Raw genomic sequence first — 144,179 nt, forward strand, 5'->3', positions numbered from 1 at the left:
TCAGGGTCTGTATGACAGACTACTATAGTGAATCACAAAAGAAACGTCGCCTTTCAAAACCAAATGCAAGATTTTGTTCTTACAAAATGGTGTTCTTATTGTGATTGTATCGTTTTGTTAACATGTTTTTCAATTCAGATTGACAGTTATTACCAACATTTTTCTGATGAAAAAGCATATCGACCTAAAAAGGCAGACGTGGTAAAGGTTTCGTATGGCATTCGTGAAAATGAAAATGCACGTGCATATCGTGACAACCCTACCAATGAAAGCGAGTCCCAAACTCGCCTGAAATCATGTTTGTTTTGACACAATCGTACCATGGCACGACTTACGAGAGATCAGAGGAACCAAGTCATGGAACGATTGCAAGTTGTTTAGACTGCACGGCGGGTAACCAATCATTTTACTATTCATGTTAAGACAATCTACCGACTGCAGGAGTGGTATCAGGTCACTAACAGCATCCAAGACAGTCCACGCAGTTGGCGACCTTCAGTAACATCAGAACGTCAAGACCGACAGATTGTGCGCCACCATCTGCAGGATCACTTCCCCAGAGCGACGGAAACAGCACGCATGACCCTTGGGACTCACAACAGACCCATCAGTGCCGATACAGTGCGTTGACGTTTGCGCGGAAGAAACCTCTGCTGTGACAGACCATATCGTAGTCCTGTCCTCACCGCTTCCCACCGCCCAAACCGACTGCAATGGGCAACTCAGCATCGAAATTGGCGACAATGCTTTTTTCTCATGAAAGCCATATTGTGTTTCGACAGTCCATGGCAGAGTGAGAGTATGGTGAAGGCGTGGGGAACTGTTTTCCAATGAGTGTATTGTTGAAAGAGGCTGGTGAGGTGGCCCAAGCATAATTGTGTGGGGGTGCAATCGGTCTGAACCAGATAGTTGGCACCGTGGCGTTCCGGAATCTCGGTCCAGGATGAGGAAATGACGTGACAGTTGCTCGCTATATTGACCAAGTCATAAGATCCCACGTCTGTACCACATTTTGGACGTTATAGAAATCACATCTTCTAGCAAGACAACGCTCGTGCCCACACTGCCAGAGTAAAATTGGACTTCCTAAGACAACATGGCAACCAAACCCTTCAAATAGCCTGCACTCAGTCCGGATTTGAGTCCAATAGAACACCTTTGGGACGATATTCCAAGAAGACTGAATGACCTCCAACCAAGGCCGACAACTCCGGCTGGACTCGATCAGGCATTTCACAGAGTATGGAACCAAGTGCCTATGGCCTTCATCAACCGGCTAATTCATTCCATGTACAGACGATGCAACGCTTCATCGATGCCCATAGAGGCCACACGCAATACTGACTTCGGAGTATCTTAATGGTACCATTTTTGGTGATTTTGTTTGTGATTTTCTAAATGTAATTCCCGAAAATGTGTTAACCATAATTGTCAAGTTTGAACTCAGTCCACCGTTCTGATTGTTAATTAGAGTGAATTAATGTGTGTGCTTTGGGGAACCGCTATCGGTGCGACATTTCTTTTGTGGTTCAGTAGTACTTAAACTGTTTCTGTTATTACTCACATGTTTCTTTATCAAAATAACTTGTAATGAATCGCATGCCATGCAATACGCCAGTAACGATTTGATATATTGTATAGTGAATCCCGTCTCCTAAGACAGTACCGTATTGCACATTGTTACAACACGAGTCTGTGTTATGTGCAATATTGTCAAAATATCTTATCATGATAGGCACAACACTGTTTATCTTCTTACAACTGCTTTTGCGTAGTTTGCTGAAAACGAAGCTTCTGGCCCTTTGTTGGACACCCTCAAAAACATATTTCCCCATTCTTGATTTTTCTTGGATTTTGTGTACATGATAAATAGACACCTATGAACAGTTTCCTGCAATAATTGGCTTGTTATCACAAATGTCTAGGTTATTTTATTTTGACGTCGATTTCTACTGGCCTATTGGCCATGACACGAACTGTCCAATATACATTAGGATCAGACATACAATATCGTTTGAACACTGTGCAACACTGTTTGATAATGAAGCACAAATGTACCTTAGGGACATATAAGTAATGAATGCATGCTTATTTAGGGTTTAAAACAAGCATGTTGTATGAACTCATATATGTTATATTTGGGGCTACAATGTCTCAGTGAAGTAGAAATTTTAGTACGTATTCTAGAAATTGCAATCCTAAATGTGACATAGGTCACATTTTACCACTTTCTAAAATGCATTGGGTATTTTCTTATGAACTTTAGAATGACTGGTAGTAGATCCGTAAATACTGTATCAACTGATTCTTTGTAAGATAAATAAAATACAGTATGTGATGTATATCCCCGTGCGTCTAATCGATGATATACGACATTTGATAAAGCAGGAAATGGCGCCTTTCCGTTAAATAGACATACACGCTGCTATGCAGAAAACTTGTCAGAAACGGCAAACGCATCGCCTGATAACCTCATGTATCCCTATAACAGTGTGTCGAGTCTGGATTGCCAGTTTCAGTTTCTGAAAAGTCCCTGTGCTCATTTTGATTGTATTTTATGAACATAATTTAGGACGTAAACCGTTTTCATTCCAGTGACTCCATGTTAGTCTACCCTAACGTACTTTTGTTGAAATACTTTCATGGGGGAAATTCCACTGACCAATCATAGCACCCAAGACCATCGCTTAGATCCCCGATGTAGAGCTTAATACCTCACATCGGAGGGTTTCTAAGTGACCATATTTTGCGACACTGTTTTGACGTCACAAGAACAACTATCTTGAAGTCTTGAACTGACCATGTTTATTTTGATTGCTCCAGTGGCATATCGAGTCCAGGACCAACCCCTGCTTAAAGAATTACCGTAGATGGTATAGTGAAACCCCAATAATCCGGAGGATTCGGTCTCTGGATTAACACGTTTGAGGATAAACTAACTGACACCTTTATACTATACAGAGGAAGAAACATAAGTATTTTCTGTGCCACGAGCAGCCCACATTATAGCAAATATAGCAGATACAACAGAATGACATGGGGACATACAGCCATAATGCCAATATTCCACTCTATGGACATATATAATGTCCAATATGAGAGTGTGCTCGTATGTGTGGGCTCGTGTGTTATGTATGTGTGAGTGCGTGTGTTACGTATGTGTGTCTGCATGTGTGTTACGCGCGCTTGTTTGTGCAAATTAAATTAACGAATATGACATAAAACACGTTTGAGGCAAAATATTTATATGAAATGATATTCCCGATCGCATTTGTCACTTAATTCACTTCCTGCCTGTAAACCTGGGTCAATAGCGTCTTCCCGTGTTGTCAACCTGTATTTACTTAGACACAAGTCACACAGCTTCCTTGTGTGTGTTACAAGGGGAATCCCCTAGAGCGCTCTGTGGGTCGTGCCTGGTCATGTAAGATGTTCAAAGTGTTGCTTGACATGAGGTCATTGACGGGTTGCAGCACGAACAAAAAAGGAGGATCTACAGATACGATATGCTGGGTGCCCCAACACGCTGTTCAGGATATCCCAGACTCTATGTACATTGTAAAGAGTGTCTGTGTTGCTGTGTTCAAAATTTAGGACTACGATTTTTATTGCTTGGAAAGTACCCCATACTTGCTTTTGTAAGCGCCCACGTGCTTTAAGTATAATAGGTACGGGGAAAATTCAGCTATTTGAGAGAGAGAGAGAGAGAGAGAGAGAGAGAGAGAGAGAGAGAGAGAGAGAGAGAGAGAGAGAGAGAGAGAGAGAGAGAGAGAGAGAGAGAGAGAGAGAGAGAGAGAGAGAGAGAGAGAGAGAGAGAGAGAGAGAGAGAGAGAGAGAGAGAGAGACAGACACCAATAGTTTTGACATTTGACTCAAGAAACGCACGGCCATAACTCACATATGTACGTGCAGCCATCTTAACACAGAGAGTAAAGATAACAGTGGGGTCTTAAGGACGCTTTCATTTGTAGCTCAGTTCCATGCTTATTAGTCAATCATACCCGTGAAGATCCGGGTTAGAATTAGCACTCTGTAACCCACGCCTGTCGTACGAGGCGACAACGCGATTGGGTGATCAGAATCGCTGACTTGGTTGACACACGTCATCATATCCCCATGCATTGCGTAGATCGATGCAGATGGTGTTGATCCCTGGATTGTCTGGTACAGACTCGATTATTTACAGACGGTCGCCATATAGCTGGAATATTGATAAATGCGGCGAAAAAAAAAAAAAAAAAGAAAAGAAATGTTAGCCTGCCATACAGACCCTGAAACAACGTACCAAATACAGTTCATGCAAATCTAGAATATGTGGCGAGCCTCGATTACCACAGTTTCAGGAAGAGAGTCTCTGCATGGGCTCCCTTTTATTATATTTTATGAATATATTTTGGAAACTGCTGTATTCTGTTAAATATGTTCATTTCAGAGACAAGATGTTAGTCTTTATCGTTGTATGTACGTTTAAAGTTGGTGAAGGGATAAACCTGAAGCAGGCTACGTACCGTATTTCTTCAATTAAAAGCTTATTTTACAGGTTAGCTGCACCAAATTATTTCCCTTCCCCCCGGCCCTCACTGTAATGCAAAAGCCCAAAACGAGGGAAGCGTTTGTTGTGCGCCCACTGATGAATATTCATGATTATTCTACACTTAAGCCCATTCTACATTTAAGGTCACAACAAGCGTTCCCTGACGTTCTGAATTTCCCACGTCAAAGGGTCTCCTTGTCAACTATAATACAATTTACAATTATTGTTGTTATCACAATTATATATTTTCAGAGACTAAGCGTTAGTCTAAACGTGACGTTTAATCGCAAAGAACTATAAAACTACCTGGCGTTTAAACGAGGCCCGGCATATAAACGAGGCACCGACGGTTATTCGTTGGAGGGCCTTTAACCAAGGAAATACGGCAAGTCCACGATTGGATGGGTTTGCAACGAGTTGCACGACGAGTATTTCACTTATACGGAGGGCGGCGGGGGTAGCCAAGAGGTTAAAGCGTTCGCTCGTCACGCAGAAGATTCGGGTTCGATTCCCCACATGGATATCCTCAGCTGTGATATGGCTGGAATATTGCTTAAAGCGGCGCAAATCCTTACTTACTCACTGATACACTACGGTATTTGTATTTGCAGCAGTGGTGCATAAGCCGGAGTTTGTTCCCGGAATGTAGGGGCGTATCTTACGGTGTGAAGATTCAAGCATTGTGTTACGACGATCACTAAATATATTTCCTATACTTGATTGGTCAGGTATGCACTGTTTTGAAACTAAGGAAGAAGTAGTGTCCACAGAATTAAGGAAGAAGGAAAAGGGAATATTCAATAATAAAATTCCCCTGGTAGTAAGTTTAAAGGTTGCTACAGAGAGAGAGAGAGAGGGAGGAAACACACACCCCCCCCCCCCCTCCTACCCCCTTTGAAAATTTTTGGTGGATCCGCCCATGTACCGGGTTCGATTCCCCACATGAGTACAAATCGTGAAGCCCATTACGATGAACCCCGTCGTAATATTGCTGGAATATAGCTACAAGCAGATACTCACTCACTCCATAACTCAAGATGGCTGAGATATTTATAAACTTTATCAAACTCACTCATTCAACACGTGTTTTTCACTATTGATAATTCCACTGATCGGTAAACATGGTCTGGTTCGGTCAAAGAGCTACACCTAGCAAAGAAATTTCAGATCCCCTGGGTCTTTTTCCTTTTTCAATCTAATTCCTCATGCAGTTTTCTGAACTGAACAAGCTTCAGCGCGATATATTTGTTCTGACTCAAAAAATAAATAAACAGTGACGAATCCGCTTACACAGACGTAAATCATACCACCGAGCGTACTCACAACTGTTTCGCAACCTGACAACGAGACCGTCCCCAGAGACAGGCACACGGCCAATCCAAACCGGATTATAGAACGGGTATGAGTTACAGGTACGCGGTTACTTCCTGGTTGAGAGCATGTGTTCAACCGTCACGAAGACACCCAAATATATTTATCCATGACAACAAGTGACAAAGAATATGGATATCACACGACTTTTCCTTGGGGTTTTCATTATTGGAATTTTCCACCTCGAGGAGACATGTTCCAGTGTTCATGCCGAGGAAGACATGACCCGATACGACACTGACTGTGCCCCCAAGAACTGTAGCCAGGCTGTAAGTACAACCTCTCAAGAATAAGTCGCAGTTCTCCACAACGTTAATTACAAATCTTGACAAAGATATTTTTATCTGACAGAACGTTACTTAAATGTGAATTGTTAACGAGAATTGTACGTGTGATGCAGTCTGAATTTAGTTAAGCATTCTTTAGGTGTTTTTATTGTCAATTCCTATTATGGGGAACGATAATTAGGTCACGATTACTGTTACACTGTACAAGCGAAACAACTGGGTCGGGGACAATTTCTCAATTCCACGTATAAACTGTATGTATGTATGAAATGTGTACAAAATTAGCACATGCTAGTAAAGGGAAGTGTCTGTTGCAGAGTTCAGCAGATACAAACATGATATTTTTTTCTTAAAAGGTTTTAAATCAAGTAAAGTATTTAAAACTTGAACAAATGTAACACCTACAACGTTCCCAATGATCTGAGGCACTACAAATGCCAGGGCAGGTAAATAAAGTGGGAAAACAAAATTTGAGAAAATTATGCAATGTTCCAGGTAATGTTTTGAGCCAGTTCATATTTATAAATGTGTACTGGTAGGGTACTGGGTACTGATAGGTCTCTTTGGGTAGTCATTGATGTATTATTCTCTTGGATTCTGACATTTGGGTAATTTATAGCCAGTAAATATATGCTTCTGATAATACTGTATTAATTCTTTTTAGTGGCTTTTAGAATCTCTTACCTAGGGACAAACAAATATATTTTGCAATTTTTTTCATGTACCATCTTGGCAAATGTACGGCAATATTTTTCTTCTATTTAAAAAAAAGATATTTGATTTTGATTTCATCATTATTCAATAGCGTGTAACTTGACAGTCTCAAATATCCTGCATATTGCACCTCTGTTCTACCATGATAAATATTCATCTTCAGTGAATACTGATATAGTACTAGATAAACACATGACACTGAATGTTATAATGAATAATAAATAGATATACGTATACATATCTGGGCTACTGCTTGGCAAGTCATCAGGTGAACGAAATCGGTGTATGGTCTGTGAGGTAATGCAGCAGCCAACGGTTAACATGAAGCTGTCCCATTAAGCCATCCTTTATGTAAAAATCAGTCCAGTCCAACAGTGTCACTTTTGAAACGGGGAAAAATAAATTATGATACAGTCAAGCTACTGTCACCAATAAGCCATGTTTTGTGTAAATTTAATTTCTATACAGGCATTCTAAACAAATTTTTAAGGATAATTTTTCATTATATAACCAAATTTCTGTTCTTTATCATACAATTATCATTCGCCTGACGACTAGCCAAGAACTAGCCCAGAACTTTAAGTTTTTATCCATAATGACAGTTTGAAAACCCCTCTGCTCCTTTACCTGTATATCTACATAAATCTGATTATGGTGAATAAAAAGTACCTCGTGGCCAGGATTCGAACCACCGTCCTACTGCTCAGAAAGCTTGGGCTCTATCCACTAGACCACAAAGGCTAAAAATAACTTAGAAGCATTTCAGAGTGCTGCCAGGTGTCCGAAATTTCACTCTCAAAGAAACTATAATATCATGAATCAATAAAGTATTAAGCCATCGACCAAAACTATACAAGTATCCATCGCACATTTTCTTATTACTAACGTGTAAGGTCTGGGTTAAAATTGGTCTTCAGGAGTGAGTGAGTGAGTGAGTTTAGTTTTACGCCGCACTCAGCAATATTCCAGCTATATGGCGGCGGTCTGTAAATAATCGAGCCTGGACCAGACAGTCCAGTGATCAACAGCATGAGCATCGATCTGCGTAATTGGGAACCGATGACGTGTCAACCAAGTCAGCGAGCCTGACCACCCGATCCCGTTAGTCGCCTCTTACTCCAAGCATAGTTGCTTTTTGTGGCAAGCATGGGTTGCTGAAGACCTATTCTACCCCAGATCTTCATGGTCTGGTCTTCAGGAACCCATGCTTGCCACAAAAAGCAACTATGCTTGGCGTAAGAGGCGACTAACGGGATCGGGTGGTCAGGCTCGCTGACTTGTTTGACACGTCATCGGTTCCCAATTGCATGGATCGATGCTCATGCTGTTGATCACTGGATTGTCTGGTCAAGATTGATTGTTTACAGGTTATTATCATTAGGGGTGGGTATTGCAGATAATTTTCATATTGCGATATATTGCGATGCGACAGCATATATTGCAATATGTATTGCAATATATTGCAAGAAGTTTTTTTAACAAAAAACTTCTTATAATCGAGTTAATGCTTGATTAATAAAGCGAAATCACAACAAAATCACTATGCTTGATTAGGCTTTAATAGAAACTTTTAATCATGACAAAATGAAAATGTAAATAATGTTTGGCACAAATGAAACAAGGAAAGGAATAATTTAAGAAACGGAAATATCCGAAGATTTACGAGTGTTATGAAGTTTTCCGAATGCATGTCAAAATACCGGTTTTCGATCAGCGTATCACAATACGTATCGTTTTCATGCCTGAACTGGTAAATACTGGTATACCGGTTATATTGCGCAGCCCTAATTATCATACTGATTGCTTGTTTCTGGTAAGAGGAAAGTCTAACTTGACTTTTCTGAGGATTTCTCCTTCCTGGCATATCTTTGACATGCATCCCTTTCAGTCAGATAAGACTTGCAAGACAATTGTTTTTGGAATTTCATGGTTGGATTGTTTTCTTCCTGGTATATTCTCTTTTGGTTTTGGTGAGTACATCTAAACAAAGATAGGTGGTATGTTTTGTGTGGCATTTATACAATTGCATGCTTGGTTGGGTACGGTACAAAAAGGATATTTAATGATAACATTGTGACCAATTATGTCCAACTGAAAGTGCATTTACTGAATCTGAAGGTTCAGTGGGTAGGATATTGTTTCTACCTCTGTTACAAACTTGTGTCTCAATCATCAACAAAGCAAACTGACCTGTAATGATCCTGTGTGAGTTGGTGCATCTGGAGTATCCTGGTGTATCAGAAACACGATCGTATGGCTTTATGTATCCTAACACTACCGCCATTATGGTTTGGGAGTCAGGGCTCAGGATAATGTTTCAACATCAGAAGTACGTACTCCTTATTTTTGCAATATAGGAGTACTGGAAAACAATAAGAGTACATTTAGAGTACTGAATGGAATTTAATGGCGTATCAGTAATCTTGTGTTTCGTTTCATATATGCACCACAACATTGCTACTCTTGTGTAGACAGGTCAGTAAACAATAAAACAATACTTTTTCAGATAAATACGTCTGTAAATGATTCTGAAACCGTACACCATTGCTGTGGTCCGTATCTGCTATGTTTTTAAAATTGGTTCATACAGTATCGTGCTTATTTTATATCCGTACATACGCCGATACGGCCCTTATCTGGAGCCCTGGGAGTAATTATTCTTTGTTCTTCACCCAAACGATACACCTGAGTGGTTTAAACTAATATGTTGCATTGGGAATTATATTCATTTCATGCATTGGTCATGTTTCCATTCTGGGAACGTTTTTCACATTTCAATTTTAAGTTAAACAGTTATCCTCTGTGTACATGACATTGTTGGTTCCCGTTCTCAAATTGAGAGTCATCAGTAGCCAAATATTTAGGTAATCAGATTATAATCATTTCTGAAATAAATGTCCCAAAATAAACTGTTCTTTTTCATTTGTGACCTGCCACTTCTCATTGGTGTTAGATGTTTAATCATTTGGGATCACCCTTTAAGTTTTTAGATGGGTTAGATATTCAACTATTTGATTTATACATAATTACAAAATGGATATATGTAACCCTCTGCCCTAAATAATTAAGTTTTACCCATAAATATTTACACATATACCCCAAATAATAAATATCTAAGCCAAATAACTAGATGTCTAACCAAAACAATGAACTATCTGACACAATATGAGTCAATATCTTACCACAAGATTAAAATCTTGCAAAATGATGAAATATCTAAACCAACATAAATTAATGTGTCATCATCAGCTCTAAGAATAGCCAGCTCATGTATCTGACATGACGATTTAACAAACCAGGCCAATGAACAAGCACAATTCTCCATCATATACAGCATATCTTAGTCTCTGTACATGTGATCTCAGGAACACTACTGGTGGTCCAGCTATTGTGAGAGTTTTGGTGTTACGCCGCTTTTAGCAATATTCCAGCAACATCACTGCGGGGGACACCAGAAATGGGCTTCACACATTGTACCCATGTGGGGATTCGAACCCGGGTCTTCGGCGTGACGAGGCTACCCCACCGCCCCCTATTGTGAGAGATAATTAAGGCATGGTTTAAGTACCCATGTCTGTGTAAGACCTTGGATGGGATTATTCTCCCCTTGCACCTGTGTGGTGAGGTGTACAAAGTAGATAATGTGATATAGGAGTGAGGAAGTAATATTTTAGCAATATTCCACCAATATCACAACAGGGGATACCAGAAATGGCCTTCACTCACTGTATCCATTGTTTGAGGAATCAAACCCAGTTCTGCATTACAACCAACACTTTAACCACTAAGCTACCCCACCACCCTGTAATATAGGCAGATACCTAGTGCATCGATATCTCATGTTTGAGTGTCAGTAGCAGAGTAAAAACTGTAGTGGGATGATTGAAATTAGTTCCTGTTGCCAAACAACAGGGAACAACACAAACGTAAAAATTCGTTTTTAATATATTGTGAAATTGTTTATTATCAAACCGATGAAATATGTAATTTTCACACAAGTAAACTGGACATACACATGAAAATGACCACATAAAAACTCTTCATTAACAAAATGACAATGGTAGGTTAGCAATCTCAGTGATCAAGTGAAAGGTTTGTAAATGACAACTGATTATTGTCTAGTTCATGTAGAAATGATAATTGGCACATATACATTCTGAAAAGACATGACTCTGTTCAAACTCCCGTGTGCTTGTAATCTTTCAACCTGAATAATATTGTGTCAGAATCTTGCTATGGTTGTCAAGGGCACATCGTTTATAGAAGTAAGTCAAATGTCAACGATAAGGTGCTTGTTATCAAACCAGTAACATAACGGCAATGACAGGATAGCAGGAGAGCACGATTGGAGAGGGCGCAATCCACTAGATGGACAATGTTCAAGCAATGAGGAAGTGATCTCCCGCAGATATCATATCATTCAATAAAAACACTGATGCAATAAAACACTGATATTCTTCATTTTTTTTTAAATGGGTTGGCATTAGAAAATGAAACTGTTTATTTTAATATGTTGTCAGTTTGAGTTATATTTATTTCTTCAAATTATCAAAGCTGTTGTAACATATTGTTTTTGAGCACATATTTGTGGAGAAAAAATAACATATGTTTGATGTCTGACAGAATATGTTTCATCAGATAATGAAAACTGACTTCTCTCTGGTATTGAGGTTTAGATTACATTTTAGTTCCATTTTTTGAATTTTTATTTTTTTTAGAATTGCTAGACCAGTTACAAAACTGTCTCATCTGTTGTTTTTTCAGTTGAAACTGTATGTTCAGGATCAAATCTTAAAACACATTCCCTTGTCAGAGATCTCACATTCCTGAAAGTTTCTTATCTGTTATCAAATATGCTGGTCAGGCAGGTGTACTGAAAGGGAAAAACATGTCACGATGGAGGAAAAGTATTGCCAAGTAAAATTGTATTGCAAGCATGCCGTGGTAGTACTGTCATTTGAAGAGGAACAAATTTATGGATTGACTACTTTAATGCAATAAATTCGACATTTCAGTGTAGATGCTAACACTGATTATTCAAGCAAAAAATATCACGTCTATTGCAATAAAAAAGTTGTCAATCCATGAAATTTGTTCCTCTTCATCATACCAGCTTCTAATAGCCACTTAAAGAAGGAGTGTCATTTGTATTGGGAATAACAGGACAGGTCCTGTGACTGGGCGTCTGTCTACATACCGTATCTCCTCTATCAGACGCCCATGGCCATCTAATAACATGATAAAGTTCATGCAAGCTGTAGAACCAGGACATTAATTCCTGACATCTGTTCTGTTTATTTCTGGTGCAATCACCCACCAAGCCACTCAAATTCTGCAGGCAGGTCTGATGGAGTCCTCTATTTTGACCTCTATCAACCCATGTTTCATCAGGTGAACTACTGACTTGTGGCAGGATATGCTCCTGTTTTGTGAACCAGGGGTCGTCACTATTTCACACTGCAGGGATAGAAATACAATTGTTTTTATGGGTGCCATAGATTCTTGATGACAACTTGCTTGACAACGACATTAGAATCTATGTCGAGACGTCGCCTATACAGAATAAAGAAGTTGTATATTCATAAAAATAGTCCTCATCCTTGATTTAATCCACTGGCCATGTCAGAACAGTATGACCCTTGACCTTATGACCTTCCATGAAGTAAAAGTAAAATGTCAGTGCCAGAGAATGTTTAATGCGATGTCCTCCGATGTTTGTTAAGCTGATTTTAACAAACAGATCAAATTTTAATGAGATTCCATAAACATATCTTGCAAAATCGGTGTTGATGCTGAGACAGTGGTGCTAAAGTCTATTTTCTACATAAACTGCTTACCCCCAACAGTCATTAAAACACCAACATTTACACGATCATTTGTTAAACAACTTTTCCTCTTCATCATGCCAATGTCTGAAATTAAAGAGATGATTTGGCATGGAAAAATGACAAACTTTTATGCCATTGAAGACGATTTGTTGTAAGGTTAATTTGCCATTTGATCTTGCAGCAAATTGACTGTAGTTTGTCTCACATTTCCTGAACCACAACAGTTTTCATTCTGCCCAGCCCCTTTCAATGCGAACACATCAAATGAAGATTTTCCTCAAATTCAGGTTCTAATTTCCTCATCTAATGAGGACTCATTTCCATTTAAATGAAGTAACTTTAAGTGGCATTTAGAAGCTGGGATGATGAAGAGGAACACTTTAAGGATAGACAACTTCATACTGTATTGCAATAGATACAGCGTTTCAGTGTAGATTCTAACACCGTTATCAAGCACGTCATGTCCCTCTCGCAGATCTGTTTTTGAAGAATCTGTTTCTGAAGTAATTGGGTTGTTTTCATTCATTTTTCAGGCAGTCGGTCAACTTCCATACTTCCCCTGCCAGATTGGACATAAAGATGGTGAGCCGTTTATCTCAATACCGATTTAACATACTTTCTTTCTCAAATACCACGGATGACAGGCAATTTCAAGTCCGAGTGGGTTCAACCCTGTCTGACCATTATAATCAGGATCAGGGTGTCCCACAAGGAAGTATTTTGTCTGTAACATTGTTTAGTATCAAGATCAACAGTTTATCAAAGGTTTTAGACGATTCAATCGATGGATCACTTTTTGTGGATGATTTTAATATTTCTTGTCGTGGTAAAAATATGCATACTATTGAACGGCAATTGCAGTTGTGTTTAAATAAAATAAATAAATAAATGGTGTCTTGAAAATGGCTTTAAGTTTTCAAAGTCCAAAACTAATTGTCTACACTTTTGTAGAAAATATAAGCCGCATAAAGACCCAGAACTATCATTATATGGCACTCCGATCAAAGTTGTTAAGGAGGCCAAGTTCTTGGGTCTAATTTTCGACTCCCATTTAACTTTTTTGCCGCACATTAAATCCCTTAATGCAAAATGCCTGAAGGCCCTTGATTTGTTGAAAGTTGTATCCAACTCAAAGTGGGGAAGGGATCAAGCTACCCTCCTCCACCTATATCGATCATTGGTTCGTTCAAAACTTGATTATGGCTCCATTGTATATGGTGGAGCCTGCAAAAGCAACGTAAAACTATTAGATTCTGTCCATCACCAAGGTTTAAGACTTTGTCTTGGGTCCTTCAGAACTTCTCCTCTTGACAGTCTCTACGTCGAGGCAGATGAACCATCTCTTACACAACGCCGTATAACATTATCCTTGCAGTATATAACAAAACTTTATTCTATTGAATCTAACCCTGCATTTAACTGTGCCTTTAATCCTCTGTATGAGTATTTGTACAACAATAAGCCTTCTCTTGTTCCGCCTCTTGGTGTAAGAATTAAACCATTCATTTCTGCTGCCGGCATTGAGCTGGAAAATATATCTCCTTCCCATCTTCTTTCTTCTCCGCCTTGGCAATTGGTTAGGCCACAAGTTGACCTAACATTAACTACATTTAAAAATCACAAAGAAATAAATTACAGTATTATACATACAAATCCTTATTTACAGATGGGTCCAAGGATGGTGGCGCAGTGGCATGTGCCACTGTCATTGGTTCCAAAACATTATCTTCTCGATTGCCCAATAACAGCTCTATTTTCACAGCAGAAGCTAATGCCATATTAACAGCTCTTAAATATATTAATAAACACCGTAAATATAACCAATTATTGAATTGTAATATAATCTTTTCCGATTCTCTTCGTGCCTTCAGGCTATAAAAATCTCTCTTGAAAACATACACCGTAAATATAACCAATTATTGAATTGTATAATGATCTTGCTACTGGCCAATGCGACATCGTCTTTTGTTGGTTACCCAGCCACGTTGGCATTTCTGGTAACACAATGGCTGATCTTGCTGCCAAGGCAGCACTCAACAAATCTGTGACACCACTTCTTATTCCATACTCTGATTACAAAGCTAGCATTAGAACCTACATCCGTGATCTGATGCAAAAGAAGTGGGACACCCAGGTAGGTATCAATAAATTACATGAAATAAAACCCTACATTGGTTACACCTACTTGGGTTGTCAGTCCAGATTTGAAGAGGTCATCATACGACTGTGTCGCATTGGCCACACAAGATATACACATGAATATTTGCTTAAAGGTGAAGATCCTCCGTTTTGCATTCCTTGTGATGAAAGAATCACGGTCAAGCATGTCTTGCTTGACTGTGTTGAATATTGCATCACAAGGGATATCTATTTCAAATCACGAACTATGAAGGATCTTATTAATAATATAAGTTCTCATTTAATTATTGCATTTTTAAAAGAATTAGATTTGTTAAATGATTTGTAAATAGATATTTATTTTATTATTGGTAGTTTAGATTAATAACTGAGATTGTTAGTGGCTGTACCCTCAAATGGGATTGAAGTAGCGTAAAATTATTGTCCTCCTGAGAGGGTACGTAAGTCCCAAAACTTTCAAAGGAAAATTAAATTTACCAGCTGTTTTAAATGTAGCATTTCTGTCATTTTAATTTTGGCTAAATTTGACTTCAATCGCCAGCGGCTGAAGGGATGATATAAATCCAGCTAGGGTCCATGCTGGTAGCAAAAGTACTGTAAGTCCCCATGGTCCCTAGTATGGTGATCTACCTTCAGTTGTTGGTGATCTATAGCCAGTTTTTGTTTTGTCCCGATAGTGCTATTAGTTTTAACTTTCTTTACTACTTTTAACCCAAATTGTGATATTCTAGTTGGTTTACTGTCCTTCGATGACAGGTTTTTATAATATAGAAAAATTCCATTTCAATGTCAAATATGATCTCGTCACGATATGGCTGAAATATTGCCGATGTGACGTTAAATATTAACTCACTCACTCACTCACTCAAATACCACGGATCATTTCATCTTGGTTCCAATAAACCTAGTATGTCATTGAGAAGCAAAATTTAGAATTCATTGCCATTGGTATTCATAAAAATAACTTTTTTTTTCAATTTTTTCGAATTCAGAGAGCATTCTGCTGGTAGTATGTATACATATATTTCTTAAGTGTAGAGAAAGAATTTTCTTGAGCTCATTCACATTTTTATTAAATGACTTGTGGAGAAAGCAAAGGTATAAAAAAAAAGCACATTTTGGGGGGGGGTTGTTTTGGTCAAATTATTTAAACTGGTGTCCTCTTGCCATTAAATATCAGTAATTCTCTGTTATGTCATCTACATCCACACGTATTACGTCACATAATAAACGTCATGTGCAATGCAATTCACTTCAGGTAACTTTGTGAATAAATGAAGGAACGAAACATGCTTCGTGTGCTCTTTGAATGAGGGAAGTCAAGTACACAACATTATCAGCGAGCAGCATGCAGCTAGGGGCACATTTTTGTGACTTTTCTTTTTAAATTAACTGCATTTAAAAAAATGCCATTAAGGATGCACAGATTTTCAATTTTCTAAATTTTATATCCTGAAACTTGTCGAAATATTTTGGGCCCATCCCATAAATCATTCAGGCATCTTTCTACACTAGCAGTGATCCTTCAGCTTGCAGGATATAGAGAGAGGCACTGTTTTTGTGATTTGATTTTCATGAAATTAGCTATGTTTTCCTGGAATAACCACCCTGCCAGATATTGACAGTGGAAAAATTTCCTTTTTCCATAAATTGTAGGTTAGGCAGGAACATGATGTAACGTGAGAAATGTGAATGCACCTTGCTTTCTTGAATAAAGGGACACATTATTAACTTGTGACACAGGTTCCTGCTGGGAAACACCAACATGAATCGTGTAACTCACAATGAACGCAGTACAGTTAGTATTCTCATGGTGTAACATGTCTAGTCACATAATGAAGCAAACAGTTATAATAATCACCAGACAAGCATGACCATGTCAGTAGTTTAATTATACAGACGGGCCGCGATACGATATATATCTCCCAGTAATGTGGGTGCAGTACGATTTGTATCCTAAGACAGTACTTGTATTTCATATTCTCTCCTTTTTTGTAGTTGAATCACAATCATGAATCATGAATCATGAATTTCAAATATCAGACAGCAAGGATGGGATATCGTAGGGTAGAAACCAAATAGTCTTGGGGACACTGTGCAGGTTCTGTTAATTGTAGCCAACCAGAAACTACTGGAGAATCTGCATAAACTAGTGCTTTGAAGGCGCATCTTGAGACAAACCACCTCGCAGAATCGTTCAGACATCTCGCAGTACGGAAAAATGTGTTATAATTCACATGTTATTGCATCAAAATAACTTGTAATATATCACATACATTGAAATACAGGATTCATATATTGATATATTGTATAGTGAGTCTCATCTCGATACAATACTGTATTGTTATATTGTTTCTCCTGGAGCCTATGTTATGTGTAATATTGTAAAAATATTATCATGACAGGCAGAAGACAGTTTGACCATGAAACAAAACTGTCATGTAACTTATTACCAGGCATACTGATAATTAATGAATGAATGCATAAAATATTGTGTGGACTCATATATCATGTATATAACATATATTTGGGGTTACACGTTTTCAGTAAATTACAAATTTTAGTCCTTTTGGGGGTTGAGTGTTTACTGTGAAATTGTAATCCCGCTTATGACATGTTACATTTTACCACTTTCTAAATTAATCTCTGATAATCTAGTTATTTTACTGTCCTTCGTTGACAGGTTTTTATAGTTTACCATTACTTACTATGCAGAAAATAAAGTGTTCTTGTCACAATATGGCTGAAATATTGCCGATGTGACGTTAAATTTTAACTCACTCACTCACTCACTCACTTTCTAAATTGCATTGGGTATTCTCAAGAACTTTAGAAAGCTTTAAAATCATTGTTGGTTGACCAGACTTATAGTGTTTATATATGCCTTTTTTGGCATTGAAATATCAACTGATTGTTCTTTTATATACTTACTGTAAGTTTGATCCAGTAATGTGAAGAAAGTAAGTACTTTTATGTAATTGACTCTTAGACTACAGTCTTTGTAAACCCCCCTGTGGTCTAGTGGATAGAATGTTTGCTATGAGTGCGTGCGTGCGTGTTTCAGTCCCTGGCTGCCTCATACCATATGACATTAAACTGTGTTACTTATTGTTTCCCTGCCTGGTGTTCAACATTACGGTGATAATACATGGATTGGTTGGTTCAGTGTCTGTATGCTGTGTCTAAGTGGGGTATCCATGTTAAACACTGTGGCATCTCGGTGTACTAGCAATATAAACTGGCACAAAGCAAGTACAAGCAAACACACAAAAACTCACATATCATTTATCATTTTAAGAGTGCAGACCTGATTTTAGCTAATTTCTGAACAATCAGCTGTCAATCAGATGTCAACATGAAAAATTAGGGTCAGGTGTTTACTATGGTGCCATATATGAAAAAAATTAATGTTGATCTTATTTTTTAAAATGTGAAACAGTTATGTGTACTTTCAGTGTACGAAATTGACGCTGGTCCTGTGGTCCCTGGCTAGTAAACATTCATCAGGACCACTAAATGATACGTTTGCAGTGGTCCTGGTTGGCAGTGAATTTCTAAAGTAAATCCAAATATATATTATTTTGGACCACTGAAGTACAGACAGGACCACTAATTATCGTCTACTCATTGGTCCTGTGGTCTAGTGGGAAATTTTGAAAGGTTTCTTTCCCTGTACTTTATATGACTATTCAACATATATCAAAATGTTTCTATCCAATATATCTAATTGAAGTCTCAAATAGGAACATTTGTTTCAGAGTGTACCAATATCAGTAATCGGTATAACAACTCGCCATCTGTGGCGTTCCACAGTTTTGCTTTGCTGGCAACCATCGGAACCTATCTGCGTGGTAAGAACCCAAGTCTTACATACTCATTCAAGACACCATATGGAGGTAAGCAACAACACAACATTTTTTATATTTTTTTCATTATTTATTTTATTGTCATTTAGTTGACTGAATGACTGATTGTTGATTAATGCTGCACTTGTCTTGTCCATACTCGATTATATACAGACCGCCACCATAAAGCTGGAGTGTGGCGTTAAGCAACAAACGAAACAAACATGATTGTCTCAAACTTATTCTTGATGACAAAGGCCACAATTTATGGATAACAACTTCTCTCATAGCGATGTATCAGTATAGATATTTTACCATCGTAAGGCAAAAGGATATATTCCAAACCACAGTTATGATGGAAAAAATTGTTGTCCTGAAATTGTCTACATTGTCATCTTTCAAGTTTTATAATATGCCCATTAAAAAACAATTAACCCTTGTTGGTGTGAACTAGATTCTGTACGGTAACTGATGTGCTCTTGATGTTGTGTCTTCAGGGGTTGAAGCTCTAAGCACAAAGGCTGTGCTTGTGGACTTCAGCTGCCCCTCGGGGCAAGATGACTACTACAAGAAACATGAAATATGTCGTGTGTTTGACTTCAGTTCTGGCACGCTTGTACAGAGCATACCGGTGAGTAATATCGGTACTATAGATACCGGGGAGTATTATCGGTACTATAGATACCAGTACAAGCAATATCGGTACTATAGATACCAGTACAAGCAATATCGGTACTATAGATACCGGTACAAGCAATATCGGTACTATAGATACCGGTACAAGCAATATCGGTACTATAACAAAGCATATGATTTTTTAAAGTGGCTACAGCCAGGTGATGAGAAGTATATATGAGTGAGTGAGTGAGTTTAGTTTTATGCCGCTGTTAGCAAACACTTTAACCACTAGGCTACCCTCATCACACCCAGAAGTATATATACATTGTGCCAATCACCCAGCTATAGCTGTACTAAAATTAAAACAGGAAGGGGTTTTTGTGTTTAGAAAACCAATTGGTTAATGTGTTCAGTTAGACAGACACTTTGTCTCTGAATTTATATAATTTTGATAGAAACAAAAAATTCCTTTTAAATTGAAAAGGAGCCCCAGTGACATAGGAGATTCTGATCTTGATGAAATCTACTCGTAGACTTGCTTTTTTTTGGACTTAGCATTTGAAGAAAGGGCTGGGTGGACAGGGAAATGCTGCTGTTCGGGGATTGTGAGAGATTAGTGTTTGATGTCAGTGAAGCCCATTTCTGGTGTACTCCACTATGGTTTTGCTGGAATATTGCTACGTGGTGTAAAACCATACTCACTCACTCGATCTCTCTAGACAATTTCTCCCCACATGGGTACAATGTGTGAAGCCCATTTCTGGTGTCCCCCGCCGTGATGTTGCTGGAATATTGCTAAAAGCGTAGTAAAACCAAAACTCAGTCAGTCAGTCAGTCTAGACAAGTTAAGTCTTGAATTGTTTTGAAGCTAAATCATTTGGGATATCAGCTACAGTTAAGTCAGAAGATATATGCTGATATTCCAAGTTAATTACTTCAGACATGAATAGATATTCATCTGTTTTTGTCGAGATCATATATCACTTCGATATCCCCCATTCGGTAGATACTGCTTCCTGGATCTCAGGTTACAGCCAATACAAGCCCAGCTGTCATCATGATTGATAGGCATCAGCGCCACCTGGGTCTGTAGTTTCCATGAGTCTCAGATCTGACAATGGAGAATCCTGTCGTCATTAAATATGCGTGATGACTTATCTACATGTATCAAGTCCTCTTCAAAATGCTGATTGTACTTTTAAAAAATTCAAAAGTGTGATTATGCACAACAGCAAAGCCAGTGAAGCGTGGCTACAATGAGTTTGATGAGGTCTGATACTGGTGCCGGCACTGTGTTACCGCTTAAATGATTCCTTGGCTTCTGTCACAGCCAACGTATGAGTTATTGAGTGAGCAAGGTTGATTTAACACCTCTTTTGAACATTGTAACGTGGAGGTGTGTTGGTTTTATTGATGTGAGAGGAAAGCCATCATTAAGATCCTGGTTCAGTACGGGTATATTATGTTGTATTGTAAGAGATCAGGTGGTATCAGACAAATTGTACAAAGTTAAAGGTGTTGATGAAACTACAGTTTTTTCTCTTAGAGTTGTACACCTCTGCTGTACACCTGTTCTGAATCTGTGGGGTGGTGGGGTTGCCTGCTTGTCATGTTACATGGGTACAATGTGTGAAGCCCATTTCCAGTGACCCTGCTGTGATATATTGCTAAAAGCAGTATAAAACCCAACTCTCTAACTCACTCACTCTAAATCTGTAAAATACAAAAGAAGTATGGTGTTCCATGTAAAATTTCGGTCTTGTTGGGGGTGGGCATCAGTCTAAGTAAAGTTAGGCTCAGTATTATTCGTTACACTGCTATACTGAGTCTAAGAAAACCTAGTAGTAGGTCGTGTCAGCTAACCTTATGGACTGACCAATCAGAACACAGCTTACCAAATCGCGAAAGTTCCCATCCACACATATTGTTTGAGCGTTTACCTAAAAAATTGAACAATTCCGAATGCTATTTGCCGCACGATCGCTTCCGAGTGATACACGCAATGAGTAAACGGTCGCTGAAAATAGCGTTTTGTCAATATTCAAGGATGTCATCTTCTGAAAATATAAGCAAATAGTCATCATGTCATTAGAAACCCATAAGCATATATACTGCAGGTCAAATATCTGTGTTTTATGACAATTTTCATTTGTTGATAGATGTCAGCGACCAGGGAAGAGAAAATACAAAAAACGTTTTGTAAGTCCCAACGAACCCTAACAAGTAGTCGTTGTCTGATTTGTTATATCCATTCGTCCGTCTCGCGTTTGATTAGACGGTCATAGGTCGCTGAAAGTTTAACTGACGCGACCTTTTACTAGGTTTTGTTAGACTCTGTATAGCAGTACTAGTGTAACGAATAATACTGAGACTAAGTTTTTATTTAGACTGGGGTGGGTATAAACATAACTTGGCCATACCATGTCAATTTCCTGTTGTCCATTCCATTACATGATCATGAAGCAACACTGTTAAAATAACGTCCTGAAATAGAGCCAAATAAAACTACATTTGAATGGAAGTAAAATTAAGTAAATTTCTTAGACCAGCATCATTAAGGTCATTTCATCCAACATCAAACTGGTATGCCATAATATTATGAAATATTGTCCAAACTAAACTCGAAAAAAATACTTTTGTTTGAACATTTCTGTTGCATTATTGATGGTTTAAATAAGTAACTGATATGAATAAATATAATCTTATTTTCATAGCTTCAACAAACAAATAGTTTTCTTTGAATTTCATTGGTAATTGAATAGCTTCACTTTCCAACAGAAGCAGCACATTTTCAATGAATGTATTTACTCAAAAGAATTTAAAGAACTCCCTATTTTTAATAGGACTACAGTCACTACAACATTTTAAGTCATATCCTTATATCATGCCAGGCAGTAATTGACTCTCAGGGGGGTCACACTACGTTACTAACTGTATGTGACGTCAAATGTGACATTGGGACATTCGATGACTATTGTTAAAGCCTCGGTTCATGTTGTTTATCTGTACAAAGTTTCTTTCATTTTTAGTTCATGTAGTAAATATCTTTGAAATATCCAGTGATAATCTGGCTTTGCGTTAGATTTTTTGAAGAGTATATGTTATATTTCATTCTTCTTTGGTGGCGGTGGACATTGCCATGTTTTTTCCAAACACTTGGCATTTCTGGTGCCGCAGAGGAAAACAAACATAAGGACCAATCTACAGGATGAATTGAGTCAACCTGCGTAATGATATTTGTTTCAGCGTGAGATCAAGTACAAGTGCCTGGTGGGACTTATGATCCTGAATCGAGTCACATATCACTACCAGCTGAAGCTTACTTCCCTTCCATCACAGGCAGAAACTAAATACACCCTCGTCATACACAGTGAGTTCATCTGTTCATGGTAGTAACAAGTCTTACTTGCCAGTAGGAATTGACTTCAATATTTTTATCATTTATTTTCCCTTTCTCTAATACAAAAGCCAGAAACGAAACAAGTGTACGGTAGATTTGTCCACAGGTTCAGGATATCCCCTTTCGCTTGGGATCCTTTTGAATTTATAATGGATCTATTCTTTTCTATCAAAATTATAAACTTTTGGAGGCAAAGAAAACAGTAGTTCGGCCATGTTATAATTATGTCCACAAGTAGAAAGATTTGTACAACATAATAGTGATTGTTGATCAGGTGAGCCGCGAGAACACCCCAAGTGTCGTGTAGTTCTGGCGGTGGCTGCTATTCCTGCCCGACGGAGTGTGCACGTTGTGTGGCAGAGACCTGACCGTACAGCCAGGATTACTCACTATTTGGTCTCACTATACCAGAAGAAGGATCTTCTCAGCACCGCCAAGGTGGGTTCTTTGTGTTTTTCAGACAGAGTACTGACCATGTCATTTTGTCTCAGGGTGTTATTTTTTATCATTTGCTTCAAGACTATTTATATTCTGTGAGAAGAAAGGCAAAAAAGATGTTTGGTTTTCTTCATTTGATTTAAATGTCAGTAGAATATTTTTTATGTAAAGGCCAAATGTTTGGGTTAAATCCCATGCGCACACACACACTTTTTAAAAATAAAATTTAGTATGTAACTGTTTATGCATGATAAGTAACTTAAATTTTTTAATGTTTGCTAATATATTGATGATTGGTAAGAACTAAATTATGTAATTGAGAGCAAAAGGTGGCATTCCTTCTGAAACTGAAATGGTCATATTGAGAGCAATTTGATGGGTTTTGATCAGTTGATCAAATGGAATGCTAGTTCTCCTGTTTTATACCCAGTACTTGTCTAAATTTATTTAAAAACAGTTTGTTTTTTTAGCTTAACACGTAATATTTATGTCTTTATATTTATGCAGAAAAAGTATGGAACTGAAGAACATGAATTTGAGAACCTAAGTCCTGGTTATTACATTGTCCAGGTAAGTTATCTCCCCTTCATTTTTCATTGAAATATTGTTACCGGTATATTCATTGCCAATATTTGATTTTGACCTGAGGGCAGATAATACATTTCATTTTCAGGCTTTCTGTGAGTGAGTTTAACAGTGTTTCAAGGATTACGGCATCAGCAGACCTCCCTATTGGGGAATAAAAGCAGCATTTTTAGCATAACAAGTGAATGTTGTAACCACTAAGCTAGCTGCAAACCTGAGGGGGCCATTAAACAATCCACTATAGACACCATTGCTTGTCATGACTATTCCCAATGAACCAGTGAGTGAGCAAATAAAGTTTTATAGAACAGTTTGCTTCCACATCAGGCTGTATATAATAGCCTGGACCAGACAAGTCAGTGATTGAAACTTGATCCAGTTAGGCTCGATACAACACAATCAGTGAAGATCTGGGTTATAACTGGTCTTCAGCAACCCATGCTTGTAATAAGAGGCGACTAACGGGATCGGGTGGTCAGGCTTGCTGACATGGTTGACACATAGCATTGTATCCCAGTTGCGTAGATTGATACTCATACTGTTGATCACTGGATTGTCTGGTCCAGACTTGATTATTTACAGACCGCAGCCAAAAGCTGGAATATTACTGAGTGTATCAGTTGGATGATACTGTCAGTTGTTAGACAGGTTTCTAGGGATGGGTGATTTCATCTACGTGGTTTCTGTGATTTCAAAGGCTTTGTCACATGGAACATAAGTGAACAGGTCAACAATGTCATAGCTTATTAATTTGCCGGGTTGGTTGATGTGGATCTTCTTACAGAAAGCGGATGAATCTGGGATGAAGGATTTAGCAGGTTTTCCGAGTGGTAAGAGGAGGCGGGATAGATATTGTGCTGTATTGTAGTGGATAGGAACAGACTGAAAGACAAGCTTTCACAAGGTCCTTATGGATTTTTAATGGTGGGACAGGCATATGGTGAAAAAATAAACAAAGAATTGAAATAACGAGACATTTTGGTTGAAACAAAATAATTTATTTAAGTATTAATGAGGTACATAAATGTGGTCAACTGTCAATGGAAACACAGAAAATTATCTGTGCTAAGATGTATGATGCGGAATGTCTTTTTCTGGGATGTGTACATGTTTCCATGTCTTACATATTTCTGTTTCAATCTTGTTGTACCCGTGAAGGTCCGGGTTAGAATATTGATCCTCAGTAACCCATGCTTGTCGTAAGAGGCGACTAACGGGATCAGCTGGTCAGGCTCACTGACTTGGTACATGTCATCGGTTCCCAATTTGCGCAGATCGATGCTCACGCTGTTGATCACTGGATTGTCTGATCCAGACTTGATTATTTACAGACCGCTGCCATATAGCTGGAATATTGCTTAGTGCGGCATAAAACGTAACTCACTCACTCAATCTTCTCGTTGACTGTTATGCAGGTGGAACCAAAGGCGGTGAATAACACGAGCCCATGTGGAAAGACAGTTTACAAGGGCATTCAACTGATTTACATAGGTGACTACAGTGTGTGAGTGATGACATGAATGACAAGAGCGAATGCCTTCTGATGGGGACACCTACATGTAGATCTCAATGCTCAGTGTCAAATTTTGAATGCGGTACTTCCCAGATCCCAGTGTCTGATACTATTAAGAATGTTGGTGTGATTCTCGATCCAGAGCTTTCACTCGATCACCACGTCACCAATCTGATAAAAAAGCTGATTCATTCATCTGAGGAATATCGGGAACATATGCAAGTACCTAACAAAGGACTCTGCTGCCCTCCTCGTCCTGTCTCTGGTGATGAGTAGCCTGGACTATTGTAACAGCCTCCTGGTCGGTGCTACAAAATCTCAGATCTCCAGAACCCGTGAAGGTCCGGGTTAGAATATTGATCTTCATTAACCCATGCTTGTCGTAAGAGGCGACTAAAGGGATCGGGTGGTCAGGCTCACTGACTTGGTTGACACAAGTCATCGGTTCCCAATTGCGCAGATCGATGCTCATGCTGTTGATCACTGGATTGTCTGGTCCAGACTTGATTATTTACAGACCGCCGCCATATAGCCGGGATATTACTGAGTGCGGCGTAAAACTAAACTCACTCACTCACTCTTATCTGAATACCTACTCTACAGACTCGCCTGTTCCAAATGATTCCCACCACTATTCTGTGTTCCTTCTGGTGTGCACCTTGAAAGGCATGGAAAGGCGCCTCATAAATGGACTATTGACAGACAGACAACTGTGAATTCTATAGTGCAAGGATTACTGATTCCTGATAGGGATGTTTGGTTCTACTTGGGCCTGAGTAATCTTTGGAACTTGTTTCTTTGTCACTGTAGCTCATGATGTCAACATTACAATACCTCTTTCACACATCGACTGATGTTTAATCAGTCAGGCTGGCACCTATTTATGCCACTTTTTCATGGGTTCATTTCCGCAACTCAGCATTTCAGACCTGATTTTACACATCCATGCCCATTTTGTTATTAAAAAAAGTGTAAACAGCTTTAAAAAGCCATAGTTCAATAGTTTTAACAATAAAATGACCAAAATCTTGAACTCAGGAGAGAAAGTGATGGAAATATCTAATGTAAAGTAGTGTCGTTTCATCTTCTAACTGCATGGCATGTGTTTAATTAACCCATATAATTTCTGCATGCACAAGGAATATAAAGATCATAACTGTAGGTATACGAAATACTGCTACATGTGGTTTGCCAATAAAACCGTAATCACTAGAGTACATCTGAACGAAACAAAATTATGAAAATAATGTCTTTAGATAATGGTGTTCTAAGGGCCAACTTGATTTCATCACTAGGGTGGCCTGTTGCCAGTAGAAATGATGGTATCTCTAAGATTTAGGGGATTCAGTGTCTCCACTCGAGAGTGTTTAGGTTTAGGTGTATTTTACAATCAGCAATATTAAAATTATATTTTAACCGGCCCATCTAAAAGGTCTAAGTTCTTTATCACAGACAATTTTAAGCCTCCTTAGCAAAATTTATTATAAATGATATCATTTTATGTTTGTTTACATCTGAAGCATTTAACATGCTAATAGATAAGTGTCACCAAAATGTTAGGTGAGCTACAGGCACTAATAATTGGTTGTTGCTACTTCTCCTTAGATCCCCCCTTGAAAGAAGAAGACTCCACCTTGAAGATCCTTCTGGCGGCAATTAGTGGAGCAGTTCTGGCCGTGATCCTCTTGATCGTCATCTGCTGGCATGGCCCAGGATGCATCAGATCAGCACACGGTAAGTCAACTATTCAGGAAGGGTTCGAAACATTTTGGTACCTGCTATTTTGTTATAATGAACTCGAAAGGCTAACTAGAAGAAGTTTTGAATATTTAACAGACAAAACCATTAGGGATCATTGACAGATTGTAATTTGTCAGTGAGCATATCATGTATTGTATGGTTGCATGAAAACTTGTGATGTTCCAGGGCAGTGGGGGAGCCTAAGAACAACAAACACCTCATGACACATTGGTATTCACATTCTCTTTACATGTATATAGTTTCAGGAAATGGACAGACATTATTGGTGAGTGCGAGCGATGTCCAGGGCAGAGTGAAGAAGCTGTCATGTGTCCTTCGACAGAACCTGCAAGTCGACGTCCACTACGACCAGGAACAACTACAGCACATCACAGCAGGGACCGGACTGGCGAAATGGTTTGAGGACAAGGCAAAGAATTCTAACATCCTAGTTGTTTGCTCCAAGTTAGGAAAAGAAATATCGGAAAATAAACAAAGGGAAAATTATTTCTACCAGGCTCTGGAACAGATTGGACAAAATCCTGCATTATCCAGCCGTGTATATTTTGTATGTTTTGATGGACATCATGAGCACATGGATGTCTTCTCAACCAATGATAATCATAATGAGGTTAGGATGAAGCCAGGTTGTTTCAGTCACTCTTCAAGGAATGATGTAGTGTATGTTTTGCCTGATGACTTTTCAAATCTAGGGCACAAGCTGAAGAAAGGTGGAATGGATAAAAATTATAAGTTATCAGAGTCTTGGAAAGATTTCTGTAAAGAAATGGTAAATCGTCAACCACCAAGAATGATCTTCAGAAAGAACCATGCAACATCCTCCATAGCAGAAAGTGATGCCGTATCTCGCATGACTACTGAAACACTTATGCGGTATCCACAGGCTCAGTCCGTGGGTTCCATCTCTGATCAAAATAACGACGAGAGTGGGGAAGATGAAGAGCCATGTCAGCTTGCCTCAGCAAGCAGATTCCTTCTTGATCAAAAGAATTGGAGACCTTCAATAAATCTCCTGACTTTGAAAGAAACAGATCTTGATAAGAGTTGTGTAAGTTTAGAAGAGGTTTCAGATAAACCTCATGGTCAAAGCGAACTTGAATACAAACACTCACCAGATCTGCCAAGTAATTATGCTCTAGACTCTGGATTTGTTTCAAGTCCAATGAACTCAGTTGATCCAGTGCACACTGAAAAGAAATATATACAAAATGAGTTTCATCCATTGCAACCCCAGCATGGGATGGGAGATGGACGACAAAGAATATTGAATGTTGGTTATTGCAATGTTGATCAGCCGAACCTTCATCCTGACCAGTATGGAATCGGAATAGGGAAACGTGATTACAGTTTGTCAGGTCAAGGTTATAACCCTTACCTTCATTATGGCCAGCAGACATTCATTGACAGTGGACATTATGACGACAGTCGACTGTATGACGATAGTGGACAGTACGACGATTCTGTGGGTCACAGCTGTTCTGCAGGCTGTTTTGATCCACGGGGTCAGATGTTTCAGCATCACATGCACGAAGGACCATCCACTTTTGACAAGCAGGGCCATACAGGCAGGTATGTTTCCCCTAACCAGCTTCTACAGCACCTTCCTACAGAGCTGCAATCAGACTGGTCCAGGGTCCACCCTGCCATGTATGGGACGCCATTCATCCCCTCACAGCACCCATATCTTTATCAAGAATATGATAAATCTTTGTTTCAAGGTCAAAGTATTCCTAAGAGAAAACAGTTTGTGAATAATCCACAAGTTCAAAGACAGTCTGCTCCTGGTCCTTGGGATGGAGACTTGCAGGAAGGTGTTCCATTGTTAAATCCTTCATCTGACGTCAGTGGTCCAGTGTTACCACACGTGGTGACAGACAGACTAAGCTCAGGAAGTGAGTGGGATGCACCCAACATTGATTTCTGTCCACCTGATGTTTTTGGTGGAAGTGATGATAAATCATTAACTTTTTGCATGGAACAGGACGAATCAGGACAGTTTGTCATCATACCACTGTACCATGGTACGTTACCAGGCAACAGTCAAAACTGTGCACCCGACAGCAGTGAAGACTCTGCTCCTCACGTTGAAGTAAAGTCGTCCAGTAACCCTGAACTAAAAGTTGAAGGCGACCAATCACAAGTTTCAGATCAAGACAGGAATTTACGCGTTCTGTCTCTGGAAGAACAGAAGAGGCAGAGCAAGTAGACCCATTGTAGATTGTCGATGCTCGAGAAACATTTCTTTCTTTCTCACTAATTTTACATAACCAATTGTAAAACATTTTGTAAATATATACGACAACTTAAACACAAGCCATCATCCACATATTTATCATGTCTATGTTCTGCAACACACTTAGTTTGAGCATGAATATACACATTCCAGTCCAAAAACATATCATCTGATGATAAATATAATACTGAGTGAGTGAACTGGGTTCTAAACCGCTTTTGGCTTCTTCTTTTTTTATAATCACACAAAAATGTCAACAGGTATGTGAATGCAGCATATTTCTATTAGAGGGCACTTGTTAGGGAGGGGCGCCAACTACATTGAATACGGTAAGTATGCACAGATGGCAGTCAGGGATGGCAACAGGAAAATCTATTGTGTCATCGAATGGCGGGTTCAGAATGATCAATTTGAAATAAATTCGGCGGAAATCAGCGGATCCGCAGAAAATTGCCATCCCTGGGCAGTCTAAGCTGAAAAGATACTCTGATGTGCATTGCTGTGTACTGCAGCTAGAACGCTGGACATTGATTGTACATGCAGTTCCTATTCCTACAGTAAATGTTACACAGCTGTCACCACCATTTATAATTTATGGATACAGGGGGAATTTTGTGAGAAAAATCACTTAAGCAGGGTTTTACACAGACTTTTAAAAATGGGAGTCATGGTGACTCACAATATTTATTTTTGGGAGTCATTTTCAATATTTGGGAGTCATGAAAATTTAAGTATTTCTTTTTGTTAATCATTCTCAGTATGTAACTGTCTATGTCACACCACCAAATGAAACTACAGCATTGTTCAATTCAAACAGCCAGGATTACTGTCTCCCGAGTTCTCTGGAACAATCTGACAGCTTTGTAAAAGTCAAACTATCATCGAACAATATCATTTTTTGCTTATCAAATCGATTTTATTGAACTGAATTGTGAGGGCCACCCATAAACCTTGCGTCAAGCTTGACTCGTATGATAATATTTTGAGAGTCATTTACCAAATTGTTGCGTCAAATAAGCAGGAATCGCGCATTATGTAAAACCCTGCTTAAGTGTGTCTGCTTTCAATCAGTTTCAAAGGGAAGCATCATGTGAATAAATGTCTGTACAGATATTAAGGTAAATCCATACAAGTAATAATGTAAATTGTTACACTGACTAATTGTAGTATCCTGTATATTGGTACTTACCACAGCTTCGTGTGGACTCAGGTTTGAATAGCACAATGCCAAAACTGACGACCCAATCAATATTCATTTGTGTTTCACAAAAATTCTGTATGAAGATTTTAGCAACAAGTACATCATGTCTCCAAACTACAGTAGGAAAATTTGTTATTACATATGTCAAAATTTAGAAACACAGTCTAACACTGGATAATCTTAGATTTTTTGATAACTGATTTCCGCTGCATTTAATCAAATAGGAATAATTAATTATGATAACAGATGGTAAATATGTTTGATAACCTGATCAAATTTGGATCACATTTGCGTAGATGGGTGCTCATGATGTTGATCACTGGATTGTCTGTTCCAGACCCGATTTACAGACCACCACCATACAGCTGGATTATTGCTTAGTATGGTGTTAAGCAACAGACAAACTAAACCTGATCAAATTTTGCTAGGAATATTAGACAAATTGTTAATTCATCTTAAAGTATTTACCATGGTTACAGGAGGTGAGGTGAAATTGGGTTTAACATTGTGCTTGAGAATATTTCGCTCATATGACGACATGCATGTGTGTGTCTGTGTATGTGCGGCTGCTTGTACTAGCCCAGACTTAAGCTGGTTTTATAGTGCTAGCCCACTGAGATACCATGCTGCAGTGAAGCATCAATAACCCACTCAGACACATTATACTGACTCCGAGCCGACCAGTCCTTGTTGTACCCATTAATGTCGAGTGGACCAACAAGTACTATATTTTAACGTCCTTTTGTATGACGTGGTCGGGATCGAACCCACAACCTTCCGCTCTCCGGTGGATGCTCTAACCACTACACCACAACGGTTTAGGTTAAAGGAATGATATCTGAGTATGTTTGATTAAATTTAAGTCATCATGACTCATATCCTCTGTGTTCATCTTGGGACCCTCCAGTTATCATTCTGAGTGACCTAAAGATGTTTTCTCCATACAGTTTGCTGTTATCTTTTTGTGGCAAGATGTTTGATGTCATGAGCAATCATACTGTGTATAATATTTGTAACTTTTCATTAAAAGTCTATGCCCATTTGTTTTTGTTTGTCTTTGTTGTTTAATGCGTCACTCAGCAATATTCTGGTTATATGGTGTGGTATTGTAAATAATCAAATCTGGACCAGACGATCCACCCATCAACAGACTTCTCAGTTCCATAAGAGGGCATGGGTTGCCCAGTTGCGTAAGGCACTGCCATTGCTGTGCAGAGTTGCTTCCCCTTGGAATGCCAGAAACCTACAGTTGTGGGGACTAATCCCAGTTTAACCACGATTCGGGGATGTTTTCAGTATCACACCCATGCTCATAGGGTTAGCTATGATGCCACTGCCACGAACGTTTTCTCCTATATTTTGATACCGGGTTAGGCAGTATTATGCACTGCTGAGGTGTATATTGACTGTTATCACATTGAATACACTTTCTCAGTAAAGTACAGGTTCCAGTACTTCACTTCATCTAGTACTTTTTTTTAAGTCCCGTACAGGATTCCAACCCAAACTCTCCGAGCGAGGCACCTAATCGCCAGCAACCTGCCACATTAACAGCTCAGACAGTTCCTGAGTTTAGATCAAGTCATGGCAGAAGTATCTGCAAGTTGGCTCAAAACCCTCTCACAAATGAGTGAGTGAGTTTAGTTTTACGCAAGTTCTGCAATAAGCCAGCAATATCACGAAAGTGGACACCAGAAATGGGCTTCACACACTGTACCCATGTGGGGAATCGAATCCGGGTCTCGGCGTGACCAGCGAACGCCTTAACCACTATGTTACCCCACTGTCCCTCATTCGTCAGGAGTGTATAAGGTTAAATTGTCCTGTACGACATCGAGTATTCTACCATGATTTCAGTAAATACTGGATTGTGACTGGTTAATTAAAGTCATTCAGAAGTATGCTGAGTCAAAAAAAAAACTTCACATTCTTTCTTCAGGGCACTATAAAAGAACAAGAGATGGTAAGATGGTTAAATTGTTATTATTTCAATGCTGAGATCTGTGTGATGTACTCGATACACTGACAGTGCCATAATCAAGTCCATTAGGCTACACCGCCGTTCCAAAACATGGGTGTACAGAATGTCAAGTCACAAGAATAAAAATGCGAAATTTCTCAGTTCAATATCGTGTATGGCCACCCCGCGCATTCACCACTGCCAAACACCATCTCCTCATCGACTGCCTGATGCTTGTGAACACGTGGTTGGGGATTCTGCGCCATTGCTCTTGCAAGGCAGCGCCAAGTTCCTGCAAATTCTGTGGTTGGTTCCTAAGACCACGAAGCCTTCTCCCAAGTGCATCCCATACGTGCTCTATTGGATTAAGGTCAGGGGACCTCGATGGCCAGTCCATGACTTTGATTCCAGCGTTTTGAAGGAAATTTCGTGTCAACATCGCGGTATGCGGCCGAGCATTATCATGCTAGAACTGTAGACCTGGGCCATGAGCCGCCATGAAAGGAACGAGTTCTGGGGTGAGCACCTGGTCGCGGTAAGCAGCAGCTGTGAGGTTTCCACGGATGACCAGAAGTCGGGAACGGTTGTTCCCACAGAAAGCTCCCCACACCATTCAACTTCCGCCCCCGAATCTGTCGACTTCCTGTACACAACATTGGGCATACCGTTCACGACGTCGTCTCCAGACTCTATGCCTGCCGTCCGCGAATCTGAGGGTAAACCTGGATTCATCGCTAAAGACGACTCGATTCCAGTCTCTCTGGGTCTATCGGAGGTGACGTTGGGCCCACAGCAGACGTTGACGTTGATGAAACGGCGTCAATATTGGCCCACGATATGGACGTCGGGATTGGAGATTGGCACCCCGCAACCGATTTCGAATGGTCTGTGAGGACAGTCGACCTCTAAACATCTCAACCCTGGTTCGTGTAGCCGGCAGAAATCTGTCACGTAGGTGACGTAGGACGATGAAGTAGAGAGCAAAGTTTGCCGTGATATATGCAAACTTTGTTTTAATTTTGTTTCAATGGCAAGAATGTAGATGGGATTTTGTTAGCAATGCAATAAAATAAATGATGCCAATAAATATCACACACTACTCGGCCTATATATATCTATCTAATGACAAGGCTCAATCTCCAAGGAAATAGTTATTTTGTTATTTCAACTCAAATATCTTGCAGAAATGTTACTGAGTATGTAATATAGTTATTAAATTGATTGTAATTTGTCTTAAAATATATACCTAGAAGCAGTTATGATGATAAATCTAAGTCAGTAGAGGTGCCAGGTAAAAACTAGAGCAGGAGCCTTTAATCAGACCGAAAGTCTTATTGTATCTAAATCGAGTGAATCGATTCCGAATGCGAATCCGAATCGAGTGTGTCAGGCCTTGACCAGTGATCGTATTTATAGGCATCATCAGGAGGTCATGTGACCTTTCTCAACCAATCAGAACACAGGTTTGATGTCTGCATACAAGAAACACTGCATAGGCAGTTTCATTTCTAACACAAGTAAGTGACTACTAATTGTCCTTATGTTGTCCTTCTTGCCCGAATACAATTAGGACACAGTAGAAATAATCAGGACATCGAGACAATTTGTTATAATTAAAACGGACAGTATCTTTCCGTCAACGTAGCGTCAGTGGCCGCCATCTTGGTTTGTGGTCGGCTCTATGACAAGTGAAATTTACAAAAGCATCAGTTTCCTTTATCATATGGTATTGTCCTTATGTTAAATAAAGTGTCCGAAAAGATCAACCATGATGGAAAAGTGAGATTTGTGTAAACATGTGATATAACAAGAATAAGGACAACGATTATATTCAGGCCAAGTGGCGGGACGACATTTTGACAGACGTCAAATGTATACTAAGACCATTGACAACTTTGGCCCAGTGTAGCATCAATATGCCCTGTACCCAGGAATTGATGTTGTCCTATGTGTCCTTTAACAATTCGGACACGAACAAGTTTGCTAAAATATTTGGTAAATGCAAACAGAGAAAACGGACAGCAGACTGTCAATTAGTGCCTAGAATGATTGTCGGCAACAAATGTCAAAACACGAAACGACTGTCATATTGCAGGTACAAATGTAGGAAATACAGGTGGTTATACATTGTCCTCTATATCGTAAAGCAAGGCATTTCTACCAAAGAATGCAGAAAAATACCAGATAATGAATATGTGGCTTTGATATAAAAACGGACATCCAATTTATAATTAGTAACTCAGCCTAACGTAAATGTTGTTGACAGGTCACCGTAACCAGAGAAATGTCAAACACATCAAATTCGTTATTCAGTTCGATCAAGTGTAATTTTCATTAGTATCCATCATGGAATACACTTTAAAACACTTATGAGCAAGAAAGTTATCAGAAAATCGTCATTAACAAGTGGAATAAGTCATTGTTTATCTGGGTCAAAAGTCACACTTACTTTCTATAAATAGCCACGAAGCCGGAGTGTACACAAGAAATAGTCCCTGACAAACATCGGTGTTAACACTCAAAATACACAATGATTCAAGACAGTGAATAAATATATCATTTGGAGACATGGAATACATAAGTCTGTACAATAATAGTACACAATGACATCAGTAGTAGAATCCTTCATGGATGTAAATAGCGTAGTGACACACAGTGGTAATTAGGTCATGTCTGACAAGTGCTGCTACCGCGAACGTTCAGTGCTTGATAAAACAACTATCAACAGTGAATATGCCCCCTTAAAGATGCTTCAGATCTGTGAACTTCAGAACCAGGTAACTCTCTATGATGTTGTTAGGTTATTATTTACTTTAATGTTAAAAATATGGATGGACATTTGCAGATAGATCGTGATATAACGAAAATAGGTGACACTTGTGATTGACAAAGTTTACATGATGTTTTTAATACTTATACTATATCAATTTAGATTCTATTACAATATGAAGAAAACTTCGATGCGAAGATCACGTGATCGACTGCACGTGCAAAACCTGATTTGGCACTAACGTCATTTGCACGAGGAATGGATGGGTTTGAGTGGGTTTTGCTAACGTTTTTCTAGAGTCGAAAGATAGGGATCCCATTTCGGATACATAGATGTATCATCAAAGAAAAATTATTCATTATTTTTCAAATTACATTTTGTGAAGTTTCTTTTTTGACTTAGTATATATAATTACGTTCTACACGTCTGATTTTCAAACACAGTATGTATTCTTTTCAAATCTAAATAACGCGGTTATGGTAGAATGGAGATAAACATACTATAGATAATGGAGATGAAAAAAATAGAGCTATTAAGATTTTGTTATATGACTGATTTTCCAACACAGTATGTTTATCTCCTAAATGGACTTCGCGTTTTCGTTTTCTTCGCACTGATAACTGTGCAAAACTTTAATTACCCCCATTTTAAGTTGCACCGAAACAAAACAGCTATTCCATCATGGAGACCGAAATCCGTTTCACTGTTGGCTGTATACTCAATAGTCCCATCTATTCCAGCTGGACCCAAAACCAGAGTTCTAACTAGCAAGTGCCTCCTGGTTTATTGTGACTACTGGTTTTATCGATTATGGTTCTTTAAACCTGTGGGTGACCGTGTTTGGCACGTATCTTGACTCCTAAGAGTTTCTAGGACTTCAGTCCTGCCCTTACAACGAAGCACATGATAAATTATTATTATAATTATTATCATTGAAAATACATATATTTAAAACACATATCCCAGACTCCCGCATCCCACTCACGTGCTCCAGAGCTGACATAAAACCTATACCTTTATAAGTTACCACCATGGTCACACAAGCATGTAGGGGATAGAAACTAACTCCCAAAACAACATATTCTTAACAGAACATTTCTAAATTCATAATTAGTGGGTACGTGAACGGCGTAAAAGTCCTCTCAGTTTGAGACACACGAGCTGGAGCCAGTATTTACTAAACTGAATAATTCCGCGTCAACAAGAATCCGTTCTTACCACCAAAGTAATAGTCTGTCTCAGTCACTGAAGCGCATATTTCTTCTGTCGTGTCCTTTCTGCTGTGCTAAAGCCCTAAATGAAGCAAATCTAGATTTCCATAGGTTCTGAATCTCCCTCGGGCTCCTTTTCAATTTAAAAGGAATTGTTTATTTTTATCAAAATAATAAATATTCAGAGACTAAGTGTTAGTGTACCCAGTGGGGCGGCGGGGTAGCCTAGTGGTTAAAGTGTTGCTCGTCACGCCGAAGACCCAGGTTCGATTCCCCACATGGGTACAATCTGTGAAGCCCATATCTGGTGTCCCCCCGCCGTGATATTACTGGAATATTGCTCAAAGCGGCGTAAAACTCTAAACTCACTCACTCACTCACTAGTCTAACCAGTAACCTGTGATCGTGAGTACGAACTACCAGCTGGTCCGGATCATGTTTCGAGGTTCGTCATGCAGCACTATACCCATGGCCACGGTCGTCTTGAAGATATCTCATTGCATGCCTTCAAATACAATGTTTACATATACATGACAGAATACTTATGCCAGTGTTTTCGTATGTGTTACACTTTCAATAATCTAAGTAAAATTAGTATTTGGGTTATATCAATTGAACACACACACTTTCGTAAATGAAACAATATTGAATTGTACGTTATACGTTCATATTAATGTCATAAGCTGTGGTTATTTGGATGAACATTCCTTGCGCACAGATTTGGATTAACAATGGTTCATGGTGCAAATCGGTGATGGTGATGTAATCGTGTCAGTTTTTAAAAATCGCGACAGCCATTAGCATGATTGAAGAAACAATCACGAGACCAATAGAAACGACACTAGGCCCCGGATGTATGCACCCAATTATCGCCTTGCTATAACTCTACATGCACAAAATTACGAATGTGAGACACTGTATGTCATGGCTTCACTGCAACAAATTGTTTTTGTTCGCCTCTAACGCCGCGTTCAGCTATTCCAGCTGAGTGAATCTCGACCAGAGATTGATATTGATACCATACATGGCCCCATGATGTATGGCATGCTACCATTCACTGGAACCCGTTATCGATATGGAGATCTAAGGTCTGTGTTTTAACCTACATAGCGATGACGGGTTCCTGTGGATCCATTTAACCGCTTGTTACGGTCAATATCTGGTTACTGGCGACCTATTCTAACCCCGGAATTCCAAAGGGGATTGTTTCATTTTATAGCCCCCATGACGCGCACTTACTTACCATCTGGTTATTATAACTATTATTTCATAAAATTGAAAAATCGCTTCTTCTTTCAAGGACTTGCTGCATACCTGCCAAAGCTCGCGCTTCTATTACAGAGACTCGCCCTTCTATTACTCATGTCACCCGCTCACAACAGAGTGAGTGAGTATAGTTTTACGCCGCTTTTAGCAATATTACAGCAATATCACGGCGGGGAACACTGGTTCACTCCCAGAAGAAAGACCTCCCAAAAGACAGACCTCCCATAAGACAGACTCAATGAGTACACTAATAAGCTGAACCATGCTGTCCACCCCTATGTAATTAATGAGCACACCCAGAGTCACTAACAACACATTCCTATCTCCCCTAGTTTACAAGTGAATACATTGTGAATATTATAGTCTTTAATACCACAAACTAAAGCTATAATTACCATTTATCTTATCATAACACATCATTGCAAAGACTCTGTGACAAATCACGAAGACTCTGTCACAAATCATAAAGTTTCTGTCGGTAAAATCACAAAGACTCCACTCTCACTGTAACCAAGTTCCCTACCAGTGCCACTGATGATGTTGAAGTGACTTTCTAATAAGTGTTATCTGGGAACTGACAAACATATGGTGTAAAATAATATAGTGCCTAGTGCTTGATAGGTACATGTATATAAAATATTGTTTTTGATAATATTCACAAGTAAATGTGAAAATATATGTTGATGTACATATATACTCTCCCAAAAAAAGAAACACATCATGAAAATAGCAATTGCATGTAGCAATGAATTAAAACGTGATTCATTTTACAAAAGGTTTTGCTCTGTTTATGAGTCCTATGGTGTTTATGTTTTGAAACATCACAACAAAACGCACCATCCGTAAAATACCCGTATTTAACAGCATGATTTTCAATTTCGGCGTGTAGTGTCACAGAATACATAATTCACATGCAATGCACGTGAAAGTTGGGGATCAGATAGTCTCAATGATGGGTATAAAAGGTTGATCGCTGTCTGTCGATTATTCACTGTATTTGGAATATTGTTGACGAACGCAAAATGCCACGTCTAAGTGAAGCCAACTGTCATATCGCCATTGGTTTGCTTGAAGCTGGCCAGTCTCAACGTGCAGTTGCCCTACGCATGAATGATCACCAAAGCACCATTTCACGGCTCTGGGAGAGATATCGCCGGCAGAATGCGGTAGCAGATGCCCCTCGTAGTGGGCGACCTCGAGCGACCACTGCGGCGCAGGATCGCTACATCCGGGTACATCACCTGCGTCATCGAACAGCTACGGCGACCAGTACCGCTCGACAAATACCCGGATTGAGGAGGCTTTCTGCACAGACCGCCAGGAACAGGTTGAGAGAGGCTGGTTTACGTGCCAGAAGACCTTATTTTGGCCCTGTGCTTCGACAACAACATCGTCGACATCGAGTTCAATGGTGCACCAACGTTCAGGACTGGAAACTACCGAATTGGCGTAGAATCTGGTTCAGTGATGAATCACGATTCCTATTGGAACGACGCGATGGAAGAATGCGGGTGTACAGACGTCGACGTGAACGTTTCGGCGACGCTTGCGTTCCCAGGTGGACAGATTCGGCCGGGGAAGTGTTATGATGGGGAGAATCACCTGCCGTAGGAGATAGTGGGATACTTCGGGTTTCAGGACACTTTATTTGTTGTTTGTGGACACGAACCCGGGCTCTTACATTTTCTGATTGACCAATATACTGTTCATTACAGCCTGTGCATGTTATGACATATATTATGTTTTTGCAAGAGCAGTCAAAATTCTGTTTTACATAGAATTCTCCGTGTCTCGTGAAAGTTACAGAGTGTCCTTCAACAATATGTCGACACGTTCCAAAGTTACCTCTGCTGCATCTAGACACAGTAGGATTTGATAAATTCTGTTTCTTTATTAAAATAAATTTGGCTTTTGTTAGTATCTTTTTAAGTTTGATTTTGTCTTTTGCTATTTACTTTTTCCTCATTGGTTTGTTTCATCGTTCCTGTCAAAAGATCTTCTCTATTAAGAGGTAAAGCTTTATTTATTCCGTCTTCAACAAGAGATTTTGGATATTCCCGTAATAGTAAAAACATCCTAAGTTCATCCAGTCTTTGATTGCGGGTGTCCTGGTTTGAAACTATTGTACATATTCTTCGTGCCAGGTTATAAGAATGATTTCGTCTTTCTCACATTGTTGCTGCCATTGTTTGAATAATGTGTCGGCTGTTGTGCCCTGTGTAGTTTTGTTGATTTCTTCTTTCATCATTCTATCTATGTCAGCAGCTCTTTCCTGTTGGCCAGCCGATCTCGTCTTCATTAGTTCTATCTCCGTTTGCATGTAGGTGAATACTTGCATCTCTCTCTTTCTCCTTTGTTCTGCAAACAAACGTGATTCTTTCTTCAATCATGCTAATGGCTGTCGTAATTTTTAAAAACTGACACGATTACATCACCATCACCGATTTGCACCATGAACCATTGTTAATCCAAACTGTATATTTATTTATTAGTGTGCACAAGGAATGTTCATCCAAATAACCACAGTTTATGACATTAATATGAACGTATAACGTACAATTCAAATATTGTTTCATTTACGAAAGTGTGTTTGTTTAATTGATATAACCCAAATACTAATTTTACTTAGATTATTGAGAGTGTAACACATACGAAAATTCTGTCATGTATATGTAAACATTGTACAGTGTATTTGGAGGCATGCAATGAGATATCTTCAAGACGACCGTGGCCATGGGCATAGTGCTGCATGACGAACCTCGAAACACGATCGGGACCAGCTGGTAGTTCGTACTCACGATCACAGGTTACTGGTTAGACTAGTGAGTGAGTTTAGTTTTACGCCGCTTTTAGCAATATTCCGTCACGAGCGAACACTTTAACCGCTAGGCTACCCCGCCGCCCCACTGGGTACACTAACAATTTGTCTCTGAATATTTATTATTTTGATAAAAATAAACAATTCCTTTTAAATTGAAAAGGAGCCCGAGGGAGATTCAGAACCTATGGAAATCTAGATTTGCTTCATTTAGGGGTTTAGCACAGCAGAAAGGGCACGGCAGAGGGGAAGTAATGCGGTTCAGGGACTGAGACAGACTATAGTTACTGGCTTGGTACTCGGCACAGTAAATTACGACGCCTTTGACTAGATGAAGGGATTTAGCACAGCAGAAAGGGCACGGCAGAAGGGAAATATGCGGTTCAGGGACTGAGACAGACTATAGTTACTGGCTTGGTACTCGGCACAGTAAATTACGACGCCTTTGACTAGATGAAGGGATTTAGCACGGCAGAAGGGAAATATGCGCTTCAGGGACTGAGACAGACTATTACTTTGGTGGTAAGAACGGATTCTTGTTGATGCGGAATTATTCAGTTTAGTAAATACTGGCTCCAGCTCGTGTGTCTCAAACTGAGAGGACTTTTACGCCGTCCATGTACCCACTAATTATGAATTTAGAAATGTTCTGTTAAGAATATGTTGTTTTAGGAGTTAGTTTCTATCCCCTACATGCTTGTGTGACCATGGTGGTAACTTATAAAGGTATAGGTTTTATGTCAGCTCTGGAGCAACAGTATTTGACAAGTACAATGAAGGTGAAAGTCAGCACGTGAGTGGGATGCGGGATTCTGGGATATGTGCTTTAAATATATTGATTGTCATTGATAATAATCATAATAATAATTTATCATGTGCTTTGTTGTGGGGGCAGGACTGAAGTCCTAGAAACTCTTAGGAGTCAAGCTGCGTGCCAAACACGGTCACCCTCAGGTTTGAAGAACCATAATCGATAAAACCAGTAGTCACAATAAACCAGGAGGGACTTGCTAGTTAGAACTCTGGTATTGGGTCTCGATACCAGCTGGAATAGATGGGACTATTGAGTATACAGCCAACAGTTAAACGGATTTCGGTTTGCATGATGGAATAGCTGTTTTCTTTAGGTGCAACTTAAAATGGGGGTAATTAAAGTTTTGCACAGTCATCAGTGCAACGAAAACGAAAACGCGAAGTCCATTTAGGAGATAAACTGTGTTGGAAAATCAGAGGTATATAACGAAATCATAATAGCTCTGTTTGTTTTATTTAAAACCTCACGCACGTCCAACACAGTATTCTAATCTCCATTCTACCATAACCGCGTTATTTAGATTTAAAAAGAATACATACTGTGTTTGAAAATCAGACGTGTAGAACGTAATTATATACTTCTGAAAAAATGACTTTAATTAACCAGTCACAATCCAGTATTTACTGAAATCATGGTAGAATACTCGATATCGTAAAGGGTGCCGTTCAACTAACCGATCTTAGCCCTATGCCAATCGTAAACCCCTAAAATCCCAATCTTAGCGTGACGTTACGATCGGCATACCGTTCCACTAACCAATCTTACCTAAGTCAATCGTTAAGTTAAGATTCAAAGTCTAAGTTGCTCATGACCAACTTACTTAGGATAGCTAAAATCAATCGTAGAGAAACCAAAATGGTGGCTTTCCTATTCTATGTGAAAAATAGAGCGAGCATTTCACCGTGAGCGTCCCCTAAAGTCCCCCATGAAATGAATTTGTATATTTCTGTGATGTAAACAAACACTGCACTGAAGCCTTACAAATGTCAGGCCAGTCTGACCACTGTCGTCATGGGAACACAACCGAGCGAGTCGGTGTAACACATTTGTACAACAATATTGCAACATCATGGCTAAGAATAGGGACAGCCGTGAAGTGAACAATGTTCTGAAGCAAAAAGATACAAATATGTTTGATTTCACTGCGCATATTTGGTGGGGGATTCTAAAGGCAGGCCGCGTGTTATTCAAGACCACTGACAGATTCTACATACGTTATAGCCTCGGCACGCCTTGTTTATTCTGATTGACAAGGTTCAGGCACATATTAAAAGCTCTGACACATTTGACATTTTTAAAGTTCAGACTTAAAACCTGTTCTCAGTATATTACTTATAATCTCGGCTGTAAATATTCTCGTGTAAATTATCTGTACACAGCGCTTTGAGCATGCCCAAGGATGTGGAATAGGCGCACTATAAATATGCATTTATTATTATTATATTATGCTTGATACCCAGCGTTCTCACGCACTTGCACCTGAAACCAAGGTGCTCACTACCCTAATATTTTGCTCTAGGTTTTTTCTCCACGTTTACACTTGGTTGGAAAAATACCCATGAAGGCCCGGGTTAGAATATTGAACTTCAATAACCCATGCCTGTCGTAAGAGGCCACTAACGAGATCGGGTGGTCAGGCTCGCTGACTTGGTTGACACATGTCATCGGTTCCCAACTGCGCAGATCGATGCGCATGCTGTTGATCACTGGATTGTCTGGTCCAGACTCGATTATTTATAGCTAAGATACATAGCGTTCACTAACATGAACGCTCATGTTAGTGAACGCTATGCATCTTAGCTAGATTATTTACAGACCACCGCCATATAGCTGGACAATTGCTGAGTGCGGCGTAAATCTAAACTCACTCACTCACTCAGTTGGTTCGTAAACTACTTTCTATCATTTGCTAGACTATGCAAAGGGAGATAACTCGTGCCTCGCATTCCTCTATCTTTCGCACGAAAGAGTCTCGATCTAAGCTTGGATCGGATCGTAAGATCGGGACCGGCTACGATCGGCCTAAGATCGGGTAGTGGAACGGGTGGAACTTTTAGCTAAGACGATTGTAAAATAAGCGTAACTTGCTAAGATTGATCTTAGATAAGATCGGTTAGTGGAACGGCACCCAGGACAATTTAACCTTATACACTCCTGACGAATGAGTGAGTGAGTGAGTGAGCATGGTTTTACGCCGCCTTTTAGCAATATTCCAGCAATATCACGGCGGAGGACACCAGAAAGGGACAGTGGGGTAGTCTAGTGGTTAAAGCGTTCGCTGGTCACGCCGAGACCCGGATTCGATTCCCCACATGGGTACAATGTGTGAAGCCCATTTCTGGTGTCCCCTTTCGTGATATTGCTGGCATATTGCAGAAACCTGCGTAAAACTAAACTCACTCACTCATTTGTCAGAGGGTTTTGAGCCAACTTGCGGATACTTCTGCCATGACTTGATCTAAACTCAGGAACTGTCTGAGCTGTTAATGTGGCAGGTTGCTGGCGATTAGGTGCCTTGCTCGGAGAGTTTGGGTTGGAATCCTGTACGGGACTAAAATAAAAGTACTAGAATAGAGTGAAGTACTGGAACCTGTACTTTACTGAGAAAGTGTATTCAATGTGATAACAGTCAATATACACCTCAGCAGTGCATAATACTGCCTAACCCGGTATCAAAATATAGGAGAAAACGTTCGTGGCAGTGGCATCATAGCTAACCCTATGAGCATGGGTGTGATACTGAAAACATCCCAGAATCGTGGTTAAACTGGGATTAGTCCCCACAACTGTAGGTTTCTGGCATTCCAAGGGGAAGCAACTCTGCACAGCAATGGCAGTGCCTTACGCAACTGGGCAACCCATGCCCTCTTATGGAACTGAGAAGTCTGTTGATGGGTGGATCGTCTGGTCCAGATTTGATTATTTACAATACCACACCATATAACCAGAATATTGCTGAGAGCCGCATTAAACAACAAAGAAGACAAACAAAAACAAATGGGCATAGACTTTTAATGAAAAGTTACAAATATTATACACAGTACGATTGCTCATGACACCAAACATCTTGCCACAAAAGGATAACAGCAAACTGTATGGAGAAAACATCTTTAGGTCACTCAGAATGATAACTGGAGGGTCCCAAGATGAACACAGAGGATATGACTCATGATGACTAAAATTTAATCAAACATACTCAGATACCATTCCTGTAACCATAGACCGCCGTGGTGTAGTTGTTTGAGCGTCTGCCCGACCACGTCATACCAAAAGACGTTAAAATATGGTACTTGTTGGTCCCTTGTTGGTCGGCATTAATGGGTACAACAAGGACTGGTCGGCTCGGAGTCAGTATAATGTGTCTGAGTGGGTTATTGATGCTTCACTGCAGCATGGTATCTCAGTGGGCTAGCACTGTAAAACCAGCTTAAGTCTGGGCTAGTACAAGCAGCCACACATACACAGACACACACATGCACGTCCTCATATGAGCGAAATATTAAAGCACGACCTTAAACCAAATTTCAACTCACCTCACTTCCTGTAACCATGGTAAATACATTAAGATGAATTTACAATTTGAACACACAGGGTATATGACTCATGATGACAAACATTTAATCAAACATCCTCAGATATCATTCCTGTAACCATGGTAAATACTTTACGATGAATTAACAATTTGTCTAATATTCCTAGCAAAATTTGATCAGGTTTAGTTTGTCTGTTGCTTAACACCATACTAAGCAATACACCAGCTGTATGGTGGTGGTCTGTAAATCGGGTCTGGAACAGACAATCCAGTGATCAACATCATGAGCACCCATCTACGCAAATGTGACCCAAATTTGATCAGGTTATCAAACATATTTACCATCTGTTATCATAATTAATTATTCCTATTTGATTAAATGCAGCGGAAATCAGTTATCCAAAAATCTAAGATTATCCAGTGTTAGATTGTGGTTCTAAATTTTGATAGATGTAATAACAAATTTTCCTACTGTAGTTGGAGACAGGATGTACTTGTTGCTAAAATCCTCATACAGAATTTCTGAAACACAAATGAATATTGATTGGGTCGTCAGTTTTGGCATTGTGCTATTCAAACCTGACTCAACACGAAGCTGGGGTAAGTACCAATATACAGGATACTACAAAACGTCAGTATAACAATTTACATTATTCCTTGTATAGTTTTACCTCAATATCTGTACAGACATTTATTCACATGATGCTTCCCTTTGAAACTGATTGAAAGCAGACACACTTAAGCAGGGTTTTACATAATGCGCGATTCCTGCGTATTTGACGCAACAATTTTACTCTCAAAATATTATCATACGAGTCAAGCTTGACGCAAGTTTAATGGGTGGCCGTCACAATTCAGTTCAATAAAATCGATTTGATAAGCAAAAAATGATATTGTTCGATGATAGTTTGACTTTTACAGAGCTGTCAGATTGTTCCAGAGAACTCAGGGGAGACAGTAATCCTGGCTGTTTGAATTGAACAATGCTGTAGTTTCATTTGGTGGTGTGACATAGACAGTTACATACTGAGAATGATTAACAAAAAGAAATACTAAAATTTTCATGACTCCCAAATATTGAAAATGACTCCGAAACATAAATATTGTGAGTCACCATGACTCCCATTTTTAAAAGTCTGTGTAAAACCCTGCCTAAGTGATTTTCCTCACAAATTTCCCCCTGTATCCATAAATTTTAACATTTACTGTAGGAATAGGAACTGCATGTACAATCAATGTCCAACGTTCTAGCTGCAGTACACAGCAATGCACATCAGAGTATCTTTTCAGCTTAGACTGCCCAGGGATGGCAATTTTCTGCGGATCCGCTGATTTCCGCCGATTTTATTTCAAATTGTACATTCTGAACCCGCCATTCAAGGACACAATAGATTTTCCTGTTGCCTTCCCTGACTGCCATCTGTGCATACTTAGCCTACTCAATGTACTTTGCGCCCCTCCCTAACAAGTGCCCTCTAATAGAAATATGCTGCATTCACATACATGTTGACATTTTTGTGTGATTATTAAAAAAGCCAAAAGCGGCACAGAACCCAACTCACTCACTCACTCAGTATTATACTTATCATCAGATGATATTTTTGGACGGCCGTGTATATTCGTGCTGAAACTAAGTGTGTTGCAGCACATAGACATGATAAATATGTGGATGATGGCTTGTGTTTAAGATAAAGTTGTCGTATATATTTACAAAAAATGTTTTACAATTGTTCATGTAAAATCAGCGAGAAAGCATTAAATGTTTCTGAAGCGTCCACAATCCCTAATACATGTACCAGGATAATAACATGACAGTTCTAACATCTTTTGTCTCGCAGCATTATGACCCTGTTAGGACACAGGGTCAAAGTCATCTGGGTCTACCTGCTCTGCCTCTTCTGTTCTTCCAGAGACTGATCGCGTAAATTCCTGTCTTGATCTGAAACTTGTGATTGGTCGCCGTCAACTTTTAGTTCAGGGTTACTGGACGACTTCACTTCAACATGAGGAGCAGAGTCTTCACTGCTGTCAGGTGCACAGTTTTGACTGTTGCCTGGTAACGTACCATGGTACAGTGGTACGATGACAAACTGTCCTGATTCCATGCAAAAAGTTAATGATTTATCATCACTTCCACCAAAAACATCAGGTGGACAGAAATCAATGTTGGGTGCATCCCACTCACTTCCTGAGCTTAGTCTGTCCATCACCACGTGTGGTAACACTGGACCACAGACGTCAGAGGAAGGATTGAACAATGGAACACCTTCCTGCAAGTCTCCATCCCAAGGGCCAGGAGCAGACTGTCTTTGAACTTGTGGATTATTCACAAACTGTTTTCTCTTAGGAATACTTTGACCTTGAAACAAAGATTTATCATATTCTTGATAAAGATATGGGTGCTGTGAGGGGATGAATGGCGTCCCATACATGGCAGGATGGACACTGGACCAGTCTGATTGCAGCTCTGTAGGAAGGTGCTGTAGAAGCTGGTTAGGGGAAACATACCTGCCTGTATGGCCCTGCTTGTCAAAAGTGGATGGTCCTTCGTGCATGTGATGCTGAAACATCTGACCCCGTGGATCAAAACAGCCTGCAGAACAGCTGTGACCCACAGAATCGCACTGTCCACTATCGTCATACAGTCGGCTGTTGTCATAATGTCCACTGTCAATGAATGTCTGCTGGCCATAATGAAGGTAAGGGTTATAACCTTGACCTGACAAACTGTAATCACATTTCCCTATTCCGATTCCATACTGGTCAGGATGAAGGTTCGGCTGATCAACATTGCAATAACCAACATTCAATATTCTTTGTCGTCCATCTCCCATCCCATGCTGGGGTTGCAATGGATGAAACTCATTTTGTATATATTTCTTTTCAGTGTACACTGGATCAACTGAGTTCATTGGACTTGAAACAAATCTAGAGTCTAGAGCATAAGTACTTGGCAGATCTGGTGAGTGTTTGTATTCAAGTTCGCTTTGACCATGAGGTTTATCTGAAAACTCTTCTAAACTTACACAACTCTTATCAAGATCTGTTTCTTTCAAAGTCAAGAGATTTGTTGAAGGTCTCCAATTCTTTTGATCAAGAAAGAATCTGCTTGCTAAGGCAAGCTGACATGGCTCTTCATCTTCCCCACTCTCGTCGTCATTTTGATCAGAGATGGAACCCACGGACTGAGCCTGTGGATACCGCATAAGTGTTTCAGTAGTCATGCGAGATACGGCATCACTTTCTGCTATGGAGGATGTTGCATGGTTCCTTCTGAAGATCATTCTTGGTGGTTGACGATTTACCATTTCTTTACAGAAATCTTTCCAAGACTCTGATAACTTATAATTTTTATCCATTCCACCTTTCTTCAGCTTGTGTCCTAGATTTGAAAAGTCATCAGGCAAAACATACACTCCATCATTCCTTGAAGAGTGACTGAAACAACCTGGCTTCATCCTAACCCCATTATGATTGTTAATGGATGAGAAGACATCTATATGCTCATGATGTCCATCAAAACATACAAAATATACACGGCGGGATAATGCAGGATTTTGTCCAATCTGTTCCAGAGCCTGGTAGAAATAATTTTCCCTTTGTTTCTTTTCCGATATTTCTTTTCCTAACTTGGAGCAAACAACTAGGATGTTAGAATTCTTTGCCTTGTCCTCAAACCATTTCGCCAGTCCGGTCCCTGCTGTTATGTGCTGTAGTTGTTCCTGGTCGTAGTGGACGTCGACTTGCAGGTTCTGTCGAAGGACACATGACAGCTTCTTCACTCTGCCCTGGACATCGCTCGCACTCACCAATAATGTCTGTCCATTTCCTGAAACTATATACATGTAAAGAGAATGTGAATACCAATGTGTCATGAGGTGTTTGTTGTTCTTAGGCTCCCCCACCGCCCTGGAACATCACAAGTTTTCATGCAACCATACAATACATGATATGCTCACTGACAAATTACAATCTTTCAATGGTCCCTAATGGTTTTGTCTGTTAAATATTCAAAACTTCTTCTAGTTAGCCTTTCGAGTTCATTATAACAAAATAGCAGGTACCAAAATGTTTCGAACCCTTCCTGAATAGTCGACTTACCCTGTGCTGATCTGATGCATCCTGGGCCATGCCAGCAGATGACGATCAAGAGGATCACGGCCAGAACTGCTCCACTAATTGCCGCTAGAAGGATCTTCAAGGTCGAGTCTTCTTCTTTCAAGGGGGGATCTAAGGAGAAGTAGCAACAACCAATTATTAGTGCCTGTAGCTCACCTAACATTTTGGTGACACTTATCTATTAGCATGTTAAATGCTTCAGATGTAAACAAACATAAAATGATATCATTTATAATAAATTTTGCTAAGGAGGCTTAAAATTGTCTGTGATAAAGAACTTAGACCTTTTAGATGGGCCAGTTAAAATATAATTTTGATATTGCTGATTGTAAAATACACCTAAACCTAAACACTCTGGAGTGAAGACACTGAATCCCCTAAATCTTAGAGATACCATCATATCTACTGGCAACAGGCCACCCTAGTGTTGAAATCAAGTTGGCCCTTAGAACACCATTATCTAAAGACATTATTTTCATAATTTTGTTTCGTTCAGATGTACTCTAGTGATTAGGGTTTGTTGGCAAACCACATGTAGCAGTATTTCGTATACCTACAGTTATGATCTTTATATTCCTTGTGCATGTACAAATTATATGGCTTAATTAAACACATGCCATGCAATTAGAAGATGAAACGACACTATGTTTCATTAGATATTTCCAACACTTTCTCTTCTGACTTCAAAATTTTGGTCATTTTATTGTTAAAACTATTGAACTATGGCTTTTTAAAGCTGTTTACACTTTTTTTAATAACAAAATGGGCATGGATGTGTAAAATCAGGTCTGAAATGCTGAGTTGTGGAAATGAACCCATGCAAAAGTGGCATAAATAGGGGGTCAGCCTGACTGATTAAATATCAGTCGATGTGTAATGAAGTGAACTATGAAAGAGGTATTGTAATGTTGACATCATGAGATACTACAGCGACAAAGAACCAAGTTCCAAAGATTGCTCAGGCCTAAGTAGAACCAAACAGCTCTATCAGGAATCAGTAATCCTTGCACTATAGAATTCACAGTTGTTGCTGCACGGATGTAAGTCTGTCTGTCTGTCTGTCTGTCAATAGTCCATTTATGAGGCGCCTTTCCATGCCTTTCAAGGTGCACACAAGAAGGAACACAGAACAGTGGTGGGAATCATTTGGAATAGGCGAGTCTGTAGAAACAGGTCTTGAGATAAGAGCGAAAGGGAGAATAATCTTGACAGCATCTAATTTCAGTGGGTAGGCTATTCCAGGCAGAAGCAGGAGAATAAGAACAATGTTCTATGGCCAAATCATTTGGTCCGGCCATGAGGGACAACTTTTGTCCTGAAAGTTAAATGACCATTGAAACTCTCGTGGAAACATGTGAAATACGTTATAGTCTGGAGATGATTGAATGAGTGAGTTTAGTTTTACGCCGCACTCAGCAATATTCCAGCTACATGGCGGTGGTCTGTAAATAATCGAGTCTGGACCAGACAATCCAATGATCAACAGCATGAGCATTGATCTGGGAACCGATGACATGTGTCAACCAAGTCAGTGAGCCTGACCACCTGATCCCGTTAGCCGCCTCTTACGACAAGCATGGGTTAATGAAGATCAATATTCTAACCCGGACCTTCACGGGTTCTGGAGATCTGAGATTTTGTAGCACCGACCAGGAGGCTGTTACAATAGTCCAGGCTACTCATCACCAGAGACAGGACGAGGAGGGCAGCAGAGTCCTTTGTTAGGTACTTGCATATGTTCCCGATATTTCTCAGATGAAAGAATCAGCTTTTTATCAGATTGGTGACATGGTGATCGAGTGAAAGCTCTGGATCGAGAATCACACCAACATTCTTAGTAGTATCAGACACTGGGATCTGGGAAGTACCGCATTCAAAATTTGACACTGAGCATTGAGATCTACATGTAGGTGTCCCCATCAGAAGGCATTCGCTCTTGTCATTCGTGTCCTCACTCACACACTGTAGTCACCCAAATAAATCAGTTGAATGCCCTTGTAAACTGTCTTTCCACATGGGCTCGTGTTATTCACCGTCTTTGGTTCCACCTGCAAAACAGTCAACAAGAAGATTGAGTGAGTGAGTTAAGTTTTATGCCGCACTCAGCAATATTCCAGCTATATGGCAGCGGTCTGTAAATAATCAAGTCTGGACCAGACAATCCAGTGATCAACAGCGTGAGCATCGATCTGCACAAATTGGGAACCGATGACATGTACCAAGTCAGTGAGCCTGACCACCCGATCCAGTTAGTCGCCTCTTTCGACAAGCATGGGTTACTGAGGATCAATATTCTAACCCGGACCTTCATGGGTACAACAAGATTGAAACAGAAATATGTAAGACATGGAAACATGTACACATCCCAGAAAAAGACATTCCGCATCATACATCTTAGCACAGATAATTTTCTGTGTTTCCATTGACAGTTGACCACATTTATGTACCTCATTAATACTTAAATAAATTATTTTGTTTCAACCAAAATGTCGCGTTATTTCAATTCTTTATTTTTTCACCATATGCCTGTCCCACCATTAAAATCCATAAGGACCTTGTGAAAGTTTGTCTTTCAGTCTGTTCCTATCCACTACAATACAGCATAATATCTATCCCGCCTCCTCTCACCACTCGGAAAAACTGCTAAATCCTTCATCCCAGATTCATCCGCTTTCTGTAAGAAGATCCACGACATCAACCAACCCGGCAAATTAATAAGCTATGACGTTGTTGACCTGTTCACTTATGTTCCATATGACAAAGCCTTTGAAATCATCAGAAACCACGTAGATGAAATCACCCATCCCTAGAAACCTGTCTAACAACTGACAGTATCATCCAACTGATACACTCCTGCATCAGCTCCACATACTTCACCTGGTGGGACAACATACAGCAGCAAACCCACAGCTTCCCCATGGGTTCCCCACTATCGCCCTTAATCACTGAGATCTTCATGACCCACCTGGAAGAAAAAGCCCTGGAAACATCCCCCACAACACCCCTCTGTTGGTTCCGGAAAGTGGACGATACCTTTGTCATCCAATAATAAACTTAGCACTACAGTATACCGAAAACCAACCCAGACCAGTACCTTCACTACGCTTCCAATCATCCACCCCAAGTCAATAAAGGAATCATCTCCACCCTAGTATGTCGAGCCCACAATATCTGCTCCACCAAGCAACAACTTACCGCCGAACTCCAGCACCAAAAACAAGTCTTCACACGGTACAACTACCCCGAACAGCTTGTGCAACAAACCATACAGAACTTCAACAACAAAACAGAAATCCACCCGTCAACAATCTGCACCCTTGGTCATCAGCCTCCCCTACTATGGAATTGTCAGCCACAAAGTCCAGAGACTCCTAAAAACAGGCCAATATAGATGTGGGTTTCAAAGGAAACAACTACAGCATCCTTAACACCATCAAAGCGACTGGCAAACCACCAACCAGCCAGAAACAACGACTGGGAACAGTTTACCACGTCCCATGCGATTGTGGACAGACCAACGTAGGTGAAACATGAAGACCCCTCAAAACCTGAATCAAAGAGCATCAGACCTCAGTATCTAAACGTGACTCTAAATCAGCCCTATCAGATCACATCAAAGACAATCCAAACCAATCCCAATCCCAAGTGGGACAGAACCTGAACCCTAAAAACCAACCTCAAAGACTATAAACTCAGGAAACTCCAAGAAGCCATCTACATACAAATACTAAAGCCATCAATCAACCGTGACCGAGGTTACTACATACCTCTTGCATACTACCAACTCAATAAAGATCCTCATCATCGATAATCCCCCGTTTATGTATACCCAAGGCTTCACTATCCCCTTGTATTTTGCAGGCTTTATTTGTTAACGCTTTTATCAAAGCCCATGTGTTGTTATTGTGTCTGGCTTCCTAATCCCTATTGTACGGTACAAGCATCTCCTCTAACTTGTATATATGGCTATATGCTCCTCTATACTTTTGCTGCTCATCACTTGCTTGATAACCATGTCAGAACCTACACCAAAACGTCGCTCTCACAGCAAAAAAGAAGTCGTTCATCCATATATTGTTATCCTTCCTAACATAGATCAAGTTAACTTATTTGATTGTTTGTTGTAAAACGCCGCTCTCAGCAATATTCCAGCTATATGGCGGCGGTCTGTAAATAATCGAGTCTGGACCAGACAATCCAGTGATCAACAGTATGAGTATCGATCTACGCAATTGGGAACCGATGACATGTGTCAACCAAGTCAGTGAGCCTGACCACCTGATCCCGTTAGTCGCCTCTTACGACAAGCATGGGTTAATGAAGATCAATATTCTAACCCGGACCAGTTTGTGGAAGCAAACTGTTCCATAAAACTTTATTTGCTCACTCACTGGTTCATTGGGAATAGTCATGACAAGTAGTGGTGTCTATAGTGGATTGTTAACGGCACCCTAAGGTTTGCAGCTAGCTTAGAGGTTAAAACATTCACTTGTTATGCTAAAAATGCTGCTTTTATTCCCCAATAGGGAGGTCTGCTGATGCCGTAATCCTTGGAACACTGTTAAACTCACTCACAGAAAGCCTGAAAATGAAATGTATTATCTGCCCTCAGGTCAAAATCAAATATTGGCAATAAATAAAACAATATTTCAATGAAAATGAAGGGGAGATAACTTACCTGGACAATGTAATAACCACGACTTAGGTTCTCAAATTCATGTTCTTCAGTTCCATACTTTTTCTGCAAAAATATAAACACATAAATATTACGTGTTAAGCTAAAAAAATAAACTGTTTCTAAATAAATTTAGACAAGTACTAGGTATAAAACAGGAGAACTAGCTTTCTATTTGATCAACTGATCAAAACCCATCAAATTGCTCTCAAAATGACCATTTCAGTTTCAGAAGGAATGCCACCTTTTGCTTTCAATTACATAATTTAGTTCTTACTGTGACAGGATGAAATGTTTGTATATATTTAGTGTTTTTATTCGTTAGTTTTAACTAAATTAAATATTCAGTTTAGTGTATTTTAAACATTATATACTTCACTCTTCAGCTTCTCTTAACCCCTCTCTCAGCTTACTGCATGAGTTTTCTGCCTCAGACACATTCACCTAAAGCACTGCGACACAATAGCCTGCCCAAGCGCTCCACTTACTGTCCCTTTGTCATAAACCTTGTTAGCTTACTGTCCCCTGTTTTAAGGTTTAAAGTTTATTATCAGTTCAGAACGTTTCAACTGTCAACTGGTCACAAGGCATTTGTGGATTTTGAAGCTCACACGTTTTGACTTATTTGGACATTTATAGGAGCTCTTGGGATCATTTCTGAAGGTTAGTTTATTTCCATACTTTTTGTAGTTTGTACATACTCATTGGATGTATACGCATATTGTGTTTATGCGTTGATAATTTGGCTGCTTTGTCATATTGTAAATATTGAGTAGTTTGTGATAACTAGTTGTGTTGCAGAATGTAATGCATTATAAGTCTAATTATTTACAAATGGTAAATAATTAAATAATTCAGTAAGCTATTTATCAGTGTTAAACTTAATCTTTAAGTACTATACAGCTGTTGTATGAATGTATAATGTGTAAATGTATGAATGTATGAATGTATAATGTGTAAATGTGTGAATGTAAGAATGAAGCAGGGATTTACCATTATATATATTTTAAATGTTTCTCATTAATCAACAATAACTAAACGTATTTGTTGTATTGTTATTGCTGTCATTTGATTAGTCTGCACAGTGTGTATATATGTTTCATTTATTCGTGCAGATGTAGGTGTATTGCTCGTGAAGCTGTCGGTGTGTACTGACTATACCCAGGTCCACACACTTGGTGGGTTTATTATATTTTATATATGCATTGTGTAATGTCTACATGATAAGAAATGCTTGTTTCCCTATATGATATGATATGTATATGCCTATCTATGTATGAATTAAAGTATAAATGGAACGTGTCATCAATGAAATATTGAGGCAATGTATATGGAATAGATTAGCAATAATGATATTTTGTAAATGGTTATATTTAAAGATATTAATGATTGATATTATCTATCAGCATATGTTTATGTTTTGTCTAAAGAATGTTTTAATTGTTTCAGGGTTTTCTACATGAACTATCAGAAATATAGGGCCATAATGCGAACACCACCGTGTCTGTTCTAATGATTGAAACAGTTCCGGTTTCATTACCAATCATCAATATATTAGCAAACATTAAAAATTTAAGTTACTTATCATGCATAAACGGTCGCATACTCAATTTTATTTTTCAAAAGTGTGTGTGTGCGCATGGGATTTAACCCAAACATTTGGCCTTTAAATAGAAAAATTTCCACTGACATTTAAAACAAATGAAGAAAACCAAACATTTTTTGCCTTTCTTCTCACAGAATATAAATAGTCTTGAAGCAAATGATAAAAAATAACACCCTGAGACAAAATGACATGGTCAGTACTCTGTCCGAAAAACACAAAGAACCCACCTTGGCGGTGCTGAGAAGATCCTTCTTCTGGTATAGTGAGACCAAATAGTGAGTAATCCTGGCTGTACGGCCAGGTCTCTGCCACACAACGTGCACACTCCGCCGGGCAGGAATAGCAGCCACCGCCAGAACTACACGACACTTGGGGGGTTCTCGCTCACCTGATCAACAATCACTATTATGTTGTAAAAATCTTTCTACTTGTGGACATAATTATAACATGGCCGAACTACTGTTTTCTTTGCCTCCAAAAGTTTATAATTTTGATAGAAAGGAATAGATCCATTATAAATTGAAAAGGATCCCAAGTGAAAGGGGATATCCTGAACCTGTGGACAAATCTACCGTATACTTGTTTCGTTTCTGGCTTTTGTATTAGAGAAAGGGAAAATAAATGATAAAAATATTGAAGTCAATTCCTACTGGCAAGTAAGACTTGTTACTACCATGAACAGATGAACTCACTGTGTATGACGAGGATGTATTTAGTTTCTGCCTGTGATGGAAGAGATGTAAGCTTCAGCTGGTAGTGATATGTGACTCGATTCTGGATCATAAGTCCCACCAGGCACTTGTACTTGATCTCTCGCTGAAACAAATATCATTACGCAGGTTGACTCAATTCATCCTGTAGATTGGTCCTTATGTTTGTTTTCCTCTGCGGCACCAGAAATGCCAAGTGTTTGGAAAAAACACCAAAGAAGAATGAAATATAACATATACTCTTCAAAAAATGTAACGCAAAGCCAGATTATCACTGGATATTTCAAAGATATTTACTACATGAACTAAAAATGAAAGAAATTTTGTACAGATAAACAACATCAACCGAGGCTTTAACAATAGTCATCGAATGTCCCAATGTCACATTTGACGTCACATACAGTTAGTAACGTAGTCTGACCCCCGTGAGAGTCAATTACTGCCTGGCATGATATAAGGATATGACTTAAAATGTTGTAGTGACTGTAGTCCTATTAAAAATAGGGAGTTCTTTAAATTCTTTTGAGTAAATACATTCATTGAAAATGTGCTGCTTCTGTTGGAAAGTGAAGCTATTCAATTACCAATGAAATTCAAAGAAAACTATTTGTTTGTTGAAGCTATGAAAATAAGATTATATTTATTCATATCAGTTAAATTATTTAAACCATCAATAATGCATCAGACAAGTTAAAACAAAAGTATTTTTTTCGAGTTTAGTTTGGACAATATTTCATAATATTATGGCATACCAGTTTGATGTTGGATGAAATGACCTTAATGATGCTGGTCTAAGAAATTTAATTAATTTTACTTCCATTCAAATTTAGTTTTACATGTATTTGGCTCTATCTCGGGACGTTATTTTAATAGTGTTGCTTCGTGATCATGTAATGGAATGGACAACAGGAAATTGACATGGTATGGCCAAGTTATGTTTACACCCACCCCAGTCTAAGGAAACTTAGGCTCAGTATTATTCGTTACACTAATACTGCTATACTGAGTCTAACAAAACCTAGTAGTAGCGACCTATGACCGTCCAATCAAACGCGAGACGGACGAATGGATTTAACCAATCAGACAACGACTACTTGTTAGGGGTTCGGCGGGACTTACAAAACGGTTTTGGATTTTCTCTTCTCTGATCGCTGACACTGATCTATCAACAAACGAAAATCTGCATAAAACACAAATATTTGACCTGCAGTATACATGCTTATGCTTTTGCTTATATTGACAAAAACGCTATTTTCAGCGACCATTTACTCATTGCATGTATCACTCGGAAGCGATCGTGCGGAAAATAGCATTCGGAATTGTTCGAGTTTTTTAGGTAAAGGCTCAAACAATATGTGTCAATGTGAACTTTCGCGATTTGGTAAGCTGTGTTCTGATTGGTCAGTCCAAAAGGTTAGCTGGCGCGACCTTCTTCTACTAGGTTTTCTTAGACTCTCAGTATAGCAGTGTAACGAATAATACTGAGCCTAAGCTACTTAGACTGATACCCACCCCGAACAAGACCGAAATTGTACATGAAACTCCATACTTCTTTTGTATGTTACAGATTTAGAGTGAGTAAGTTAGAGAGTTGGGTTTTATACTGCTTTTAGCAATATATCACGGCAGGGTCACTGGAAATGGGCTTCACACATTGTACCCATGTAACATGACAAGCAGGCAACCCCACCACCCCACAGATTCAGAACAGGTATACAGAAGATGTGTACAACTCTAATAGAAAAAACTGTGGTTTCATCAACACCTTTAACGTTGTACAATTTGTCTGATACCACCTGATCTCTTACAATACAACATAATATACCCGTACTGAACCAGGATCTTAATGATGGCTTTCCTCTCACATCAATAAAACCAACACACCTCCATGTTACAATGTTCAAAAGAGGTGTTAAATCAACCTTGCTCACTCAATAACTCATACGCTTGCTGTGACAGAAGCCAAGGAATCATTCAAGCGGTAACACAGTGCCGGCACCAGTATCAGACCTCATCAAACTCATTGTAGCCACGCTTCACTGGCTTTGCTGTTGTGCAAAATCACACTTTTGAATTTTTAAAAAATTAAAAATCAGCATTTTGAAGGTCTTGATACATGTAGATAAGTCATCACTCATATTTAATGACGACAGGATTCTCCATTGTCAGATCTGAGACTCATGGAAACTACAGACCCAGGTGGCGCTGATGCCTATCAATCATGATGACAGCTGGGCTTGTATTGGCTGTAACCTGAGATCCAGGAAGCAATATCTACCGAAAGAGGGATATTGAAGTGATATATGATCTCGGCAAAAACAGATGAATATTTATTCATGTCTGAAGTAATTAACTTGGAATATCAGCATATATCTTCTGACGGAACAGTAGCTGATATCCCAAATGATTTAGCTTCAAAACAATTCAAGACTGAAATTGTCTAGAGAGATCGAGTGAGTGAGTACGGTTTTACACTACGTAGCAATATTCCAGCAAAACCATAGTGGAGTACACCAGAAATGGGCTTCACTGACACCAAACACTAATCTATCTCACAATCCTGGAACAGCAGTATTTCCCTGTCCGCCCAGCCCTTTCTGCAACTGCTAAGTCCAAAATTAAAGAAGTCTACGAGTAGATTTCATCAAGATCAGAATCTCCTATGTCACTGGGGCCCCTTTTCAATTTAAAAGGAATTTTTTGTTTCTATCAAAATTATTAAATTCAGAGACAAAGTGTCTGTCTAATTCAACACAATAACCAATTGGTTTTCTAAACTCAAAAACCCCTTACTGTTTTAATTTTAGTACAGCTATAGCTGGGTGATTAGCAGAATGTATATATACTTCTGGGTGTGATGAGGGTAGCCTAGTGCTTAAAGTGTTTGCTAAAAGCGGCATAAAACTAAACTCACTCACTCACTCACTCACACTCACTCATATATACTTGGTTGTAGTCACTTTAAAAAATCATATGCTTTGTTATAGTACCGATATTGATTCTACCGGTATCTATAGTACCGATATTACTCCCCGGTATCTATAGTACCGATATTGATTGTACTGGTATCTATAGTACCGATATTGCTTGTACCGGTATCTATAGTACCGATATTACTCACCGGTATGCTCTGTACAAGCGTGGCAGAACTGAAGTCAAACACACGACATATTTCATGTTTTTTGAAGTAGTCATCTTGCCCCGAGGGGCAGCTGAAGTCCACAAGCACAGCCTTTGTGCTTAGAGCTTCAATCCCTGAAGACACAACATCAAGGGCACATCAGTTACCGTACAGAATCTAGTTCACACCAACAGGGGTTAATTGTTTCATGGGCATATTATAAAACTTGAAAGATGACAATGTAGACAATTTCAGGACAACAATTTTTTCCAACATAACTGCGGTTTGGAATATATCATTTTGCCTTACGATGGTATAAGTATCTCTACTGAAACATCGCTATGAGAGAAGTTGTTATCCATAAATTGTGTCCTTTGTCATCAAGAATAAGTTTGAGACAGTCATGTTTGTTTTGTTTGTTATTTAACGCCACACTCCAGCTTTATGGTGGCGGTCTGTATATAATCGAGTATGGACAAGACAAGTGCAGCATTAATCAACAATCAGTCATTCAGTCAACTAAATGACAATAAAATAAATAATGAAAAAAAAAAAAAAATTGTTGTGTTGTTGCTTACCTCCATATGGTGTCTTGAATGAGTATGTAAGACTTGGGTTCTGGCCATAGGTTCCGATGGTTGCCAGCAATGCAAAACTGTGGAACGCCACAGATGGCGAGTTGTTATACCGATTACTGATATTGGTACACTCTGAAACAAATGTTCCTATTTGAGACTTCAATTAGATATATTGGATAGAAACATTTTGAAATATGTTGAATAGTCATATAAAGTACAGGGAAAGAAACCTTTCAAAATTTCCCACTAGACCACAGGACCAATGGGTAGACGATAATTAGTGGTCCTGTCTGTACTTCCATGGTCCAAAATAATATATGTGGATTTACCTTAAAATTCACTGGCAACCAGGACCACTGCAAATGTATCATTTAGTGGTCCAGATGAATGTTTACTAGCCAGGGACCACAGGACCAGCGTTAATTTCGCACACTGAAAGTACACATAACTGTTTCACATTTTAAAAAATAAGATCAACATTTCTCTGTACTGTGAGATGTCTTGGAGGCTGACTGGAACGATTCTGAGGGGTGGTTTGTCTCAAGATGCGCCTTCAAAGCACTAGTTTATGCAGATTCTCCAGTAGTTTCTGGTTGGCCTCAATTAACAGAACCTGCAGTGCCCCCAAGACTATTTTGTTTCTACCCTACGATATCCCATCCTTGCTGTCTGATATTTGAAATTCATGATTCATGATTCATGATTCATGATTCAGGGTTGTGATTCAACTACAAAAAAGGAGAGAAGATGAAATACAAGTACTGTCTTGGGATACAAATCATACTGCACCCACATTACTGGGAGATATATATCGTATCGCGGCCCGTCTGTATAATTACACCACTGACATGGTCATGCTTGACTGGTGATTATTATAACTGTTTGCTTCATTATGTGACTAGACATGTTACACCATGAGAATACTGACTGTACTGCGTTCATTGTGAGTTACACAATTCATGTTGGTGTTTCCCAGAAGGAACCTGTGTCACAAGTTAATCATGTGTCCCTTTATTCAAGAAAGCAAGGTGCATTCACATTTCTCACGTTACATCATGTTCCTGCCTAACCTACAATTTATGGAAAAAGGAAATTTTTCCACTGTCAATATCCATCAGGGTGGCTATTCCAGGAAAACATAGCTAATTTCATGAAAATCAAATCACAAAAACAGTGCCTCTCTCTATATCCTGCAAGCTGAAGGATCACTGCTAGTGTAGAAAGATGCCTGAATGATTTATGGGATGGGCCCAAAATATTTTGACAAGTTTCAGGATATAAAATTTAGAAAATTGAAAATCTGTGGATCCTTAAAGGGATTTTTAAAATGCAGTTAATTTAAAAATAAAAGTCACAAAAAATGCCCCCTAGCTGCATGCTGCTCGTTGATACTGTTGTGTACTTGACTTCCCTCATTCAAAGAGCACACGAAGCATGTTTCGTTCCTTCATTTATTCACAAAGTTACTGAAGGGAATCGCATTGCACATGATGTTTTATTATGTGACGTAATATCACGTGCCCATACGTGCGGATGTAGATGACATAACAGAAGATTACTGATATTTAATGGCAAGAGGACACCAGTTTCAATAATGTGACCAAAAAAACACCCCAAAAATTTTCTTTTTTTTATACCTTTGCTTTCTCCACAAGCTATGATAAAGTCATTTAATAAAAATGTGGATGAGCTCAAGAAAATTCTTCCTCTACACTTAAGAAATATATGTATACATACTAACAGCAGAATGCTCTCTGAATTTGAAAAAAATGAAAAAAAGTTATTTAAATGAATACCAATGGCAATGAATTCTAAATTTTGCTTCTCAATGACATACTAGGTTTATGGGAACCAAGATGAAATGATCCGTGGTATTTGAGTGAGTGAGTGAGTTAATATTTAACGTCACATCGGCAATATTTCAGCCATATCGTGACGAGAACATATTTGACATTGAAATGGAATATATGTATATTATAAAAACCTGTCATCGAAGGACAGTAAAACAACTAGACTATCACAATTTGAATTAAAAGTAGTATAGAAAGTTAAAACTAATAGCACTACCTGGACAAAACAATATAAAAACTGGCTATAGATAGCCAACAACTGAAGGTAGATCACCATACTAGTGACCATGGGGACTTACAGTACTTTTGCTACCTGCATGGACCCTAGCTAGCTGGATTTATATCATCCCTTCAAATTTAGCCAAAGTTAAAATGACAGATATGCTACATTTAAAACAGCTGGTAAATTTAATTTTCCTTTGAAAGTTTTGGGACTTACAATAATTTTACGCTACTTCAACCCCCTTTGAGGGTACAGCCACTAACAATCTCAGTTATTAATCTAAACTACCAATAATAAAAAATGTATCTATTTACAAATCATTTAACAAATCTAATTCTTTTAAAAATGCAATAATTAAATGAGAACTTATATTATTAAAAAGATCCTTCATAGTTCGTGATTTGAAATAGATATCCCTTGTGATGGAATATTCAACACAGTCAAGCAAGACATGCTCGACCGTGATTCTTTCATCACAAGGGATGCAAAACGGAGGATCTTCACCTTTAAGCAAAAATATTCATGTGTATATCTTGTGTGGTCAATGCGACACCGTCGTATGATGACCTCTTCAAATCTGGACTGACAACCCAGGTGTAACCAATGTAGGGTTTTATTTCATGTAATTTATTGATACCTACCTGGGTGTCCCACTTCTTTTGCATCAGATCACGGATGTAGGTTCTAATGCTAGCTTTGTAATCAGAGTATGGAATAAGAAGTGGTGTCACAGATTTGTTGAGTGCTGCCTTGGCAGCAAGATCAGCACCATTGTGTTACCAGAAATGCCAACGTGGCTGGGTAACCAACAAAAGACGATGTCGCATTGGCCAGTAGCAAGATCATTATTCAATTCAATAATTTCAATTAAAAGTGAATGTTTACAAGAGAGATTTTTGATAGCCTGAAGGCACGAAAGAGAATCGGAAAAGATTATGTATTGGTTATATTTACGGTGTTTATTAATATATTTAAGAGCTGTTAATATGGCATTAGCTTCTGCTGTGAAAATAGAGCTGTTATTGGGCAATCGAGAAGATAATGTTTTGGATCAATGACAGTGGCACATGCCACCGCGCCACCATCCTTGGACCCATCTGTAAATAAGGATTTGTATGTATTATATTTATTTCTTAATTGACTAAATTCTTGTTTATACTGTAATTAATTTGTTTCTGATTTTTAAATGTAGTTAATGTTAGGTCAACTTGTGGCCTAACCAATTGCCAAGGCGGAGAGAAGAAAGAAGACGGAAGGAGATATATTTTCCAGCTCAATGCCGGCAGCAGAAATGAATGGTTTAATTCTTAAACCAAGAGGCGGAACAAGAGAAGGCTTTTTGTTGCACAAATCCCCATACAGAGGATTAAAGACACAGTTAAATGCAGGGTTAGATTCAATAGAATAAAGTTTTGTTATATACTGCAAGGACAATTTTATACGGCGTTGTGTAAGAGATGGTTCATCTGCCTCGATGTAGAGACTGTCAACAGGAGAAGTTCTGAAGGACCCAAGACAAAGTCTTAAACCTTGGTGATGGACAGAATCTAATACTTTTAGGTTGCTTTTGCAGGCTCCACCATATACAATGGAGCCATAATCAAGTTTTGAACGGACCAATGATCCATATAGGTGGAGGAGGGTAGCTTGATCCCCTCCCCACTTTGAGTTGGATACAACTTTCAACATATCAAGGGCCTTCAGGCATTTTGCATTAAGGGATTTAATATGCGGCAAAAAAGTTAAATGGGAGTCGAAAATTAGACCCAAGAACTTTGCCTCCTTAACAACTTTGATGGGAGTGCCATTTAAAGATAGTTCAGGGTCTTTATGCGGCTTATATTTTCTACAAAAGTGTAGAAAACTTAAAGCCGTTTTCAAGACATCATTTATTTATTTTATTTAAACACAACTACAATTGCCGTTCAATAGTATGCATATTTTTACCTCGACAAGAAATATTAAAATATCCACAAAAAGTGATCCATCGATTGAATCGTCTAAAACCTTTGATAAACTGTTGATCTTGATACTAAACAATGTGACAGACAAAATACTGCCTTGCAGGACACCTTGATCCCTGATTATAATGGTCAGATAGGGTTGAACCCACTCGGACTTGAAATTGCCTGTCATCCGTGGTATTTGAGAAAGAAAGTATGTTCAATCGGTATTGAGATAAACGGCTCACCATCTTTATGTCCAATCTGGCAGGGAAGTATGGAAGTTGACCGACTGCCTGAAAAATGAATGAAAAAACCCAATTACTTCAGAAACATATTCTTCAAAACAGATCTGCGAGAGGGACATGACGTGCTTGATAACGGTGTTAAAATCTACACTGAAACGCTGTATCTATTGCAATACAGTATGAAGTTGTCTATCCTTAAAGTGTTCCTCTTCATCATCCCAGCTTCTAAATGCCACTTAAAGTTACTTCATTTCAATGGAAATGGGTCCTCATTAGATGAGGAAATTAGAACCTGAATTTGAGTAAAATCTTCATTTGATGTGTTTGCATTGACAGGGGCTGGGCAGAATGAAAACTGTTTCGGTTCAGGAAATGTGAGACAAACTACAGTCAATTTGCTGCAAGATCAAATGGCAAATTAACATACAACAAATCGTCTTAAATGGCATAAAAGTTTGTCATTTTTCCATGCCAAATCGTCTCTTTAATTTCAGACATTGGCATGATGAAGAGGAAAAGTTGTTTAACAAATGATCGTGTAAATGTTGGTGTTTTAATGACTGTTTGGGGTAAGCAGTTTATGTAGAAATAGACTTTAGCACCACTGTCTCAGCATCAACACCGATTTTGCAAGAAATGTTTAATAGAATCTTATTAAAATTCGATCTCTTTGTTAAAATCAGCTAAACAAACATCGGAGGACATCGTATTAAACATTCTCTGGCACTGACATTTCACTTTTACTTCATGGAAGGTGGGGCGGTGGGGTAGCCTAATGGTTAAAGCGTCGGCTCGTCACGCTGACGACCGGGTTCGAATCCCCACATGGGCTCAATGTGTGAAGCCCATTTATGGTGTGCCCCGCCGTGATATTGCTGGAATATTGCTAAAATCGGCGTAAAACCAAACTCACTCACTCACTCACTCACTCATGGAAGGTCATAAGGTCAAGGGTCATACTGTTCTGACATGGACAGTGGATTAAATCCTCTATCATGTCGTCAAACATACAATCAGTGTATTTTCAGGTCCCTTACATCTCCGTACAGTACGTGAGAGACAGATATGATAGCTGTGCTTTGTTCTAACATATGAGGGGCGGTGGGGTAGCCTAGTGGTTAAAGCGTCCGCTCGTCACGCCGAAGACCCGGGTTCGATTCCCCACATGGGCACAATGTGTTAAGCCCATTTCTGGTGTCCCCCGCCGTGATATTGCTGGAATATTGCTAAAAGCGGCGTAAAACTAAACTCAGTCAGTCAGTCAGTCTAACATATGCATGTCTTTATGAACCTAGGCGGTGGGGTAGCCCAGTGGTTAAAGCGTTGAGACACGAGAAGCGGGATGTTTAATTTTGTATTCATTACACATTAAAGAGGCTATGGGATAGCCTAGTGGGTGAAGGTAACCAGGGCTCGATTTAAGAGATGTTAACCTACTTGCACCAGGTGCAACCTAACATAAAAACCTAGTTGCACCAGCCAAATTCCAATGGCACTGCTTTTATTGCAATATGTTATAAAAGAAATATGCTACTGAAATATTTAGATGTTTTATCTAGAAGTTTACCCACACAAAACTTGACTTGCTCCTGGTGCAAGTTAGACTAATAACTAGGTTGCACTTTGTAATATTTGATTGTACTAGTGCAAGTAACAAAGCTACACTGAAATGTCGAATTTATTGCATTAAAGTAGTCAATCCATAAATTTGTTCCTCTTCAAATGACAGTACTACCACGGCATACTTGCAATACAATTTTACTTGGCAATACTCTTCCTCCATCGTGACATGTTTTTCCCTTACAGTACACCTGCCTGACCAGCATATTTGATAACAGATAAGAAACTTTCAGGAATGTGAGATCTCTGACAAGGGAATGAGTTTTAAGATTTGATCCTGAACATACAGTTCCAACTAAAAAAAACAACAGATGAGACAGTTTTGTAACTGGTCTAGCAATTCTAAAAAAAATAAAAATTCAAAAAATGGAACTAAAATGTAATCTAAACCTCAATACCAGAGAAAAGTCCGTTTTCATTATCTGATGAAACATATTCTGTCAGACATCAAACATATGTTATTTTTTCTCCACAAATATGTGCTCAAAAACAATATGTTACAACAGCTTTGATAATTTGAAGAAATAAATATAACTCAAACTGACAACATATTAAAATAAACAGAAGTTTCAATTTCTAATGCCAACCCATTTTTAAAAAAAAAATGAAGAATATCAGTGTTTTGTTGCATCAGTGTTTTTTTAATGATATGATATCTGCAGGATATCACTTTCTCATTGCTTGAACCACGTTACATTGTCCGTCTAGTGGATTGCGCCCTCTCCAATCTTGCTCTCCTGCTATCCTGTCATTGCCGTTGTTACTGGTTTGATAACAAGCACCTTATCGTCGACATTTGACTTACTTCTATAAACGATGTGCCCTTCACAACCATAGCAAGATTCTGACACAATATTATTCAGGTTGATACATTACAAACACACGAGAGTTTGAACAGAGCATTGTCTTTTCAGAATGTATATGTGCCAATTATCATTTCTACATGAACTAGACAATAATCAGTTGTCATTTACAAACCTTTCACTTTTTCACTGAGATTGCCAACCTACCATTGTCATTTTGTTAATGAAGAGTTTTTATGTGGTCATTTTCATGTGTATGTCCAGTTTACTTGTGTGAAAATTACATATTTCATCGGTTTGATAATAAACAATTTCACAATATATTAAAAAACGAATTTTTACGTTTGTGTTGTTCCCTGTTGTTTGGCAACAGGAACTAATTTCAATCATCCCACTACAGTTTTCACTCTGCTACTGACACTCAAACATGAGATTTCGATGCACTAGGTATCTGCCTATATTACAGGGTGGTGGGGTAGCCCAGTGGTTAAAGCGTTGGTTGTAATGCAGAACTGGGTTTGATTCCTCACACAATGGATACAGTGAGTGAAGGCCATTTCTGGTATCCCCTGTCGTGATATTGTTGGAATATTGCTAAAATCTTACTCACTCACTCCTATATCACATTATCTACTTTGTACACCTCACCACACAGGTGCAAGGGGAGAATAATCCCATCCAAGGTCTTACACAGACATGGATACTTAAACCATGCCTTAATTATCTCTCACAATAGGGGCGGTGGGGTAGCCTAGTGGTTAAAGCGTTGGCTTGTCACGCCGAAGACCAGGTTCGAATCCCACATGGGTACAATGTGTGAAGCCCATTTCTGGTGTCCCCCGCAGTGATGTTGCTGGAATATTGCTAAAAGCGGCGTAACACCAAAACTCAGTCAGTCAGTCTCACAATAGCTGGACCACCAGTAGTGTTCCTGAGATCACATGTACAGAGACTAAGATATGCTGTATATGATGGAGAATTGTGCATGTTCTTTGGCCTGGTTTGTTAAATCGTCATGTCAGATACATGAGCTGGCTATTCTTAGAGCTGATGATGACACATGAATTTATGTTGGTTTAGATATTTTATCATTTTGCAAGATTTTAATTTTGTGGTAAGATATTTTATCATTTTGCAAGATTTTAATTTTGTGGTAAGATATTTACTCATATTGTGTCAGATAGTTCATTGTTTTGGTTAGACATCTAGTTATTTGGCTTAGATATTTATTATTTGGGGTATATGTGTAAATATTTCTTGTTAAAACTTAATTATTTAAGGCGGGTGGTTACATCTATCCATTTTTTAATTATTTATAAATCCAAATAATTGAATATCTAACACCATCAAGTGGCAGGTCACAAATGAAAAAACAGTTTATTTGGGGAAAGGGTGATCCTAAAATGATTAAACAAACTTAAAACACCAATGACTTAAGTGGCAGGTCACAAATGAATTCAATATCAAACTCAAAAAGAACAGTTTGGGTTTTTGGACATGTATTTGAGAAATGATTATAATCTGATGACCTAAAATATTTGGAAATACTGATGACTCTCAATTTGAGAACATGAACCAAAAATGTAATGTTCTTAATTTTTATTAATTTATTTCTTGTATTTAACTGACTGAATTAGTCATTATGTTGAAATTGAAATATTATCAACAACATCAGAATATTGTCAGGCTTTATAAGGAAGAGGAAACAAGGTTTGTCTCTATGACAATTCTAACACAAGGAGAAATATTTCATACACAGAGGATAACTGTTTAACTTAAAATTGAAATGTGAAAAATGTTCCCACAATGGAAACTTGTAACCCATGCAGGAAATGAATATAATTACCAATGCAACGAATTAGTTTAAACCACTCAGGCGTATCGTTTGGCTGAAGAACAAAGAATATTTACTCCCAAACCATAATGGCGGTAGTGTTAGGATACAAAGCCATACGATCGTGTTTCTGATACACCAGGATACTCCAGATGCACCAACTCACACTGGAACATTACAGGTCGGTTTGCTTTGTTGATGATTGAGACACAAGTTTGTAACAGAGCTAGAAACAATATCCTACCCACTGAACCTTCAGATTCAGTTGGACATAATTAGTCACAATGTTATCATTAAATATCCTTTTTGTACCGTACCCAACCGAGCATGCAATTATGTAAATGCCACACACAAAACATACCACCTATCTTTGTTTAGATGTACTCACCAAAAAAACAAAGAGAATAAACCACGAAGAAAACAACACAACCATGAAATTCCAAAACACAGTTGTCTTGCAAGTCTTATCTGACTGAACGGGATGTAAAACCAAATGGGCCCCTGGCATTTCAAAGATATGCCAGGAAGGAGAAATCCTCAGAAAAGTCAAGTTAGACTTTCCTCTTACCAGAAACAAGCAATCAGTATGATAATTAGGGATGTGCAATATAACCGGTATTTACCGGTTCAGGCATGAAAACGATACGTATTGCGATACGCTGATCGAAAACCGGTATTTTGACATGCATTCGGAAAACTTAGTAACGCTCTCGTAAATCTTCGGATATTTCCGTTTTTAAATTATTCCTTTCCTTGTTTCATTTGTGCCAAACATTATTTACATTTTCATTTTGTCATGATTAAAAGTTTCTATTAAAAGCCTAATCAAGTATAGTGATTTGTTGTGGTTTCGCTTTATAAATCAAGCATTAACTCGATTATAAGTATTTTTTTTGTTAAAAAGATTGGCACATGAAAATAATTGCAAAATATATTTGTTGTCCCTAGGTAAGAGATTCTAAAAGCCACTAAAAGAATTAATACAGTATTATCAGAAGCATATATTTACTGGCTATAAATTACCCTAATGTCAGAATCCAAAGAGAATAATACATCAATGACAACCCAAAGAGACCTACCAGGACCCAGTACCCTACCAGTACACATTTATAAATATGAACTGGTTCAAAACATTACCTGGAACATTGCATAATTTTCTCAAATTTTGTTTCCCACTTTAATTACCTGCCCTAGCATTTGTAGTGCCTCAGATCATTGGGAACGTTGTAGGTGTTACATTTGTTCAAGTTTAAATACTTTACTGGATTTAAAAACTTTAAAGAAAACAATATCATGTTTGTATCTGCTGAACTCTGCAACAGACACTTCCCTTTACTAGCATGTGCTAATTTTGTACACATTTCATACATACATACAGTTTATACGTGAAATTGAGAAATTGTCCCCGACCCAGCGATTTCCTTGTACACTGTAACAGTAATCGTGACCTAATTATTGTTCCCCATAATAGGAATAGACAATAAAACAACTAAAGAATGCTTAACTAAATTCAGACTGCATCACACTTAATTCACGTTAACAATTCACATTTAAGTAACGTTCTGTCAGATAAAAATATCTTTGTCAAGATTTGTAATTAACGTTGTGGAGAACTGCGACTTATTCTTGAGAGGTTGTACTTACAGCCTGGCTACAGTTCTTGGGGACACAGTCAGTGTCGTATCGGGTCATGTCTTCCTCGGCATGAACACTGGAACATGTCTCCCTCGAGGTGGAAAATTCCAATAATGAAAACCCCAAGGAAAAGTCGTGTGATATCCATATTCTTTGTCACTTGTTGTCATGGATAAATATATTTGGGTGTCTTTGTGACGGTTAAACACATGCTCTCAACCAGGAAGTAACCGCGTACCTGTAACTCATACCCGTTCTATAATCCAGTTTGGATTGGCCGTTTGCCTGTCTCGGGGACGGTCTCGTTGTCAGGTTGCGAAACAGTTGTGAGTACGCTCGGTGGTATGATTTACGTCTGTGTAAGCGGATTTGTCAATGTTTATTTATTTTTGAGTCAGAACAAATATATCGCGCTGAAGCTTGTTCAGTTCAGAAAACTGCATGAGGAATAAGATTGAAAAAGGAAAAGACCCAGGGGATCTGAAATTTCATATTTTTATATTTCTTTTTAACACAATTAAGGACACCTGTGCACACACACTTTGCTAGGTGTAGCTCCTTGACCGAACCAGACCATGTTTACCGATCAGTGGAATTATCAATAGTGAAAAACACGTGTCGAATGAGTGAGTTTCATAAAGTTTGTAAATATCTCAGCCATCTTGAGTTATGGAGTGAGTGAGTATCTGCTTGTAGCTATATTCCAGCAATATTACGACGGGGTTCATCGTAATGGGCTTCACGATTTGTACTCATGTGGGGAATCGAACCCGGTACATGGGCGGATCCACCAGGAATTTTCAAAGGGGGTAGTGGGGTGTCTGGGGCTTCGACACCCCCCCCCCCCTTCTCTCTCTCTCTCTCTCTCTCTCTCTCGACACCTCTCTCTCTCTCTCTCTCTCTCTCTCTCTCTCTCTCTCTCTCTCTCTCTCTCTCTCTCTCTCTCTCTCTCTCTCTCTCTCTCTCTCTCTCCATACGTAGGCAGCATGTAGCAACCTTTAAACTTACTACCAGGGAATTTTATTTTTCTGAATATGCCTTTTCCTTCTTCCTTAATTCTGTGGACACTTCTTCCTTAGTTTAAAACAGTGCATACCTGACCAATCAAGTATAGGAAATATATTTAGTGATCGTCGTAACATAATGCTTGAATCTTCACACCGTAAGACACGCCCCTACATTCCGGGAACAAACTCCGGCTTATGCACCACTGCTGCAAATACAAATACCGTAGTGTATCAGTGAGTAAGTAAGGATTTGCGCCGCTTTAAAGCAATATACCAACCATATCACAGCGGAGGATATCCATGTGGGGAATCGAACCTGAATCTTCTGCGTGACGAGCGAACGCTTTAACCTCTTGGTACCCCGCCGCCCTCCGTAGTATAAAGTGAAATACTCGTCGTGCAACTCGTTGAAAGCAAACCCATCCAATCGTGGACTTGCCGTATTTCCTTGGTTAACCGCCCTCCAACGAATAACCGTCGGTGCCTCGTTTATATGCCGGGCCTCGTTTAAACGCCAGGTAGTTTTATAGTTCTTTGCGATTTAAACGTCACGTTTAGACTAACGCTTAGTCTCTGAAAATATATAATTGTGATAACAACAATAATTGTAAATTGTATTAAAGTTGACAAGGAGACCCTTTGACGTGGGAAATTCAGAACTTCAGGGAACGCTTGTTGTGTCCTTAAATGTAGAATGGGCTTAAGTGTAGAATAATCTCGATTCCTTCGTTTTGGGCTTTTGCATTACAGTGAGGGCCGGATGGAAGGGAAATAGTTTGGTGCAGCTAACCTGTAAAATAAGCTTTTAATTGAAGAAATACGGTACGTAGCCTGCTTCAGGTTAATCCCTTCATCAACATTAAACGTACATACAACGATAAAGACTAACATCTTGTCTCTGAAATGAACATATTTAACAGAATACAGCAGTTTCAAAAATATATTCATAAAATATAATAAAAGGGAGCCCATGCAGAGACTCTCTTCCTGAAACTGTGGTAATCGAGGCTCGCCACATATTCTAGATTTGCATGAACTGTATTTGGTACGTTGTTTCAGGGTCTGTATGGCAGACTAACATTTCATTTTCTGTTTGTTTTTATCGCCGCATTTATCAATATTCCAGCTATATGGCGACGGTCTGTAAATAATCGAGTCTGTACCAGACAATCCAGGGATCAACACCATCTGCATCGATCTACGCAATGGGGATATGATGACGTGTGTCAACCAAGTCAGCGAGTCTGATCACCCGATCGCGTTGTCGCCTCTTACGACAGGCGTGGGTTACAGAGTGCTAATTCTAACCCGGATCTTCACGGGTATAATTGACTAACAAGCATGGAACTGAGCTACACCTGAAAGCGACCTTAAGACCGTACACGACGTTGTGAATACACTACGGTTATGACTTATAAGAAAATGTTGCATATGTGAGTTATGGCCGTGCGTTTCTTGAGTCAGATGTTAAAACTACAGGTGTGTCTGTCTGTCTCTGTCTGTCTATCTTGCCCCCTCTCTCTCTCTCTCTCTCTCTCTCTCTCTCTCTCTCTCTCTCTCTCTCTCTCTCTCTCTCTCTCTCTCTCTCTCTCTCTCTCTCTCTCTCTCTCTCTCTCTCTCTCTCTCTCTCTCTCTCTCTCTCTCTCTCTCTCTCTCTATCGGGGCCGTATCTCGTCCCCGGGTTCGATTCCTAACATGGGCACAATGTGTTAAGCCCATTTCTGGTGTTCCTCTCTACGTATTGCTAAAAGCGGCGCATGTCAGTCAGTCAGTAGCAACCTTTAAACTTACTACCAGGGGAATTTTATTTTTCTGAATATTCCTTTTTCCTTCTTCCTTAATTCTGTGGACACTTCTTCCTTAGTTTAAAACAGTGCATACCTGACCAATCAAGTATAGGAAATATATTTAGTGATCGTCGTAACGTTGTGTACCTCTCTCTCCATACGTAGGCAGCATGTAGCAACCTTTAAACTTACTACCAGGGGAATTTTATTTTTCTGAATATTCCCTTTTCCTTCTTCCTTAATTCTTTTTAGACATAGATATTTGTTCCAGTTGTCCGTATGGGGTATATTTACATGATACAAGATGGCGGCGTTACCTTTAGGGAGGTCTTCTTGTCCACCCGTGAAGGTCCGGGTTAGAATATTGATCTTCAGTAAACCATGCTTGTCGTAAGAGGCGACTAACGGGATCGGGTGGTCAGGCTCGCTAACTTGGTTGACACATGTCATCGGTTTCCAGTTGCACAGGTCGATGATCATGCTGTTGATCACTGAATTGTCTGGTCCAGATCCGATTGTTTACAGACCGCCGCCATATAGCTGGAATATTGCTGAGTGCGGCGTAAAACTAAACTCATTCACTGTTCTTGTGAAGTGAAGGAGTTTCAACTTACTCCTCGAAGCAGTCGTAAAAGTATAATCACGCAGTGATCACTGTCCCGTTTGTATCTGTTTATTGGATAACCTCCAGGGTGCCGTTCTACAAAGCGATCCTATCAGGGCTATGGTGATCGTAACTCTCATGCCTTAAGGAGGTTGGATACAAAATATCAAAATGTCAAGAAATTGCTAAATTTGGTATTATTTTGTAGAAAAATGTGTCCCAAATCTAATTATGTAATAAAAATAGCAAGTCGCCTCGGCATTTGTTTGACAAGTGGCGTCCCCCTGTGGCACCGTCTGCAAAAAGTAATATATCAATAAAAGTTTTCTGGAAAGTAAATTGTTTACTTTTATTATTCAATATGTATGTTTTAGTATTGATATGGAATAAAGCAGGAAAATCAATTTTCAAGGCAGTATGTAGGATTTGATACATTAATTAACCTATAAAAAAACAGGAATTTAAAAACATATTGATTCATCTATGAAAACGATTTTTATTATAACAAGATATTTTTTTAAAAATGATTTTTTATATAGTAAATTCACACTAGATTAATATTTAAAACCAAAAAATATGTTACCAGAGGGTATCAACATTATTTCCAATTAAAACAGCGGCTCACTGGTCAATCTGTGTACCATCATCTACAACCAACCATGGTTACTTTTATCATAAGAGAATTTCAACAAACGACAAATGGGAACACTTTTTCAGAACTGTCTTACTCAAAAGAATTGTAAGCAAAAGAAATATAATTTCAACACATTCGATAATAACACTGAAGTAATCGAAAACAGGAGTCGAACAGATGCACAAGAAGCATCAGTTATGTGTTTAGGGCATATTTTTTTCTGGAAACTGTTTATCATTTTATTATAGATTTCACTGCATGTCAAGTGAGGTGGGCTGTCCTGTTATTTATTCAAACCATGAATGTTTTGGAAAATTGAATTAAAAATATAGCATGTGGTAATTAAGAACTATTAACCAAACCCTACAAAATGTTAATCGGTGAAGATCCGGGTTAGAATAATGGTCTTCAGAAACCCATACGTGTCGAAATAGGCATCTAAGGGGTCGAGTGGTCAGGCTCGCTGACTTGGTTTTCACATGTCATCGTATACCAGTTGCGTAGATCGATGATCATGCTGTTGATCACTGGATTATCTGGTCCAGACTCGATTATTTACAGACCGCCGCCATATAGCTGGAATATTGCTGAGTGCGGCGTTAAACAACAAACCAACAAAACTAATCGTATCGATCGAAAATATAGGCTGTAATGAAGAGAGAACAGACTATTTTGAATATTGCTGAGTGTGGCGTAAAACTAAACTCACTCACTCACTATTCTTGTCAAGTGACGGAGTTTCAACTTACTCCCCGAAGCAGTCGTAAAAGTATAATGATGCGGTGATATGATATGAATTGATATGAATTTTATTTTCTGTAAGTAGGCCATCGGCCCATGTACAATCATAGGGTACAAAATATCATATTAGACAAGGCAATATACAAGGTTACACATTATTTACACACATTTGATCTGATCACGAGGGCACAGTTTTTAGAAGAGTGAGTGAGTGAGTGAGTAATTATTTAACGTCACATCGGTGTTACGACGTAAATTGTAATAAAAACGCAAATTGTAATACTTGCAGCAAATTGTAATAAACTTGACGCAAATTGTAATAAACTTGACGTAAATTGTAATAAAAATTGACGTAAATTGTAATACGCAAATTGTAATAAAAATTGACGTAAATTGTCATAATTTTCGTTGCGGTAAAATGTAATAAATATTTACGTAAATTGTAATAACAGTTGTAATCACTCGTAAATACGCGGGTGTATATTACTACATATTATTGTATTTTTATGAGGGGAATTTTAAGTTACATTTACTAAGGATATCATAAATCGCTGGCGCCTGGTTATTCCTTGCCACATAGCAGTCAATCTGTCTAGACTCATTTGTTGTATTTGATTGATGCATTTAAAATAAAATGTAGAAATGATATTGAATTGCATCATTTTGCTTCAAGGAATCGATCAGATGTGTTCGTTATCAAAGTAAAGTCAAAACATCTTTCTGTAAGGTATACAGTGGAAGTTGACACCTTAATTGTTATGGGTAGACTAAAGAAATCATTTATTTAGTTTCACCGCTCAAAATACAACAAAAGAATTCAACGGGTGGCATTAATCTCAAAGAATGATCATAGCAATGCTTATGACCTACGAGGGCAAACATATCGGGGATAATTTGTTTTGATGCGATATGCACCGGGTAAAATATCACTTTGTCATGGTGACATGACATCATGACGTCACGTTGTTTCTAGAAGCCGCCTTCTAAATACAACGATGACGGGGGCCTACCTTTGTTGGAAAGTAGATTATCGCGTAATTTCAGCAATTAAAGACTTCGGTAATAAATAGAAAATTATATTCGTGACCATAATATGCTAGGTTAACGACCTAAATATCGGCATATCCCTTCTCTGGTTCCGAAAATACCAAGATTTAGGCAGTTGTGTTGTAAACTGATATTTATCTTCTATAAAGTCGGCTATATTCAAACCATGAGAAATGTCGTCAAAAATGTGTGATGACAGTTACCAGCGTCCCAATAGTGTCCATATACATGTATTTCTCTGTCGAATCGTTGCAGCGTTCTATAATGCACTTATGAAATATAATACATAAGACATATAAGACATTTTAATGAAAAACTATAGCACAGCTATAGATAAAATATGATGAATCCATGAAAATAATATTAATATTAGAAGCATGTTGTCCGTGGATAGAAAATGTATAAATATTACACACAGAGTTACGCTTAGACGGCTACAGTCTTAATGAATCTTTGAATTTCCACAAGACCTATCGCTCACTTTTCACTCCTTAAATTGTCATGACTGTATGGCCAAGTCATTAAGATGCTATCAATATCATTTATTAATTATTTGCCAAGTCTGTGTCAAAATTGTAATGTATGAACACACATTGCCATATCTTTTAACATCAAACAATATAGATGTTGTGACAATAAAACCATTAGCTTTTATCTGAAATATGCATTCAATGCCAATAGAAACTTAATATGTTACTAGCACCACGTGGAAGTAATCAAACTGTAATTGTACTATAGGCCCCAGGGCCAACACTGCTGAGTTTAATCGATCTATTATTCGACCTTACTGTTGACAGGAATCTCATGAATAAAACTGTGCAATATCGTCATTATCTGAACGCCTTCACAGACGCATATTCGGAAGATGTCTTGAAAACATGAAGCTGCGTCTAATTTATAGATGAACATAATTTCCTCGATACTCATTAATCAGATGAACCTTCATTTTAGTTCAATTCACAAGTGACTGCAGAAAATGCATAATTCTTTTTAATGACTTCAAGGTCGGAAAACATGTATCATATTTCATAAGTGTATTATAGAACGCTGTAGTAGATGAACATAATTTCCTCGATACTCATTGATCAGATGAACCTCCATTTAGTTCAATTCACAAGTGACTATAGAAAATGCATAGATAGTTCTTTTCAATTTCTTCAAGGACGGGAAACATGTATTATATTTATAAGTGTATTATAAAACGCTGCAACGATTCGGCAGAGAAATACTACTGTGCCATTGTATTCCTTATATGAAATACATCAGTGTATAACATTAGCATTCAGATATTGTTATAAAATAAGTTTAAAATTAAAACATTATCGTGTAAAATGACAAGAGATAGTGTTGTATTCGCTGTGACAAAAAGGGTTTCGATATTCAAATATAAAATTTAATCAAAGTGACTACGAAGTAGGCCTGCACATCACTCATAACTCACAACGTTTCGCGAAGGCCGGTATTGAGACGCCAATTACATCACATATATTTCATATTCAGCGGCGACAAATGCATCACTGAATTCTAAGGCTGGGACGGGTACTACGGTACTCGAATCCGGGTCGGGTACAGCTGGAATCGAGTCCTATTTCTAGGAATCGGGTACCCGGAAAGGGAGAGAGCTCTGTAATGACAAGGGCAGACAATAGCTTGTCTTTTTCGTTTTTGACGTAACACACATTTACATCATTGAGTGAGTGAGTTTAGATTTACGCCGCACTCAGCAATATTCCAGCTATATATGGCGGCGCTCTGTAAATAATCGAGTCTGGCTGAGACAATCCAGTGATCAACAACACTGGAGCATCGATGTGTGCAATTGGGATACGATGACATGTGTCAACCAAGTCAGCGAAGTCTGACCACCCGATCCCGTTATAGTTGCCTCTTACGACAAGCATGGGTTACTGAAGATCAATATTCTAACCCGGAAATTCACGGGTTTTACATCATTGGTATTGATGTCTTTCAGTGGCATTTAGAAGTTGTACATTGAAGTCCAAGATATTTTATGGATTAAAGCTTAACTTCTTTTTAATTTCTCTCACAACGTTTCGAGACCATTCAGGTCCCTTCATCGGGTGAACTGGCAGTTAGGACTATGACGTCGTCACTATGACGTCATTACTGAGAATAACTTGCATTGTGACGTCATATCTCAGTAATGACGTCATAGTGACAATCATGTCCTAACTGCCAGTTCACTCCGATGAAGGACCTGGAATGAATGAGAAACGCAAAGAGAAATTAAAAAGTTTAATCAAAAGTATCTATCGACATCTATGGTATTGTCCGATTAATGGAGCATAGTTTTTAATATTCAGAGGTTGACCCGAATATTGAATTTCTTACATTTCCGGGTACTCGATATCGATTCGGGTAAGTACATGCGGGTACTCTATTCCCTTTTTTCCTACTCGTCCCAGCCCTACTGAATTCCTCATACACTTTAGAATCTAATTACAACTGGTCTTTGTCACCAATACCAAGTGTCTAGATAAACTGAAGCGAAAGATATTGGAGGTGGAAACGAATGCTGAGCTCGAAAGACAACACCTGTTTGAAATGTAAACAAAGAAAATTTCGAACTTTATACTGTGTAGCATTTTCTCAATTTTCCGACACCCATTTGCATGGAAAGAGCATAGTAGCAAGAAATAGGAGATTAAAAATAGATGCAATACAGGAATGTGATGTGTTTATACGAAACTGTCAAGTTTCTGTGCAGCGTGACGCCCTGACTGACGCAAAATCACGCAGAACGACAACGGTAATAATCGGCATTTCTGGCCGCTTCTTCTCTTTCTTAAAATGAAAACGATAAAAACATGTAACAAGACACAGATAGTCAGAATCATTCTGATTACTTACATCTCATATTTATGTACAAACGATTCCTGAATCAAGGGAAGGGTCCTCGCATGTCTGCCGCCATTTTTTAAGAAATCTCAACGGTAGTGATGTCATACGTTAACATTGTTGTACATATTTGGCAATTTCTCTGAGGTGAAGGTCGGTAGAATAGGTATACACAATCACCCGCCAATTACACTTTCAGTATCATAATGTAATCATTCGGATATTTTTCCTTAAAAATAATTTAATTATCTACATTTAGTCTTGTTCAATATCATATCATACGTGGGTATAGGGTGTACGTGTTTTGATTCTTTGAAAGTGTTTGTTTGAATAATATTTACAAAAGAAATTCACACATTAAGTGTAGTAAAACATATATAAACCTTTACACAAGTGTTAAAATATGAAACGTAGGCATCATGTTCTTGTACAACATGTATTTTAGTTCCTATGAAGTGCATAGTTACAGTTTCGTATCTAACTCTTCGTCAGAATAATTTCCAGTATCGAAGTCCAGTCCACGATACACCCTATCCTTTCTTTGCTGAACTGGCATCATGAAAGCAGTATTAGCCATGAACGTCATTTGTGAGTTAATCACACTGTTAAAAGTTAGCGGTGGTCCTTAGGTTGTGTTAACTTTACGTCACGTTAACAACCTGTTTAAAGTTAACAGAGTTTTGAACAACAAGATAACCCTCTGTTATTAGTTAACGGTCGGTTAAATGTACTTAACGGCTGGTTAAAAGATAACCGAGTTTTTGAACAACCGGGCCCTGATTGAGAGTAGACTGAGGTGATAAATAGTTATCAAAAAATAGATTAAACGTTTCCCATGGCTATTCTTTTAGATCATTTACTTTATTCCTTTGCTTTTTGTACTTAAATAGCTCAGAAGTATTCAGAGATCGAAATGCTATTTTCCTAAGATGTTCTCTTTTCTTTTAAGTATTTTACGAGGGGCGTTGAAAAAGTAGTCAAACTAACTATATTCTCGATGTCCAATGTTTGAAAAAAAGCTTCCATTTTATTTTGAAGGAATCATTATCAAAGTCATATCCAAAATTTCATGTGGGTAATGTGGTTAACGAGATATTAGTCATCACAACATTGGGGTATTATGTTTCTTGCAAATTTGCAGAGAAAATGGAAAACGATCGCCCATTTGGTATCTAGTAATAGTAATAGTCCGCTTATATGGCGCTCACATCCAGGCATTGCCTGCTCACGGCGCTATGTACATTACTATCCCCGATCATAGGACACTATCGTAGTTTCCGATACCTTTTCAACTTCCTGGGGACTGTACAGCCATGTTGCCTGTTAGGCGCAATGAACTAAACACTCACATTGCCAGCACATACTCACGGGTACCCATTTAACAGCTGGGTGAACTATGACAGTGTAGATCTAAGTATCTTGTCCAAGGATACTACGCAAATGTGCCCATCTCGGGAACCGAACCTCGGTGCCTCCTCGAAACCGTGCCTTCAGCGTGATAGGCAGACGCCTTACAACTGCACTATTGCGCTATCTCTTGGATAATGGTATACCCTTAGATAATATCAAATAAAATATGTTCAGCATAGTATTAGATGACTTCCCGTCATCATCAACATTCAAAGATTTGGATTGCTTGATTTACATTTAGACGGGGACTGGGTTTTTTTAGGACACCATCATTTTAAATTTTCAAAAACATTGTGTCCAGATATACAACATATTGAGAGCTGACACTTGTGTGACCAGTCAGTATTTAGTTTGAACCCTTGACATCATGTATGAATAAGTGAAAACTTTAGGATGAGTTATATCCTTTATGATGACGTCAACTGAAGGGGGTGGGTAGTGTCTCCAAAACAAGCCCTTTCAGTAAACATGAACGGGGAGTCACTTGAACTAGCGATTATAGTTTAAAATTGCTTTTTGTGCAGTTTAATATCTAAGATTGACTTTTACCAACATACAACATGTTTTGCATATTTTGTTTCCAATTGGTGTAGGGGATTCCGCCAATACACCTTGATATAAAATTGGATCAAAATCTATTAATTATTTCCTAAGTTCGCGGCTACCAAGCTTGGCATGTGCAAAACTGTTACACCTTCGCTGTGACCTTTAAAATGACCTCAAAGGTCACTCAATTCAAGTGGTGTCGGTAAATCTCGTCAATAAACCTTGGTACCAAATTTGAACAAAATCCATCATTTCTTTCTCGAGTTCTTTCAGTAAACCTAAGGGGGAGTCATTTGAACAAGCGATTGTAGTTTCAAATTGCCTTTTTGTGCAGTTTAATATCTAAGTTCGATTCTAGCCGACCTCTACCAATCTCAAACATACAAAAATGTTTCTTGCATATTTTGTTTCCTGAAGTTTAATTTGTGATGCATTTCATTGCTAGTCAGCTAGGCTATCCCATTTGTCCAAAACCACAACATACGGAGACAGATCATTTAGCAGACCGGGTGCTGTACTCTGGAATTGATTACCTGAAAATGTCAGAAAATCGGAAAATATCAACAGTTTCCGATCTTGTCGCAAAACCACCCTCTTCACACGATCATTCGACAATTTGATTTGATTTGATATACCCGTTAGAAAACACCCCCACCCCACCCCACTTTATATTTGTACATATCAAAACCTCAAAAGATATTTGCGAAAAGACATGATACAGAGGACAGTAGGAGATTTTATATCGATTATATACTCTCCCAAAAAAGAAACGCATATAGGAATTTCAACTGTATTTTTATGTTTATTTTGAAACATCTTGTAGGATTTATGAGTCAATGAAATATAGCGAAATTGCACACTGGGAATGCAGACTTATCCGTCTTTGGCACCAACTCGAGGAAAGTCAGTTTGAGTGTCACATGGAGACGTGTGGTGGCGCTGAAGTCAATACCTCGTGTTACCACCGTGGGCATCCAGAACTGCACGCCATCGCCTCGGCATCGAACGAATAAGTCTCAAAATCTCGTGTTGCCCAATCGCAGCTCACTCTGCCTGTAGTGCCTGTGCGAGTTGCTGAAGTGTCTGGGGCTGAGGGTTACGGCGTCGCACCCGTCTGTCCAGGGCATCCCACAGATGTTCGATCGGGTTTAAGTCCGGTGATCTTGGAGGCCAGGGGAGCACATTGATGTTGTGGTTCTGGAGGAAGTCTCTAGTGAGACGTGCTGTGTGGGGCCTGGCATTGTCCTGTTGAAACAACTCCCTCTGGCGATCAATGACTGGAAGGAGGTGTGGGCGTAGGATTTCGTCACAGTACCGTTGAGCTGTCAGGTTGCCCTGGATCATCACCAAATCACTTCTCCTACGACAGGTGATCGCTCCCCACATCATAACACTTTCCCGGCCGAATCTGTCCACCTTGGGGAACGCAAGCGTCGGCGAAACGTTCACGTCGACGTCTGTACACCCGCATTCTTCCATCGCGTCGTTCCAATAGAAATCGTGATTCATCACTGAACCAGATTCTACGCCAATTCGGTAGGTTCCAGTCCTGAACGTTGGTGCACCATTGAACTCGATGTCGACGATGTTGTTGTCGAAGCACAGGGCCAAAATAAGGTCTTCTGGCACGTAAACCAGCCTCTCTCAACCTGTTTCTGACGGTCTGTGCAGAAAGCCTCCTCAATCCGGGTATTTGTCGAGCGGTACTGGTCACCGTAGGTGTTCGATGACGCATGTGATGTACCCTGGATGTAGCGATCCTGCGCCGCAGTGGTCGCTCGAGGTCGCCCACTACGAGGGGCATCTGCTACCGCATTCTGCCGGCGATATCTCTCCCAGAGCCGTGAAATGGTGCTTTGGTGAACATTCATGCGTCGGGCAACTGCACGTTGAAACTGGCCAGCGTCAAGCAAACCAATAGCGATATGACGGTTGGCTCCACTTAGACGTGGCATTTTGCGTTCGTCAACAATATTCCAAATACAGTGAATAATCGACAGACAGCGATCAACCTTTTATACCCATCATTGAGACTATCTGATCCCCAACTTTCACGTGCATTGCATGTGAATTGTGTATTCTGTGACACTACACGCCGAAATTGAAAATCATGCTGTTACATACGGGTATTTTACGGATGGTGCGTTTTGTTGTGATGTTTCAAAACATAAACACCATAGGACTCATAAACAGAGCAAAACCTTTTGTAAAATGAATCACGTTTTAATTCATTGCTACATGAAATTGCTATTTTCATGATGCGTTTCTTTTTTGGGAGAGTATATATCAGGACGAATATCATTTTCGTCATTTGGCTAAGATTTGTCAATTCTTTCTTGGGTTATCGCGCTAACAATCTTTATATTGGCAAAACCCTCAGATTTTTGCTGTGACCTTGAAAATTATCTCAAAGGTCCTCCATTTCACTTGTGTCGGTGAATCTCGCCAATATACCTTGGTACCAAATTTGAACAAAATCCATCATTTCTTTCTTGAGTTATCGCCCTAACAAGCATATTTGATGTATGAAATGCAACGAAAAACAAACACCCGCGTATTTACGAGTGATTAAAACTGTTATTACAATTTACGTAAATATTTATTACATTTTACCGCAACGAAAATTATTACAATTTACGTCAATTTTTATTACAATTTGCGTATTACAATTTACGTCAATTTTTATTACAATTTACGTTTTTATTACAGTTTACGTCAAGTTTATTACAATTTGCTGCAAGTATTACAATTTGCGTTTTTATTACAATTTACGTCGTAACAGGCAATATTGCAGCCATATCGTGACGAAGTTTTTAGAAGAATACTGGTATCATTATATTGCATTAATTTTTTAAACTTAATGATAGTTGGACATTGATCAAAATTTGGTAAATATATACTACGTAACCTTACATATGCATCACAGACAAAAAGAAAATGTAATTCATCCTCTGGGACATTACTGTTACACATTTTACATATTGTTGAGGCATAACTATCATCTTTTCATCTTACATTACAAAGAAGGGGTAGGTGATGAAGTCTAAGTAAGCATAAATATCGTCTATATTCTTTAAAATGTACATTTGAAACATAAAACTCTACATCCAATAAGATTTAATGGTCTTGTAGTAAGCTAAATGCGATGATTCATTAATTCTACTCAATATGCTTTGCCCCTTTACATCAATAAGCCTCTGTTTGAACATAGATATAAAATGATTAATATTGCCAACATCATGACTGACTGACTGAGTTTGGTTTTACGCCGCTTTTTAGCAATATTCCAGCAATATCACGGCGGGGGACACCAGAAATGGGCTTAACACATTGTGCCCATGTGGGGAATCGAACCCGGGTCATCGGCGTGACGAGCCAACGCTTTAACCACTAGGCTACCCCACCGCCCCCAACATCATGACTAAACCACACAAATCCAAACCCGTTGATGTTTAGCAAACTTTTTACATATGATGCCCAAGTATATCTACCAGCTGAGTCGAGATTTTTCATCAAAATATAACATTGTTTAGGATACCTGTCTTCAGACATATGAAGTAATATACACCAGTAACGTACACATTTAACATAATAATCAACACTTATACAATATCTACCACAATCTACTAATATATTATTGCTAGAAACATGTTTACCTACGCCAAGGACATATTTACAGAAATTTGTATGAAATTTGTTAATTAACTGTCGTTCTTGATAACCCACACTTCTGCACCATAAAGTAAAATTGGCTTCACTTTAGTATCAAAGAGCTTAAAAAGAATATTAACTGGATAAATGTAGATTATCTTCTTAATAGAAAATAATGCCTTGTTTGCTTTTGGTCGATAGTGTCTCTGTACATATAGTCCATGACAGACGTGTAGAGAAAGAGTATTCCAAGATAGTTGTAGTATGTAGAAGTTTTTAACTGTGCTCCTTGAAGAAACCATTTTCATAGTGGCGTAATCTACCTCCGTTTCGAAAACCAATATCTCTGTATTATCCATGTTAACTTGTAATCCCCACGTTGTACAGTAGTCGTTTAGAATGACAATTTTACTTTGCATTCCAATAACAGAGTCATCGAAAATACATAAATTGTCAGCATAAAGCAAAAGTAATATTTCAAAAATTCAGATCAACAAATATTCCTCTAATTTCCGCGTTTTCTAGTAATTCTGATATAAGCATCGTGAACAAAAGGGTCTCAAGACACATCCTTGTCTAACTCCGCTAAGAGTCTTAGAGATCATAGTTTGAAAGCCATTGCATTTTTCAGACTGAATGTGGTATTGGCATTAAGTGTGTTTGTTTAACACTCATTTGTTACTTAGATGATTCAGCATGGTCTTTTAATACTAATAACATAAAAGAATATTACACTGATCTTGGAGTAGCCTACAATTACAGGAGAATCTGAAAACAAACAATACCCATAGGAAATCCCGAACACAGTATTATCTACCTAATCTATAAATTATTTCATATCCGTAAAATGTATATACGAGGGTCGATCAAAATGTACGCAGCCTAACTAAACTCACGGGCGAAAGAAACGTCACCTCGCTTTTTAACATGTCACAAAACAACAAACTCAGATTTTGGAAATTTAACAATCATATGTGGAAAATGAATGGATTTACAACATTCTGAATGATGAAAGTGTGAACTGCAGATATGAATAATAACTTAGTGTACGATAAAAGATTAAAAAAAAATCATTTTAGTGACGTTTCTTTCGCCCGTGAGTTTATATGTCCAATGTTTGAAAAGCTTCCATTTTATTTTGAAGGAATCGTTAGCAAAGCCATATCAAAAATTTCACATGTGTTGGTAATGTGGTTAACCAGATATTTGTCATCACAACACATTGGGGTATAATATTTCTAACAAAATTGCAGAAAATGAAAAACGATTTGTCTTTTGGTACCTCTTGGATAATGGTATGCACTCAGATAATGTCACATAAAATATGTTCAGTATAGTATTGGGTGACTTCCCGTCATGATCAACAGTCAAAGATTTGCATTGCCTGATTTATATATAGTCGGGGGCTATTTTTTAAGGACACCCCCATTTTAATCTTTCAAAAACATTGTGTCCAGATATTCAAGCTGGCACTGTTTACAATAAATTGTGAGCTGACACTTTCAGTATTTAGTTTGAACCCTTGGCATCATGTATGCATAAGTGAAAACATTAGAATAAGCTATGCCCGTATGATTACGTCATCTGAAAGGGGGATGGGTAGTGTCTCCAAAACAAGCTCTTTCAGTCAACATGAAGGGGGGAGTCACTTTAACAAGCGATTGTAATTTCAAATTGCATTTTTATGAACTGTAATATCTAAGTGTGATTCTTGGGGACTTCTATCAATCTCAAACACACAAAATATTTCTTGCATATTTTGTTTCTTGAAGTATTTGATGCATTTATTGTAGATTTTGCGTTTTTAGGATACCAAGATAAAAGGTCAAACAAAATGGGGATCGTGAGACTGCAACATAGCAAAACCAAATTGCTTGAGCTTGACAGATAACATGTAGAAAAATAAAACATAAAAATAACTGCATTTGTATAGTTTTCTTGGTGATTCTACATACATTTTTATCGCCCCTCGTATGACACCTAAATCATTTCGTCCATTACGACCGACAGACCAAGAATTGGCAGTTTTGCAGCTCAACCACGACACTGTCTTGGAGTGTTAAAAATACAATGTTAAGTGAATTTTCACCGGAGAAATTGCACCTATTTTATGTCGAATATGCTCCGATGAACACATGTGTATACTGATCAGTTAAGTTAATCATTCTTCGGTCAATACTTCTGTCCCTTAAGAACCACAGACTACAGCAAGTTTCTGTTATCAATGTACAATAAACTGTGTAAGGTCTCGTGTAGTAGTAGCAGTAGTAGTAGTAGTAGTAGTAGTAGTAGTAGTAGTAGTAGTAGTAGTAGTAGTCTCTTTTAGCAGAGTATGAAATAAGGCCCGTCCGACCGCCCGAGACGGGCTAGATTTCTGCCGGATGGTCTAATTTTACAGCTAGCCAGCCCGATGGACGGGTGATTAATAATATTCAGATAACGTGTCCACTGGCACTGTCTATTTAGTATTTTAGGACTGGTTAAATCTCTTCTGGTCTGGTAGGTTTTTTAAGTTACCAGCCCACATGTCGGGCTGGGTTTTTGGCTTATTTCATACACTGCTTTTAGTAGTAGTAGTAGTAGTGGTAGTAGTAGTAGTAGTAGTAGTGGTAGTAGTAGTAGTAGTAGTGGTAGTGAGTAGTAGTGGTAGTAGTAGTAGTAGGAAGTAGTAGTAGTGGTAGTAGTAGTAGTAGTAGCAGTGGTAGTAGTAGTAGTAGTAGTGGTAGTAGTAGTAGTGGTGGTATTGGTAGTAGTAGTGGTAGTAGTAGTAGTAGTAGTGGTAGTGGTAGTAGTGAGTAGTGGTAGTGTAGTAGTGGGTAGTAGTAGTAGTGGTGGTGGTTAGTAGTAGTGGTAGTGGTGGTAGTAGTAGTAGTGGTAGTGGTGGTGGTAGTAGTGTATGGTAGTAGTAGTGAGTAGTAGTAGTAGTAGTAGTGAGTGGTAGTAGTAGTAGTGAGTGGTAGTAGTAGTAGTAGTAGTGGTGGTGGTAGTGGTAGTGGTAGTGGTAGTGGTAGTAGTAGTAGTGGTGGTGGTGGTAGTAGTAGTAGTGGTAGTGGTAGTGGTGGTAGTGGTAGTGGTGGTAGTAGTAGTGGTGGTAGTGTAGTGGTGGTAGTAGTGGTGAGTGGTGGTGGTAGTGGTGGTAGTAGTAGTAGTGGTAGTGGTGGTGGTGGTGAGTAGTAGTAGTAGTAGTAGTGAGTGGTAGTGTGGTAGTAGTGGTGAGTGGTAGTGGTGGTAGTAGTAGTGGTGGTGGTAGTAGTAGTAGTAGTAGTGGTAGTGGTGAGTGGTGGTAGTAGTAGTGAGTGGTGGTGGTGAGTAGTAGTAGTGGTGGTAGTAGTAGTGGTAGTAGTGAGTAGTAGTAGTAGTAGTAGTAGTAGTAGTAGTGGTAGTAATCATCAGTCAATGATCATATCAATATGCATTGTCTCTGATCAAGTACTAAAACTTTGTTTGTTTCATCTTTCGATAACGAGTTCCAGACTTTACAGTAACAATCAAATAAATATCATTGTACGTGATTACACAGTAAACTAGACTGACTGTCATTCATACCAAGATCTGTGTATGTCAACACACGTCGTCTTTTTTGATTGGCTGGAAGATGTAACCTGTGCGTAGTTATATTCCTTTCTGTGATATTTCTTCCGTTTGATGCCATCAGCGAGAAATATTGTAATTATATCACTTACTAATATGTAGTTTGTATCATGTATATGTAGGATATGTCAAAATTAATATTTACTTTAGCACAATACTTCTATTAACTCAAGTACAACGAACTATTTGTTACAAAGACGGATGTCGGCTTCATATCCGCTGGTATGTTACAGGGCACCATGGATCAGGAAAGTTGAGTGACTATGGGAAGACGACAATATTGCTATGTACTACCACTTGTTTGTGTTAATGTTATCGTGTGTACCGAGTGTAGGAAGACTATATTTGTTTAGGGGTAGCTGGGATCCATATGACACTAAGTATGGACACTTTTCTGAGACTGAACGCCTTGAGATGCTACAGGCATCGAAAAACATGTTCTATTTTGGCTATGACAGTTACATGAAATACGCCTTTCCACAAGATGAGCTGAACCCAATTAACTGCTCTGGACGTGGGCCAGACTATGACAACCCGTAAGTATGCACTGTGTGGCTAGTAAGACCACGATTTCCATTAGACGAGGTTGTCAGCTTTCAGAGGTAACTGTCATCAAATGTAAACAGATGACCTCAGTACAGTGTTGAACAAGCCATTGGATGACATAGTTTGAATATGCAGTCATAACAAATCTTATAATGTCATTCATACAAAGCTTAACTGACTCCTGTGTCATTAAAGTGATTGCCAATAAAACCTTATAAGACTCAAGACAAAGTAGTATGACTGACTGCCTTTTGACCATGAACACTAAATGTAAATAGTGTCCATGATGTGACCTATTTGGGCACTGACCTACTAACAATCTAGTTCAAGTATATATCAGCAACCCCTGCTTGTCATTGAGGTGACTATCTGGATCGTTTGGTCTTGACTGATAGATGTCATAGTATCCTCATTGTGTAGAATGATGCTTATATGTCAGTCACTGTATTGTTTGGTCAAGACTGGATTATTTACTAAATATAACCACTATCTTAAAGCAGGAGAATTGCTGAGTGTAGCATTTAACAACAAACATATATATATGATATTGAAAGTCCTTCCTGTTATCATTGTATATTTTATCAACAACATTTGTGTTATTATTATTTGTACATGTTTTATTCTGATTCCATGAAGTGTGACAATTAATGTAAAGTTCAGCTGTTATAGGCATTATTGTGATCAACATGTTCAAGAAATGCTTTGTGAGCTAAATAAATTTACATACACTGATGCACTAGACCTTTAAACATGATAATGATAATCAAAGTTTTAATTACATTTTGAAAGAAAAACTGACATTTTGAATAGTCTTGATGTTTTGCTGTCATATCTGTGATATACAAATATACAAAACCTACATAGAATAAACATTATAGACTTAATAAAACAATTTTTCCAGATAAGAAGTCATTTGTCTTCTTGAACATGTTAATCAGATTTTTCAAACAGTGATACGTTTATTAGGATTTAAGGACACATGGCCCATAGTGCTGCATATACAGTACATGCACAAAGTGTGCTACTGTGCATGGTACAGCAGCTTCTGCAGTTGTATAAGTGTACATGAAAGTTTTTCTTGGAAGGTTTCTTTTCAAATATAAAGAATAAATTTTGATACCTGTAGAATTTGTTGATGACATAGTCTGGTATGATTTATCATTGGAATGATTACTTTAATAGTAAGGCTGCAAAACATTTCACTGCTTGACTGAAAATAGCGATGGTCAAATATGGCCTTTATAAGTAGGATCCCTGGATAATTTGGGGCGGTGGGGTAGCCTAATGGTTAAAGCGTTAGATCGATCAAACTGAAGACCTGCGTTCAATTCCCCATGGGTACAATGTGTGAAGTCCATTTCTGATGTCCCCGACATGATATTGCTGGAATTATGCCATGATTGCTAAAAGTAGCATAAAAACCAGCTCACTCACTCCTGAATAATTTATAGAATGTTTACATTTCAGATCAAACATAAACATCAATGATGTTTTAGGAGACTTACATTCTGGCGGCTAGTGGACACTCACTGGACACATTAGCTGTAAGTAGATTGTTTTCTGTGAGACCATGTACTGATGTAGATGCATGAGGCTCTTTACAATGCTTCAGTTAATATGGTTCGTAATATATATGTCATGATAATTTGTTCTGGTTATCATATAAATATGATCATATTATTTGGTATCTGTAGGAATTGCACTGATTTTACAATATGTTTATGATCTATTATACCAGATAATGTTGCTAATCTTAAATGCTTTGAAGACTGTTCCCTTATTTTGCCATATTAACATTGATGTGTTTATGATTATAAGCAAGACTGAATCGAATATATTTTTTGTGTATTTTAGGTAATGGGAAATGAGACTGAATTTTGAAAGCAGTTAACCTCATTAAGGATAACCTTGACTTTGACAAGTCAAACACGTTCAAGTCTTGAAAGTACAATCGATAAACTAGCCTTCTTATCTCCTATTTGCTTGACTTAAATGTAATAACTTCTGTCAAATCTGCTTAATATTTTATTATTATTGATTTACAAATTTTCAGTATCTGCATGTACAGAAATATCCATACTATCATTAATTTTAGTGTTGTGAATTAGAGTTAAAATTTCATAATTGATGATTGGTCATTACAACTGATCAATCATCAAAGATCGAAATTAGTCAGCGTCATTTATCAAATGTTCCCACTTATCTTTGTTAATGCACACAAAAAACATAAAGAAAAAATGTAGTTCTTTGAGGTTGTTTTCAAATTGCACAAGATGCATTTGCAAATGTCACATCTATAAAAGCAGGACTGGTATGTTAGGAACATAATTTTCCTGAAGTGTTTAAGATAAATTCAATCATGACTTGGAACAAGTTGTAAGTGCTTATGAAATGTAAATTTAATGACACAGACAAAACCAACTACTTGTGAAAATTATTGTTGATGAAAACAAGTGTTCAAAAATTGTTTGTGTTGATTATGAAAACATCGACCACCACTAATTATTTTTGTGTATATTCTCATCATCATGGTCACTGAATTCTTTTGTCTTCTCTGTTTCTGTATCACTTAGAGTTAGAAAATATTCATTGATCTTAGATCTGAAATCATGATGATGATGATTTTCTTCTATGAAGCCGTCAATCCCTTGTGTGATTTCCAGGATGTTGGGAGCATTATTATCTGCCCACCTAATCATCATTGACCCCACCAGCCATTCGGTAATATGATGCCCAAACATTATGAGGGGAGCTACTTCACTTAGCCCATGACTTAGCTGCTCGACTTCTCCTGCCTTGAAAATACAGCAACAGAATTCCTTATCCCAGGGTAACACTAATCACGCTGATTACCACCAGTTGGTTTTATACATTGTTTTCTCAGATCCTTAGTTTTCACTCGTTCAATTATTTGTTTAAAGATAGAATATAAAGTGTTGTTATCATAATTATTGGTCTGAGCTGTAATAATTATTCTGAATTGGTGACATGCTTTCAAGATCAAATGTATGTATTCATTTTGAAAGACTTTATAAAGTTCAAGTCCTCATATTTGTCTCTCGATGTTTTAATGTTTTGGATATTGATAACAAAAGTCTCATTCTCAGTTTGTTTGATCTGTCTATTTGATATCCTTCCAGATCAATCTAGATCATGGAGTACCTCTGATTGTATTAATGAAGCGTGTGTACATCTAGATGGGGACACTAGTTGCTAGAGTTCGGTATCCTGTCTCGACTGCTGGGAGATCCTGTGTATGAATCTTTGGCCAATGAGCAAGTACAGATGCTGTGGAAATATCAGCTCTAATGTTACAGGCTTGTTTGGTGAGTTAATTTTGAAAGGTATGTCATTTAAGCTTGGACCAGTTACAATCAAATAGACAATACTGCTTTGTTCTAATGTTTGAAAACTTGTGTGGAACATTCTTAGATTTTGGCATCTGACTATATAGTAGTGCTATACCTTCCCATTGACATTGGGTTCTCCAACAAATGTCATCAGCAGACTACAATTAATGCAGAGCAAAGCAGCCAGACTTGTTTCTCTCCCCAAAAATCAGACCATATCACTCCTGATCCTCAAAGACCTTCTTTGGCTTTCCTGTTCAACAAGATCAACTTCTCTGCCCACAGCTTTTATAATACCAGTGTCATTCTCATACTGCTCCATCATATCTCTGTGACCTGCTCCAGGCCTATGTTTCATCCAGATCTCTCACTCAGAATCTCAACAGCTATTCATTATGCCTAAAAAGTCAAACTGTGTAGTTATCATGGTTATGGACAACCGAAGCTTTTCCCATTCAGCAGCCTATCAGTGGAAACACTTTCCCTCAAGAACTTCGTGCTTCTCCAACCTACTCTTCTTTTCAGACATCTCTTAAAGACTCACTTGTTCTGTCAAAGCATTTGCCGAACACTCTTTTCTTCTTAGAGCTTTGGGCAAGATATTCATCTTGGAATGGCTATAAAAAGTGGACTATTACCGTTTTTATTATTATGATAGGTTCTGTATATCTCAGTGTACTGGATTGAGTTGTCCTATGTAGGTAACCATGGTAACAATTAGTCATGTTGGTAGCGCCACGTTTGGCATCAGCGGTGACAAGAGTAAACCTTCCCATCATGACATTGTCAGATAGTTTATCTGAGATTACTGAATTAAGTTCTGACACACAGGTAACCATAGAAATGATAGGGGTTTTCATGTTAAACATATACAACTGGTGTAACTGAATCTTGTCATGATGATAATAGATGCACACCTGTTTCTTCAAGGGAATGTTATCAATATCAGACTGGAGAATGGGTTGGGGAAGATGGCTGACCTTGGCTAAGGATTGATTCCTTCTATGAGTATCTGCTCAAGGTAATAACACCGTTTCTGTCTCTGTTCATGCTGATGGGTTGTTACATTTATGTGGTTGTTTTCAGGGTTTTGGCTTAGTTTATATATTTTGAGAGCCCAGAGGATTCTGGAAAATACATTTTGGGGTTGGTTAGGATTGAACCATGTTGGACAGTGTCAACATCAAAGTATTGGTTTGTGTAATGCTATGTGTTTAGGGTGATTGGGGTAGCCTGGTGGTTGCACATTGTTCACTTTCGTCCAGCTGAAGACCTGGGTTCAATTGGCTGAAAGCCATTTCTGGTATACCCCATTGCAATATTGCTAAAAGTGGCATAAAACCATACTCACTTTCTAGGTACACTTTATATCGTTCAAATAGATTAGATTTTCATTGAGTGCATGATGACACTTAATGATTGAACATAGATTGTCAGAAAAAGAAATGGCAGTAATAAATCTGCGATCATGCTGCAACTGTAGCAGTCAAGTAAATGTAAATCATTCCCAAACCTTCAATATTTTGCTTGCAATGTGACTGAGTAATTATTAATGTTTATGCATGCATTGTTTTGAAATCATTGACTCATTAGCTATCTTTAAGTTTGACATTGAAGATTCTAATTCCATCTGTGTTTGATAAAGTCACTATGTATGCAACATTCTTGGATGTAAAAGATTACTGCATATTTCTTTCAGTCCTACATTATGTTTGGGAGGCGAACATGACCACAGAAGATGTTCAATGAAACCCTCTGAGACCATCAAGTTCCATATGAGAAGGGGGTAAGTTGGCCTCACAATGATCCTTGATGTGATCATTTCTGAAACAATAATACGTTCATTAATTTGTTCACTGTGAAACAACACAGAAATTTATTCAAAAACTGAATTAATGATATCATGTTTGTTAGTGTCTCTTAGTATTACCTTTGATTACAGTTTCATTAAACAAAGTATGCATTAATAACTTTTAAAAGTGTTTCTATTTTACTAAGGTGTGATTGTAACAATGAGAAGGGAACCCTCCCATCTACGTCCAACGTCCACATGATGACTGGCGACACCGCTAACACCTGGATAGATGCCCTTCAGTCTGCATGGTCAGGTGTGCAGGTAAGCTGAACCATCATCATCATCGTCATCACCCATGAAGATAATTGGTCTTCAGTAACCCATGCTTGTCGTAAGAGGCGACTAACAGGATCGGGTGGTCAGGCTCGCTGACTTGGTTGACACATGTCATCATTATCCCACTTGTGTAGAATGATGCTCGTTACTGTTGATCACTGGATTGTCTGATCAGACTCGACTATTACAGACCCGCTGCCATGTAGCTGGAATGTTGCAGTGTGGCATGGGAAACAACCAACCCATTTATCATCATTGTTATTGAGTAGTGGCAGGGTAACTGTTGAGTGACCATCTGTGAAGGTGAATGGGGCTGCTTAATAAAAACCGGTTTACGGTATTTACCCGGTTCAGACATGAAAGCGATGCGTTATGCGATACCCTGATCGTAAAGCCAGGTATTTTGACATGCATTGAGGAAAACTTGGTAACACTTTCGGAAATCTTGGGATATTTCCGTTTTTAAGTGTTCTTTTCCCTGTTTCATTAGTGCCAAATGTTACATACATTTTTATTTTGTCATGATTAAAAGTTTTATAAAGAGGTTAATCAATCATGAGTGATTTTGTTGTGTTTTGCTTTGTAATCAAGCATTAACTTCGATTATAAGTAGTTTTTGTTAAAAAATAATTCTTGCAATATATTGCAATACATATGCATAATATATGCTTCATAGCATATATATCATAATATGAAAATTCTTGCATTTGCATAGAAGAGGAGATAAGCAAAGATCATGAGTCAGGATAAGTATAAAATATCAAGTTTACTTAAAATGTACATGTTTCTGGTGATACATTGTATCTCATTGACAGAACCATTAGCTGTTTTCTGTGTTATTCTGAGTTATCACCTCCCAAGCTTTCTGATTTTTTACTCTGGCTCTTATTGACATACATGATATGGTGTCATGGAAAGCCCGAATATTACACTGTAACAATTATGGAAGAGTCATTGAATTTTATCAGGCTAATAGCTTATGTATATGTATATAAACTCATGGAAATAAATGGAACACATGAAAGTTCAAGTGTTCCTTTATTCATTCTCAGAATTTCACCCACAGTGCAATATACAGAGTATTTACCTCGAGTCCCTGTATTTGGGGGTCCCTGGGACTCATGCATATAATTTTCAGGGGTCCTGGACAACAAAATGGGGGTCCCAGACACTTAAATATTATTATTAAATACTGTTATTGTATTGTGTATCATGATCAACACATTATTTATTACGGTAATTAAATTGCTTCAGTAGCTAGTAGCAAACTCAGTGATAACTTATTGTTACTTGATTGGAATTTTTACAAGCATTATTTGGACTTTTCTTAGTCCCTGTGGATCGCTAATAATATTTCATTGAGTCCATTGTCAATTTTATGAGTATGGGATGCAGGAATTCACATCCCAGTAAATCCCTGAATATATACCTTGTGAAGAAACCTGAAGAGAATACAGGAACACTTGTACTTTCATGTGTTCATTATTTGTTTTCCATGAGTATATCATGCTGATATAGCATTTGTTACCTCTGCTGCGGGTGTTGAATGGTGATATTGAGGAAGCCATATGTTCCCATGCTCTATACTATTCAATATAGGATAGTCTGACAACACTGCCAGGCGTTACAACTGGCAGATGAAGGCCCCTGATGTCCTGTTTTATCCCCTCGCGGCCAGAACTTGTGGAATCAACATACTACCTCTATCAAACCACCAAAAACCATTTTACCTTCCGTGGGGAGAGACATTCTCAACAGCCTCAATCAGCATGCCAAAGCAGGTGAGGAGACCTCTTAAGGCCGATATATAAAAATATTCTTGTTTCTCATTACTGCCCAACCCAAAAATTTGACTGACCCTGACCCTAAGATTTATAATTATTTATTACACTAGAAAATGCAACTTTGACTCTCAAAATGTGCATGGAATGTTTTACACTTCTAAGTTTTGATTTTCTATTGGAGGTGGGGTGTAATTTCCACAGAAATCAAAAGCGATTTTGGACACCTAAAATAAAATGTAAAAAATAAAATCTGCCCTCTCCTGACCCATGTGTTTTAAAAGTGATGAGAAACAAGACTAGTTTATTATATGGCCTAACCCTTCTGTTGTTCCTAAAGATAACATGCTTTGGGGATTCAGTTTAGAAAGGTCCTTAGTAATCTATGCTTGTTTTCAGAAGCAACTCAATGGACTGGGTGGTCAGGTTTTAGTGTCGCTTAACAACAATGTGAGACATTCCTTATGATATCAATCTAGCCATGAAGATCTGGGTTAGAATCCCATTCTTGTTGTAAGAGGCCACTAATGGGATCATAATGTTGGGGCTTTGCTGATTTGGTTGACACATGTCATTGTATCTAAGTTGTCTAGATTGATGCTCATGCTGTGGATCACTGGATTGTCTTGTCGAACTCGATTATTTACAGACTCGACATCATATAGCTTGGATTTTGATGAGTACAGTGTTATTCACTGTTAAACAACAGACAAATATTAGTACTCTAGCGTTACTGAACTACCCGAGAGGTCGAGGGTTAGAATGAGCCTTCAGTAACCCAAGCTTGTCATAAGAGGCGAATAAGGGGATCGGGTGGTCAGGCTTCGCTGGTTTGGTTGACACACATGTCATCGGTTCCCAATTGCACGTCGATGCTCATGCTGTTAATGACTGGATTGTCTGGTCCAGACTTGATTATTTACAGAGCCATGCACCATATAGCTGGAATATTGCTGTGTGCAGCGTAAAACTAAACTCACTCACTCTCCTTTACTGAACTATTTGTTGTACCTTCACCCACTCAACCAATCAAATCGAGTAGTAAAAGTATTCCAAATTGTCTCTTAAAACTGCTTTATGTATCAGTCATATGATTAGGTGATGTTGACTGCTCGTAACAAACTTGTTTTCTTGACATTCAATGGAATAATTTTGGGGTACTATCTTCTCTTGTCAGTCTCTGCAAACATATATGTCTTTCCATGAAACAGTAAAAGTATGGTGGGATGATGGGGTAGCCTAGTGGTTAAAGCGTTAGCGTTCGCTCACATGAAGACCAGGTTCGAATCCCACATGGGTATAGCGATGTGAAGGTATCCTATATATGGCTGGGGGCATATAGGGTTATCCTATCTATCCGTCCGTCTGTACAGAAACAGGGAATGTACTCTATCCACTTCTCCACAAAAGACACTCAATGAACTTATACATGGGACATTTAGAGACATTTGAACTTAGGTACATTTTGCTGAATTTCTCACGAAGATAGTGTAATAGGGGATTGGTCTATCCACTTCTCCACAAAAACTGCTCAACAGAATTGATTAAGCTTACTCACGTGTGTTTCATTGGGACTCGAAAGTAGTGCATCTCATAGTTGCATAGATGTTTATTGAACTTGTTAAGGTGAATTTTTGTTCAATTATTGATCTTGATATGATAATAGGTTGTGTTATCTAACCCCTCAACAGATTGTTTTTTTAGTGTTTTCAAGAATACTTCAGTGGGACGCTGAATGTGTGAACTCTTCCTACAGCAGCAGGGGCCTCCGTGTCCCTGGACACAATCTTTTCTTGTTATTCATAATTCACTCATGTTACAGATGTGGCTATGGAACAATACACAATGTGAAGACAAAAACTTTGGAGGACAGAATGGAGAGCTTCTTTCTCAGTGAAGCGTGTAAATATTTGTACTTGGTGAGGATCATGTTTTGAATCTTTTATTTCTAACTACAGTAGATAGATTGTTATGTGATGTTCCATGATATCAGACATGTCATGAAGGGTTACCATGGTTACCCAATTGTATTAAGACCCACAAGCCCATGTGCAGAGATGCATCCCCTTAAGTGACAGAATCTGGAGATTATTGGATTACCAAATTAGCCCAATGATTAACCCTGGGTCAGTCAAAATGTCAGCTTCACCTGTGAAAGATCTGGGTTATAACTGGTCAGCGGCAACCCATACTTGTCATCAGAGTTGACTCCGCGGGGATCACATGTGAATTGGACTCGATGGCTTGGTTGGCACATGTCATCGTATCCCAGTTGTGTAGATCGATGCTTGTGATGTCAGTCACTGGGTGTTCAGGTCAAGACTCAGTTATTTACAGAGAACAACAAACAAACAAACCCGAATGTCAACTCAAAATGATTTGCCTGTTTTGGGGATTGTGAAAAGTGTTTACCGCTATAATTTCCATGTAATCTGCTGGCCATGCTGCTTCTTGCTTTTCCTTCTTACAAACTAGTTGTGACCCGAGTTCCTCCTACCATGTCTAGTCAGTGTATATTAAGGGTCTTGGATGTTTAAACCTTCACCCATCAACCAATCAAATCTAGTAAAAGTATTCCAAATTGTCTCTAAAACTGCTTATGTATCAGTCATATGATTAGGTGATGTTGACTGCTGAAGTAACAAACTTGTTTTCTTGACATTCAAGCGGAATAATTTTTGGGGTACTATCTTCTCTTGTCAGTCTCTGCAAACATATATGTCTTTCCATGAAACAGTAAAGTATGGTGGGGTGATGGGGTAGCCTAGTGGTTAAAAGCGTTGGCACCGTCAGCGAAGACCGGTGTTCGAATCCCACATGGAACGTTAGCGTGTGAAGCCCATTTCTGGTGTTCCCCTCTGTGATGTTGCTGGAATATTGCTTAAAAGCGTTGGCTCCAAAGCCAAACTCAGTCAGTCAGTCAGTCAGTAAAGTATGGTTGAAACATTCATGCTTATAATATAACAAAGTGATGGATATAATGAACTCTTTTAGGGGTCCCAACACCTGCTGTATATTTCAGTTCCACGTGTATGTTGAACAGAGCATTTGACAATCCCTATCAAAAGTTGAGCAGTACAATTACCCTCCCCTGCTATCATGGCAATGTGGTGGTATTCTTTTTTCAGGCAATTTCTGTCAGACTGTAAGACCTTTGGGTTTCAGCTATTTGACAAAGACAATCACGTGAACACAGGCGCCAGCAAGTGGATGTTTTCCGCGGAGGGGCACCTGTTTCCTGTCAGCAAGAGAACTCCATAAGAAGTCCTGGGAGGAGTTGCAGCCCCGCCCATACAGTCGGCTGCCGTGGTGGATGTACGCACAAACAAGTCAAAGCGTGAGTCTTGAGTGATTAAAGATGGCAAGGCATGAAAGATAAACTACAGTAATGTTAAAGAATCAGGTGATCCTTAACTTAATGTGAGTAGTATATAATGGACAATGTCAAAGATTTACTATAGTAATGTTAAAAATTAGGGTGGTCCATAATTTCATTTGAGTAGTAATGCATTATATATAAGGATATTGTCACAGATGAACTATAGTCATATTAAAGAATTAGGTAATCCTAACTTTATTAGAGTAATGTATGATGGACCTATACTCAGATCATGTAGATGGCTATCCAGGGATCCCCTCACTTGGGTTTTAAATCTCAGATTAAGATCCTTATTCTGTCATCACCTCTTTCTCTCCCCTCCTTATTCCCTCCCCTCCCTTCCTCCTCCCTCCCTCCCTCCTCCTGATTTACCTCCCTTAATTTTTTTTATCCCTTGACGTTTTATCTCAAGGCTTCCTTATTTTCAGTACTCAGACATTTTAAACATCATATTTGATCATATTATCATGATTTTTGACAAGAAGTACAGCAATTTCCGTTTGTTGCAGTGTGATACAGTGTCAGTCAGATAGTCGGTATTTTCTGCCAATGAAGTCCCGTTATCTGGAGCAGATGGAGCTAGCAGTTGGCCTCCATGACACTTTGTGACCCTATCGGCATTCCAGTTTATATACACCTGTCGACACTTGGCCTTCTGTGTGATGGCAGTCATGTGCATATCCTACTTCATGCTAAACCAATTTTGTCTTTGTTTTATCAACAACCCATAAAGCAAATTTGTGTAGTTATTCTTTTTTTTACTTATATTTTTTAATAAATTTGTGTTAATAGTTAGGTTTTCAAAAAGTCAACCCCACATCAACACTTTGAAAATATAGTCTGCCTTCAAACTCCTAAGGAACACCTAATTTTTTTCATGACAATTGTTAATCTTGCCATGACTGATCAACTGTTGTCGTTTAACAAATTGTGTGTTCTTAACATGTTTTAGTGAGTATATCACACTACTCATGCAAACATGCACTGTAATAAACACATTCACTTCTGTACCTGTGATGTCATTGGTCATTCATGTGCATACATTCCACGACTTAGCATTAATTTTGCCTGAAGGTTTAGTAGTGGTATTTAAACAAAATGAAAACAGTTTGAAATTGGCAAAGGGAGATAACTGAGACAGACCTCCACGTTATTGGTTAGCAGGTACTTTAAGATAACCTAAAAAGATAGATTTTTTTGCATATTTATTCAACTGAGAATACAACTTACTTATATTTGGAATGCTAAAATATACTTTTCTTTAACAATAAAGTGAAAATTATTAAACTTTTCCAAAATTTTCATTTCATCTTTTTCCCTCAAGCAAAGCTAGCAGCCTCAGGTCCAACTTATGTCAAATATTTGTTCTTTTGTACTAATGTTCAGTTTCGAACATATTCCCCAAATATTGTAAGAAATAGCAATTGTCTGTTCTATATGGAACTGCATGTGTGACATATTGTCAATGCGTCTGTGGTTACTGTTCACTGGTATGGGTTTATCTGTATTCAGCCAGTCTGTCTGTAACTGATTACATAATCTGGTATGAATGTTCAGCAAGCGTCTTTTGGGGGTATAGGGTACTTTACGGTAATGAAACATATGTACATATATTGTTTTTTATTGAGTCAAATGGCATCAGATGACTTACAATTTATGCAAAAAACTTTAGTACTTGCCAAAATTAACACATATTTTTATAGCATTTTGTTTTATAAGCTAGTACAATGCATATACAAAGTTTAATTTTTTGACATTTTGTCGATATCTTCTTAAATGCCAGTTTAAATCTTTAAGAGACTATGAAACTTGTTTGATGTGAAGTGTTGTCCTCAGCATCCAGGTTTCAATGTGTACAAGGTAAATATGATATCAATATACAAATGAGGCCATTAGAAAGAAATAAACAATATTCAACACCACAAAAAATGGTTTCAGAAATGTCTAAATGGGGAAATTCTCTTTGGGATAACTGATGTACAAGCACTTCCGTTTATGTATTCTGGAATTTTATAAACAATCAGAAGTTAGAATTTAGACATAGGTGGGGTCGTTAGTAATTTTGGCAATGATATGACTGGCTATGTGATAACATGGCAAGGATATGATAAAATGGCAAGGATATGACTGGATATGGATAACATGGCAAGGATATGACTGGCTATGGATAACATGGCAAGGATATGAATGGCCATGTGATAACATGGCAAAGATATGACTTGTTATGTGATAACATGGTAAGGATATGATAGCATGGCAAGAATATGACCAACTGTGTGGTATTAGGCTCACAACCATTTCAAAATGTGTCAGAAGTGTTTGTCTTGCCGTAAAATGCGAAAGAGTGAGAATAAGAATCGATTGATAATATTTAAGAAACCTAGGCTTGTATAAATGACTCAGGGTCGCGGCTATATTATCACGTTCTTCCTTGTTTCACCAACATTTAGTCACTCTACTGGCAATACCAGTGTTCAAAATTAATCATATAAATCAGGTACTCTCCTTTCCCCTAATGTTAAGGGTTATGATTTACAAATGTCTTGATACAAATACAGTCAAGCACCGTTGTGTCAAACTCTGATAACTCAATACCTCAGTTGTCTCGATATAACATCTTCGGTGCCAGCAAAATCTTTCATAATTTATCATTATTCAATCTCTTTTTAACTCAATACGGATGTCTCAATATTTCGGATATCTCGATATAATTTCATGGTCCCAACAAAGCAAAATTACCATTTTAACTCAATATTTGCAAAGAAACTTGATATTCACCTACTTTTCATGGGCAAGTATCCCTTTACACATGGTACAGCATGAATCAAAGAGATCGCGGTGTAGTGTAAACTAATTAGGGTTAATTGGGTTGAAGGTGTCACTTGTTTGTTATTTAATTAGGATTAATTAAGAAGGAATTAATTAGGAAGTACTCACAACTTTTGAATCAAAACTTACTGAGAAGCATTTTGTTTACTTTTCATAATGATATGTGATGATATGCCCTGATCCGATGTTTGAAGTTCGGATAACCCGATATTTTTTTCTTGGTCCCATGAATATCGAGACAAGCGGTGCTTGACTGTACTGTCTAAATGTAAGATCCCACGATCACCCCTTAATTTTGAACACTGATATTTTGTATGTAATTTTATTATATTTAATGCTTGTTGTTCATCAAAAAGTCCTATCTGTATAATATTCATTAGTCTACTGGTATATATTATGGTCTGTGTTTGTATGTTTGTATATATATGTTTGTAAATAATATTTCATGTCAGGGTTTTCATAACATTGCAATGGGCTCCTTAATCATAAACAATACAGTTCAGACTAGAATTTAGAATCATGATGATTTAAATATATTTGAAATAGAAAATAGATTCATCGCTGTAAACAAAGTGCTCAACAGTTTATATGTGTTGTACATGACTGCCTGTATATATGATGTTTGTGAAGGTTGGGGTGCATTACTTTGATCTCATCTGGTGCTTTTGATACTGTTTGTCTGTGTAGGGATACATTTACTTTGTTAACATGTGAAACCATGCTATAGTGGTAAAATATACTGAAGGAAACAACTAAAGGGGAACATAACTTCTTGGGATGTTCCAGGGGAATGGGTAGCCTAATGGTTAAAGCGTTGGCTCATCGCCGAAGACCAGGGTTCGAATCCCCACATGGGTACAATGTGTGAAGCCCATTTCTGGTGTTCCTGCTGTGGTGTTGCTGGAATATTGCTAAAAGCTGCCAAACCAAACAAAGTCAGTCAGTCAGTCAGTGGGATGTTCCTTTGTATTCTCAGACTTCCTCCCACAGCTATTCAAAGCTGGTGATGGAAACTGGAAAATATTAAAGGATCACTTGAATTTTCATGTGTTTCATAGGTTTATTTAACTGATTTAGTTTCCTTATTGTAAATACCTGATTGAATGTAAATTGTAAATGGTATATGTTGCTTGTTCCTCCTCATGTTTATTAGGAATTGACACTTTTATTTTCACAATGTTTGCGATTCTGATGTCTTCATCATTCTTAAATAATGGATGTTTAACATGTGTAAGACATAATTTCTCTCAATGAAGGAACTTTATAAACTGCATTTAAATACAGCTTTTGAGTGAACCTCCAAATTAAGTGACAATTACATGCAGACATTTTACATGACACGTTTCAGTGACATTGTTAACACCCCAATCTAAGCATATTGGGCACGTTAGTCTGTGCTCAACACAAATGACTGGGTATGTAATGTACAATGGGAGAACCTGAGGGATAATGGACTTTTTCTAATTTGTTCTCTCTAATTTGGTGTCTAATATGAAACATATGAGATTGAAAAGTTTTGCAGTTTGTTTATTTGGGTTTACTTTACATGCATTGTATCATTGGTGATCATGTAGATTAACAATTGATGTTTAAGCTGAAACTAATTTATTTGAGTTGTAATTTTAATTGTCAATCGCATGAAAAGCGCAGAATTCAGATTCAGTAGCTGGTTCAGGAATTGATTACACAATGCACAATCAGGAATTGGATTTCTAATTAGAAAAATAGTTTAATAGATATTTTGGTCCTCTGGCAATTGAAAACAAATCTTCACCAGCAATTTTAGACTGAGTTGGTATAACTAGCTAGCAAAAAATGAAGAGTCCTCCCTCTTTAATCGTTATTCAGAAGAGGACATAAACTGGTGAAATATTTAGAATTAAATTAAGTGAAAATTTGTAAAGTTTATTGAAGTAATGTGTCTGTGTACATTTTCCTTTATCCTTGATTATCAAGTCTCACATATTTCTGGTATATTTGGATAGATACTTTGCCATGTAAACCCTATTTTAAATCCCATTCTGATGAAACAGTACTAGGTAAATATTAGGGTGCCATCAAATTTCATGACTGGCCCTAGCATTGATATTACCAGTACCTTACTCAGTGAGTTACAAAGTTACAATCCATGTTACAACTAGTAACATTTTGTTGCATAAGACTTACCTCCTTGTCTTGAGATGGAAGAAAACATTTCCAGAGACAAGCTTGTAGGCTACAGCAGTTGTTTTGGGTATAGATCTGGGGCCCTGTTTTACAAAGCGATTAGTAGCACTCAGGTGATCGTAACACCCATACTTTAACATAGTCGAAAGCACTACAATCACCTTGTGAAACGGACCCGGTTGTTTAAAAAGTTCTTCCTGATCGTTGACTTTGAGCGGAGACACTGTGAAGCTGGTTATTAAAGAGGCCAAGGTACAGACAGAACTTTAAGACAAAGTTAGGGGAAAGGTAGGGAGTATTATCACTGTATGACCGAGGTGTAAAACACTTGATACTTGATGATTCTTTATTGGAGCAGTACTTGTGTCCTTGTCTTGTTTGCAACTGGTAAGATGTTTTTGTCAAACTTGATAATCATAAATATTGTCAATTAGGACACAGAACCTGCCAATTTATTAGCACAAGCAGGTTTTAGTGGACGCTCATCATTTCTGTTTTATTAATCTTTGATGTTTGATTATTTTGAAGGTGCCAAAACTTACCCAGATGCAATCCAAGTGAACTTCCAATGTGTGGTGTATTGTGTGAGCTGCATATTGCAGTACATATTTTTGTGCAGTTGGTATATATTGAAATATGTAAATTATGCGGTATAATTTATTGATCATTTTTAAATTTGCCCTATCTGTCTTTTTGGTATATTGTATGGGTACAAACAGACAGGACCTTTATATTTTGATAAAGTAAATCTTTGTGTTATATTTTGGGGAATATCAGTTGTTAATCCTAAAATTATTTTGGTTACCATGGTTACAAAACTAGCCACAGGTACAAGGGAGCATGGTCACCAACACTATACAACTGTTATGATATTTTTTACAACTTGGTTTTTGGTAACATTTAACACATTTTAGAGATATGGCAGAAAGTAATGAAAGAATTTCAGCAATCCAGGAAAGACAAGTCTTTCCTGAAATAGGTATTGGCTTATTTTCATCCAGCCTTGTTTATGAAATAAATAATATGACAGGTAAAGATGGACAGGTATATTAATGCTTTACCATTTGAGTTTCGTCATGTACAGGGGTGATGCTTATGCTTCATTTTCCTGATATTCATCAGTATCATGGACACTAGAACACTAGAAATGAGCTTCATGTTATACAACATTCCTTGTTGTAGTATAACATGCTGCCTCATATAACACGAATAATGATGTAACAATGGGAGTTTTGTAATGTTAATGCAATAGTTCCTGTATTAGACACCAGACCTTCAATACAAGCCAGTCTTTAATTGATTGCAATTGAAAAAACAGAAGCTGTGTCTTTGTAAAAGTTTGGTCCCTTATTGAGGTTCCATCTTCTTTTTTTAGGTGTGTTCATAATATACTTTTTTATTTATTTTTTATTAGCATAAAGACAGATGTTACACATAAGATACATAAGTTATACTGCTTATAACAGAATCCAAATATATCTGTGTTTCACATAGAGCATCCTCGATAATCTCCAGGGTATACATTACTTATCACTCTCAGTATGCGATACATCCACGGCTTGGTCCGATGATTTTATTACCTCCCTTGGCTGGCTTTTATCCAATCAGGTGTCTACGCTGGAAGTTGAGCTAACCAATCACAACTCACTTTCGCTTCTCAAATTATCTAACTGTTTAAACTTGGCAACACAATTGATGCAGAAGGTACTCTGAAAGATGTGGAAGGAGTTCTTTATAATTGTTTTGAAAAGTTTCAGATCTGTCAATTTGTCTGTATTATTTTTCCAAAATCTGAGTGGTACTCGCGAACAAACCTTCGCTGACTGCAACCGCTATCTTTGTTGACACTGGCAAGCTTTCGGATGTAACGGCGGCTTAGCTGATTGGCTACTGTGAGAATGCAGCGGAGCCAGCAAAGAGGTAATATAATTATCAGGCCAAGCCGCGGATGCATCCAACGATAGAAGAGAGTGATCGTAACGATACCCTGGAGATTATCGAGGATGCACATAGAGATGAAAATATTATCCACAGATGTGAAAGTAACATCCTCGAAATGTACAACATTTGCTTTACACACTATAATGAGAAATTAAAGCAAATATAGGATAAGTACTAGAAGTGAAAGTGTGGAAATAGGAAGAGAAACACAGAAGAGTAGAGGGAAGAAGATGGGGAGGGGTTCCATCTTCTGATGAAATGAATGATCCCAGTGAAATTAACTTACAACATGCAATGATTACTCCATTTCACTAATACATTTAGTAAGATAGTGAGTTGACACTATGCCACCATAGACAGAATAGACATCAGTCATGTGGCTTGCATGAAATTTATACATTTAGATGCTTGGGTGTCTAGTAGAGAATTTATGGTAGTTACATTCATGATTGCTGAATAACATACATTGAGTTTCATATGTCATATACATTTAATATGTTGTGTAACTAGACTCTTGTACATTATTCAGTCTGATACTAATGTTAAGTGTAAGCCAAAAATAGCAGTAGTTTCACCCCAGGATATATATTATATATACACTTCCAAACTTCCAAACAGCTGTTCAGTATGAAGACTTGTATCCTTATATGCAATAGTCATTTTTCCCTTAATCAAATGTTTTTGAAAGATAAATCAAACATAGATTCTATGAATTCTTGATTAGAGTTTGTTGAATGTAGTATAATACTCAGATACACATGTAAAGTGTTGCATGAAGATTATCAGGTGTTATTTTACATGTACCATGAAGTCGCTTCAATGCTGTAACATGAATCTGTTTAGGGATTTACAAGTTATTGATGGCATGCTTGAGTTGAAACTGATTGTAAGTCAAATATGGTAGAAATTATGTCCGTGACATTTTACAGCGCTATACTTTTGAGATGTTGACTGAAAAGTAAATATGTTTTCTCCAGCATGGACTGTGGTCCACAAGTCCAAAGAAATAGGTTTAAAAAACTCCAAAGCAATTTGCTGCGAAGAAATACAATAAATGAAGATCTGGGGATATTTTAGTCAGACAGAATTTGGTAAAGTGCTTGTAAAAAAACACCTCATGTTCTGTTATCACTGTACGAAGAATTATGCTATGCCATAACTGTATATATGTAAAACAAGATGAATGGGATAGGGTGAATATAGCTTTGTACAGTATTTCAGTTGTAAATGGAAATGCATCAAAAGGGCTGTTATATCTTAAATTCTGGAGATCAACTTCTGAACTATGAGGAACATGATATTTCAGAGTGTATTCTCATTGCTTCGACGTGTACTTTGTATTCAAAAGTTGACATCCTTAAATTTTCGACCTATATTTGTATTGCTTCTAAATGTCATTCAAAGATTTTATTCTGTCTTGACCCATATTCAAAAGTTTCGGTTTGTGCACTCAAAGTAACCAGAACATCTCTCTAAATTAACCAATATTTCATTTCAAACCAGTACCAAGACAATGGTTAACAATGGTTGGCACTGCCTCAGTTCACTCTGCGGAGTTGTGTCCCTTGTAATTGTAAGCCGGCAGCAACCTATTAGTGCTTGTGGGTTTGTGTTGGGTAAATCCTATAATGACCTGAAATGCTGTGATGTGACTGAAGAACTGTTCACACACTCACTTTGCCCTGTCACAAATGTCTATATCATTTGTTTCAATGAGAGGTTTGTTGCTTGCCATTTTCATGTTTAGAGTGAGCGAATGAGTTCGGTTCATCCACACCCTGAACAGTATTTTAGTTTCCAGCATGTCAAGTCAATGCAGGAGACAAGCCATAGTTCCGGGAGGTACAATTTTCAAACCCTTTACTAAAAGATCCCAGCCTTGCCCTACTTTCTAATGCAGATTTCTGTAAATCACTTGCAGTTTTTAAATGATGTACATGGTGATCATAGTAAATTATGTAACAAAATTCCAAGTGTAAGCATGAATAAAATATTTTACAATGAAATGCGTTGTATCAATATTTACACTGAGTGAGTGAGTGTAGTTTTGTGGCGCCGCACTCAGCAATATTCCAGCTATATGGCGGTAGTCTGTAAATAATCTATTCTTGAGCAGAACAGTGATCAACAGCATAAGCATCGGAGGAATACAATGACCCGTGTGAGATTGTGTGTGTTCTTCTCAGCAGAGACTGTAGACTGTGGCATTGCCACCGATCAGTTACCAAGATAGGGCTTAATTCAGGATCATTCCATAGAGCTGTGGGGGCTGTGGGTAGTCTAGTGGTTAAAGCGCATGCTCATCATGCCGAAGGCCTGGGTTCGATTCCCCACATGGGTACAATGTGTGAAGCCTATTTCTGGTGTCCACCACTGTGATATTGCTGGAATATTGCTAAAAGCGGTGTAAAACCAAACTGACTCACTCATTGAGCTATGAACAGCATAAATGATTGTGGAACTATCATGCATGAAGTATTCCATTATGTAGCAAAGACTTTTTTTATCTGGTCTTTACCCTGCTAGAGTGGGTGGTGGGGTAGCCTAGTGGTTAAAGTGTTTCCTCGTCACCCCAAGACCCGGGTTCAAATCCCCACATGGGTACAATGTGTGAACCCCATTTCTGGTGTCCCCCGCCATGATATTGCTGGAATATTGCTAAAAGCGGCGTAAAACTAAACTCACTGAGTTTACCCTGCTCTTCCAACAGGAGTAGTGGGGATTTATTCACAAGGTAATCAAACACGTAGACCATTGATCCATGTTGATAATGTTAGTGTTGATAATCAGTTGTGAGTATGATAGTCTGTTGATAATCAATATTGGTAATCAATATTGAGATATGGGAAACTGTCTCAATGGATGATGTCAACATCAGTGGGAGGAGCCACATGTCAAAGTGTCTGACCTGGTTGGTTTGGTTTGGTTTGTTTGTTGTTGAACGCTGCACTCAGCAATATTCCAGCTATATGGCGCTGGCCCCCTTCTCGTAAGCCTAAGATCTCGTAACTTTTCTCGTAGCTTTCGTACTTCCTATGTTACAATATAGGAGGTACGAATGCTACAAGAAAAGTTACGAGATCTTAGGCCTACGAGAGCTTTGTGAAACGGGGCCCTGGTGTGTAAATAATCAAGTCTGGACCAGACAATCCAGTGATCAACAGTATGAGCATCAATCTCGGGAATTAGGATACGATGACGTGTCAAACAAGTCAGTGAGCCAGACTACTGATCTGTTAGTTACCTCTTTCGACAAACATGGGTTGCTGAAGACCAATTTTTACCCTTATCTTCATGGGTTAATGTTACTGAAGTGAATATTTACCAGGAATGTTCAATGCACTTCCTAGAGAAACAAATCTGGGCACACTATAGGAATAGATGATTGCAAGTAAGGACTTCAACCTGACATTTGCTTCATGGTTATAAGCCAATAAGGGGTGACCAAAATGGATTGGGTTGTCAGTTATTTGGTGAGGGCATGTCATCGTTCCCTGATGAAGTGGACCATTGTTCACAATATCAATCACAGGATTGTCTGGTCCAGGTTGCTATTTACAGGCTACTGTTGGGTAGAATTGTGATGAGTGCAGCAGTAAATTACAAACAACCAACCGTAACATCTCAAATGGTCAGAGACTGGCTCAATGTTTCACTACGCACTCAGCAATATTACAGCTAGATGGCGGTGGTCAGAGACTGGCTCAATGTTTCACTACGCACTCGGCAATATTACAGCTAGATGACGGTGGTCAGAGACTGGCTCAATGTTTCACTACGCACTCGGCAATATTACAGCTATATGGCGGTGGTCAGAGACTGGCTCAATGTTTCACTACACACTCGGCAATATTACAGCTATATGGCGGTGGTCAGAGACTGGCTCAATGTTTCACTACGCACTCGGCAATATTACAGCTATATGGCGGTGGTCAGAGACTGGCTCATTGTTTCACTATGCACTCAGCAATATTACAGTTATATGGCGGTGGTCAGAGACTGGCTCAATGTTTCACTACGCACTCAGCAATATTACAGCTATATGGCGGTGGTCAGAGACTGGCTCAGTGTTTTACTACGCACTCAGCAATATTACAGCTATATGGCGGTGGTCAGAGACTGGCTCAATGTTTCACTACGCACTCGGTAATGTTACAGCTATATGGCGGTGGTCAGAGACTGGCTCAATGTTTCACCACGACTCTCGCAATATTACAGCTATATGGCGGTGGTCAGAGACTGGCTCAGTGTTTCACTCACGCGACTCGCAATATTACAGCTATATGGTGGTCAGAGACTGGCTCAATGTTTCACTACGCACTTCGGCAATATTACAGCTATATGGCGGTGGTCAGAGACTGGCTCAATGTTTCACTACGCACTCGGCAATATTACAGCTAGATGGCGGTGGTCAGAGACTGGCTCAATGTTTCACTACGCACTCGGCAATATTACAGCTAGATGGCGGTGGTCAGAGACTGGCTCAATGTTTCACTACACACTCGGCAATATTACAGCTATATGGCGGTGGTCAGAGACTGGCTCAATGTTTCACTACGCACTCGGCAATATTACAGCTATATGGCGGTGGTCTGTAACCAGGCGGTCTAGTGATTGACATCATGAGCATCAATCTACGCAGTTGAGATATGACATGTCAACCAAATCAGTCAGTCTGACCATGGGTTCCTGGAGACCAGTTCTTACCTGGATCTTCATGGATCCAGTGCTAAGTCCAGAGTCCATGGTACAACCCATTAGTATACCAGGACCATGTTAAGTCACATGATACATTGTTTAATGACTGAATAATGGTTATAATGTATGGTTACACTAAACGTTGCTTACGTTTTTTCTGACTCTGCTCACACTTTCATACATTTTATTCAAGTTAAAACTTCAGTGTATACATGAGAAGAGAGTGAATTACATGTATCTGAACAGTTTGGCCAAGGGCTCACCACAAACATTTCCATTTCCTACATCATCAGATTAGCTTGTAGCGTTGGTGTAGTAAAGTGTTTGATTGTCTCACTGAAGATCTATGCTCGATTCCCATATGGGTACAATGAGTGATACCCATTTCCCAACTACCCGTGAAGGTCCAGGTTAGAATTGATCTTCAATAACCCATGCTTGTCGTAACAGGTGACTGACGGGATCGGTGGTCAGGCTTGCTGACTGGGTTGACACATGTCATCGTATCCCAATTGCGTAGATCGATGTTCAAGCTGTTGATCCCTGGATTGTCTGGTCCAGATTCGATTATTTACAGACCACCGCCATATAGCTGGAATATCACTGACTGTGAAGTAAAACTCACTCGCTCACTCCACTCCCTCCCTCCCTCCTCACCTGTTCAATACTACTGTGGGTGTCTGTTGAGGGTTTATCACTCACTAGGCCACCACTCAGATAACATCATTATCAGGTAATTTGATACATCAGGCCACTATCACCCATACTGCATGTCCTGATCATGTTCACCAGTGCTTGTCACTCACTCGACCATTAAACCATGCAGTTAATATTCATGCAGTTGGTCACTGAACTCACTGGACACTGTTTCAACAGCAGGGTAAACCTTGTTTGTTTTTAGTCACCTGATACATTCTGTGTCTAGTTCCCTCACTGACTCACTCTCTTGAGGGTGGGAGTTGTCATACCAATTACTGGATAGCGCTTTTCACTGCTGCTACCTCACTAAAGATAGGGACTTTTCTAAATGGGTGTCCTAGGCCTTTAATAGGGACCTGGTAACCAAGTAGTAAATGTTGATGGAACAGTTTTTGAGGAAGGTCTGTGTGGGCCAGTCCCATCAGAGACCATGGTCTCTGGTCCGATGTAATTATTTTTTATCATTCTGGGTCGAATGAATCAATTCTGTCACACTGGTAAGCAAATAATATGCACCTGTTTAAATATATTAAGCCACCAGTTCTTTTTCCTGAATAGAAATCACTTATACAATTTTATGTTATTTTAAAAATATAAATGGACAAAAACAAACACTGAAATTATTGACAGAGGTCATTGCATTAGACGTTTACTTAATTTCCCTCTATTAATATATCAGTAAGATCACATTACTGTTGTCTCTTTTTTCATGTTTGCAAACCAAACATAACCAATATAAGTAAAATATAAACATATATAAGAACAATATGGTTTAGTATTCATTTTGGGATTAATGTTTAATTAATAATGGCAAAGTAATGATGCAACTGCATCAAATGGTGATGCAAGTGTGCGAGGGGATGATGCAATATTTTGTTTTTCCAGCCATTCTGCATGCTGGGGTTTTATTTACGCTCCACACTGATGAGGTCATGACCTTTCACGGGTTCGTTCATTCAAACTCGGAAACACGAAAGTAAACTTGGAGGCACGAGGGCACTCGCGTTTTTCATTGGTTGACTTTTGGGGGCTGGGCACTAAACGGAAGTGATGTCACATATGCAGTGTGACCATGGCTGAAGACGACGATGCGATAGTTCTTAGTTTTAATGACAGTCTCATACGACAAGGAGACCTCCGACTTCTAGAAGACCCGGGTTGGCTAAATGATAAACTAATAGGCTTCTGTTTTGAGTAAGTATTAACTGCAGAGCAATGGTGAATCGTGACTTTGAAGTGTAAACATGACGTGCAGTTGGACGATAATTTACAACTTTCTCCCAAATCGTAAACAAACATTCACTGGAGAATATTCCGCCTGTTTATCGGAAGTGCTAAGCAATAACAGTGATGACAGAAAGACGGGGTTTTAATGCTGACATGCCTTGTTGATTAGAGATAGCATTGACCGTGACATTCGGTTAAAGGTTACGCTCTGCACTGTCGAGTCCAGACATTTGCATATTGCAAACAACAAGGGTGTAATAGAGCTACACAAGCGTGTTGTCATGAATAATGTTGATGCATGTCCGACAGGCTATAATATCATGGATTTATTAATGCATTACATTGGAACGATACATGTGTTTTGTTTGAATAATAGCACTTACAAAAGGAATGTTTACACAGCTAAGTGGGTCATTCTCAGGTCAAGTATCTAGGTCATCTAACACAGTGTGTCAGTTGGGCAGTTGTTATCAAAACATTTGATACATGTGCTATATTACTTGTTACTGTGATACATATCTCAGTTGTAATAGGCAAGATGCAGTTTCTAGTTGCTACAACAGAGTTCATGTTCTACAGGCTTGTGGCAATATACTCTCCATACATTGTTTGAGTATCACTAAATTGTGGGTTAGCATGACAGTCATGCTTGAACTCATTTCACTTCCGTGATACACAACCTTGCTCTGTGTTGTATTACTTCACTCTTGCTTGACAACAGTATAAGAATCTATCCGGAAATGTCGCATCATAGTATAATAAAGAAGTTGGCTAGAATGCACTTTACCGGGCGCAGCCCTCGCTGCTCCCTTTACGATCCTTAGGGTTTAGAGTAAGGGTATGCCACCCTTTACGATGCTTAGGTTTAGGGTTAGGCACCCTTTATGATCCTTAGGGTTAGGGTTAGGGAACCCCAGCAGAGCTAATTAATCTGAAAAAGTGCGCCCGGTAAAGTGCAGTACTCCCAAGAAGTTGTTATTGTTGTGGTTGTGCTTCTCACTGGCAATAAAGTATCATACCTTTCTTATTATTCATCAACTTCTAAAATGCCAATCAAACAGATAATTCACAACCTACTTTCATCAACTTAAATCAGCATTTTACTGAAAATATACAGGCATCAATAAGTCCTGTGTATTCACAAGTAATTAAGGAATGCATTGTATAGCCAGTGCACCTATCATTGTTGTCAAGCAATACCATGCTGAGTACACTGATGTTGCAGGTACTATGAAAGAGAACAGTTCAACCATTCTGCTGATCGCCTGTGTTTCATCTCACCATCCTTCACTCAGCTACTGAAGCTGTCTCCAGGTAAGCACATTTACCATCTTCACTAAATACTTCTATGTTCCATTGCCAGTGATACCTGTAATAATTTCTTGTGCCCCAGTTTTCCTGCCGTCTAAAGTACCACATCCAAACTTGCGTTTAGACGCGACAACCTGTTTTTTTAGTTGTGTAGTTGTGCATGGTGAGAGTAATTGTGCAAAATAATGATAATGTTTCAGAGCTCCAGATAACTTTTTCGGTCATTGAGTTATGTACTCGCTTGTGCTCATCTCAATGGGGTATCCTAATTTTCCTTTGAGTAACAAAATAAATTGTACTCAGCTCACTCAAACTCATTTTGGTACTTTGCCATTTTCCATTAATTGTAAAACTATAATATAGTTTTTAACGATAAGAAAGACTGCAAGCTGCCAAGTTCATGTCCCGAAATAGAACCTCTCAGTCTCAATATACCTCAGTTATTTTATTTATCCACCGCTACACAAACTAAGAATTGACATTTTTATGTGTACGCATGTAAGATTACATTTAATGAGTATTTACAAAAATTCAAGCGTACTTGGAATTGAGTTTTCACATAAATATTTGCAGCTTATCTGTAACTCTGATGTTTCATTTGAGGTCATGTATTGATATCTGTTCTTGGAATACTTAATAAGACAAACATTTCTTGCTATAATTGATATTTGATTTATGGTTACAAATAAGCGCCCAGGACATTCAAGGTGCATAAATAGTATTATTATAATAATAATATTGTTATTGTTATTATTAAATTATTTCAAAGGTTGAAACATATATTAAAGGCCACGCATTCCACTTTGTTTTGGCAGAGTTTGGCTTGTGAATACTTTACTGTGAGGTGAAATAATTGTTAACTACACAGGAAGAGAATGCTACTATAAGATAAAATAAAGGTCATGGCAACAGAGTAACCATGTGGTTTAAGTGTTCACTCATGCTGTCAGATATCTTAAGTTTAATTGTCTACATTAGTAAAATATGTAAAACCCTTTTCTGATATCCACAATGATGAAATTGCTTGAAGTTTCTAGAAACTTATAACTCATTACTTCCCGCGACTGTTCAAGGCACAGACTGGACCAGGGTTCCTATGCATCAAATCTGGAACTCAGAATAATGTGTAGACTAATGCATAGCCTCTGAATATATCTATTTTTGATTAGAACAAATATTGTCATTTAATATAAAAGGAGTCCCAGTGAGATGGGAAATTCAGAACATGAAGAAATCTAGACTGTCTTCATTTAGGGCTTTAGCATTGCAGAAAGGGCTGGGCGGAAGGGAAAATAATGCAGTTCTTGGACTGTGAACACACAATGTGCCATACTTAAGATAAACTGACAACTGACAGCCAATTACTGACCACAAACCCCATGAAATCTGAAATCATACATTGGTTGAACACAACAAGACTGACAAGACTTGCAGCCTATCATGCATACTGTTCAGTAAACTGGCCTACCTCAATATGTTGATATTTTAGAAAGATTTTAGAGCTAACAGGAATGTGTCAATTTTCTTCTGTAACAAAAGCATATTGTTTTCAGTTGAGGAGCTTGTTGTTTTACTTGAGCCTCTAGGCCTTCCATCCAAACAGTTTGTATTTCTGGCTGTCAACGACAATTCCTCATGTGATCAAGTTGGAGGATCTCACTGGTAAGATGCGTAAGAAAAGACTAGCATGATTGGGGGTTCAGACTCACTGACTTGGTTGTTCCAGGTCATCGTATCCCAGTTGTGTAGATGGATGCTCATGATGTTGATCACTGGACTGTATGGTCCAGACTTGATTATTTACATATTGCCCGCATATAGCTGTGATGTTGCTGAGTGCGGCGTTAAACAACAAACAAACAAACACTGGCAAGATGGCACATCAACATATTGTTTACAAAATGGGTACAGGTGAATTCATATCATTTAGATTAAGGCCTTTGGTCTTTGCAAATTTACCTTTATAGCTTGGGTTCTAATCCAAAGATCCTGATTAAGATCTTTCATCTGTGCCCAGTTATGTCCCTTAGCAGTGTCAGGATCTCTTGGTTGTGGGTTTCAAATCCCAGATCTGCCCTCCATACAATTTATTTCGATTCGATATTTGAATACCGATTCAAATTATTTCCACACAGCCAGAACATAATTTTGACTCCAACTCGAGCAGTTTCAAGTGCTGAAATAAGGCGAAATGTGATTGGTTGACGCCGGCTAATTATCCAATGAGAATTGTTGTTAGTAGACATCGCTAAGTTGACGATGGTTTCATGATAAAAAAGCTGACTGAAAATCTGAGTTAAGTGAAATATGATGTTTTTACTTGTATGAAGAATCGAATCGAAAATGATCGAATCGAGGGTACAGTATCGAAAATCGAATCGAGGTCTGGGTGAATCGTTGCAGCCCTACTAGCAAATATAGTGATAATGGTCTCGAAAATCGAACCTAAGGTGAATCGAACCAAATCGTTGCAGCCCTATTTGCCAGCACCATGATTTAGCCAAAGTGATGAATATCTCAGTCAGTTTATGACTTTATGTTTGAAGCACTGTTATCTCCTAACTCTTTAAAGGAGAATACGAACAAAAAACAAAACTTTGGATATGTTGCAAAGGATGTTCTAAAAGTCACCTTCCTTGATTAAAATTGAACAAAAAGTTTGTAAAATAGCAATAAAATCACACAAAAATGTACTCGTATTTCCGCCTATTACGGAAACACCCGACATTTAATGAGCAGAGGGGGTATCGCGTGACGTGACGTCATAAGTGCCTGTTGCTGATGGCTTCCTCTTTGATTTTACCTCACAACTTAACAGTGTCCATGGATTCTGAAGCAGTACAAGATGTTCCTAATGTCATTTCTGAAATGGATGTTAGACCGTATCAATACGATCTGATTTTACATCTTGCAAGACAATCTTCCAGTGAAGATGAAGAAGAAGAATCAAGTGAAACGGAGGCACCACTTGAGGTCAAAATAAATTTTAAAATAGACCATATCATTTAACAAGAATACTATTTGTCAGCAAAATGTGATACAGTTCCAGCCAGCAAACCCACCCTATAAATATATGACCAGTCCCTAAGAATTATTTAAAAAAAAAAAAAATGTGATTGCAGTTCCTTTTGTGTCAAAAGGGTGACTGTAGGGTGTCTGGGATTTAAAAACAAAATAATTATGCTTCAGACGGAGAAAATAGAAATTATCTGCTACAAAAAATTACACTGGAATTATTTTGTTGAAAAAAGTTAGGATCCTAGGTTTCATTAATAATGTATCAAGTCTCCATACAAGATCCCAGCCTAGTCGAGCAGAGATAATATTCGCGACGCAGATAAGTTATTCCCCGAAAACTGGTGAATTATAAAATATTAGTCAAGACAATGTATGTTTCCCCAGTGTTTGTTTATGGAAATAGTTATGGTACTCGGTTATAGCCTTAGAATGACATCTTGTCAGCCAATGAGAATACAGAACAACTTTCTACTGACACACTACTGACAAATAGCGAGTCTGATGCCGACGTGGCGTAATTGGACAAAATGGAAAACAATGAAAGCAACAAGTACTTCATGATTTGCCATTGTACTCGGCAATGTTTTGGGTAGACTGCAGTATTTAGGGCTCCAAACCGAAAAGAACGTTATAGTGAAACACTTTCAAGCTCATGTGAAATCTCTTACTGACTTTGATATTATATCTCATGGGTACCAGTCGAACTGCCCCAGCTGCAAAATGCCCCTGCAAATTTGGTCATTCATTCTAATTTGGTCAAATTTATTTAAAATGATTAAATATATGCCGTAAATGCATAGTTTTTGTCAACTGTTATGTTCTTCATGTAAAAGTTATTATTAAGTAATATGTCTGATCAATGTTCCATTAGTAAACTCATAACTATGTATATACTTTTATATGAAGAACATAATATCAAAGTTGACAAAAGGAACCATTTATGGCCTATATTTAATCATTTTAAATAAATTGGAGCATTTTGACTACCCCCTGGGGCAATTTGACCAAATTTGCTGGGGCAGTTTGTAGCGGGGGGCAATTCTACTGGCTATCGGACTTGGTTAATTTATGTTAAAAATACCACTGACAGTAAGTTGTAACATGGAATGATTTATTATATATGAATCTCGTGGGTACATTTTCCTTCTTCAGCCTATCTTTGGGATTTTCATACCCCATGTGTACATGTCTCTTTCATATGCACCCGACTCGGAATGATAGGAGCATCTAAATCTAATGGATCCCCAGGCAACGGAATACACTATCGTACCATTTACAAAAACGACAGAAACAACACGATTTGTATCACTGTAGCGCTTGTTCTTTGGCAATATGGCGGACGCTAGTCACATATGACGTCACGAGCGGAAAGGTCACGTTAGTTCCAGTGAAATATGCATAATGGCCCGAAGCTCAGATAACGGAAGCTGTTTTCGCGATAAAAACATTAAAATTTGGGTACATGTTTCTGATGACTTTATCTTTCACCCAGCAAATTATTGCAATTGTCTACTATTCTCCTTTAAGATGATGCTTGTCTTTACAGAGAAAATATCCAATTGTCACTATTTCAGGAGTCTTCTTGTGTATGTGCGTAGCACCCAAGAGTTCCGTCATTATGATTCAGCCAACCACAGTAACGAGTCTGTTGCCAAAAAACTGGCTTACAGATTACAGCCTCATGTACATGGTGAGTAGTGCAGTGTTCTGCCAAGAAACTGAACAAACGGGAACAAATAAAATATTGATAGAGGGCCATTGTCAAACCTCTTGGGGTCGCACTGTGAGAGATAAACTTGACATGGGTTTATTGATGCAGAATCACTGTTCTAAGTAATGTTAGTAACTTACAGAATGCACGAATCAAGGTCTTAGCACTAAGTGATCAGACCTTGATTCGTGCATTCTGTAAATTACGTATTGCATTGCATTCGTTTAAAGTAAATCTACTGAGACAAAAAAAATGTACTAATGAAAACATTACTGTGTGCACAAGTTGTATTCTAGAACGTTAGAAGTTCTCGAAGATGAGGACCATGTATTATTTGTATGTGAAAGGTATGTGGTTCTCCGAACAAAATATTTACATAGTATCAATTACAAAAGTCTATCTGTTCACAATGCAAAAAATATCCAAGCCATAACTTCTATCGCAATTTTCATGAAACATGTGTTTTCCTTATCATGAAGATGTATATATGTTCTTCCTGTCACGTGTTACGGCTATGTCGTCACAATCAACTGTACTTTGGGCCACATGGCCAAAATATCGAATAAATAAATGAATGTTAGTAATACACTAAATGTTGCTCATGACCTACCCATGAAGATCTAGGTTAGATTTGGTCTTCAGAAACCCATGGTGTTTGTACGAGGTGGCTAACAGGATCAGTTGGTCAGACTTGCTGACACGTCATCGTGTCCCTGGATTGTCTGGTCCAGACATTGATTACTTACAGACTACCGCCATACAGCTGGAATGGCTCACTCACTCACTCACTCACTTACTTGAAAATATTAATGACAAACAGGGCTTTTATGTTTTATGTGATTTCAGTTTGAATATGACCATATTTTGCTGGAGAGTGAGTGAGTTCCTTGATTGAAATATTCACCTGTATGATAACCAATGATGAACTTCGTCTTGTTGCAGCTCCTTATGGAAGGATGAAGTTTGTGGAAATGGACTGTCCTCAACAGAAGAATGGTTTGTGTGACATATTACATCTGTTTAGTTACACCAATCTCATTGCAATCGGATCTCTGCTTCAAGATTTGACAAACTCTTCATAAGCCATGAAAAATATAAGAAACTTTGTAGGAATGACATCATTAAGATTGGAAGTTTTCTGACAAGAGAATATCTACTAAGGAAGAGAGTCTTTGTGGATGGATGTCAACTTCTTTATTGTGAGAAACACAACGATTTGTTTGAGTGGCATTCTAGAAGTTGGTGGTATAGGGATGACAAGACTTTATGGATGATCAACTTCTTTACTTTGACAATGGCGACGTTTCGGTATAGATTCTAATACTGTTTTCCACTTGCTTGAAAACGGTATAAGAATCTATACCGAAACGTCGCCATTGTCAAATTAAGAAGTTGATCATCCATACAGTGTTGTCATCCCGAGAAACATAACATTTTGGAGTTTGTCTTTACTCTTTCATCAGCTGATGAAGGAGTAAGGATTTACTCCGAAACATTGTGTTCCTCATAATAAAGAAGTTGACATCCATTAAAAAACTCTTCCTCATGTGATTCACTTCTAAATGCCATTCGAAGACCTCCCCTACAGACTAGGACATTAGTTGTCAAGGGACCGCAGTTGTCAAACCACATGATACATAGGAAAGACAAGAATATCTACTGTTAAAATTAATTTCTTTTGCTCTCTTACAGGGCATGACTGTGGAATGTATGTGATCTCAGTGTCTGAACACCTCTGTAAGGAGTTCTGTGAGTTTGCTGGCATCCCACTGGCTGATGCTGTGACTGTCAATTCCATCTCCAACAAACGGTCAAGCCTCAAGGATCTTATTCTTACTCTTGCTAAAGAGCCCAGCAGTTGACCTTGCTTCACAGATACAGGGATCAGTATGTAGGGGGACCTCATTTTCGTGGAGGTTGCGCTGTGTGACAACGAACAATGGCTGACCCTGAAAGATGTGGCCATCTCCACCAGGAGCTGCTGTTGCATTATGGGATGAGGGAATAATGTTTGGAATGTTGAGACAGTTGTTATATTTAATCATACTGTATATTTGCAGAAAGTGGATGTTAGTATTACTCTGTGTGAAGTTTGAACTTAAACATGAATTATGGTTGTTGTAAAACAAGACTGGAAAAAATGGGTACATTCTCACAATGTAACATTTTTTATCGTTTTGATTTATTATCAGTGTACGGTTTTACTATGAAAATACTAGTACTATATACCATGATAACAGTATATGATCAAGTATTGATTGCAGTTGTTCTCAAGTATACGAAGACAAGTCATCTATTTGTATTTGGTAGCTGTGTATGAGTGAGGATGATTGTGATGAGATCGGTAACAGCTCGTAGAAGAAGAGAAACCAGGAAATGTGGAATGTGTTTTACACATACGTAATTGCTTCATGTAAATGTTTACAATATTTGGAGCATTGTTGTTATCAGTTGTTCCCTTTCATAGACGATAAAGGAGGGATATTGGACATATTTGATGTACATTGTTCTAAGTTCTGTAATTCTCTGTCCAGAGTTGTCTCCCATGGCTGCCAGGATCTGCTATCTCAACATGACAACCAACATTAGGCACAATCATGATCCTTGGTTTGATTACTCCTATGGTTTGACCAAAGTCAGCTACGGCATGTATCGCTCGAGGTTGTCTTCCCTTGTTCAGGACATATACCATGAGTATCGAGGACTTTAAACCTGATTCAGGGGTGATGGAAGAGGGTCCAGGGTAAATAATAGAACTGAGATATAAAACACTGTATAAACGAGGATTTGTCTGTAAGGGCCAGTAATGTGCTGATGGCTGCCTGAACCAATGGTAGCCTGAACCAATGGTAGCCTGTACTCGGTCTTCAAAATGTGTTCATACAAACAGAAAAAGCTGTTTTGTCTGGTTTCATGTCCCATGAACTATTTCTTGAAGTCATTTTAACATAAGGGACTGCTCAAAATTAATGGCAAGGGGGGTAAATGATGATTTGTATACAGAAGCATGTACAATGTGAATAACCCCCCTAAAATTTACGTACAGTAAGTGACCCACTTGGATATCATGTACACAAATCAATTACACACACCCTCCCTTTACAAATTCCCTCCCTTTTTCAGAAGAAGTCCTCTTTGGGGTACATATAAGCATTAAAATGTCCATTTTAAAAACCCTACGACAGTTGTAACTATATTTTAATAAAAAATATATAAACAAAACACGTTTTGTCTTGTGAGACCACCCCTATAGGGCCCCCTACCGGCAAGAGCAGGTAACTCTAGCCGACAACCTCGCACCTCACTTTTCATGCTGTCGTTCTTCGTGATAGACGTGCGTGTGTGTTCTTTGAAGTTTTTCTACTTCGGCCTTTGAAAATGAGTGGTAAAGAGTCACCTGCTGTATGTATGGATCCTTTTCTTACGCAGAGGCGCTAGATGGAATTGTAGGTTGATTTTTTCATTCATGATTGTTGTAACTTTGACAGGCAGGCTCCATTTTCCAGCCAGGTGGCAGGCAAGATGGCGGTCAGTTTAGCTTCCTTCCGTCTACGTTTTGTAACTTTTAGAGGTTACATAGCTAGGTCGGTGGGTTTTTTAGATTACTTGTTGTATGCTTGCCTAATGTTTTTCACTTTCAGTGATGTTAAGGTGAGTTGGGTAAGTTTTCATATTTTTTACGATGTATATGTTACGCAGGTAGCTTGCATTTTCTCCTCTTGTTCATGTGTACATGTTAAAGGGTTAAAATCGCGTCAGCTTTTGGCAAATGGTTTATCGCCTGTGCGTATTCTTTTTTGCTATTACTTGTGTTTTCATATATGTGTGTAGTTAAACTGTACATCAGTTTCCATTAAAATGGTTCTGTTTGTTACAGTTTCACCCTTGCGTTGCATGAGGTGCTATGTTGCCACCCCAGGATACTCATGACGTTTGTGTCCGCTGTTTGGCGGTGATCAGCACGATGATCAGATATGTGAGAAATGCCTAGTATTGTCACCCAAGACTACCAAACGTCGGTCTGCCGATTTTTTGTTCTACAAAAATTGGGGGGGGGGGGACTTATGGGCTCAGGACCCACCCTCTAAATCTGGTAAAGGCAAGAAGAGTTCGTCTTCTGTTAGCGGGGGTGGGGGTAAACGGGCCAAGACGGCGGAAAAACCTTCTTCCCCTATTCCCTCCACTTCAGCACAATCTGATTCTGCACCCTTACGGCTAACAGATTTATCTTCTATTTTACAGCAACAGATGACTTCGGTTCGTTCACTTATCTCGGACGAGATGTCCGGTCTCCGGCAGGAGATCGGTATCCGTTCAGGGGTTAGTGGCGATCCGGGGTCGTCTGTCGGAGGTACCCCTACCTCGGGCTTAGGCCCAGGGACGGGTTCTACCTCCGGAGGGGTGCTTGCTTTGAGCCTCGGCTCTGGTATTGGCCTGTCTGCTGGTGTGCTTGTGTCTGGCCCAAGCTTAGGCTCCGGTTCAGCACAGCTCACTAGCGCTGGTACTTCGGGTCTCGTACCATTGACAACCAGCACCCAAGCTTGGGTTACTCGAGCGTCGGTGTTGCCGATCGCCTCGGTGCCTTCCAGTACTCCGGGGAATCCTGCTTCGACAGGCACTTCCCTGGGTTCTCGGCGACTAGGCTCGACATCGAGCATAGGGTCAGTCGGACCAGGCACCTCGGCTCTTCTTGCTCCCTTATCCTTGTCCGTGGAACCAGCTTCTGTGATTTCGGAGGTGACTCTTGACACGGGAGCGGGAGGAGGAGGCCATGGATGAGGACGGGGGGGCAGGAGGCATCGGGGGAGGGTAACTTCTCGCTTGGTCCGTCCCTACGGCAAGTGCGTGAACGCATTGCTTCTATATTGCCGCAGGTGGTCGTTCTGTCAGACGGCCCCGACCCCATGGAGTTTCGTCTCCCCGGGGAGGCGTTTGCTCCGTGTCGGGTCGCAGAGTCCCATTTACGTATATTGCCTTCACTCATTAGTGAGGTAATTAATCCTCTCCTATCAGGTGGCAGGTCACGCTTCGATCTCCCGGAGCTGAACCGGCGCTATTTGATGGGAGAGGATGCTCTATATTACCCCCCGGTAGTGGATGAGTGCATTTATGCCTCAGTTGCCCTCTGTGTGGTGGATGGGGTCATCGGGCCATAGCCAAGCGTCGGCTCGTCAAGGTCGGCGCTTACCTCCATTCACCTCCAACAACCAAGTGTTGAAATCTGTGTATCGTTCATTTGTAGAGCAATATCGTAATGCAGTTCAACATCTTAAGGTTTCTGTTCACTCGGCTTACCTCTCAGCGCTGCAGAGGAAGCTGGTGGACCAGGAGGGCGGGGACGACGCCGTGTCATCGTCACGTTAGCGAGGCAGCTGACGGAGGTGCATTCTCATCTGGCACGCGACGCCATTCGGTCGTGCGCTAGCCAGATGATGTCTGCAGTTATGGGCCTCCGTCGGTTGTGGCTGTCAGTGGCCAGGTATTTGCCGGCTACTCAACAGGCGCTACTTTCTCTGCCATTCAGGATGGGTTCAACCCTTTTCCCGGGGGCATTGACAGTAGTCAGGGAGGCCATGGAGGTGGTTAGTCAGTTTAAGGATTCTAAACCCTTACTCGAACAACCCCTCACTTCTCGCGCCCGGCCTCCCGTCCTTGCCTCTGCTTACCCTTCCTCGTCAGGAAAGGAAGCGCCTAAGTGGACTGCTCCACTACAGGCACGTAGAGGCAAGGGCAGGGGTAGAGGAAAGGGCAAGGCTGCTTCCTCTCAGCAGCATTTTCAGAGGAAGGGGAAGTCGGCCCCGGCTTCCCAGTAAGCTTTCCTCCGGAGCCCTTGGTGGTCCCGGCACAAGCAGTTGTTACACTGCCGACTGCCGGGATTCACTGCCTATTACCCGACGTCCCTGTCGGCGGCCGACTACCTCTGTTCCTTCGGGAATGGGAGAAAGTCACATCAAATCCCTGGGTCCTGTCCACACTCAGGGATGGCCATATGCCGCAGTGGAAGCGAGGCCCTCCTCCTTTCTCCGGGATTCGTTGCACTCCAGTGCCGAACTCTCAGGAGAAGGCGGATATTCTCTGTGCCGAGGTCCAGTCGTTGCTGGACAAGGCAGCCATCGAGGTGGTTCCGACGGGCCAGGAAAATCAAGGGGTTTATTCCACTTATTTCCTGGTTACCAAAAAGGACGGAGGGTTCAGGCCCATTCTCAATTTAAAGGGCCTGAACAACTTACTAGAGGTACCGTCCTTCAAGATGGAGACACTGCGTTCAGTGATCTCATCTGTGGAGGCAGGGGATTGGCTCACGTCAATCGACCTCAAGGACGCGTACCTCCATGTACCAATGCACCAATGCACCCCGAGTTCAGGAAATACCTCCGGTTTTTCTTCGACGGGAGCTGCTAACAGTTCCGTGTGCTCCCCTTCGGCATCTCCACGGCGCCAAGGGTGTTCACAAAACTAATGTTAGTGCCAGCTCAAGTCGCCAGGGCACAGGGCAACTTTTGTTACCCGTACCTGGACGACTGGCTTCTCAGAGCACTTGCCACTCACTTGAGTCGGGATTCCACACAGTCAGTGATGGACATTCTCACCAGGTTGGGTTGGATCATCAACCTCAAGAAATCTGAACTGGTTCCAACACAGGATCTGGTTTTCTTGGGGGCGAGATTCAAAACACAGCAGGGTTTAGTCTCTCTGTCTCAAGACCGCATTTCCAAAGTCCAAAGGATTGTTTACAATTCCTTCAGTCCCCCAGGGCCTCTGCTCGCACATGGCTTCAGTTGCTAGGCAACATGGCGGCGACAGTGGACATAGTTTGGCGTGCGCGTCTGAGGATGCGACCAGTTCAGCAAGCGTTAGCACAGCTGTGGTCACACTCGGAGAGTTACGAGACAATTCTCCTAACTCCAGAGTGGCTTATTCCTCACCTGAGGTGGTGGACCGGCACCGGGAATCTAGCCAGGGGTATCCCACTGGAGACCCCGGTGCCTACGCTCACAATTCAGACGGACGCCTCCCTCTTTGGGTGTGTGTTTGTGTCCTGGGAGACCTGTGTGTGTGTGACCTTACATCAATGTGTGTGTGAGCAGTGTGTGTTTGTGTGTGTTGTGTGTGGTTGTGTAGAAATGGTGTGTGTGTGTGTGTGTGTATATGTGGTGTGTGTGTGTGTGTGTTCGTCACTGTGTGGTGTGTGCGTGTGTTTCTGTGTGTTGTGACCAGTTCAACATTGGTCTTGCCTGTGTATCTAGAATTGGGAGGACAGCGTTCGTGCAGATGCTCTCTCACGTCGTATCCTGGCCCCTCACGAGTGGTTACTCGACTGGATGATATTCGGGATTATCTCCCAGTTGTTCAGGTCGTTCCAGGTGGATCTGTTTGCCTCTGGAGTGATGAACCAGACTCCGGTGTTTTGCTCACGGATCCCGGATCCGGGAGCGATCGCCTCCGATGCCTTCCAGCTCGATTGGACAGACAGGGTTCTGTGGGCTTTCCCACCGATACCTCTGATCCCCAGAGTCCTATCGCAGCTAGCGACCCAACCAGCGTGACTACTTGTGCTTCTTGCACCTCTGTGGTCGTCTCAACGCTGGTTTCCGGTAAAACTCAGGTCGCTCGTACAGCCTCCTGTACTATTACCGATGCGACCGGACCTTCTATCCAAGGACGGCCAGCCACACCCAGATCCCAGGATCCAGTGGGTGGCTTGGCCACTGTCAGGAATCGCCTCCGAGAGGGCGGAATTCCTGCACCAGTTGCAGACACAATTCTGGCTTCGCGGAGGGATTTGACTAACTTACAGTATGAGGATAGATGGGCCTGTTATGCGCGCTGGTGTGGAAACAGAGGGATACTTGATCCCTTTTCTTCGACTGTAGTCGAAGTGTTGGAGTTCTTACAGTCTCGGTTAGAAGCCGCCTAGCCGCGTCTACTATCCGAGGCTACTCCATGGCTATTTCAGCCTTCCACATTCCTGCCGAGGGTGCCCTTTTAGGACAACACCCTCTGGTCCAGCATTTCTTAGCAGGTGTGGACAGAGTGCATCGGTCATCAGACGGACAAGTCCCCAATGGGATCTGTCCATCGTTTTAGATTGGCTGTCTAGTCCTTTCTTCTACGATATGTCGGGTTTGTCGCTTCAACTATTGAGTTGGAAAACGGCATTTTTGGTGCCAATTACATCAGGTAGACGGGTCGGTGACATTCATGCTATGTCATCGGACCCGGAGCTTACCATTTTTCACAAGGATAGGGTAAGCATTCGATTACCTGACTCCTACCGCCCTAAAATCGATAGAGCGTTTCACGTAACAGCCCTTATCGATCTTCCAGCCTTTACGCTCCCTGCTTCGTCTGGTAGCGTGAAACGTAGAGTGCACGTGTTAGACATACGCAAGACTCTTAAAGCGTATATCAAAAGAACAGTATCTCTCCGTAGGGAGAAACAGTTATTCTGTTGTTACGGAGGCGGTAAAGTAGGCCACCAGACTACTACACAAACATTATCTAGATGGATTGTGTCTGCGATTTGTATGGGTTACATACACAAAGGCCTGTCTCCCCCAGAGGGGTTAAAGGATCATTCGGTTCGCGCTGTTGCCACGTCCAAAACGTATGCTGCTGCTCTGCCCATTGAGGAGATCTGCTCCGCGGCTATTTGGAGCCGACCGAGTACGTTCATCCGCCATTATCAGTTAGACAAACACTCGCGTGAGTGTGCTCGGTTTGGCCAGAAAGTTCTCCACAGTGGACAGAGTAACACCCCTCAAGCCGAGTGAGCCTTGTCGATGATATACTCGGTTTTACACTTGGTGTCGGGACTCTATTCCTCCCCCATTGCATTGGTGAAGGTATATAGTGGCGGTTTTTATTTCCGTTCTATTTGGTATCGGTGCCTTTTCTTATATTTTCCATTTTTCCCCGCTTGGCTAGCGGTGTGCTATGGGCAGTAGTTCGATTTGGCGAGTCCCCGGTATTTACTCACTTCCACCTATCAGGCTGGGAGGTGGAGTTTATCTTGTGGGTGTGTTACCGATAGACCAATGGGCATATAGGCTTGACTTCCCGGGTCCTCGCCTTAGTGACGCCCCCCGCCTTGATTGACATTGGCGGCCACGTGACTAGGTAAGTGTGATTTTCTATTTCCATACGGCTGTAGTTAGTTACTTCGATTGGATCAGTGTGTCAGACAGAATGCCACTCCCAGGTTTTTTGTCTTTGGGAGTCTGTTTTATGCTTATATGTACCCAAAGGAGGACTTCTTCTGAAAAAGAATTATACAAACCTGTAGAGGTTATGAATTCTTTGAAGAAAGTCCTCCTTGGGGTACGGCCGACCGCCTCCCCTCATTCTGTCTGATATGTTCAGCATGAAAAGTGAGGTACGAGGTTGTCGGCTAGAGTTACCTGCTCTTGCCGGTAGGGGGCCCCTCGGGGGCCCTAAAGGGGTGGTCTCACAAGACAAAACGTGTTTTGTTTTGTAAATATTTTTTATTAAAATATAGTTACAACTGTTGTAGGCTTTTTAAAATGGACATTTTAATGCTTATATGTACCCCAAGGAGGACTTTCTTCAAAGAATTCATAACCTCTACAGGTTTGTATAAATTTTTAAGCATATATTTAAATATTTTTATGTACAAAATTGCTGACCCCCTTACCTCACCAGATGAAAATAGGGTAACACACCCCCACACACACACACTTAAAGATCATCATCATCACCCCCAAACCCAACACACACACACCCCTAGCCATAAATTATGAACGGTCCCTAAGCTACATACATACCATATCCGTGGTCATCTGACGAGAAACCTGTGTCCAGTCTAGATCTGCCATTCTTTACTGTCTCCACTGTTTGCTGATATGCCAGGATATAACTGGACACCTAGCCAACTCACTCCATCAGTTACCTCCGCAGTGAGGGAACGTACATGAAACCCTTGAAGATCAGGGTTAGAATTGGTCTTCAGCCACCCATACTTGTCGTAACGGCATCGGGTGGTCAGGCTCACTGACTTGGTTGACACATGTCATTGTAGCCCCATTGCTAGATCAATGCCCATGCTGTTGATCACTGGATTGTCTGGTCCAGACTTGATTATTTACAGACAGCTGTATGGCTGGAATATTTCTGAGTGTGGTGTTAAACAACAACCCAACCCAACTCTCACTCCATCATTTACCTGTATGAACATTCTGTGGAACATCATACATCATGTGTGTATACTCCATAGGCATCAAAGTTGTGAACATCTGGAAGCAGTGCTTCTGTATGGATATGTGTGTTGATACAATCTTATAATCAGGACGGTATAGATATGTACAGTTATATTAACAGTTAAAAACATATTAATCAGAGTCAAACTCGTCTACATGTAACTGTTGGCAGATGTTTAATTTTTTCAACAATGCAAATTCTTGTTTTACCATGGTAACCTATTTGTTATAAAATATCTCTACTCAGCCATATTTCCTGTCAAAGCTGTAGTTGCAAGGATCGAAGCAGTAGCATTAATCAACTCCGGATATACAAATAACATGATAAGCACAATCACTGGAATATTTTTGTGTTTCAGTGCATTAAATGAGGGATGACGATCCTGACAGGGATTCAATATTAGAGTGTATGCTACTCAACCCTTGCTGGGATTATTCTTACAATGCCATGATACACTATATAGTTTACTCCAAATATATGATTCCTCTGGACATCTGAGGAGCATTGTTAGCTTATTCTTCTAAGGCTCTGTATGTCTCTGTGCAGAGTTGTGCCCCTTGGGACAAATATCTGATTCCTCTGGACATCTGAGGAGCATTGTTAGCCTATTCTTCTAAGGCTCTTCATGTCTCTGTGCAGAGTTGTGCCCCTTGGAACAATGATATATATGTTCAAATCCTGGTTTGCCCAATTCATGTTTCTAGGTCTGTCAGCACCGCACGACAGTGCTCCTGAGTTGTAAACGTCCGAGACCTGCACCACTGCATGTTTTCTTCCAACATTCAGTTGACAAGTCATGATATACCAGTAACTGGGCTACTGGTCAAATTGTCATTAAACCCAATTCGCTCACTAATTCTGATTATCTGAGGACTTCTTCGTGGGAGATCCTGTCAGGGGAACTTTAATATAACTTTTAGGGTTAAAAATTCTTGGTACAAATCAACAAAGCATTCAGTCAGGCTTCTCTGATTTCTGTGTCCCGAAAGCTATTGTATTCGAGTCCTGAATGTAAAAACCTGAAGTCCTGTTGTTATGTTGTTATGATATATCCATCCTGTCTTTACTGATCACCATGTCATCTACATCCAAAAGGAGGCCTAATGGTTAATGATTATGACATTACGTCGAAGACCCAGATTCAATTCCCCACATGGGTGCCATGTGTGGAGCCCATTTCTGGTGTCCCCCATTGTGATAGTGCTGGAATATTGCTAAAAGCGGCGTAAAACTAAACTCACTCACTCCAAAAGGATGTACTATCGTGGTTCCATTTGTTCTCTGTGACGTTGTTCTTTTGCTAAGGTTGAATGTTCCAATTGAAATGAAGAAATGAATCCAAATTGTTTTAGTACATTGACATCTGATTTACTGTAGACCCAAAATTATTTAAATTTTGCATTCACGGCTTCCAATTGGATTTGGCTGATTACATTGTAGATATGTGCGTAGAAAAAAGGAAATATCTTGGTATCCCTATCTTACTTTGTGAAGTATATAAATATATTGTACTTAGTACAATGAAGCCATGACATTTTATGCCTTGCAAATACTGTTACTCTCTTTATATACTGGGGAAATGACAACCAATATTATATCTCAAGGACGATCTGAAAACCATTGATATTATGGGGGTGGTAAGTATCCTGGGGCCCAGTCCAGAAAAAATGTTTGTAGCACAACGTCATTCGTTATCCTGTGCTAAACTATATATACTGGACAAATAAGTTAGGGATATTGGTATTTTTATGATTGATATTTTATCAGTTTGTCAATGAATAAATAGATCATTATTCATAATTTAAAAAATTACATATATCCCTAACTATTTTTGTCCAGTATAGTTACAATAACTTGTAACGTTAAGAATGCTTTTTTTTTAGCAGGCCCCTGTATTGGTTATATGGTTGGTGTTACCTGCCAAAGCATGTTTCCAGCTAAAGATAGCTTTTTGAATTTTTTAAAGGAAGATATCTGTGGAGGGTCTGGCAAGGCCTAGTCATCAAATACACCAAATTCCCTGTCCAGAGTTATGTCCTTTAGGTGTACTTGAAACCTGTGGCATGGGTTTAGATCCTCTAATGTTTCTAGGTGTTTCAGCACCATACTCTTCTAGATGGGTTTGGCAAAGTGGTAAACATGCCACACTGACTTGAAACTTTTCAAAACAACATTAAACTAATCAGTCCTGTGGAATCCATGTTACACTGTAATGTATAGGTCTCAGCTCTAGAGTAATGTATAAACTATTAGCTAGTAAACATCGGGTCTCCTGGGTGGCATTTTCTCATTGTCATATGGTACATTTGTCTTGTACGATTCAAAAGAAGTTTCATCAACTGCAGCCAGTATTTGTGAAATAGATGCCTATTATACTGAAGATTCACATATGAACCTATGAGAAAGAAAACGTTGACATTGTGTGGTGTATTTGTCACATGAAGTGTTTTCCATATACAAGATTCGTATGCAGCGTCACCAATTTCATATGCTCTGAGTATTTGTCGCTGTTCATATGTGCCATATTTCTGTAATTCTTGAGTTATGTTCTAAAGAGATGATATATGTGAGTATTGGATGGTTTCTAAAGCGAGTGTGGGTGGTTATTAAGGTGAGTTTTGGAAGATTATTAAAGTGAGTATTGGAGTGTTATTTAAGTCAGGTATGGTGATTAATGAAAGTATCTGGTGTTAAGGTGAGTATGGGTGGTTATTAATGTACCAGTAGTATTGGAGGGTTATTAAGTGAGTATAGGGATGTTATATGAATGAGTGGGTTGTTATTAAGCCAGTATTGGAAGGTTATAAAGCAAGTATTGAAAGGTTATAAAGCAAGTATTGAAAGGTTATAAAGTGAGTATTGAAAGGTTATTAAGCAAAGTGTTAAAAGGTTATTAAAGTGAGCACTGAGTGGTTATTAAAGTCACTATAGGGAGTTTATTAAAATAAAGTTTGGTAGTTATTTAAGATCGGGTTATTACAATATGATATGTCTTATTTAATCATCAGATAAGGAACATGTACCTGCAACCATTAAATGTTAAACAACATTCACCCAATAACTTGTCAATGCCCATCCTACAACCTTCTCCACAACTGTACTACACTGTGAGGGTGTAACATATGTTATATGAAAGGGTAGTTAGTGCTAGGGCATTCAAAATAGACATCAATGGAAGGGTGATGTGCTGTCCCAGAGACGTGGAGAGTAAAACCATGTTGGTCTTAATCTTGTGTGAAAACCTGCCTCATGGGCAATACTGTAGAGAATGTCCATAAGGCCAGACCAATTTTATTTCTTGTTTTAGGGATCCGCCAGTCGTATTTTTTCAAGAATAAGAAAAAAAAAATTAATTAATTTTCCCCACTCAAAAAATAAATCCTCATGTTTTTATTGTCCAAAAATGTAAACTTACAAAAAAATATGTTTTGATTGTTTTTTGCCCCATATAACTTCATAAATTGCCCAAAAAATAAAATACTTTTAGTATTTGAAAGGAAAATTATTTTGACTAGTGATTTTTATTTATTTTTTTTCCCTCCTGCCTTTAGGTTTTCTCAGGACAAAAATCCGTAAAACAAGAAATTAAATTGGTCTGGCCTAAGCATCCTATTCTCAGAAGAAGCTCCAAAGCATATGAAAGCCACGGTAGGTAAGTGGGTTCGATCACTCGCGTGAAGCTCCAAAGCATATGAAAGCCACGGTAGCTGAATGGGTTCTGTAACTCTTGTGAGGGAGTTGGATAAGTTACATTAGATCCGATTTGCTGCCAGTGTTATCCCAAATATAACATGTTACATTTGTCCACTTTCTGAAAGGCATTGTGTATTTTATGCATAATTAGTAGCAGTAATAAAACACTTTTGTCCAAGGTATTATGTTGTGAATATGCACAAAGTGTCATATTCATAACGAATATGTGTCTAGGGATGTTTTGTGTTTGTAGAAAAAAATGTCAATCCTTGAACAGGAATATTTTTTTCTAAAACTAAACTTGTCCTTCACATCATAAACCATCAACCCCCATGTCATTTTTAAATCTAATGTCTTACACTGTACGACATGAACAATTGATTGTCATATATATTATAAAGTGCTGAATGGTTTTCATTTGTAGCCAGCTCTCCCTGTGTGAAGCTACTTATCACCTGTACAGAACCTTGAACATGTCCAGCTTCAGAGTGTGATGTGTTTCCTTGTTGAGCTGAGTGTGTGACATAACAATGCAACTTTTTTCATGTTGAAATAACGTATTTACTGCAGAATAGGAATAAACTGTTTTTCATATCTTGGAGATTACTGTATAATTTGTGAAACTCTGAAAGTCAACATTACAGATACAACAAAGTGATCTGAATGGATGAACCATGGACTGAATGATCACTGCCATCAGGACAAATCACAGGGCAAATAACCCCTGAAGGTCCGGGTTAGAATATTGATCTTCAGTAACCCATGCTTGAGGCGACTAACAGGATTGGGGGGTCAGGCTTGCTGACTTGGTTCCCAATTGCACAGATCATGCTGTTGATCACTGGATTGTCTGGTCCAGACTCGATTATTTACAGACTGCCACCATATAGCTGGAATATTGCTGAGTGCGGCGTAAAACTAAACTCACTCACAGGGCATCAGAGGACATCCATTTAGAGGTCACATCAACATGACCATTAGCGAGCTTTATGGCCCAAGATCTTGATTCAACATTTAAGAACTGAACAACAATTCTGGAATGTCTAATCAGTGGCCAAAATTGTATTACAATACTCAACCATTTGAAATAAAAGAGACTTTTGTGGTTATCATGCTGAATCTGGACAATTTCATACAGCTTCAACTTTTGTTTGTAATACCCTGCATTATCCTGTTTGGGTCGACCTGTAATGAGATTTGCTAAGATCTTTGTGTAGCTGGTGCATGCACTGAGATCTAAATCTCAATGATATTGGTCACCACATCATCCTGTTTACAACCAGCATTGGATGCTAAGCTCCTTTGAAGAGTCATAGGTGATAATGGTGTTTAATTTGTTCATCTCAAGTTTTCTGAACTTTTTAATAACAGTCGCAAGCACCACATTCATTTTGACAAAGTTTATTTTATCTATACATATATTACAATATATATAATATAACAAAGATATACAAAACAATTTCATAATGACCATGTTTCCTTGTTTTTAGTTTCACTACATTGAATTGTACAGCAATAGTGTCCAGATCTAATGAATCAGACAAACAATGGTCTGCACTAACAGAAGCCCTCTAGTATTCCCCATGAACAGACAATTGCCTTTCAGATACCCTGGAAAACTGACTGGAAAGAGTATATAGGCACTTAAAATCAATGACATGATAGCATTCTGTAAGAAAGATAAATGATCCTGAGATGATATAGACACTTTTATATATTTTAAACATGTAGAAATTCGAAAAAATATAACCAAATCATCTAAAGAGAATGAAGACTATTGATCAGTAATTATGAGTTTACAACAAATATCAAATGGAGGCTTTTTCTTCATCTGCCTTTTCTCTGGAATCCTCCACATTGTCTCTACGTGTACTGTGACAATCAAGGTCAGCCTTGGTCAGTGTTGTATGGCCGTCAAATTGTGATCGGCGGAAGGAGGTGTTTGTGATCTCTGTCAGCTCCTGCAGCTGTTGCCTTTGTGTGTCGTCAAGGGTGTCCAGCCGTCGCTTCAGCAGTTGTAGATCTTCCTGGTGTTCTCGCTCCTGCCACCAGCACAAATGAGCAAAGTTAATGCCACAACAACCTCAGTTATGTCAACATAGCAACAATTCTTACCATGCTGTAAATTCAGCAGAGAAATAGAGCCAGGTTTGAGATGTGTGAGCACTGCCACCATGTCATATCTTGCCTGTCTATGAAACCTCATGTCATTACAATTTTAGCACAAAGATCACTTTCTGAAATAGCACCCATTTGTAAGGTAATGAATGGAGACAATGATTGAAAGAAAAAAGAGAAAATTGGGTTTTACACCAAAGTTTACAAATTGTCTTAAATACCCACAACTACAATGTGTTCCTTAGTGCATGTTTATATAATTGCACTAAATATACATGTTTATACATTTCAGAAAGTTATCTTTGTGCTAAAACGGTCATGATTACTGTGGTTAATTATATGTATCATAATATTCTCACCAAATCTAAGACACTCCAGTTTGGCAGTGAGGCATCAAATGGCATATTGATGGTTGCAAATGATTTGTCCCCAATGTTGACATGCCTGACACCAGGCAGCAACATGGCCCGGAACTCTTGGTGGCGCCGGTACAGGTCCTTCCACTGCTTCTTGAGACGGTTATAAGCATCCTGGGGGACACAGCGCCTGTGGAGTATATAGCACAAATGCATCAACATCTGCTGTCACAGAGAGACGCTCCCTGTGGAAGTATGTATAACATCAGTGGTCAGGGAAGAAAACCATGCCCATATAAGTATGTAAAAGCAGATGTCATAGACAAAGAAAATGCCTGTTCAGGTAAAACATAAGCAGTAGTGTTGGGAATTGGTTAATATCTCATAACTGATGATTGGTTCATTACAACCGATCAATCATCGAAAATAGTTGGTTAGCGTCATTTATGAAATTTGTTAAATGCACATAAAAATAAGGAAAAAAACATGTAGTTCTTTTGGGGCTTTCTGGCAAAATTTCACATCTTTAAAGGATGACTAGTATGTAAGGAACATAAATTTCTTGGAGCCTTTAAGATAAATTCAATCATGACTTGAAACGAGCTTGTAGTGCTTACAAAATGTAACAGACAAAACCAACCATGTGTTCTAAAATTGGTTGTGTTCGATTATGAGGAATTATGATCGATTGCTTGGTCGTTTAGTCACTACGACCAATCTTCGATTATTTCAATTAATCGGACCACCACTAATAAGCAGTCATAGAAATACTGTTTGTAAAAAATAACATCAGCTGTCTAACACTAACAGGGACAGAAGGAACTTCAACATCCAGACACATTAGCTTTTACCAACTTCACACAAAGTTTGATCTCACATTTACAGCACTTTTGGCATCACTTTCAGTAGATCAGATGGTATTATGGTGGATATTTTGGCCTAGCTGACCTAACCGAACACAACATAATTTTACCAAGCTCTGGCTGGTGGCTAAAGTCAAAGACTGTACATTATAATATTTGTGCATGTAGTGCCGACAACTATGGCAATCACAATCAAATAGAAATATACAGATAAGTTACAGAACTAAAATATTTCTCCTTACGAAAGTGCTTGTTTCTCAAGGTCTAGCTCTGTGTTCTTAGCATCAAGCACCTGCAGCTTTTCTCGGAGGTGATCTGTTACTCTGTGATGCTTCTTCTTGTACTGCAAAGAAAACAAAGAACTGCTATACGTCCAGTCTGCATACAGATATGTACATTATTCAACACAGAAAATCTCTTTCAATGTTGAACTTACCCAAAACATTAAACCACAGACTTCAGAAACTAACGATCTGCATTGAGTTTAGTTTTACGCTGCTTTTAGCAATAATCCAGCAATATCACAGCGGGGGACACCAGAAATGGACTTCACATATTGTACCCATGTGGGGATTCGAACCCAAAGGGTCTTCAGGGTGAAGAGCCAATGCTTTAACCACTAGGCTACCCCACCGCCCCTAACAATTTGCAAAAAAATACTAAAATCTTAACCTGTTATGTCATATATAGGAACCTCCCTCCCTGTTTCCTTGAAACTTCCTTTTCCTCACTGATTATAAAAGTGAAAATGTACAGATAGTATGTTATACATCGCAGGAGATTGCTTCAATGACAGCAGATCATACAGTACACAACGTTATATCAGGTTAACGTTATATAACTAAATTTGCGGCTATATAACCACCGGTATACGACCCAAATTTGTCAAACACAATACAGTTATCCCCAAATTCAGGCATTAACTTTTGCTGGAAATGTAATGTGTAGTAATAAAGCATGAATCCCAAGATAATGTGGCCTCTATCTCTGGATCTGGGCATATATTTGAAGATGAACAAAACATAAGACATCCATGGTGGCAGAAACTGCACCTACACGCCAGGGTCCCGATTCACATAGCTCATAACGCTATGAACACTTTGTGGATCTCTCTACCCAGTGTCTTAGTCACTTACTGTCTCACCTTTTTATGAATGGAAGCTGCTTTCTGTAGTTTAGAATGAGCATTGCTGTACTTCTCCTCTAATTCCTGAACCCTTAACCCCAGCTGTGTCTTCTCATCCACTAGTGCTGCCCTCTGGCTGGCCAGGATACGATCATGGTTGTCCTGAATCTTCACCATCTGATCCTGTGTTAATCTCAGTTCATCTTTTAACAACTCGTTTTGGTTCCTTAACTTGATCACTTGATCAGTCATGTCATGTTCATTTCCTAGGAAACCACCCAACTCCGCTTCAAGCTTGCTGATTTTACTCTTCAGATCAGAGTTTTCTCCCCTTTCTCGCTCCAACTGACTTTGTAGAGACTCGAAATTGTGTATTCGTGTCCTGAAAACAAAATGACAATCAGTCATAGGTGGTATACTGGTGGTACATAACATAAAAACCTGGGACCCAGTAAAAAAGTGTCCGCAGTACTACACCATTCCTAAGCCCATGATACAGTATAGAGTTGTGATAGGTCTTAAGCCCATGATACAGTATAGAGTTGTGATAGGTCTTAAGCCCATGATACAGTATAGAGTTGTGATAGGTCTTAAGCCCATGATACAGTATAGAGTTGTGATAGGTCTTAAGCCCATGATACAGTATAGAGTTGTGATAGGTCTTAAGCCCATGATACAGTATACAGTTGTGAAAGGTCTTAAGCCCATGATACAGTATACAGTTGTGATAGGTCTTAAGCCCGTGATAGGTCTTAAACCCATGATACAGTATAGAGTTGTGATAGGTCTTAAGCCCATGATACAGTATAGAGTTGTGATAGGTCTTAAGCCCATGATACAGTATACAATTGTGATAGGTCTTAAGCCCATGATACAGTATAGAGTTGTGATAGGTCTTAAGCCCATGATACAGTTTACAGTTGTGATAGGTCTTAAGCCCATGATACAGTATACAGTTGTGATAGGTCTTTAGCCCATGATACAGTATAGAGTTGTGATAGGTCTTAAGCCCATGATACAGTATAGAGTTGTGATAGGTCTTAAGCCCATGATACAGTATAGAGTTGTGATAGGTCTTAACACTAACGCTTTATGGATTGGGACCCTGGTAACAAAGGTTTTCTTATTAAGATGAAATATTAGATCCTCCAAATACAAAGCTCACTTAGCAAAACTAAATTTCAGAAAAGCATTAAAGCAGTGACTATCAACAAAGGAAAAATTAAACAACTCCCTACTTGAGCACTAGTAGTTCCTTCTCTGCTGAATCTCGAGCACTGTTTGCTGAAGATATTCTTTCTCCCATACGCTCTTGCTCTGCATGTCTTGCAGCTTCCTCATCAATCTTTCTTCTGTCAACTTCCTGAAGCTTAGCTTCCAACTCCAACCTTGAAATAAATCATAAAGTAGTATCAACAGGTCAAATAATCTCCACAAACATTCTCATTCAAATTGACAGGTCAAATAATGCACAATCTCCACCAACAATCTCATTCAAATTGTTCCTATTTTAGATGAAACAACTTCTCTATTGGCGTTATAGATGTATTAGAAAACTGGAATGGTTATTTTCATCGATTCTATAGCTAACATGTTTAATGAAGGACAAAAGACTGACTTTTCATTCTCTGCTTGTGTGAACTTGGTGAACTCCTCCTCCCTGGCAGCCTGAACTCGTCTCACGGCCTCACGCTCCTTCTCCTCCAGCGCCAGACTCTGACGCTCTATCTTATGCTCCGAGATTTCAATGTTAGTCTGCATATCTGTAGAAGATAACAGTGTTGTAAGTATACTCACATGGAAACGCATAAAGAATATGCACTGATATCAACCTATATGAGGATTGAATGACCAATAAGCAGGATTCAATTGTATAATGGGACTAAACAAAAAAATTAAACAATGCTATCTATAGAAATCTTGTTTTCTCTTCAAAATCAGGGTCCATATCTACATAGCACTGTTAACGTTACGACCTATCATAATTCTATAGTTTATCATAGGCTTACGATTGTCGTAGCACTACGAGCATTTGTAGATCAGGACCCAGATCTTTAACACCAATACAACATCTGTCTACAGGAAGACTTTTCAACATCTTCATAGGCGCTAAAGAACGATAGGCAGAAAATACTAGGGGTGACTATTGAGGAGAAACAACTATGCCGATTGCAACATACTATTGTGATAGCGATAGTCTGTTGAGACCAACTATTGCAATACTATTGCAATAGTTTTTTCCACATTGAATTGTCTCATTTGAAGTCATTTCCCAAGTGAATGTACAGTTTATATGAAATAATAACAAGTTGAAGTAGTTTCAGTCTCTTTAATAACTGACAGACTTGAAACCCAGATCAAGTAAACAGTTAACAGGGCAGATAACTCAAAATTAAAGTGAACGAATCTGGTACTTCTTGTATTTTGCGCTGCACATTTATCAACGGAAGTCAATTACTAAACTATCGATAATCATACATACTATCGATGCATCGATAGTTTTAAAAATTTTACTATAACTGGTATATTTATATACTTATCCTATCTCACGGTATGCACCTCTCTTCTTCTACGACCATGTGTGGAAATGTGCTGTAGGTTAAGTTAAATCACAAGTTATCTGGCCTCTGACCCCCCGACCTCTGACCCCACTCCGATAGCAGTACCTGTCAATCATCTCAATAAGCGTGTCGATCGCTCAGATGATCACGTGACGGTCTGTGCCTGTCATTCTCGTCTTTGAGCTTCCAGTAATCTGTGATGTGGGGCAGGTCGGGTGGGTATCCATTGCGTGAGATAGGATATATATAAAAATATACCATTTATAGTAAAATTTTCAAATTTTTAAACTTATCCTATTTCACGGTATGCATAATCCCACGTTTGGCAGGAGGGCCGCAGATTACCCTGTCAATACATACAACCGTGAAGACGCATAACCCAAGGAGGCCAGGAGAAAGCACCAACTCCCGATATGCAAACTCCAAACTTGTGATGGGTTGCTTCAGATAACCCCTTGGCTTACACAGCACAAAAACTCTAGGGAGTGGGCGATCCCGAATTAATGTAGTTTTCAGCTGCAACTTTTGACAAGCAAAAGGACGCAGTTTGGCAAGTAGGCCCCGCTGCCCCGCGATTTATCAGGTGACCCCAGTGAATTAAAGTCGAGGACCTTAATCGAAACTACCCCCCACAGACACACGCTGGAAGGCGGTGAAAGAGGGAATAGCCCGGTTGCTCAACTAGTTTAACGTTCAGTACCAATCCCCCTAACTTACCAAAGGTGAGAAAGGACTTAGGAGCGGAACGATTCAAAAACCACGCAGGTAATCGGAAATCAACACTTCACTGACGTAATTGCTCAGAGAGTAGAGGTCAGTAAGAGGAGTGTCGACCACCCCTGCATGTAGCACAAGACTGGTCTCACAGTCTATCGAGTCATAACTACGACAGTGCAGACACGCCCTACCACCCTAGGTGAGGTGGTCTATGCCCAATATAATCCATACCAATAAGAAAGATAGGACCGATATCTTTCATGATATAGAGAATGCAAAACATACATGAAGGTAGGAACTGCATCTTATCTGCGTTGCCAGCCGACAACAACTGCTACGCCAGAACCAATGGACCCAGATGGTGAAGACCGTCCACGTCAGTGACAGACAGATCCTGGAAGTAGGGTGAGACAAAGACCGAGTCCAACTCCGAAAACAACCTTCCATGATGCCGTGAAGAAAACAGTTCTATGTCGCGCCATCGTAGAGGTCAAGGCTCTTGTCTCACGAGGGTTGGCTGTAGTAGGAAGAAGAAGGTCAACACAGGCGTAGGCATGAAGGATGGTAGATCGCATCCCGAAGGTCAGAGTGGTACAAGAGACTTCTGTAGATGAGGCAGATGAAAGAGAAATAAACCAGTCTCTTGTGTAACCTACGACGGTCCATGGAGGCAGTTAAAAGACCCGTAAAGTCCGGACAAGACATAGGGAGAGATTCTCGCTGTCGTCAGGGCACAAAATTGAAGACAGCGGCGGGAAGGCGAAAAGTCTGTCCGGCTGTCCAGGCAACTGGTTTCAGCGAAGAGATCCCACTTCAACCAGGGAGGGCTTTGACATCCAGTGACATCCAGTGCGTGAAGCTCGGATGCAGGCAGCAGTCGCAAGAGCCAGGAGGAAGAAAGACATAAACGTGAAATGAAAGCCTTCACTGCCAGAGGTTCATACTCCTCTGACATGAGATGATTAAAAATCACAGAAAGGTCCCAGGCTGGTGGCCAGAACTTTCGGGATTGATCAGCAATTTGTAAGATCTAAGGAGAGACTGGAGCTCAGGGACAGTTGACACCCTCGCACCCGTAGCCGGCGCAATAATTGTGTTACGCATGGCCAGGTATGTAGACAAGGTGGAACCCGTCAATTCCTTGGAAGTTCAAGGGTGCTGGAGGTACTCCGCGACCATCTGCGGCGATGCTGTAGTGGGAGATATAATACCCATCGTATAGCAGTACGCTTCAAAATACTTCCATAGTCATCACAGAGTGGCCTGGTAGAAGTTCAATGCGCCGTGGTAATCGCCGCAGCCACTCGCTTGGAATATCCCTTTGCAGTTAGAGATTCAAGTAAAGGCACCAGGCGTGAAAATTAAGTGTGAGCGGAGACCATGCAGCTGATCGGAGTGAAAATGAACCATAATATCGGCTTTACGGGAAGTGGTACTGGAATGGGTCGGCCAAGTCTTGCAGGTTTGGAACAAACTAACGAGCCAAAATGGTGCAACCCAAAATCAGTGTCAACCGCTGCGCGTGCGTAATTTGAGCAGTATGCGTGGAAGTAGCGCCACTGGTGGAAACGCAATACGCGGTCAAGTCATGAGAGTGAACGTTTCACAAGCGCACCCACCATAACAGAGGGGTGTGGAGCACTCAACCAAAGCGGCGCATTGGAAACAACCACCTGAGGTAAACTAGGAGTCTGTGAAATCATCACCAAGTTAGAAGGCCGAGACTGTGCTGCAGAAGTTGTTAGCACTACCACTCTCGGAGGAGACAAAACTTGTCTGGAGACGGGACTAGACGCTAGACAAAAGAGACGATGGAGATACTCGCTCAAGTAGGAGTCTGACTCTGAGGCCACCTCTAAAAAATCTATGTCCGGTGACAGTGATTTAGATCAACGAACTGCTCTCTTCGAACGGCGTTCCGATATAGCACACTTAAAAGTTGAAGGACATTCAGCAGTTGTACGCCAATCTCTGTTCGATCTACGTCTAGATGCAACCCATATAGCTGGAATATTGCTGAGTGCGGCGTAAAACTAAACTCACTCACTCACTCACGATGCAACCCACTCTAGATGATGAAATATCATCATCATTCAAGTGTGAACAAACAGAACACCGATGTGACCAACTACAAAAGCCTATATCTACAATCCACACAAAAAGCGAGTGGATCAGCAGCGGAAAAGTTGCTGTTGCACTGATCACAGTGTTTGCGTTTCTTAGAAGTACTTTGATTCTATTTATCCCATATTGACAATCAAATAATGTCTAACTGAGAGAACAACACACGTCCACTAGGTGTAGCGACGAGAAAGAGAATGACAGGCACAGACCGTCACGTGATCATCTGAGCGATCTGCACGCTTATTGAGATGATTGACAGGTACTGCTATCGGAGTGGGGTCAGAGGTCGGGGGGTCAGAGACAGATAACTTGTGATTCAACTTAGCCTACAGCATGTTTCCACACATGGTCGTAGAAGAAGAGAGGTGCATACCGTGAGATAGGATAAGTTTTAAAAATTTCATTTCTACCACCGATTAATTGCTATCGGAGACTCAACAATTGCAATCCATCGATATTTCGATGCATCGTTACAGCCCTAGAAAATAATATCCACAATATTGGTTTCAAGTAAAATTCTTTCAATCTTGTGTAAGTCCTTGTAAAGGCATTGCCCAATGAAACCTCAATGTAGTGATAAGACAGTAGCAGGAATAACATTTATTGCCAATAATGCTGAACATCTTAACCACTACAATTGAGAGATGGAGAGTAAGACAGAGCAAAGTTCTGCTCACCTTCCACCATGTTAGCCAGCCTGTCACGCTCCCTCTCCAAATCGCCCCTCTGTTTCAGCATCTCCATCTTCAGATTGGTCAGCTCCACCTTGTTCTTGTGTGTCAGCTCCTCTACTCTGTTCTTGAACACCAGGTTCTCCTTCTCCAGTTCATGGATCTTACCCGTGAGTCGGTTGTGGGTCTCCCCAGTCCCGGACAGCTCCCTCTGGAGGCTGTCTGACTGACGACGCAGGGATTCCCTCTCAGCCTACAAACAAATATCTTCATCTCTACAAGTAGGCAATATTCATGCACTTTCGCAACGAAGGGTTTCAAGGTCTGCATGACAAGCACACACTTTAACCAATGAGAACAACTTGTTCTATACAGCTGCTTTAGTAAATACATATCAAATCATATGCTTCACACATATAAATACCAACATATTAATCCTTACAAAAATATTACAATCTTTTCAACTGAATTTTCAGCCACAAGAGATGTGAGTTCCAACATAAGTGAAACATTTTCAATCAACAGAGCTTATTACAATTGACAGTTTAAGCTACAATAGCCCACCTCAAGAGTCTTGATTACAGCAGTGTTCTCTGCAAGCTGCTTGGACTGAATGCGAGTGACACTATCAGACTCCAGTCCAATTTTCTCCCTTTGATCGCGGATCTCCTCCATTTCTGACAGAAGGCTCTTCAGCTTGAGGTGGAGCTGAGCATTCTCCCGCTGTAACACTCGCACCTTCTGAGAGTCTGCCGTGTTCTCAGTCGTGATACGACTGATTGTTGTATCCCTCTCTTTTCGGAGGTTGGTCACCTGCATGGAATAGTCACAATGCAACAGCATTCTACATTGTGTACAATATCCCATCAAGAATACACTGTTTCCTACCACTTTGAACAGTATTCCATGTATATATCATAGGGGGGAAGCTTAATGTAGCCAGAAAGTGATGCATGTCTCAGATGTTTACAACTTGTTGAAAAACCCTCAAGCACAGGTATGGCATGGACAAACCAGAAACATAGCCAAGGCAGACTGGGATTCGAACCCACAATCATAGATTTCTGCATTGACCATGGGATGCAACTTTGCACAACGAACTATGGCACCTGAGACAACTGTGCCCTGAACAACAGTAAAAAGGATACAACTTTAATAACACACACTTTCCCCTGAATTTTAATGCCAGCATTTCTCACATACATATATATTCTCATACCCCATCAGACTTACCTCTGCATTGTGCTGCATCTTCACCTCTTCCA

At 39.2% G+C, this 144,179-nt stretch overlaps 5 protein-coding genes, 1 long non-coding RNA gene and 1 pseudogene across 6 annotated transcripts in view; 4 read left to right on the plus strand and 3 right to left on the minus strand.

Moving 5' to 3' along the window:
• The first annotated feature begins 5,934 nt into the window (after nt 1-5,934).
• Nucleotides 5,935-29,248, plus strand: LOC124270162. The gene is made up of 10 exons (XM_046705193.1): nt 5,935-6,174; nt 13,268-13,316; nt 18,632-18,769; nt 19,216-19,349; nt 22,583-22,706; nt 23,011-23,174; nt 23,682-23,744; nt 25,175-25,250; nt 26,878-27,006; nt 27,273-29,248. Exons 1-10 carry the CDS (start codon nt 6,037-6,039, stop codon nt 29,237-29,239), a joined length of 2,982 nt encoding a protein of 993 aa, XP_046561149.1. The 5' UTR covers nt 5,935-6,036; the 3' UTR covers nt 29,240-29,248.
• A 937-nt stretch (nt 29,249-30,185) lies between these two features.
• Nucleotides 30,186-31,509, plus strand: LOC124270163. Its single transcript, XR_006896693.1, has 2 exons — nt 30,186-30,939; nt 31,290-31,509. It is a non-coding gene; the product is annotated as an uncharacterized LOC124270163 (long non-coding RNA).
• Nucleotides 31,510-46,718: 15,209 nt separating this feature from the next.
• LOC124270109 lies at nt 46,719-49,261 on the minus strand. Its single transcript, XM_046705128.1, has 2 exons — nt 48,940-49,261; nt 46,719-48,673 (listed from the first exon to the last, which is right to left on the minus strand). The coding sequence occupies exons 1-2, from the start codon at nt 49,118-49,120 to the stop codon at nt 46,719-46,721; spliced, it is 2,136 nt and encodes a 711-aa protein (XP_046561084.1). The 5' UTR covers nt 49,121-49,261.
• Nucleotides 49,262-50,507: 1,246 nt separating this feature from the next.
• LOC124270110 lies at nt 50,508-64,908 on the minus strand. The gene is made up of 8 exons (XM_046705129.1): nt 64,881-64,908; nt 63,912-63,959; nt 59,648-59,779; nt 59,070-59,203; nt 55,931-56,054; nt 55,466-55,626; nt 53,636-53,698; nt 50,508-51,005 (listed from the first exon to the last, which is right to left on the minus strand). Exons 1-8 carry the CDS (start codon nt 64,906-64,908, stop codon nt 50,913-50,915), a joined length of 783 nt encoding a protein of 260 aa, XP_046561085.1. The 3' UTR covers nt 50,508-50,912.
• Nucleotides 64,909-87,903: 22,995 nt separating this feature from the next.
• Nucleotides 87,904-100,279, plus strand: LOC124270111 (annotated as a pseudogene).
• An 11,961-nt stretch (nt 100,280-112,240) lies between these two features.
• Nucleotides 112,241-121,125, plus strand: LOC124270101 (sentrin-specific protease 8-like). Its single transcript, XM_046705120.1, has 6 exons — nt 112,241-112,394; nt 113,653-113,741; nt 115,292-115,400; nt 118,331-118,446; nt 119,410-119,463; nt 120,160-121,125. Exons 1-6 carry the CDS (start codon nt 112,273-112,275, stop codon nt 120,327-120,329), a joined length of 660 nt encoding a protein of 219 aa, XP_046561076.1. The 5' UTR covers nt 112,241-112,272; the 3' UTR covers nt 120,330-121,125.
• Nucleotides 121,126-133,763: 12,638 nt separating this feature from the next.
• The window catches only part of LOC124270164 (centrosomal protein of 83 kDa-like), a 13,705-nt gene continuing 3,289 nt past the window's right edge, over nt 133,764-144,179 (minus strand). The window contains 9 exon segments of the mRNA XM_046705195.1: nt 133,764-134,420; nt 134,856-135,042; nt 135,958-136,058; nt 136,860-137,223; nt 138,080-138,229; nt 138,460-138,604; nt 142,921-143,167; nt 143,479-143,727; nt 144,148-144,179. The exon segment at nt 144,148-144,179 is cut by the window's right edge and continues 57 nt beyond it. Coding sequence (XP_046561151.1) covers nt 134,187-134,420; nt 134,856-135,042; nt 135,958-136,058; nt 136,860-137,223; nt 138,080-138,229; nt 138,460-138,604; nt 142,921-143,167; nt 143,479-143,727; nt 144,148-144,179 — 1,709 coding nt within the window. The 3' untranslated portion in view covers nt 133,764-134,186.

This window comes from Haliotis rubra, unplaced genomic scaffold (genome assembly GCF_003918875.1).
Source record: "Haliotis rubra isolate DU_JTF1 unplaced genomic scaffold, ASM391887v1 Scf15, whole genome shotgun sequence".
Taxonomy (NCBI): Eukaryota; Metazoa; Mollusca; class Gastropoda; order Lepetellida; family Haliotidae; genus Haliotis; species Haliotis rubra.

Excerpts from the sequence above, each read along its gene's own strand:
- LOC124270162 (XM_046705193.1), top strand. The coding sequence starts at position 6,037 with ATGGATATCACACGACTTTTCCTTGGGGTTTTCATTATTGGAATTTTC. Across the intron at positions 6,175-13,267 it reads CCAAGAACTGTAGCCAGGCT|GCAGTCGGTCAACTTCCATA; the intron begins GTAAGTACAACC and ends TTCATTTTTCAG. Across the intron at positions 23,175-23,681 it reads ATCTTCTCAGCACCGCCAAG|AAAAAGTATGGAACTGAAGA; the intron begins GTGGGTTCTTTG and ends ATATTTATGCAG.
- LOC124270109 (XM_046705128.1), bottom strand. The coding sequence starts at position 49,120 with ATGTTAGGTGAGCTACAGGCACTAATAATTGGTTGTTGCTACTTCTCC. Across the intron at positions 48,674-48,939 it reads ATGCATCAGATCAGCACAGG|TTTCAGGAAATGGACAGACA; the intron begins GTAAGTCGACTA and ends ACATGTATATAG.
- LOC124270110 (XM_046705129.1), bottom strand. The coding sequence starts at position 64,908 with ATGATAGAGGATTTAATCCACTGTCCAT. Across the intron at positions 59,204-59,647 it reads ATTCAAGACACCATATGGAG|GGATTGAAGCTCTAAGCACA; the intron begins GTAAGCAACAAC and ends TTGTGTCTTCAG. Across the intron at positions 53,699-55,465 it reads ATCTTCTCAGCACCGCCAAG|AAAAAGTATGGAACTGAAGA; the intron begins GTGGGTTCTTTG and ends ATATTTTTGCAG.
- LOC124270101 (XM_046705120.1), top strand. The coding sequence starts at position 112,273 with ATGGCTGAAGACGACGATGCGATAGTTCTTAGTTTTAATGACAGTCTC. Across the intron at positions 113,742-115,291 it reads GCTACTGAAGCTGTCTCCAG|TTGAGGAGCTTGTTGTTTTA; the intron begins GTAAGCACATTT and ends TATTGTTTTCAG. Across the intron at positions 115,401-118,330 it reads CAAGTTGGAGGATCTCACTG|GAGTCTTCTTGTGTATGTGC; the intron begins GTAAGATGCGTA and ends TCACTATTTCAG.